General features: G+C 39.3%; 2 protein-coding genes and 1 non-coding gene across 3 annotated transcripts; 1 reads left to right on the forward strand and 2 right to left on the reverse strand.

Annotated features, from left to right (window-relative positions):
• Positions 1-3,799: 3,799 nt before the first annotated feature.
• On the reverse strand, positions 3,800-62,326 carry LOC139723254 (uncharacterized). The gene is made up of 18 exons (XM_071634513.1): positions 62,187-62,326; positions 54,578-56,995; positions 44,127-44,329; positions 42,864-43,029; positions 24,908-24,969; positions 23,546-24,246; positions 20,767-20,899; positions 20,367-20,516; positions 19,493-19,572; positions 17,928-18,057; positions 16,171-16,243; positions 15,262-15,335; positions 14,776-14,835; positions 13,978-14,098; positions 13,132-13,276; positions 10,877-11,026; positions 4,935-5,028; positions 3,800-4,254 (listed from the first exon to the last, which is right to left on the reverse strand). The coding sequence occupies exons 2-18, from the start codon at positions 56,196-56,198 to the stop codon at positions 4,216-4,218; spliced, it is 4,002 nt and encodes a 1,333-aa protein (XP_071490614.1). The 5' UTR covers positions 56,199-56,995; positions 62,187-62,326; the 3' UTR covers positions 3,800-4,215.
• A 2,728-nt stretch (positions 62,327-65,054) lies between these two features.
• On the reverse strand, positions 65,055-65,144 carry Trnay-gua (transfer RNA tyrosine (anticodon GUA)). Its single transcript is given in 2 exon segments — positions 65,055-65,090; positions 65,108-65,144. It is a non-coding gene; the product is annotated as a tRNA-Tyr (tRNA).
• A 185-nt stretch (positions 65,145-65,329) lies between these two features.
• Positions 65,330-120,230, forward strand: LOC139723255 (uncharacterized). Its single transcript, XM_071634514.1, has 44 exons — positions 65,330-65,391; positions 67,314-67,606; positions 68,100-68,184; positions 68,883-68,969; positions 69,492-70,202; positions 70,962-71,129; positions 71,769-71,860; positions 73,551-73,720; positions 74,681-76,045; positions 77,618-77,698; positions 81,391-81,581; positions 82,559-83,657; positions 84,370-84,490; positions 85,286-85,536; positions 86,157-86,374; positions 87,014-87,183; positions 87,637-87,722; positions 88,586-88,686; positions 90,277-90,369; positions 90,956-91,187; positions 91,548-92,377; positions 92,829-92,984; positions 93,375-93,614; positions 94,191-94,256; positions 94,866-95,045; positions 95,653-95,748; positions 96,216-96,378; positions 102,894-103,103; positions 105,011-105,261; positions 105,738-105,877; positions 106,214-106,266; positions 106,809-106,999; positions 107,841-108,001; positions 109,141-109,317; positions 109,970-110,135; positions 110,801-110,893; positions 111,585-111,647; positions 112,559-112,708; positions 113,892-114,089; positions 115,044-115,288; positions 116,259-116,475; positions 117,593-117,652; positions 118,565-118,798; positions 119,308-120,230. The coding sequence occupies exons 2-44, from the start codon at positions 67,341-67,343 to the stop codon at positions 119,536-119,538; spliced, it is 10,158 nt and encodes a 3,385-aa protein (XP_071490615.1). The 5' UTR covers positions 65,330-65,391; positions 67,314-67,340; the 3' UTR covers positions 119,539-120,230.
• Positions 120,231-133,106: the final 12,876 nt, after the last annotated feature.

Here is a 133,106-nt window from a genome sequence, read left to right on the forward strand (position 1 = left end):
GGGGATATCTGAGCAAACACATCACGTCAATATAGACAAGTCATATTAGTCTAGAAGCAAAAAAACAAAAACAAAAACAAGAAAAAGAAAAGTGAGTTTATCATTGAGTTGGAAAGAGATCAAGCAAATAATAATACAAATACTTGAATAATATAACACACCACAAAATACTTTATATAGAGAATGCATTTGCATAATGTACATATATCAAAAAGCTTGTATATCAAAGTATATGAATATGCATGACTTGTCACAACAATAGTTGAAAACATAATACAGAATACAACAAAATATTCATATCTAAGCTATTATAGCTGAAGAAAAGAAAAAGTGAAAAAGGAATGATCTACAAAGAGATGATTTACTATTATTGCACTGTATGAAGGAAGATTTGAGTTTATCATGAACCACAGAATTCAAATTCTTCTAAAGGCTATCCCTGTACATATATTAAAAAAAAATTAATTGTATACATTCAGCCTTGCCATTAACCACAATTTAAGTTGCAAGTATTTCTTCACTTTGTTCAGAACCCTGTTGCCTATGTCGGTGGAGACAGCTCACAAAATGAAAAGAAAAAGAAAAAAACAACAACAATAACATCAAAACCACAGTTTATGAATGCATGCTTCTGATTGGATGGGAGTAAAATTTGTGTGATTGATCTGTCAAGATCTGTGACCATACCGTCTCACTGTGACGCAACATTTGAATTTGTTTGACACTCAAGTGGGAAAAAAAAGTCTCACTTCACATTCCAAACAAAAAATTTGAAAGTGTTAAGAACGTTACCAACTTACTAGATGTGAAAGAGTCAGCGCACAATCACATGCTCAGATACAATGTGCGGGTACCAACTATTCTTCATTGCTACTGATTAACTGGAAGCAAAATTAATGCATCAGAGTACATTTTTGAGAAAAAAAAGTTTCTAGGTATCAGAAATAAGTTTAAACATTTAAAGTGGTAAGCACTTGCTTTCAGGTTCAGGTTAAAAAACAACAACAAATCAGCTAAACTGAACTCAAGAGGGACTTTCTCAAAGCATCCCTTTACAATTGTGATGTTGTGTGCTTAAAAACAGACAGAACAGTTTGCCACTGCCTCAAGCAAGAAAGAGAGAGAGAAATGGAATCAAATCAGACATGTCTATCACGACAATGCTAATCGGGAAGTCCAACAAATCTAATTGAACTGCCACGATTGTTGGGGATCTTTTTTTATCTAATTCTTTGATCATTACTCAAACATCCCTGTAATTGGTTCTTACTCCAGCTATAGTACTTTGGTAGGGGGTTGGCGACAACCTGCTTCAGCCAGACAAAAAAGAGACCAAGGAGTAGTCCCTTTGCACCTAACAAGGCTGGTTGGATTCGCCTGCAAGGCCCCATCCTTGGTGGTCTAAACCAAACATCCATTGATTAAGTTGCGATTGCAATTTGTCCCCATACATGTTCTCTATTTATTATTTGCAATCATGGAAACACAGTTGGACATTGTGACAAAGAGAACAAAAAAACAACTTATGTTCCTCTACAAATGACTTAACAATTCCTGCCCAGAGGCTACACGAAGGGGAAAAAATTGCTTCAGAGATAAGAATTTAGATTTTTCAAGTCAATGTGGGAGATGCCATGAATACAGAAAATTGACAAATGTTTTCTCTGATGTTTTAAGGTGGTAGCCCTATTATGCAACAGCCCCTAGGTATGCCAAATTTCACCCTCTAGATGGCATTTGATCTGAGAAGAAGAAGAAGAAAAAATAAAAACCACCCCTGATATCTTAAATGTCAGCTCATGCTACCTGTGGGTTTTGTGATGAAACACATGTTCTACGCAATAAATGTCTTGAGTAATAGATGGTAACACAGTACTTGCTGGCTGGAAGCTAGGTGTCTAAATACACGTGACAAAGATTACCAAAAAAAAAAAAAAAAAATAGTAATGCACACTGTTCTTCCTAAACCCCTTCCCTACAAGATTCATAAATCTCTGTAGGTTTTGCACAGCATTGATCTAGGATTCCGTAGGCAGTGGCTTAATTCTTGATTTCAGATTTGTTTGGCTGGCAATGCGAGGATTCATGCATTGATGACAATAATTGTGTAATTGTCTGAAAACGAAAGTGGAAGCTATTACGCGAATCTTGTCACACAGAATACTACAAAAGCTACGTCCAAGCTTGTAACCCCAACTAAAGCCCTTCATTTATCCCAAACTATGTTTGTGTGTGTGTGTGTGTGTGTGTGTGTGTGTGTGTGTGTGTGGAGCCAGATGTCTGGGGTGCAGCGAATCACATGTGAATGTTTCATTTGAGCCTAAATATCAGTCGTATTTAACCTATCTGCGATTTAACCAACATGATCATGTGATCAATTTGTCAGTCAGGACCAGTTAAAAGTTCATCAGAAATGAAAGAGTAACATTCTACAGTGTAACAGTGAAAATCTAATCAAAATTAGATTAAAAGTAAAGAAATTATGACATTTTAAAGATATGTTAATTTTTGCAAAACAGTTTTGGTACAGTTGATATGACTACTGGTGTGTAAATGATGAGGTGATGTCATCATCACGCAATTTGCCATTGATCATGTACAAAAGAAAAAAATTGACAAAAATTCAATTCTTCTCCTATCAGGGTATATAACATAATATTATTCCTGCTTGAATAACTTCAAAATATGGTCAGTCAGATATACTAGGATTTGCGACTGGAGCAGAATTGGGTTTGAACACACACAACCCCCCCCCCCCCCCCCCCGAAATTTCAAGATTTTACTTGCAAACTACATGGCATGTTGTGAAGTGAGGACGTCATAAAACTCACCATCTGCGTATTTATAGACTGTGAAAAGCACAGTTTTGAGTAAATTTAAATAAACAATTTTATAATTTCTGTAATTCTTATCTGATTTTGATCAAATTTTCACTGTTGTGCTTGTAAAAGATTACTCTTTCTTTTCAGACAAACTTTCAACTGGTCTAGAATTCCCCTTTAAAAATACCATAACATTACTGCTCCCTTCCATGAGTAGAAGGGGGCTTTGCAAGAAATTATAATGTGTTGAAGGATTAATGTCTGAAACCATTACTTCTATTTCCACCCACAGATTTTTCCCTTCTTGTTTCCTGTACTTCATAAGTGAACGATTTCAAGAACAATAGCAGAGTAGGTGAGTATCCAAGAAGTATCAGGCTTTCGATAAACTTCACATTACTTTCATTCTTTTTCTAATCTGTTATACTTACATTTCATCGTGAATTTTGTGAAAACAAAACTAGCTTGACTGACCCCCCCCCCCCAAAGATCAAGCAGCGAGCATAATGGTGCCACCACTGTGTTCAGTTCCGCAGTAATACTTTAAGTGGGTGTGACTATATGCATGTAGAAATGGATGGTGTTGGTGTATGAGTAATATCTACGGCCAGGATGGAAGAAATCTAATCTGGAGGGCAGCATAATAATGTTTAGATGCAGCCACACAACAATTCAGCTAGAAAACTTTTGTGATTGAAAACGTCACTAAAAAAACAGAAGGATGATACAGAAAAATATTGCGGTATACTGTACAGGTGCTGGACCAGCCTTTGGAAGTGTATGGTGTAGCTCTTATTTCTGTCAGCCTAAGTTCAGCTCTTTTTGATAGCTGTCAGCTTCATGAATCATCTCGGAACGAATGCATACAAATATATTTATAAACATGGAGTATCAAAACCAACATCTTTTATATACACTTGGTCAAAAAGACTACTTAATATAATATAATAATAGTTTTTTTCTTTCAGCCACTCTCTCTCTCTTATATTTACAAAATGAATATATCTCCATATAAAAACCATCCAAAGTACTGGCGGAAACGAATACAAAAACAACTGACCTACATGATGATAAGATAATGGATAATGGCACAGAATAGAATTATTACTCTTTGTCTTGGTGGTGAGTACTGACGACACAGAACTGCCGATAATGTCGCGTCTTTCCGCCGATCGCAAATCGAAGGACACTGTTCCCACACGGCACTGCCAGCACATCATCACGTGCTCACTAGGAATATAAATACCAGTGGTGCTAAGTAAAATACAAAGTTCCCATGCACGTATCGTGTCTTGATGAATTTCTGCTCACGTTGCAGATTATTGTCTCCCTGAGTTGTCATGTGATCTCCTGGCGAAACTCGTGGCCCTCTGGCGCCACCGCCGAGATAATTTCATGACAGCGAAGATGTGCTTCCAGACAGTCTTGCTTTCTAAAAATTCAGCAATGAAACATGAAATATAAAAGAACATTTGGCCATTTTTTCTTCTTACTGTCCATCTTCATAATCATCAATACTTGTTACACTGATCTTTCCATGGTAAAATTTTCAAAGTGATCAAAACAGAAGAGAATAGATATTCAACACAATCAATACTAGTTAAAAATCGAAAGTAAACAAAAAGGAAAATACAATAATTTTCAAAGAAAAAGTGCTTTCCCTTCCCATATGAAGCTGCATAATTTTAAAGCCCATAATGCATCATTTTTAATAATCCAAATTGTCTAGAAAGACCAACTGCACACACTCCATCTCTCCCTTCAAACATATTAAAATCATGTATTCTTGTAACATGACATTGACACATATGCCCAATTATATGAGTCTTATGGCATATCATATTGCATCAAAAAAAAAAAATGTTTCCTTACAGCTAAAAGATCGCAAACGCATATCCTCCAAAGTGCTCAATATTAATCTGGCAAAGTTTACAATTCTCTGACTAGTCCGCCACTCTACATATTCTTAATGTTACACAGTCCAGCACCGATGCTCTGTGCACTTTCACAGGCCAGCTGTTACAAAGATTTTTGTGTGTATGGCGCTTGAATCAGCTCGGCTGGCAGAACATGGTAAAACCACGCAGCACACCTGCCCACCGGTCTACTCACCAGTCCACCCGCCTTCTTGGAGCCAGTCTTGAGGGGGGCCGCCTTCCTCCATTCCTCCTGCTTTAGTCTCACCTGCTCCTGGTTCTCAAGCATCCTGAATTAAAAAAAAAACAAACACACAAAAATTGGATTGAGATCAAAATGAAATATGAAATTGGCATGTGACATATTGTCCCTGGGATAACAAGACCTCATATCTAAAAAAAAAAAATCATGAATTTTAAGAAGCGCTATATAACTTGTTCATTTAAAAAAAAAAAAAAAATGTCAGTGTTAAAGTCAAATAATGATTAAACACTGTTTTGGATTACATTAATAATTGTAATGTTTTAAAACTCAAATCAGCATTTTTCACGTTCAAAATTGAGTTAGAGGTTTCTGGATTCATGCCAGTTGAGATACTAAGTCTTGTCACACCATGGATGAATATAGAATATATTTAAACTGCCTGCACTCATGCCATATGTGTATGGGGAAAATCATTACTAGTGTGATACCTGTGTGAGTTGTGTTCATCTTGCCGCAAATGTCTTTCCATGCTCCTTTCATGTTCATTACATTTGTTATGTGTGTCGAGATGTCCACTGACATGATCTCTGCTACAGCCTCTAGATATCACATCTCAGCCACTTGATATTCTTCCCTCATCAACGTGCAAGATTCTATCTTTTGTTTACTCTCCCTTCACGATTTTGTTGTGATCACAATCACCATTCGGTAAATACATTTTGAAACTCTAACATTCCATATCTTTGTATCTTTCTTCCAATTTTGATAAAACCTCCACCATTCTGTTTGTTTAATTCTAATTGATTTATTACAATCAATTTGAGCAGGGCATGGAATTGCACTCTAAATGGCATGAAGAAAAATTGTGCAATACAACAGAAACATGCCCTCTTGCAAAGTCAAATCATCTGCAATAATCTGACAAAGGCTGCATTCATCTAAGAATTTTCTGAGGCAGAATTACGATCCTAAACACGTTTGAGGCATTTTCTGGGGTTAGATAAACGCAACCGTGTTTTCAAACGCGTTTAGAAACGTGTTTGAGACCACGATCGCCTTTCTGTGAGTAGATAAATGCAATGCCGTTTTGAAACCCGTTTATATCTCAAGGTCAAATCCCAGCTGTTTTCAGTTGTGCTCTCTACCCATTATTTGAGTGTGACTTATGAGGCATGTGTGCTGGTACGCAGTTGATCTTTACTTCCCGGGTCAAACGGCACAAAGTAGCTGTGCAGTGACAACACTCGAATCGTGATTGTATGACAGATAAACGCAGCACCCCCAGAATAGCGTTTCAAACCATGTTTGCAAACATCATTCCAAATGCGTTTTGAAACGCGATTCTCTCTCTCAAGTTAGATAAACGTAGCCAAATTCAGCCAAATCAGCTGAACTGCACATTGAAACATATGTTCACAATCTGTCCCTAAACTATGTTTGCACTTCACGCCGACAAAGTAGATCACGCACGTACGAAATATGTACCAGTGCTGAATGAAAAACCTCAAATATCAGGGGACCGCAACCAACTCACAGGTGGTTATGAAATTTATATGAGACTAAAATATTGGTTTGATTGAGCCTTTGAATCAGTTAAACAAACAGCGCCATTTGAAGTGATGATTGGCCGACCCCCAGCAGTCTACCAGAAAAGTTCGTGAAAGAGTGACCGCAGTCTGCATTGCCAGCTTCAAATCCACCGCACCATTGTCTGATTGTAGAAACAGGCCTTGTGCGAATGCATCGATACATCATCACGGGGTTCACCCGCCGCGTCAATCGTCGCTCCCTTTGGCAACTGCAGTAGACGCTTTTTGTTCAAAGCCATTGTGGATATGAAGAACAGAGACATTAAGGTGGGCTGAGGGAGGAGGTACTGGGATAGACTAATAAAAGGATGAGGGAGGGGGAGGGGGAGGGAGGAAGGGAGGAAGGGAGGAAGGGAGTCAAGGGAACTGTAGAGAGATTGACGCATTAACCTGAATAGAGGCATCAGTCAAGGCGGGGAATCGAGCTGAAAGCCGCAGCCGATGCCACTGTCTGGCCGGCGGTGACAATGAGGGAAACATCTGGCCTGCTTTCACTGGCTCTGCACTGCACATCACACACTTGACCCCTTTGACAGCATGAAAGGGGAAGTCCTAGCCCTCTGTTCCTCCTTTGCAAGGACCATACATAACAATCTGAAAGCCTGCCAAAGGTATGCATGATGTCTGCCCAAGTACAAAAGCTGAACAGTAACCAGCAACTCCAAGAATAAACTGAAACCTCAGAAGCAGATGTAAATGGAGGTGAAAGGTCATCACTGAGCACTTGAACTTGGTTTACCACCAAGTGGAACAACTTCCACAGTCAAACAATTTCACCAAAAGGTCTACTTAAAATGTTTGCCTCAACAGTTGGTATATCACTTGCCTGCTGTAAAGATTGTGACCTTAAGTGCAATGAAGGAACACAGGTCAAACAGTCATACAGAAGAGGTAGAAGCATGATGCTCTGATGGAATTCACATGCGTGTGATTGAGTTCAATGGTGTAAGTTGGTGTAGGGTCGAATGGGACATTAAAGGTCCAGTTTACCTTTGGGAGCAGTGATTTTAAAAATGTTCAAGATATAACATTTAATGCATATTTGTAGATCCGTTGTATCACAAAACATCCTACCGTATAAAATTTTCACAATAAAGCCTAAAATATAAGGAGATATCAGTGTTTTTCTCAATAAACCATAACTGTATACGGTTTAGTCTGGAAGCATCCCTATTATAGATATTGTTCACATTGTGTGTATTTAACTATACTTAACATCGAATATAGGGATTCAAATTTTTACAGTGGTTCTTTCTATCCCTAAGTCTCATTTAAGAACTATTTTAAAGCACTAATGCTGGGTTTTTGTTTCATCTGCAAATGGTAAATTATGCCTTTAAGATATAAAGCAAAAGCTGGCAGTGGTTTCATTAATCATTTGAATTAATTCAATAAAATCAGGCAATAAATGATCTGTTACTCTCTATGTGACTTTGAAGATAATGCTTTTGATTGAGTATATTCTAGGATATATTCTGCTTTAAAAAAAAAAACCTTGTCAGCTATAATTGTGAAAGATGATAAATTAGCTTGCTAGTTTTATCAATCACAGACTTATACTGGGCTGCTAACATGTACTGAAAATAAACTTTGATTCATTAGAACTGATTTTGTCAACAAAGTAATCTAGAAGTAATTTCATAGCAAAAAAATATTCTTTATGATTAGTAATATCAAAGCACAATATTCTCCCTTCTCTGAGGCAAAGTACAACAAACCTGCTGCTTAATCAAGTTATTAGTTTTTTTTTTGTCAAAAATATCAAATGAGAATAACGTATTTGCTTAAAATGACCAAGCAGTTTTCAAGTGTTAATCTCAGTGTCCATTCACAAACCCAAACAATAGGGTGGCATTCAAAGTAATGAATTCTTGTGCCAAGTTGTTTCTATTACAACTGATTGACATCTTGCCCTTCATCATGATAAATAAGCAGCGATTTCTTAGTGCTTAAACAGTAGCCATGATAAAAAATCATGGGCATACACACTCAAACTGGATTCAAACCAATGATCTTCTGATTACAAGACAGGCGTTATGTCCACTAGACTACCGAGCTTCCGTCCGACAGCCAGAAGTGCTGGTTCTAATCCTTATAGCATGCAGTACGTACTTCATATTTATCCAAAATAATGGATTCTCGCATCAAGTTGTTTTCACTGCAACTGACTGACAAATTGCCCTTCATCGACATAAATGGCTGGCATTGTGCCGGCGGTCTTATCCAGCACTGTCAGGCTCCTATAGCACAATCATTCGCCTGAGTGCGAGTACGGAGAGTCACCTATCCCAAGTGCAGTCACTTGGATGGTACGTACATTACAAAAAGGGAGAAAACGTGTTTGGTGTGAGGTATCACTCTGAAAATACTGCTCACTCAAATGGTGTAACAGAAACGTGCTCGTAAGTTTGCACAGCTGTCTATATCTCAGCATTTGCAGGGGTCAAAGGCACTTTAACTTGATATGTTATAGAAAACACTGAAGAGGATTACTTTGAAGATCAAATGATCATAAAAGGGATCGTATAGTTTTGGTTGAGACCTAATTTCAGGTTTCTAACATTTTTTGGTGAGATAATGAGGAATTCAACGTTTATTTGATGAAAATTGGTTTTGAAATGGCTGAGATATCCAAAACAGAGCGATTCTAATAAGTGTGGGACCCACACTTTATTACGATCACTTTGTTTTACTTTGTTTTTGGATGTTTCAGTCATTCCAAACCTGATCTTCATCAAATAAACTGTGAATTCCTCTTAAAATGGTATGCCTGTACTACTTCATAAGTGTTTTCTTGGTATCTCACAAAAAGTTAAAAGCCCAATTCTCATCTCCACCGATACTGTACCATCCCTTTAAAGGGATGATAGTCTTGGTTGAGATGGGGCTTCAGGTTTCCACTGAGGTGATGAGAAACCTCTTATGAAATATGAAAGGAGCATATATTATTTCAAGAGGAATTCAAAGTATACTTGATGAAAACTGGTTTTACAATGGCTGATATATCCACAACAGAGCGATCCTCATAAAAGATGGGACTCACCTTTTATTAGGATCACTTTGTTTTGAAATGGTTGCGGATTTTTTTTTTTTTTTGACGTCTCAGCCATTTCAAAAGTGATTTTCATCAAATAAACTTTGAATTCTGCCTAGACTTGTATGCTCTTTAACATTTAAAAAAGTGGTTTCTTAAAGTATTTTGCAAAAAGTTAAAAGCTGAATCCTCACCTCAACCAATACTATACCGTCCCTTTAAATGGTTTGTTCTAGTGATGCATTTGCTCAAAGTATGAGACTGCTGTTTCACTTTGTTTATTGTTTTGCCTCCTGGTGTCATAGAGTGTGTGTGTACGGGGTCGCCAACTGGTATGATAATAGTGCATGGTAAAGTGTTATGCCCGCATATATTTTATACTGGGTTTCATATAGGGCAAACTGTATGGGTCAATACCAGCCATCCCTTGAAGGGGAGCCCCACTTAAACAGGGGAATATCTCATTTCTCACCACTCCTGATTAAGCAGGGCTTAGCTAGTAGTCAAGCTAGTGGTAACAATGATGGAAGTAGAAGTAGTAGTAGTAGTAGTAGTAGTAGTAGTAGTAGCAGTAGTAGTAGTAGTAGTAGTAGTAGTAGTAGTAGTAGTAGTCGTAGTAGTAGTAGAAATAGTAGTTGTAGAAATAGTGGTAGTAGTAGAGATAGTGGTAGTAGTAGAAATAGTAGTAGTAGTAGTAGTAGTACGTAGTACGTAGCAGGTAGTAGTAGTAGTAGTAGTAGTAGTAGTAGTAGTAGTAGTAGTAGTAGTAGTAGTAGTAGTTGTTGTTGTTGTTATAGTAGTAGGAGTACAATGGTAGCCTAATGGTAGTAGCAGTTAGTAGTAGTAGTAATAATAATAACTGAAGTAGTATAAAAAGTAGAAGTTAGAAGTAGTTAGAAGTAGTTAGTAGAAGTACTTGTTGTTGACATTTTGTGTTGCTGAGCAATAATATATGTAGAGCTAAAAGACATATTTCATCTTTCTATGGCTTAATTTGTGCACCCTATGGCATGATACACAAATTCTTTTCCATTGTTTTCTTCTTTCACAGTCAGTGCAGGGTTGACAGTGTTCCTGATCATTTCCTTTGGATACAACGAAAAGACCTCGAAAGTACATCGTAACATCACCAAAATCTATTCCAAATTGACTGAAATACAGTCACACCTGCCATAATGGCCACCTGTCTATAGTGGCCACCTATCTACAATACCCTCTCTTTTGGTCTCCCTTGGGTGGCGCCTATAAACAGGTTTAACTGAAATATTTGCATAGATGATGATGATGATGATTGGCTGAGGGTCACTGACCTCTTCTTAGCTGCCATCTGCTGCTCCTTCTTCCACAGATCCTTGAAGTCTCGGCAGAGCGGGGCCCAGAGATTGAAGAGGTAAGTAGGAGTGACCTCCTTGTCGCCTTGCTTTGGTTTCACACACAGCCATTCCACTAACTCATTGAAGCTGAAGAAAGAGGTACACACATCAGAAAGAGACAAAAACGATAAAAATTATTACAAGCAGTAATACTTTCCTTTGAGTTTTGATGGACTAAGCATACAGAATTTTCAGCTGAGCTACTTTTGTTGTGAAAAGAAAAAAAATATGGTAACATAACTCATGTGATTGAAACTGAGATTGAGATTAATACTTCTTCATTTTGTTTGAATACAAAATTTTGTGAAAACTATCCAAAGATGAACAAAACCATGCCATCATCAAGAAAAATGACAACCTATGTACATAGATAATGTGTATTAAGACAAAGTTACATATCATAACACACATATGACACACTATGAATGGGCTATAGGTATTATTACATTCCACATACTAAGAATGTTGTAATAGGATTGGTCCAGAGCTGATAACGTGATGAAGCGTAGTTTTGCCCATCACATCACCTGAGAAGAAAAGTTCGTTACACTCTATGTTGATAGTCCCTTTTGTTTCGCTGATCTCCACACAGTCCTAATGCAAGATGAGTACGCACGAAATAAAAGTGCGTTGCACTGTGGACTATCATGTGACCTAGGTCACTTGATAGTACACAGTGCAACGCACTTTCACTTCGGTGCCGCGCGGTGCGCGCAGCAAATTCATTGTTTTGTCATCTACGCGCACACGTAGCCTAAGCCCTATGGATACCTAAAGACAGCTAAAACGGTTTCAGATGTGGAATAAAATGGGAATTTCTAGGACCCTAGATGTGGAATATAAAGCAAATAATAAACTTTTAGTTTCAGGCAATGAGACAAACTATCACTTCCTCGGCGATCTGAATGTGTACGCTATCTTTCCTCAGCTGCGCTTCGGAAAGATAGCTACATCCAGATCGCCTCGGAAGTGATAGTTTGTCCCATCACCTCCACCAACGTTGATTATTTGCTTACTATCAAACATACAACATCACAGCATTATGTGCTATGACAGATCTTTATAAATTCTCACCCTAAGTACTTATTTGTAAGATCGCAACTGCTGACCTACATTTTAACAAACACGTCAGGCAAACAAAATCACAATATTATCTCATCATTATCTCAAATATTCATAATTTTTTCCAGCTGTACTTCCTTTCATCTGTCTCACGTCTACTACACTGAGCATGGCCCATGTGTATGTCTGCCACTAAAACCCCTAGGCATTGAGAAGGACTTTGATGTAATAATAAAAAAATCCCAAGGCAGAGGCAGCTGTCATTAACTCCCACAGGACCCCTACATATACATGCTATAGAAATCACACACAGCACATTGGGGTGGAAATGACTAAGTTAACCATACAGAATCCTAGGTCACACAGGCAAAACTTTTCGGAGTTCAACTTCAAGAACACTTAATGAAATTTGCTCGATCGTTCACACTGGCAGCCAAACTTCTCGAAGTTTCAGTTCTCAATAACATTCTGCAATTTGGGTCACTGGTGCGCATGTGCTAACAAAGAAGAAAGCGCCCACCATCTGATAACTTGGGAGGCATCGCAAACGGGAAGTGGACTGGTCATGTGACAAACTTTGCGAAGCTTCAGCTGTATGCATTCAGACTGCACAAGCTTCCAGAAGATTTGTGGGGGTTTGGGAAATTTCCAAAGTTCGATAGGAAAGTTTTGTGAGAAGTTCGCGAGCGCTTTGCGGGAAGTTTGTGTTCAGCCTGGCTAAACTTTGAAAATTTAAGGGTACTGTTTACCATTGGGAGCAGTGATTTTAAAAATGTTCTAGTTATCACATTTGATGCATATATGTATGTCAAGTTGTATCAAAAAAATCCTACCATACAAAAATTTCGCGATATCACTATTTTTCTCAATAAAGCATAGTTGTAGACAGTTTATTCTTGAAACAACTGTATTATAAGTACTGTTCACAGTTTGTGTATTTAACGATACCTAACATTGATCATCCTGGTTAAAAATTCTACATTGGTTGTTTTTATCCCTAACTCACACTTACGAACTATTTTAACTATTTTGAGGCACTAAAGCTGGGTATTTGTTTCATCTGCAAATGGTAATTATGTCTTTAAACGTTGAGAAGTTTTGCCAGTGTGACTGCAGTTACAGTCAGGTACCTCTCCCTGGTGTCTTGTAACCTGGTGTTCTCCGACGCGATGTCTTCATGAGCCTGGGTGATGAACTTCTCCATGTTGTCGCTGAATGGTTGGAGATGCTCCTCGCTGGAATTCTTCTTGACTGCGTCCGCCTTGGTCTCGCAACCTGTGTTGGGAGATGGGCAACCAGTGTGAATTGACCTGGTATGCTCTATGTCTATGCAGATTCTTATCTTGTTCATACCATGCAAATAGTTCACAAGAAATATAAACAAACTTTCCAATGCATTTCTTGTGATGAAAAACACTTCTTTTTACTGTAATATATGAAAACTAGTATGCTTCTGTCTCAAGATACAGAGATAATCACAAAAATAGTATTAGCATGATACAGGCAAGTCTGCTTTGACAAACACATTCACAATAAACAGGATACGAGAAAACAAAGTAACAAATAATATCATATACCCCTTTTAATAGCAATTTGTGAATGAAATACCTTTCTTAGATGACTTCTAGCAGTGACATATATTTACCAACTAAACATGACAGGTAAAAGTACCAAATGAAAAGAATAATGAAATCTACACAGACAATGTCATACACACAGTTGGAATGACATCAGGTATACATTCTCATGTCAACAATGACTACACCATATCCATCCAATTCTGTTCCCCCAACATATATAAATGTTGTTCATATCTCAAACAAATAACAAAAATCACCTCAAAAACTCTTAAGTTGAGTGGAAATAAAAGAAGGGTAAAAAGAAGTTTAAATTTCGGTGTGTGAATAAAGGTGTACCATCCCCCCCCCCCAACATACACACACACACACACACCCACCAAACAGCAAAGCATCTACCTTTGAGATCCCGCTGAATCTTGCGCAAGTCTTTCTCCAGCTCATCAAACTTGATGAGGCCGGCCTGGGAGACCTTTCCTGGCTCTGGTAGAGGGAAAACAGCGCCCTCTGGACTTGATTCCTAGCAAGTTGATATGAAGCAGAGAGAGAAACAGACAGAGGGAGCAGGGGGCAAAAAATGATTTAGGAAAGCAAATTGAAGTACTATTGCTAAAACCTCGTTGGCAGACAATGCTAGCTCCAGGAGAAGGTACACAGCGCCCTCTAAACTGAACATCAAATAGGTAATTCAAAAAGAGAGGACACCCAGGTAGGATACGGAGGGTACTTCACCTTATTATGCAAAATGCAGGTGACTGGTTCATTTCCAGAACTAGTTTTAAACTGCTGCAAGTAGTTGTCTACTACAATCCTTTTGTTCTTTATTACCTTTGATTTATTTTATTTCTATGTTATTCGTTAACCAGCTTTATTCACTGCCTCTTAACAATAAGAGAGCATTATTTGTGCTTTTTGGATTGTGCAGAAAATATCTTATTTATTACACATTCATGGTGACATATGCTTCATAATTTCATTTATTTATTGTATTTATTTTTTGCCAGGAAACTATGCCAGAAAGGAACCACACCTCAGAGCTATTACACCAAAAAAAAAAAGATTAAAATAATAATAATAATAATAATAAAAAAATAAACAATAAATCATCCAATACTGTACAAAAAAGTAACATACTTGAAATACCTACTACCAGTACAGATATTTGTCTTTGCCTAAATGACAGTTGTCACTTCTTACCTTTTCTAGTTTGTTGACATAACAAGACACAATGTAATGCAGTAGATTTCCCTGGTTATCCTGCACAGGAAGAAAAGAAAAATATATTTCCTTTAAAAAAAAAAGTATTTTGAAATATTTATAACATTCCTTACATAACCACTGAAATCATGATTATAGAATGTTGATGGACGCACAAGCTAAAATTCAATATGTATGCCGAGAGAGAGAGAGAGAGAACAAAGAAAGTGTTTCTGGAATTCAACACTTGTTACTTTCTATGAATCATATAACTAAGGTGCTGTTAATGGACACATTGGGTTTCAATGTGAAATGCTTTATTTCTTGCAAATATTACTGCAACTTTACTTCAAAGCTAATTTAATGTTGTATTACCTGGAGCTGCCTTCCTCTCGAATGGATGCTCTTTTTTAATCTCCCTAGGGTGACCACTATAGACTGGTTTGACTTTATTTGCAATCATAATGGCACATTGATAGCACTTACAACACTCTTGACGTCTTTCAGCTTGGGTAAGATCTCAAGTCCAAATCCGTCTGCCTGCCCCCTGGTCCGATTTCCTGAAAGTACCAAGCACAAAGCTCATATGAGAGGACCAGATAAGTTTGGAGGAGCAAGCAAATGCTGTCTAATTTCACCTATACATTTCTGCCTGTACATGGGACTACAGGACTGGATGAAATAGCTCACTTCATATTGAATCCAATGCATGCTACATGTGCTTCCAGTTGGATTTTAACGCATGAAAATGGAATAAAAGTCGACACTGAAAATTTCCCTCTGCATAAGATTTTAGTTCTTTGTGGTAGAAATTATAATGCTTGGACTGTAGTGGGAATCCCATCATGCTGGACATTACACTTTTAGAATGAGATATAATCAGTACTGTATAACAATGTTCACAGTGCAGATTGCAATTTCATAACTTCAGTTTTCTATGTTTCTTCACAGTCATCTTGGCATTTGATGCCATTTATTTAACATGATGTGACTCCACTCAATATGAAATTTTCAACTTATTCTAAATCTCTGTAACAGACAGCCCTTCACAAATCCCTGAAATCTGAATCAGAAAGACAGCTCATGTATGCTATAATTTGGAGCTTTGTACAGCCTGAACATCATATACTTTGAATTACTGATTACAGTAGCATTATATTAATCTGACCCTTTCCAAGTCTAATCATTCATGACACAGGAACAGTACCTTGTGTGTTCACAAGATATCCTCCATTGATCTTGAAAAAGAAAATCTGCAGTAACGTCAGAACTCTATCAAATTGTTTACTTATCTATTTCCTTATATTTTCACAGGGTAGCCTCTTCAGTCAGGGAACTGACTTTATACACATCACTACTTTTAACTACAAAAGCAAAGCTGAAAAAGAAACTTGCCTCCATTCATGTAATTGCCAAGGGCCAATACCAGAGCAAGAAACTGCTTCACACCACTGCTGTTTCGTAATTGCTATAGGGAGAGAAAAATTTCAGAGCAGGTGACTGGTATGTGCACAATAAGCATTATTATCACTGTCAATATCTCAACTATTATCACTATCATAATCACACTCATCATCACAGTCTTTACCACCATCCCAACATACTGCTAATTACATTCAATTCCACTAGATTCGTATCACAATCACGAGTGTAATGGTTTGGACGGCTGGTTTTCCTCTTTACCATTTTAATTTTCTATTAATTACTGCTCAGGATTACCATCTGCCATTTGTAATCATAAGAGATGATGAAGAACAGCAAATGTCACTGCAGGTCACCTGCTTACAGCTGACTTTGTTGAATGAAGTCAGATACATTGTCAAGCTCAGTAAAAATCTCATACAGCAAACCTGCCCCATAGATGTAGTACCACAGAGTGTTAACCAATTAGCAACTGAACCGCATGAAACCGCCCATCTTATTACTCCCTGAAACGGACAAAACCACCCATCCATATTTTTTGTTATAGTTTTATGCTTCATTTTGTCTGTTTTCATATAGAATATAAAATCATGAAATTTGAAAGAGGTCAAAGGCCAACACAAGTATGTTAGAATTATTTCTGTGACACACCATTCTCTTGGTAAAGTCTTAATAGGCTTTCAAATAAACATGACTTATAATAGACACAAATAAACAGTGAGCTATTTGACATCATTTAGAAAGATGCTGAAATGAGAGCAATATTGCTGTACCTTCCAGGGAATCATAGGCCATTATGTACAGAATTTTCAGCTGCTAAAGAGTTATGCTTGATAGGTCAAGGTGATAGAGTGCACAGGGCGAAGTCACCTAGGAGTTTATACAAGGAGGTCCGGCTCAAAGACGTTTGCAGTGAAAGATACAATCATTGCAAACACTGCAGTGACAAAGGAAACAAGGCAAGTGCCAAATTGTGTCTCGCCCATTCGCATACAAGAAATTGATATTTTTCTAACTCCCAGAAGTTCATTGACCTGCCTATGACCTTGGACCTTGTGGTGGCCTTCAACTCCCCAAGGGACATTTACCATCCAAGTTTGGTCACAAACGGACAAAGGGATCAAAAGTTCTGAGCCATAATCAAAACGCACCATAAAAACTTAACAATGGGCCCTAGAAATTTGTTGACCCCTTTCTGTGACCTTTGACCTTGTTATGACCTTTAATTCCCCAATGGACATCTACCCTCCAAGTTTGGTCGCAAACGGACATAGGGATCAAAAGTTATGAGCCACAATCGAAACGCGCCCTAAAAACTTAACGTTGGGCCCTAAAAGTTTGTTGACATCTGTCTGTAACCTTTGACCTTGTGATGACCTTCACCTCCCCAAGGGACATCTACCATCCAAGTTTGGTCACAAACGGACAAAGGGATCAAAAGTTATGAGCCATAATCAAAACGCGCCCTAAAAACTTAACATTGGGCCCTAAAAGTTCGTTGACCCCCGTATGTGACGGACGGACGACAGACGGCCGGATAACGGACAGACAGACACCGCAGGCGATCCCTTAGTCTCCCCACACCTCCGGTGGGCTCGACAATAAAACTGTATGTTTATTTCCCATCTGCTGCATGTTAACTGTATTTATGGCAACTTACAATGACCGTCAACCTCTCTCTGAAATGGGCCCCTACATAACCTGTACGAAGCAAATTTTGTCCTCCATACCTTACAGACCTCCCCGACGATTGTCAACCTGCTCCGTACGGCGGACAGATTCTCATCCAGGACTGCCTGGAAAGTGATGCAGTAGACACGGTTGGCAAAGTCTGGAATGTCAGCCAGTTCCAACAGGAATCTAGGGGAAGAATACAGGAGAAAAATGATAAACATGTATACCTACATCAATACACACACATATACAAGTACACGAACACACGCATATGCATCTACATGACTGCATACAAACACTAAATGAGCACTTTCATGTGCCTTTTTCATTTGGCTTTGATCACTTGCATCATATGTGAGATGAAATTTACTACATATATCATATTTGAAAATCTTACAATGCAATCATTATAATTCATGATACGAATGAAAAAGTGAGATATTACTGAAGGGAAAAAATGTGTCTTCTGGCCTTTCAGAACTGATGCAATGGCATACAGATTATCTGATGGACAAAGCAAGACTTCCCCATTTTTTGGGCAGGGCAGCTTGTGCTAAATATCAGGTAGCATGGGGAGAAACGTTTGGTCAAATTGAATCCATCTTCATTCCCTGTCCACCAGGGTACATTCTAAAACCATGACTAGCACGGGCTCGCTAGAATAGAATTGCACATCAGCAAATACATGAACTGAAGGACATACTCGTTGGCAAAGTTCAACTCCATTTGAGATTCTTGGGCTGCATGTGTGCTGTGTACAGAGCTGTATACAGAGCTGTATACAATTCGTTATGAGGATTTCTGAATTTATTTGATTCTAGTCCACTTTCCCATTCCATGGTCTACCCATGCTGCCGTGTCTTTAAAGGTGCATAGTCCCGCTAGTGTAGAGGGCGCTGTTGATGATACTGCCGATCACCGTTAGCATTGATACGAAGATTACCGAAGTTGAGCTGTCATCAAGAGTAAAGTGCGTAGGTCTTGCTAAGTAACGTTGCCTTCGTTGTCTTCTCTGCGCATCGCGCAGTCTGTAGTAATGCCAGGGTGCGTGCATATGTGCTTCTTATTATGACATCACAAAAGAAGTTTGCTAAAGCTGTCATCCCCCTCAGCTGAATCATGAGCCGAACAGTGATCGGACCACTGACTACAGTGAATCGGACTTCTTTGGACTCGGGGAAGTGGGCCACAGCGTAAGCGCCACAGAGGAGTCGATAGCATAGGTCTCCATAGCAAACTTGCGCCGTGCACCCGCGTACGCATTTGACTAAAACACCGGGACCATGCACCTTTGAAGTATACATGAGTAAATTATTGGTAGTTACACTGTGTGCACTGAATATCTCTCAAAAGAGTACACATCCTTAAATGGTGACCCATTTGCTCTTTGAAGACAAAACAAACAAACTGACAAAAAGATAACAATATCAATGGGTGATCAGCCTGGTGACAATAACTTAATTATAAACTAAGTTCTTTCGGGCAGATTTAAACTGACCTACATTATGACACAAATGTTGACTGTGCAGTCAGGAGTTCCACTTCTGAATTGAAAGAATGCTTTGGGGAGACACCAAAGTCTAACATCTCCTACATCAGCTCCTTTGACACTCAAACTTACTGTTCTGGCTTATCCAGTGGCTTTGGGTTCTCTTTCTTGGTGTGTGCACGGATCATCTTCATCTCATCTGCCTCTGGTCTCTGTGGAGTCACACACAGGAACAGAAAAGTGACAAATGTCTTTATAATCATTGAAGGCATTTGCTGGTGGTGAAATCGACCCAGGTAAAAACAAAACAATACAACCCCCACCAAAAAAAAAAAAAAAAAAACCAAACATGTAAAACTGAGAAGTGAACCGTGACCTGTGATATTTCACCTCTTGATTCCTAAATCGAATGGGACAAGCTGCATATTGCACATAATGCAGTTACATGGATTGATTGTGTCTCATGAAGAAGGTGTGGACTTGGTCTCTAGTTACTACATTCAAGGATCTTATTGTGAACAAACGGACAGATGCATAGTGGGATGGGGAATAGAAAAGACATGATATACTGCTGAAAATAACACCCCATTCATACAGGGCATTTAGAGTGCTCCAGGGGTGGTTCAGAAGCGCTCTAAATTCTAAGTGGTTCTGAAAAGTGCTAACGTTATGTCCCTCTTGAGGCTAGGTTCAGGACCGCTCCTGAAGCGCTCTAAACTCTTTACAGATGGTCACCAATGTTTAGAGTGCTCTGGAAGTGGTAGAAGCATGTGCTGTGCATACAGTTTTATGTGTAGGAAGTTCCTGCTAATGCAAAGGTTACCATGGCAGTTATGTCTCTCTCAACCACTTTGTGTGCAATCTCAGCAAGAGGTAATTCTCTGTATGAACAACACAAAGAGACATAAGTCGTATTGCTTCAGGAGCGCTCCTGTGTACAACTTTACGTATAAATGGGGTGCCAGACTGAATCAAGAGATGTGGTCTTTGGATGGACCCTCCTCACCATCTCATACAGAGACTGCAAGTTTTCCAGGTCAATGACGGTCAGGTCCATGTTGAGGACGGCATGGCGGATGTCCATCATCTCGACGTGGAGGCTGGACATGAAGATACCGACGGCCTGGGACCGCTTGCTGTCCAGCAGCTTGGCCACCTATTGGCAGGAGTATGTTTGGCAACGGTCAACAGTGGCCATTCTGAAGCTACATCTACTAGACAATGTCTTTCATAGTTACAATATTCATTTTTTCATAATCAAGGTCTAGAGGAAACAAGTCAACTTCAAGAATATTGGGCATAAACCTGTAGACCATTAACAAAATGGTGACAAGGGATTGCTCTCAGTGAATATAGAGGATACAAGTTTCATTCAGGTTTGTTTAAAATGTCTCCTAGTGACTTACCTGTTTTGTTTTGGGTTTTGTGTAGTTATCTGAGAGCGGCTTCTTCTTCTTCATTTCCTTCTTGCTGAACATCATCTCCAGCTCCTCTGGACTGATGGGGGGCTCATTCAGGTCTGTCCAAATGACATCCGTTCTGGGTTCAACAAACGAGGGCAGCACACATAAAAATGCAAATTCAGCATTGCCAATTTGTGATCTCAATTACAGAAGAGCAAGAACTTAGTGATATTGGAAGGCCTTGGGGAAGGATTAAAACAAACAAAAAACATAAAGGAAAAGTTCCACCACTCAAGAATGTTGTGATAGTGGGGAGGTTTTTGTCTTTAGTTCTAGGGACCAGCCATTACTAAAATCTTTTTGTATCAAACCTTTTCCCCTCACAATATATTGCAGGCTACAGAAAAACATCATTACGAAAATTTTACATCCATGAATCTTGGTGTACCACTGTAAAGTTGATTCAAGAGACATCATTACAACCACTACCCTTTACTTACAGAAGCATGTGGTATTTTCTGAATTTGGTGATGTTTCAGTGAATGAATACATAAATTTCATATTCCTTTTGGTGATATTGTCTGCTTGCAAAAAGGCATACTGCCTGCTTGGACCTGAAAAGACTAAACAGTCCCATCCATTTTCAGTAGAATAGTGTTTCATCAGATGTTTTCGTACATACAACCCTGTAGAAGCAACATTATAATAATGAATGTTCAAAATGCCATATCTAAATTCTGAACTAAGAAAAAATTACAGTTGTTTTGAAGTCATATGAATGAAAATATTAGAAGGTCATTCAAGCAAGTAACATCTTATACAAGAAAGTCATCTTGAAATCAACATTGTGGCATCAAATTTCTGCTAAATGAACAAAACTAAAAATCATTAAGTTGAAACTTTTTAGAACAAAGTTGGGCCACTTAATTTTTGAAAATATTTCCTTCTTATCACAACCATGCTATTGATTAAATAACATACAATCAAGCATGCTTTCAGCTCTGTACCTCATCCTCAAAGTAACAGATCATCAGAGACATGAAGAAAAGAAGAAAACCTGAGTAGATATCAAAAGCACATATTTTCCTTGGAGTTGAGAAGCTATTAAGTAGACAAAGGGAACTTTATCTAAAATCTCACTCACATTCTTACAACACTCTCTCCCTGACCCTTTCCTCTAGTCATTCACCGGTCACTATGTGCACTCGACAATGAGATGCGTAATAATTCTGTATCCATTACCCCTATAATATTTCCTGCTGGTATATCTTTTTCTCTGTCACATATTTCCAGACTAAATGTCCTCTAGATGTGACTTGAAGGGCAAACCATTTACAGCACTTCCTACATTGTAGGACATGACCTAATTTTCTTTCCTCCCAGTACGTCAAAGGATTTTTTGGTTCCAAGGGAGTCAGTTGGGCATGTTGGTATGTCATTCTATCATAGTCATGTTTTCCATCTTCTCGGGCAAAACTTTTTGCCTTGGCTGATGCAATCACGTGCCCGAAATGATGCCAATTATGCCACTCCTCCTGTATCGAGGACAGCCGTGGTTTTGATTTTCCCCCAATTTGAGCACTGGGTCAAAGGTTGTTGTGCAAGTGGGGGGAAATGTGCCTTAGATTCTCTTCTATAGAATTCTGAGGAATACAAAATGGGATTCTATCATGCCTGATGTATAATCCTGTAAACATAATATATATATATATATATATATATATATATATATATATATATATACAATATATGTATATATATATATATATATATATATACATACAATATATATATATATATATATATATATATATATACATATATATATATATATATATATATATATATATATATATAGAAATGAAATTAGATTACATAGATTTGGAGGCACACCAAAATCCCATATCAACATAAAAATATGGCACGATTTCTAGGCTGTCAAGACTAAGAATCCATATTACTGTCTGTTGAAAAAAATTGTAAATGTTAGCTTGAGTTTATAATATTTTATATTTCAATGGAAACTTCTTGATGGTAACTAGCAAGACAAAGACACAATGATGTTATCATTCCCTTCGTTAATTGTGGTGATTCCTTCACTACATCGGTATGAGAATTAATTGGAATATGGCAGTTTTACTTTTCTGTTATTACTATACTACAGAAGTGCAAAAAAAAATGTCTTTCACTGGAATGCTTGAATCAGTTTGAATTAGTTGTATTACATTAAATAAAAATGAAACAGTAGATGTTCTCTTTACAATGGACAACAATATCTGACTTACAAAACCACTTTCAATATTCACTTTCTTTCTTCTTTTTTTTGTATTTACAGAGGAGCAGCATTTTATTATACATAAACACGAATCATGGTCAGTAAATACAATCACTTAATGTATTTTAGAGAAAGGATTCTTTGCAAAAGCTCATATTCAACTGAAAGTTAAGCATTAAAATGATTTAACAAGGGTATTTGTTCCTAAAGTTTAATATTCCAAAGATGCAATATGGTCTATATTTCTGACTTCTAAACAGCAAGCTTGGAAATAACCAAAGTGATGGCAAGTATGGCTATTCACAAAATGAAAAGATTTGCTGTTTCCATGTAACAGTATTTTTGGGGAAAACTTTCATTCAGTTGTGCTTTGTGCTGAGACCCACTGACTAAGAAACTTTCAGAACAAATTGGAGAAACATAGAACTGTTTGGAAACAGACATTCCAAATAACAATTCTGAGACTTCAAAACAAGAATGAATTGGGTTTCTTGTCCTCAAACTTACGAATTATTTCCTTGTCGGCTGGCAAGCTTGTGCATCTGTATTCTGTTCCAGTACAGGGGTTTCATTGGCACTTTGGGTTCAATTACTGGTTTCTTTGGTCCTGACTGTTTAGTCCGCAGAGCATGCCCCGGGAATGGAAGAGATGAACCTGGTATGAGTGGAGGTGCTGGCGGCGGTGGTGGTGGAGGACCCGATCCCGAAAATGGCACCGGAGGAGGTGGAGGTGGGGGTGGGCCAAAGCCTTGAGGGAGTGGAGGCGGGGGTGGCGGTATATGGTTCATCCCCGGTGGAGCTGGCACTAGGGGCACCGACTGTGGCACTGGAGGTACTGGTGGTGGTGGTGGTGGTGGTCCCGGTGGCACAACTGGCGGAGAGGCGCAATCCGAGAGTTGCGACGGGCCCTCCTGCGGGGACGTCTGGGTGAACTCGCTGCACCCCTTGTGCCGTGACGGTTTCTGGGAGAGGTCCTGCTCCTGCGAGAACTCCTCAAACTTGTCGATGTGCTTCTGCAGGGCTTGCCGATTGATCTCAATCCTGTCAGTCTCTACCGCCACATCCACAGACTGTTTGTTTAAGTGGTTGAACTGTTCAAGCTCTAGCTCTTTGAGTCTGTGCTTTACATTTTCTAACTGTTCCTCCAATGAGCATATCAGAGTTGCATGCTGACCTCGCATATTAAATACTTCCAGGTCATGTTCCGACTGCAATTTAGAACACAAATACAACAAGATACTCAGTATCCACAAAAGCATGTTTTTAGGTATTGCACGGAAAATGTGCTTTTAACATTCTGAAGTACACAATGTACAATATTCTGCTAGAAAAAAAATACATCCGAAGAATATCTATCATGGCATTAAGCCTAAAGACTACACCTTTCGAAGGATTCACTCTTCTCTCTTTAAGGTTTACAAGAATGCAATAGATGTTGTGAGATTGCTAAACATCGAAGACTCTGTAATCCGTAAATATTAAAGATAGTTGGTATAGGATCAGAATAGAAGCTAAATGGCAACACAACCTGAGTAAAACGAGGAGCAACCGTAATGCACAAGCAATACAACAGGAGTGACATTTCCGCTCTATTTCAGTTCAGTATCTCAAGAAATACAATCAGCATAACAGATGAATCAAGAATATATAATATGCACCAAAAGGGTGCAATGATGTATATTCATTGAAACATATAAGATATGAATAAAAATACATGGTACAATCTTGAAGGATTTTTACTGTCATTAAAGAAAGAGAACATAATTGAAATCACTGCGGGGTACGCAATTGACAAACAAACCAAACCAATGAAGCCGAATGAGAGAAGACTGAGATGGATGGCGATGGAGACTAGAAAATGTTACGCACCTGAAGACGTTCCACGGTCTGCTTGTGCTCCCGTTTCAGCCCCATGACCAACTGCTGGTGCTCTGTGATGGGTGAAGAGAGAAAAGTTGGAGACATGCAGTCTCTCTAAAATCAGAGCAGCCATGAAACATAAGTGGGCCAAACACAGGTCCCCCTGTCTCCTCCCATGAAGGACCAACCACCACCACCACCACCACCACCACCATTACCTCCCTCCTCCTCCTCCTCCTCCTCCAACTACTCCGCCCTCCTCCTCCTACCTCCCACTTCTCTGCACACAAGGTCACATGACTTTCATCAATAAACATTCTTTCATGCCTCTGCCGTCCGTGGAATGGCTGGCACTGCCAATAATGGCCTACTTTCATGAAAAGCCCTCCTTCAAGAGCATACAGAATTTTTTGCTTTCTTAAAGTGCGTGTACAGTTTTCATCAAGTTTTTGTCAAGTTTTAATCTTATTTCGTTAATCTTATCGAAACACATGATACACATTTTCATGATGATCACTCAGAGAAAAACATGTTCTCATATCAAATGACATAGATATTATAATTTGCTATGGAATAAATCATTCATCATATGTTTGAATTTCAATATCTTTGTTGGAGCTGATACAGAGAATCACAACTCCAAAGCTTTCAAAGTCTTGCACATTTGTCAATAGTCATCACAAAATCCCACCATGTGATTTATGTGTGATACCTATTGCCTTTGCACCTCCTGAGATTTAAAAAAAAAAGAAAAAGAAGAATTAATTTTCTTTTCCTTACAATATATCATTTGCAATCGACCATTATTTCTTTCTTTATAGAAAGCCACATTTGGAATGACCATTGAATTAATCTCATCTAACTTTTTGAATAGATAAAACCAATTAAAAGTGAAATGTAATGTGCAGGGCATTGTTGAAGTCATGTAGGAGGTGAATCAAGAATTCAAACAAAACAATACCCCAACAATAATTTCATGAATTTGAGAAATACCCCCCAAAAACAACAACAACTCCCCGAGAGCTATCGTATATGCCATGACTTAGTTTCAAAATTTTTCTCAATATCATGGTTACTTATCTATTAACCATGATAAGACATTCAAAGATAGACCCTCATAAACAAGACAAAGGACAACTAGAATAAATTATGTACCATTTTGATTATTTTTCCCCCACACTGTATCTTTAAAGCATCAGAGGAAATCGCCATGTAAGCTGAATGACGACAGTCTATTCTCGAGATGTATCAAATTTGTTTGCCAGGTCAAACAGGTTGGCAAATGATAGTCTGACAGTGATACCTGAACTGCTTCCAGACAAAACAGCTCCGAATACCACTGATAGGTGGGCGTCAACTATGGTTCTGCTTCAATATCACTTCCACCCCCCCCCCCCCCCATAAAAGAAAAAAAAATTAAGAGGGCAATCTCACTGACAGGATGAATACAAATCCATCTGGGGAAGTTTACATTCACCTTTATCAAGTTTGTGCAAATACTTGGCACAAATAGCAGATTCTTCAAAGTCATGCAAAGGATGTCAAAACTCTACATGATATCACTGGTTTTTGCTTGGTGGTGCTTTTACTGCTCAGATGGTTTCTGGTGCAAGGTAAACCTGGTACAACTGGTACAAGGTTTATGTAAATGTAGGGATTGCCAACTTTACAGTCTCCTTTTCTATGTCCTTCAAGAATCAAACCAGGCACCCTTATATGTGACAGTGCACCTCAAAACAAACAAAAAGTCGCCAGATATGACTTTTTAGTTAAGACCATATTCTAAAAGACCAGACTTTAAGCTTTAAAATGATGTATAACTCATATCAAATGGACTCTCCTAACCAATCTAAATATTGGAAAGAAAGCACAAACTCAGGAAAAGTGTGAACTGAGAAAAGAGGCTCTGAAGTACAGTGTCTATTCAAGCGCTTAATCTTTACCAAACCGTGCTGGCTGTGCGATGAATGGGACAAAAAACAGGAAGTAAACCACCAGAGTAACAACAATGAAGGGATTATCAGATTAAACTGAAATTTAGCGTGCCTCATTAACACATTCTGTCCATAATTAATGCCAGCTTTGAAAGCAGTAGCACTATCCTTTCAAAAGTTATTAGAGTTGAAAGTGAAGAGTGTGGACAAAGTTTTTCAGAAATGAAAAGGGGATTCGAAAGACGCACCTAATCACACTATTCTGCCAAAAATGTTCGAGATAAACTGCTAAAAAAACACACTTTCCTGCCCGTTTTATGATACCAAATTTTAGCACAATGTAAAAGAAGACCCGCTCTTTCAGAAAATATGAAAAAGTCAAGTTCGGCTAGGTTGACCCATTTCACTTATTTTCAGTCCTCACGCAAAATCAGAGTGTGCGACTTTATGTTCGTGCACGGTCACATATTCTCCTATATAAATCTTTTTTCTTTTTTTACAAAAACAAATGAACAAATACAAAAGATAAACAAACTTGCTGTGACTTTTCACAATCTCTATTAAGATAACATATCTTGGATAGCAGCATTACACTTCAGGCTTTTTCATCTTCATTTCACGTACTGTATTATGCCATAGATTTAGCGAGTCGAAGTTTTTGCAAATCAGGACTTCCTGACGATATCGCGAGTGGTTAAATTTTCTATCGTTGAGTACATTAAATACTGAACAGAGAAATGTATGTGTACGCGTCACATTCGTGTCAAGATCAGAGTCAATATCTCCGTGTTTTTAAATTCGTGAATATGACCTGACTCACAAAATTCACGAAAATAAAAAACCAAGCCAAATATTTGGTGTATACAGTAAACGTGTGTGTGGTAGCTTTCACTCACTATAAATATATCACATTATGAAAAAAAATATCACATATCAACCATGGAAAAAAAAAAAAATGTAATGTATCACAATTTTTTGAGATGGCATGACAATAATATTGGTCGAGCCCCCCCCCCCCCCCCCATGAAAACATGCTAGCCCTCTTTCAACTTATTGCTATCTCCAGTGAAATTTCTTCACATATGAATATACATAAATATATTTGATCTACATGTATGTACAAACACACATCACATATTGGCATGTTTTTCAGGAGGGGTATATGCTACAATGTAGAAAGCTCTTTCTCGGCTTATCAACGAGACTATGCCAGTACACCATTTTACGACTGAGAGGCAGGATAAAGCTGCAGCAGATTCTGCGTAGTTCTGACAACTGTCAGAGAGTTCACTTCTGGTCATTTGGACCTTCTTCAGTTTTTCATGGAGCTCTGGCCACCTGGTATGCCCCTGTAATTGTCTCCATCATGAACCTCTCGCTTGTAATTGCACCAGTAAGCACAGTCATGAAAATGGGTGTAGGGGCGTAGGGAGCCTTATCAAAGTTAAGGGGGGAGGGAAGTGAAGGGGACCAAAAAAGAGTTAGACACAATGACAATACAATGATGTTGTTGAATGCGCGTCACGGACGCAAGGCATGACATCCCCTGTGACTTGGGTTGGGGCAGGTCTACTAGAGAACCCTGCAAAGCAGAGGAATTCTATATGTTCTCCGGTGCGCTCTCTGGTTGATATCAGAGAAAATTTCAATGAGGCATATATGTGCACAGGTTACATTCACACCAGTCGTGCGCCAGTGTTGTAGCTTGGCTGTGGAAGGTCTAATTTCAGATGACGCTGTGCATACAGAGCTGATATCCAGGGAGTAAACACGTAAATAATTACTTCACTGAGTCGAGTATTCCCAGAACATGACCCCAGAGGGTATCCAGTGATATTAAATTCAGTGTAAGTCCACTGACCTGGCCATCTCAAGTGAATAGCAATGGTTCCCTATCTTTAATCTTTCTCCTTTTTCTAATCATATAATGGATCAAGACAGTAGAGAACACATGAAGAATAGACTTTACAACCTACAGTTCTTTACAAAAAGTTTGTCCCTGATGTTACAAATGGGAAGCTTTCTTTCACATTCAAATCTCCATGGTATTTCCATAGTAAGAAGTTCAAATTCAAACACTTTTGAAATATCATTATGAATTATTCCTCTGTACTATCTGAAGCTCCCATGTCAATGTACGCTGAATAACTCAATTTTGATCAGTAATATTGTTTTTGCACACAGTGGTCAAGAATAAGCTAACTTCGAGGATAAGCTCATGACTATGCATGGGTGCAACTGTCACATGGTCCCTTTCATCACAAAATCTGTAATTTCTGTTATCTTGTGACGAAATTGATTTTTTTTTTTGTTGATAAGTGACAATGTCAATTTTGTCATGAAATGACAATTTTGTCCACAAAATAGCAACGAGATGAAATTTGATGTTGTAACTTCTCAACAAAAAAAAAAAAATCAATTTTGCCACTAAATTACAGATTTCGTGACTAAGGAGATGTCACAAGAGATGTCTCTGCAACCAGCTGCAGACTGGAAAGGGTGTCCAAAAAAACTGAACATGTTTGATTCTCTTGTGACTCCACCGAGACTCAGGAGTCTACATTTCAAGAGGGGTTGCGCAGACATCGCGGCGACGTCATGGAGACATCTCTGCGGCCACTCCGCGACCAGGGAGACTCAAGATGCCACATGGTTGCCGACTAGTCTCCAGCCCAATAAGACACCCACTTCACAGCATAATAGAGATGAGACCACCAGCATAAAAATGAGCATCAACTACCAAGTGCATTTAAAGGCCAAGTTTAATGGCCAGATTTACAATTTCCATACAATGCCATCCTTTCATAATGACCTGCATTACTCTCCTTACAATATTATATACGTGCCAAAATTGAAGTTAAAATTCAAGTGCACTTAAGGTGAAGTTTAATGGCCACTTTTTTCCAATTTCTACAAAGTGCCATAAGCTGATAATAATTCATGTTAGCATCATGTGGTGTTAGTATCATGCGGTGCAGTGTATGCCAAACTTGTGATTCTGTGTTTGCCAGGGTGGACTTCTGTTTTTTCCCATGTTTTGAGAGTTCTTTGAAAATGTGTAATTGATTGCAATGTTCAATATTTGTTTTATATCACATTGTTCTTCAAATGGCAATAAAAATATTAGTTTTTCCCCCTGAGACTTTTTAGAATTCTTAAAGAATATTTCATTTCCCATGAAATCATATCATGCATGGGATAGTTTACTTCACAGGCGTAATGATGGTGGAGTGATATACCCACCAAGCAATCATGAATCTATTTTTGTCAAGACTCAATAATGGTTTGTGAAGGATGAACAGAGCCTGGAACCCTCGGACAGCTTTTCAATTTCATTTTGAATCAATATTTACTGCATTCCTTTCTGAGCTTGTCCATTAAAAAAAAAAAAAATCAATACAAATAATTCATGCATTCTGTGCATGACAAACACTTCTGACTTAGATATTGATACATGGGGCCAGGAATTATGATTGAAGTACTTGGTGAGAGTACACAAAATATTTCATCATATAATTATTCCAGTCAATTGAGGATTAACAAAATTTTGTTTAAAAAAAATATATAATATCTGGTTTCAACTTGCCAGCAGACATGTTTGTCATCTTCTTTCACATGAACATGTCAAAAGAATGAAAGCTTTGTCAGGGTTGGGTTACAAGAATGATGAGAAATTTAATCTATAAACCTCATCAGGAGTCTCCTATAAAGATATATTTCTCTTCTTGCTTGTGGCATCAATGATGAAGTTAAACATATCACATATTTGATTACAACTGTGACCCACACTTGCTTTTGTTCCCTAGCAAATTTAGTGATCTGTATTAGACACCTTGAAATCTTATGAAAACACTTCAACACATCAAAACCAGAAAAAAAAAAATTGTCTCAACATACGACATATATGAACATGTTTGAATTATATAAACATATGCAATCTTATTTGTCATTTGATTGTAATAAATTACATTTTTAATGACTATTCAGGCAAACCTATGTCTAGATGATGTTTTGCCCCCTCCACACAAAACTACATGATTGTCGTACACACCCCACTTACAGTTTAAATCTACAGCAATTCATATTTTGCCAGCAGTGGCTGTATTTGGCTAATCATTCTCGATAAACACAATATCCAAATGTATTCAATCATCCATGAAGTGTAGAAAATGCCACCTCTCGATCAAAGTTTACGAGCAAAAAAATACACGAATACAAACTAAAGAGTCTGAAGACCAGTGTGGATGTCATGGCGGTAAAGTTTGCATTTTACACAATCCATCTTTAATCAATCTACTCATGTCAGGCTGGTGGGAAAATACCACAGGCACAAAAACTGTCGCGTCTTTTGCGACTCTGCACTCCGCAGCCAATGTACACAGAGGAAATGAAATGTCTAATTACACCAACCGCTCCCTCGCACGAGCAAACCCTTGATGTCTATTGATTGCAGTGCGGAATATCAATAAAGTTGGAGTCGATTGCCTTTATAAAGCCTCTGCGTCTGGTGGCACGACTCTTACTGTGACTCTGACCATAGCCCATTCCTAATTGAGATCATATGTCGCTAGCGCGCAGGCCTCATCTGATTAGGGGGAAATTAGATTTCTGGTTCAGTTCTCCCGACAATGACGAAGTGTAACACAATATTCGACGGCAACTTTAGCATCACTTGATGAGCAAAATGAAACTGGGCAAATATATATCCATTTCATCGTGGCAAAATTGTGGCTGATCAGATAGTGGTATTAATTAAATTTACATTCAACAATTTCATTTCACATCAGAAAAAAAAAATCAGCCATCTGAATTTTTGTTTCTAGTTCTGTGACAGATCTTGTGATCATCACAATACTAACACAGTTTCTCAACTGATGTTGATATATACCACAATGATATTTCTCCCTATTTCATATGATATGTATAAAATCTAAAGTAATTTTTGCAGTTGTTCTTAAAAACTGACTATCTTTAATTGTTACAATGATTGTAAATCACCTTATTTTAATGTGATATTTGCTTAAAGAACTGTTTGTGATATGAATTTGCATACAGTTATAATTCATTTTTTTTCATAATCCCTGTTTCAAGATAATACATCATATATTGTAGTACAGTTACATCCATGTTGTCGTAAGCTGTATGATGCATTGAGATTATTCAAATAATATTGCAGAGTACATGGATACCACTCTATGATAGTCAGAAGACTTGTCAATAGTATTATTAACCTTCTTATCATTCATAGATACCATTTTCAATATCTCCATTTTCATTATCATCACAATTCACTATTACTATCATAAAACATCACTATATCCATCATCATCACATTGTTATTAATGTTACAATCAGGATAGCTAGCCTTTTCAATAACACTAATGTTGTTTCCATTTCCATCACACGTACAGACAGGATTATTCTAATTTCTTTGTAGTCTTCTTTGCAAGATTCCCTACTCTGAACATCCATACATAAAATTCATGATTTTTTTTTTGACAAATGATGAAATCATATATTGAAAAGATATAGAAAAGAGACATGTCGTAAAAACATTCTCTCATTCTCAACGACTTGACACCATCTGCAGACACGCGTCTTCATCGTCTGAGATGCGCGAAAATGAGAAGCGACACATTCGGCACGGTGACATTTATGGCGTGATACGATACGGCCCTGATACTGTTTTGGCAGATAGATTACTTACAATGTGCATTAACTCGTTTGGTTGGACGTGGTGGGCTGTCTGCATTCTGTGTACATTGTACACAATATTCATCTTGGGGCTCTTTTTTTTTCTCTCTCACCATCATAGTGGAGGATGCATAGCAAATTCTTGAAGAGAACCTGAGTGTAGCCCTTAGGTGCAGAGTTGCCACTTGGTAAGCCTTCACAACTTTCCACTAAACTTCATGTGAAAAGTGAGAAACACAACAGCTGAACTACTGCGACCAACGTGAATGGATGATAATATGGCAAAATTATTTTTATCAAGCAATTCATTATTCCCAAAGGTCAAGTGCATCTTTCACTTTCATTACTTTTGACCTTTTGACCTTTGACCTTGAGCATGTGCACCCAAAAGTTGATAGGCACAACTTCACCCCCTAATACACATACATACCAAGTTTCATTAGGTTTTTTAGTTACGCTGTCCACAAAATTCATTACGGACGGACGGAAGGACAGACGGACGGACGGACGGACAACCCGAAAACATAATGCCTCCGGCACCAATTCGTGGCGGAGGCATAAAAATGTTGATGTCAAAATATAAAAATTATTTTGATGTCATATGGGTATAGTTTCGTCGAAGACATCTTCCACTTCTATGCATACACGGTCACTTTCATCCTGCTATACCTTCTTGTGATAGGAACCATACAAAGAAGGATCATCAGACATATCAGTTTGCATCTGGACTGGTTTGGGGCATTGTTATCATTATTCTCATCATTTGGAGGGTTGAGTCGGGGGGAAAAATGTCGGAGAATGGCCGGCAATTAAACTCACATCACAACTGAATGGACACTCATTAAGCGAGGTGAGAGTCTACTGATCCAGCAGCAATATGGCTAATCATCCACTCGAAAAAGAGGCACACTAAATTTTCACACCACACCGCCAGGCACCATCCCGTCGGGATTCGCCTCCATTTGAATCAATGATGAGATTTATTTTTTAGAAGCCAAAAATTTACATCCGGCACTGTATGACCATGCACTTCATAGAAACACACAACTCTTTCTCTCTGTGCCAAACGCACAATACACACACAAACAAACACAACAACAGCAACACACAGTTACTGGATTAAGCTCATAGTCACTGGTACCAACCGGCATTAATTGTTGAGTCAGATGAAACTGCCTATCATTTAATCTCATACATGTTTGTCACAGCTAATGACTAATATCTCTACCTTAAAATGCAATGCTACATGTATGAATCTAGTCCATTCTATTAGCATACTACACTTATTCTTCTCGTGCAAAAATTTTCACAACATTTCATATATGATTTTGCTGTGATGTACATATTACAACTAAGAGTTTTTGGATCCTTTTCTATGTACATACATGTATACTCACTTCTACTCTGACAAGTATCATAGTATTTCAATAATGAGGTCTGTAGCCGCTATAATAGCACAAATGCAGTTTGTAAAACTTGTATATGAAATATACTCGTGAACCTGAAATATTTCTCATGAAAGCAGTCCAATTAATTCTTGTATAAAGTTACCTTTTGTGCATTTGGTTTGCTCTGATTAACTTAAAACATGATTACTAATCTAAATTTCCTCCAGATATGGTGTGAAATGAAATGTAAACTTGGCAGACACTGTAAAAAAAAAAAGAACACTCACACACACATACCAGAGAGCTACCTGAGTATATAAGTATGATCTACCTCGCTATGCTGAATATAAAACCCTGTATCTAAGGTCCTAAGGATATTTTCCAAAGGTGTGTGTTCTTTAGCAGCTAGCCCTAGCTAACAAGACTCATGGCAGCCTAAAACACATTTACATGTATATGTCACACGGCAAAATTCTGGTAAATGAACACAATATGCCAATGTCTCCCCGGTACACAATAACAAGAATCTGAAGCAGAGCACAACCCATGACAGTGCTTAAAATTCTCCTTGTAAAAGACTTTATCCTATTGTGCCAAATCATAATCATGAGCACATTAATCCCAAATAAGGACTGCGGGCTAGACGCTAATACCTCGCACCCCTTTAAGAGCTAGCAGAAACTACCATGGCATTGTAAACTAGAATCGAAATGCGTGTTTTGTGCGAGTGTATCCATGCAAAGTACAGGTGGAAAAAAAAAATCTCAACTACCTTGCACATTGTTCTTAAGAGTTTAATCGCATCTGCACAGAGGCCGTCTCTAATGCAGTCATTTCCTCCAGTACTGCAGTATTTGTGCAAAGGTTGAGTGGTTTTGAAGGCCCCCTTTTTACTTCGCACCTGTCTTTCTCGCATTTCACTGAGTGAGACCCAAAGGTGACAACACTAATCTTAATGCCCTCAGTCAGTAACAGCCTTATAATTGATGTACCCTCTCTTCATGAATCTCCCTAAATGGATTCACATACAAATTTACAGTATAAAGCTTTAACCTCTCCTACTTTTAGGATGGTGATTTTGCATCTGTACATTTTCCCCTGTGTATCAAATGTAAATGCTCATGTAGTTATTCCTCATTATATATGGAATATAGAGTAAAAATCTATTCCTCAACAAATTTTCAAATATATTTCCTTATTCTATTGGAGGTTGTGAGAGACATCAAATTGCAGTAACTTCAATCTGTTCAGCCATGATAAGTACGAACTTAATGCCAAGTATACTTCATAGTTATAGCTGTGTCTCTTCAGCCTTGGCCATGACATAAACTTGAATTTATGTATTTTGGAGGATATTTTTTTGGAAACTTATCAAAGCAGAAATACTCAAGTGGACAGTTGACTAGAAATGAAGGTAATTTTGAATAGATACCTGTGAATAATAAGGCCTTTTTTCACCTCAAAAAATGATTACATATGAAAAAAGAAAGAAGCTTGCTGTGGATAAAGTATCGTCTTGCTTACAATATCACATTTTCTCCCTCTGTTATCACTATATTTATGAACAAAATAAGGTAACTACATCACCAGCGTGATCACAGTTGGGGGTGCCAACTGCAATATCTGCCAAATTTAATAACAGTGAGTGAAGGAAGTCCACAGCTTTGATTGCTTGTTTCATTTATGGAGTTAGAATTGACTCCTGTCATAAACTTGTGGGCAGAATGATTACTTCCGATCAATATTTCAGAGTAGAAATTGATTCTCCAAGCAGCATGTTTCACTGGGTGAAGTGTTAGAATGTCGCAGGGAGAAAGTGGCGAGTCAAACAGCTCATAAAAATTTCATCTAGCACAAATTCAGTGCAGCAAATGTGGTTTTCTGTTCAAAGTCAATATTGGTTTCTAGCATATGACAAAGTCGTAGAAAATCTTGTGAAGGTCATAACCACCAATAAACTGAAACTGACGGGAGCAAGTGTCAAAATAGATTGCATTTCTGTATGTGATCTGAGTGTCATGTGTTTTTAGGTCAAACAAGGAGGATGGCCACCAAAATGGCTACCAAATATCTTGAAAATCTCAAAACCCTCAAGGATGCAAGAGTTGCATCAGCCAAATTCAGACTCAGCACACTCAAAATAGGTTAAACTCATCAATTTATTTTCAATGTATTCACCATTTAGAAGGAAATCCTCATGTATTATTGGAATTGTAATTTTTGGTGGCCATCTTGGATATCTCAAGACCCTCATGGATGGAAAAGTTGCATCATCTAGATTCGGGGTCAGCACTCTTGAAATAGGGTAAAACAATTAAAAACAAAACAAAACATCAGGCAGATGGTAAAACAAAGTTAGGCCCAAAATCTGACTTTGGCATTCAGACTACAGTACAGTCACAAGTTGGAAAATTTGAGTTTCAGTCAGCAAGAACTTGAGATATCTGCTCAGATATGAAATTGCTGTTGACTGTCGATATCGTGTCATAATATATCATTGCGCAAGCCAATGCATGGTTCCATCATGAGTATGTATTGTGTTAATATTGTATTCTGGCTACATGTATGTAAAGTTCCATGGCATGACATTCTAGTGCAAAAAAACATACCCATGCATGCTAATTACATGATCACCCCTGTGCATATTGCACACCCGGGATAGCGCTGATGGATTTTCGTTATCATTGCTATTTTTAATGTCTATGCATAGCACGGAGGAGAAGAATCATGAACTTCATAACTTGATAACATCATTATTATTAAAGCAGTCGTGTAAACATGCTCTCATCATGGCAGTCGTGATTATCACAAATTACTTTTTCAAAAACTCATTTTGCTACCCCAAAAACATACCAAATATGCTATAGACATACTAGCTCTGATACCTAGCAGATTTGGTAAGCTTCGATGTGATATCTGGGATCATGGGATGGGAAAAAAAATGAAATGGAAGCTCTCACAGATGATTCCCAAACAGATGATTCCCCTGGGAAAAAATCCACAGATTTACCAAACATCCCCAGAACCTGGGGCACCTAAACCCTCCATTTCTACCTCAATCTAATCTGATATTCAAAATACTGTAACACAATCATCATAGACCGAATAAGATTACAGAAATTTTGGCAATTTGTGTCGATTTTTTTCAGAAGCCTAATTTACAAAATCTTCCAGGTGCCTAAAATAAACTAATTGCAAAAAGGTCAGAAGTCAAAGTGATGCTCATAGAAAAAAGAAGATAAAAAGAAAGTGGATTGCCACACTTGATATGATGTAAGGCTGGAATGGAAATCTTGAGGGTGCTCAGCTGACGTGTAGACTTAAAGGGGCTTACAAGGAGTCAATGAAATTTATTTCTCCTACATACAATAGCTTATCTCGTCAGTGAAAATATAACGCCTATATAATAATGCCCTTCTAATCAAAGCCATTGAGATTAAAGGTATTGTTTACTATTGGGAGCAGTGAATTAAAAGATTAGAGTTATCACCTTTTATGCATATGTTATGTGTAGGTCAATTGTATCTCAAAACATCCTACCATACAAAAATTTTGCAATTAAGCCTCAAATATTACTTGGAGATATCCCTATTTTTCTCAATAAACCACAGATGGTTTATTCGTGAAACAATTTTATTATATCTATTGTTCAAATTTTGAATATTTAACAATACTTAACATTGATTATATTGACTATCATTCTAATTCATTGGTTGTTTCTATCCCTAGCTCACTTTTTAAAACTATTTTGAAGCACTGAAGCTGGGATTTTATTTCAGCTGCAAATGGTGAATAATGCCTATAAGCCTGATATGAAAATCATGAAAAAAATCAGGTCTGGCTTTTCCTTGACAATATATATTTGTATGTATTCATATGTGTATGTGTGTATGTATGTACATTATACAAAAACTGTTGAAATAGATTGCAGACTGAAATTTGCAAGCATTTAAAATCAAAACAAATTGACAATGCAACAAAGTAGAACTAACAGAGCACAGAATGGTATACAGAACTCCTGACACAACTTTCGATTTGTAAGCTCAGTACTAAAGATAGAAGGAAACATAACAAGACTTCACACTATGTACCCCTTTCTATACGAAAACCACCGACACTGTCAGTCATTCCCATGGAGGACGACCCCAATCCATTGTTTATAAAACAATACGGGATGGATCGTTCCTCAGCCTTTGTAGGTTTCCTTTCACAGACAGTCAAACAATACACCAAACATATTTCTCATAATTCCAGTCACGTCTCATTTATGCATTTATGCATTGAATGCATTGATCCACGTCAACCAGTCATTGTCCCATCCAGTCTCCCCCTCCCCTCTCTCACATGCCGTGTGCTCGCCCCCCCCCCCCCCCATGTGTCATCATTTGGCAGCAACATTAGGATACCATTCTTACGACATATTGGCTTTATGGAATGGCCACGCTGAGGCTATTGAAAAAGAGAGCGAGAGACAGAGGGAGATTGGGAAAGAGAGGGTGAACACACAATCCATTTTATATGAGTCACTCGCACTACCGACACGCTAGTATAAAAATACAGTCGTCATCTCCCCTTCTTTTCTTTTCATACACAAGCTTCTGTGAGGCCTTATGTAGAATCCATTCATCAACCTACTACACTTGAAGCTGGGTAGTGTAAGATACCGGTAGATAAGATGCCCCATAGATTGAACATAGACATTGTACACATCTATGTCTGGCTGAAGAAGACGTTGTGGAAATTGGCATCCCAAACACAGAAAATTTATTGGCAGATATGTCTCTCTGAAACGCTGTATCGTACAACAGGTTGGAAGTCCCTTCCTTCTTGGAAAAGGGTCATGTAAAATGTTCCCTCGGCTGCAAATACAGGTTTTATGTCTGATTCATATATATAGCACTACGATGTAGGATGAAATAATGCAGTGTATATGTGACATCCATTCTGTCTTTGTTATATGAATGAGAATGGAGTGTTAAAAGTTGGCTTGTTCAGACAAATTAACATTCAAAATTTATTTAAAAAACCTGATTATGAGGGTAGGTGAAAAGTTCAAGTTACACACTCTAGTGTGTCATTCTTGCCAATGCAATGTGTAGCAGCAGTGATCATGATGCATGGTATCATCAAACATTTCTGTAAATTCTAACAGAGCTCTGTACTATCTGAACATTTCTTGGTCCTAAAACATACAGCTTGACAGCAATTTATCATCTGCCATGCAGAAGGGCTCTAAGCCTTGAGCTCCATTAAAAAGCAAACAAACAAACAAACAAATTAAAAAAAAAATATTGGTTACGATAATGCATTATATGAAAGAGCTTTCAAAACTGTAGAATAATGTCACAAACCAAAATTCTATTTGATTTTTTGCTGAAATGACATGCTAGGGCCATTCTGCCAGGAAGGCGATGAAATGATGGCTAACTGAAGGTAGTGAATTTGCCATTCAGATTACATTCGTAGCTGAGCATTAATGGGATATTGATGCATTGTTAGGATTACAACCATTGATCGAGAAGAGTTTTGTTGTTGTTTTACTGTTGACTGTTATACAAATCATTGTACATCTGCATGTCATTATTGCATGTGCACAGTGGTACCACATCATTTACTTGTTGTGTGTGACAGTTGCTGTAGACTTGGCTATATGCTGTGTAGTAAACAGATATTGGCTTGAATGAATCGCATCAAACCTTTCCAACTACTGTAAAAGTGGATATTTTCACGCGACTAATTTTTCGCGCTTGGCTGAGTTAGAAGAGTTTCGTGTGTTTTTAATTCCGCGGAATCAAGACATCCCACACAGCATCACATGGCAAGCAAAAATATTTGCGTGCTTCTATTTTCACGCTAGTTTCTGGTAGCGCGAAATGCGCAAAAATTTCAACATCGCGAAAATGTCCACTTTTACAGTATCACACAAAGTCATGAAATTTCCAAGATCTAAATGACTGTTGATAGTGGTGGTACTAGGATGTTGTTTTCATGTACATGTGTGTGTGTGTGGGGGAGGGGGTGGCGGTGGGAAATAATACAATTCAGCCACAGACCATCTCATGGAACGCTCTTTTTCACAAAGGTGTTCTTTCCTTCCCCAATGCTTTCTGCTTGCTCTCCCCCCCACCCCCCCACCTTTCTCAATTAGAAAACAATAACATCAAAATGATCCAAACATGTAAAATGAGCCCCTCATGACTTCATGCATTGTGAACTCGACTGAAAAGCTAATCTCTTGCAAACTAGGAGAAACCATGAATGTGTGACATGTGTTCACTGAATGGGAGTGTACCACTCATTGGTACAGCAAACATCGAGAGGGATGGGGGGGGGGGGGTCGGGGGGTGGGGGGTTGGGCTTCACAACCATTCTTAAAAGTAAATTCCTATGACTAAATAAGTCAGCCACCACTTATAGACACTGTATAAAAGTACAGGCGAAAATGCCTTCACAACAAGCCATTACGAAAGCACGAGGGGTGACAGAATTGGAGAAAAAAAGAGGCCCTGTACAGAGCTTCTGTATCCTGAGTAGTGTCGAATACTGCATCTGAAACACCCAGAATGGCTTCTTGGATGCTATTGAAATACCGACATTCACAATGCACAGCATAATATGCTATGAAAATGAAAAAAATCAATCCACATATTTTGATAGTTTAGCCCTCAGTGATTGAGAGAACATCAATGCTTGTGTATTGTGCTACTAAAAAAGGTTTATTTCAAGGCATGAGACTTTGACACTTGAACTCTTAGTGCGCCACGGTGTAAAACCCTGCGTGCCACATTCTGCCGAGACTGCAACGCTTGAACGCTTCTGGAAAACATTCTGTTTTTCAAAGCCAAGCAACTTTGTATCGAAGCGTCAATGCTAGACATGCAGTACAGCAAAGTTGTAGAGAAAATTACAAGCTTCGCTTTGATGTTAATGACGAAGCTATGGATATATTTCTTGCAAATGGCCAGAATTCAAAACTTAACCCCAAAACAGAATGCAAAATTATATTCATGGTCATAATTACATATTGCATTTGTACTTTCAGAAATAGGTCCGCGAGGCATGACATTTACAACGACAAAACCTCGACGGAAAATCAGCATTTACTTGAAAAATCCCTTTGGAACACTGTCACCATATGCATCGCAAGATACAGACGCGTGAGGAACGGAATCACGTGTGATGCTTTCAATGCACTGTGGCATATTGCGATAATTTTATTGATCTGTTTTTGCAAAATTGCGCATTTGAGCAAGATATGCAAAGTTGGCAAGCTGTCGACTAAAACAGGCATGCTAACACAGCACACAAAGAGATAAAAAGATAACAAAAGATCCTCAGCCAGCCCTCCAAGTCTCTGCAAAATATCACTTAAGGTCATCAGCTATCACGTGAAATTCACATGATGGCAGTCCAAATGTTCTGATAGAGAACTATATCGGCATTCATACAATGTTTTTCTTCGCTGTTCAATGTTTCAAAATGCTCAGCACACCAGGGCAGATACCTTTCAATAAAATAAAGCTTCAACTGTATCTACTGTGTACAACTTTGAAGAGAAGTGATAGAGACATCAATACTAGCCAATATTACTGTGTTCATGATAATTTCTTTTCTTTTTTGGGGGTGCATGGGTACAACATATTGAGCTATCCCTGACATTGGCTCGTGACATACATGCAGAACTTTGTATATGTGTTGAGGCTGCTTTGTCCAGAAATTCTCATATATATGTCCAGTTCTGCAAATGTGTTACAAAATGAGGGCGGCAACAATGAATCTTGACAGTTTGCAAATTATTTTGAATTACATATAAGCACAGACAACAGCAAGAAAGGCACTGCTGCATAAAAGTCTGCTTTCTTGATGTCTAAATCTATTACCAGAGCCAGCACCATGTAACATGAAGCGCAGATACGCAGATACATCTCTTATTCTCATGACAACAGAGAAGGCTTAACAATGCACTATTAATGCCATATCACATGGATGTTTGATAATATGTACATGTATACACTAGTCTTTACACAGCCTGCATAGATTCTACAGGATTTTCCAGAAACTAGGGGTAGGAGGGAGAGTACAGGTTAATCAATAACCTACATTCTGATAGCACTGAATGCTTTTGAAATTTAGGATGAAAACTGCTATTAATTGAAGATAAAACAGATGCCCCATTTCATTGCATTTCATGTAACTTCTATAAATCATCATGCCACAAATTTAAGAACATCAAACTACCCCTGCAAAGAGAAGAAGTACAGATGATACTTGAAGGTCCTTTGATTTCTGAGTGTTTCTCCTCTCTTCTGGTTGCACTGAAAGTAGACAGGGTAGGTTTAATAAAAGAGAAATAAGATTTGAATAATTGATCTAACCCCACACATCCAATGCTGTGATATGTTTTCTTGCATGGAAGTCTGCGACAAGGTTCAAAATCAATCACTTATGCTATCTCAGGCCCATGATAATTTTATGTAAGTAATGATAACCTCTTAACCAACTGAAGACTAGTCCTGGGAATATTAGGGAAAGAGTCTATGGGAAATGCGTGTTGTAGCAAAATCAGTCCATCCTCAACGGGTTATTTGAATGTAATGGGAGGAGGGGCGGCACCACAGACAAGGAATTCTCTTTGAACTTCAAACTTATGAATCCGATACAGCTGTCATCTCACGATCGCAAAGGCAACATCTACCTCATAACAAAGTAAAGCTGCACAACATTGCAAGGAATATTCACAGTGCAACTGACTTTAAACATTCATGATAGCTGTAACCATTTGAAAAATCAACCCAAAGTGAGATAGACTAGTCTGCTAGCTCTGTATTAAAACAATTGAAACTAAATATAGTGCACAAAGGAATGCTACTTCTTTGAATAACAAAGTGTGACTACTACATAAAGGAAATATCAGTATCACAACATGAAAGTATGTACAGCATGATTTACCTGCTTCTGTGTACTTGAGTCCATGGCTCGTGTCGTCCGCATTCGGTTTGGGCGGGGGCCAGATGGGGGAGAGCTTCCCGGGAGAGGTGGACAGCGAGCTAGAGCCCGTGGACAGGGAGCCAGTGGAGAGCTGGTTGTCATGACTCCAGCAGTACATGGCATCCACCTTGAAGGAGGATGAGGAGGAGGAGGAGGAGGAAGGAAGGAAGATGCACAGTTGATCACATGGGGAAAACAGATTCCTCGATATTACAGCATCACTCGGGGAGCAAGATTGTTCCTCCCGAATGAGCCATATCTACTCCGCCAGCTCAAGTCACCGAACAAAGGCATTCCACGGCCACCTGTACACTCATGCTAAACATCCGTCAGTTTTTGCTGCACCGGACCATTTATAAATTCCAATATATCCTTCTGGCAAAGGTGGATTTAAATACACATGTCTACATCTACATACAATTATGCCACATCTCAACAAAGTTCTTTGCAAGCAACTACATTGTAAGTAGCCAATTAACCTAGAACTCTAGAATAAGTTAAATTGCAAGATACGTGCAGATTGGACTCACCATTAGCACAATAAACTACTGTCATGACAGACACCGTGTCTCTGTGTGTCTGCACGCCTCAAATACCAAACTATTCTAATTGTTGACGACCAAAAACCTATTGTCCTTGATGGCTTATGCATCAGTTGTTAATCACAAAAATGCTGTTTGTTCTTTAAGTCAAAAAATGTGACATACTCGACAAGGTACACAAAATCAGAATACTTCAACAATTCTATTTTTTTTTTATTGCAAAAAAAAAGTAACAGATCTAAAGAAACACAACATTTCTCATTACACAAAGAGCAGCAAAGACTGAAAACATAATCATCTGATAGCATCAAATGAAATCTACAGTTGTTCCCATTCATCATTATCCCCTCTTCTGCCCCCATCCCCCCCCCCCAAAAAAAAGTAGTATCATCAAGGACAGGGAGTAAGAATCTCTCAGATGACAACAAATACACAAAGAAATTACACCCAAACTGAACCAAATTCAAATGGAAAATTCCTCCTGCCCTGTGAGCATCATTCATGAAGGATCTGTCGGATCCTGACTGGCATGAAGCAAATCAATACAAGCTCATCATCTTTCATTTTGGATTCCCTTTCCACATAGCATCAAGAAAACACAAGCAAATTATTGTCATACGACAAAAGAAATAAAAAACAACAACGTTGGAACACCAAGGAAAAGAGAAAATACGAGCCATACTTTGAACACATCCGTCCCCGAGTTCTCCTCAAGTGGTTGCAGGATACCGATGTCTAGGAGGCTTGAGCAGAGCCTAAGGACGGCTGACTGGGCCTCCGGGTTGAACGCTGGGCTCATCATACGCTCCTCGTCCGCAAAACCCGACGGGGTCACCGTCGAGAAGGAAGACGAAGCCGTGCACAGCCAATCAACGAGACGCCGGCCTGGGAGAAGAGAGAAGAGAAGCAAACATGGGGCACGAAATACTAAAAATTGAGTAAAGTGTGCAAAGGGAAATCCTGTCATAATAACAGAAATTGCTATACTTAGGCATCATCATCCATTCCATTACTCCTTTAATCAACAGAAATATCATACAAACTCTGGTTCAAAGATGGAATCCCTGGCCTTTACAGAATTAGGCTACAATGTATCATGGTGTTCTGAAGAATTCATTACCAGTCATACTGCTTCATGTGAATATCAACAGAACATCCTGCTGAATCACTAAATCCTGATAAGACCTGCTTTGGAAGAATTCAAAATCTAACTGGTGTGCAGTCTAAATATCATTCATACCAACATGTTACAGGAAGCGTTATGTAGCAAAAAAATTCAAGGACTTGACCGCAACTGGATAAACTCATCTTTGCCGTTAATTCCCGAGGTCTTGATAAGCTTAAGCAAATGAAATTCGAACACCTGTGTCGCGTTTCATGCATAGAGTTGGTTAATGATCTCGTATACTGAACATACATTGTAAGATATACAGAAGTTGGTTTTTTTTTTTAGAACACTCTGTGTGTGTGTGTGTGTGTGTGTGTGTGTGTGGTGTGTGTGTGTGCGTGCATGTATGATTTGTAGGACACTCAAATCCCATCCAAGTCACCCTAAAGTCTGTCTTTCAGTGAGTCATTCAGGGTGTCCTCGCTCAACTATATATGGCACTTCAATTATTCATATTCAATTTAGGTCCAAATCAGCATGAAAATGAAATATTCAGTTCCAAGATAAAGAAAAATTTTGAAAGAGACATTACACTGAAGCAGGAAAAAGTAAGGGACTCGGACAGAGACAATGATGGAAAATGGAGATACAGCACTGTAAGTTTCAGACAAAGAAAAATGGGGAAAAAAACAGGAACAGAGAGAATGAGAGATAATTCATGAAGAAAAAATTATCAAAGTCAGGTGGAAAGATATGGAATGAGAGAAGAAGTACTGTAGAGGAAGGAAGGATGCATGTGAAATATGTGTACATAATGTGATTGTATATAAACACACACACACATACTATCACACCTCCGTCCATAATCCCACTAAAGCAGGGGAATATCCACACTGAAAATATGTTTATGCAGATTTGCGGGATATTTTACTCCCGTAATGTGTCTTCCTCGACCCCAAACAGCCAGGGTTACAATCATATCATGTGCAAAGTCCCCCATACACGCAGAGCTCCGGCCTGAGAAACCCACACAGAATGTGGAACTGCATGACCTCACGTTCAAAGGGGATTAATGAAGGTTCTCTCCCACGTAGTCAAGTAGGTTTTTTTTTTTTTTTTTTTTGGGGGGGGGGGGGGAGGGGGAGGGGGGCTTTCCCCTCTTTTTTCTTCTGCCCGACAGTACATCAACAGCCGTGAATTATGGCATTCCAATTCTGCGAAGGTACTGGTACTCAAGACGCCCACAATTGAGGAATCACACATGATGAGGCTGGCATGGGCCGCAAAGACTTTTTGAGCATATCGTATTGAAAAAAGATGCATGGTTTGACATTCGCGGAGCATAATAATGCACATGGTCCATATCAATCACAAAGAGCACACATAATCAATACTCAGTTCCCAGAAGGACCATCTCCACAGCCCCTGCTGATGTTCAGAGCTCTTTTAAACCATGATAAGAATGCATGTTACCGCAATCTGTCTGACAATTAACGATTGTTTATACAGTAACCATAATCCTGATAAAACATGCACTGGTACATGTAACTCAGGATTCTGTAGAATCGCCAATAGTTACCAAATTATAAAAGCACAATAAAGACCATGGAATATTGGACACTATCAGGTGAAACTGTAAGTTTTCCAAAATCAAAGTAATTACATTGCATGTATTCTTGTAGTTTTGATTCATTAGAGAAAATTGACATGCACATGTATAGTCCATATTGTATGTAAGTCTATGTCAGGAAATAAATTATCAAGGGATGGCAGTACAGATAAACCTCTACACATTTTTCATGGCAGTGGTAGAACTCACTATTTTTAATGTGTGGTCAAAGAAGAAACACTAAAAGTATCAAATTAGTGTCAAATTACACACCGCCACCAACATGACTGTCATATTACCAAGGCCTGGAGCGTTGCCAGGATTCGTCTTCATGTCAGATTTCATCTCCAGCAAAGTGCAGGCCCCCTCTCCTCCCATGACACACAATATCTGCATGGCTCTTTCCATTTTGTTTTATGTGCAGCCAACTGTAAGCACAGTTTCAGACTTGCAGTTGCAATACAACATGTTGGTAATCATTAATCCTAAGACGCACTCCCTATAAAGGCGGAGTACGGTTGTGAAGTATTCAGATGATGAAAGAAATATTGATAATCGTGGCCCCCCCCCCCCAAAAAAAAATGACTTAACAGGGGCCGTAGAACGTTTTTCATGGTGTAAGTGTGTGTGTGTGTGGGGGGGGGGGGTTTGTGGGACCAAGGAGGGGGTCAATGTCAATGGTACCTTTCCACTCCTCTGTTTCCCCCTACCCCTACCCCTCCCCTCCCCCTCCCCCTACAAGTAAAAATGATTGATAACCATTTTATTTGCCCTAAATAAGGGGGAAAAAAGGTCAGATCTTTCATAGGTCATGTGGTCTTTAGCCAATACCCCTTATCAACTTCATTGTCAGGATTGATAACTTGAGATAATGACATTATTACCTATTAGTACAGCAGGTTTGTTATATGTCCAGTCATGAATTATGACTACCAACAGCATATCATGTACACATGTACATGTATTTGGGCCACATGGACAGTTTCCCATTATATCTCTATCATATACATAATGTGTCAACTGTATTCGTAGGTACCGTAAACTGGGGGGACATTGGACAGGCGGGTGACTTTGGACAGTTCAGAAAAAAAAGATTGTTTCACTTACATTTCTTTTGCTCTTGGTTTTTCTGAAAATATTTTTGTAGGTTATGAAAGGGGGATATGTGAATATATGAATGACCGCACTTCTCTTGTATATTGCATTACCTTATATGTTTTGGGGGCTTTTCTTTGCAGGGTCCATGGAATGCTTGAATTTTGTGGCCATCGAACTTTTGGTACTCTAGGAATACAGAAGTATGGAAGCTCAAGCCTATTTGTTGGATAGTGAACATGAAGTGGCCATGAACCCACCTGTTATACTCAGGATACCTGACCATCCTTACAAATTTTTAAAAAGGTCATGTCCAATTTCACCCCTGGATTTGGGGTCACTTACGGGGTGACTTTGGACACCAAAGAAGTACCAAATGTTCGACGGCTGCGCAATGTATTTTCTTTCTCTTACAGATGAGATAATAAGTTAGGATGGGGAGATCATATAAAAGACGATCTGGGTCAAGAGACTATAGAAACTCTTCAGAAGAAAGCATGAAAGATGCTGTGAAAGCTTGCAAAAATGGAATGTCGATCAGGAAAGCATGTGCAGAATTTAACGTTAAAAGAGGGACTTTGTGTATTACAGACTGAACAATCGGCACACAGGCACACAAGATTTCCAGTAGACATTGGTTTTCATTTTGTGAACCTAGGTCTAAGAATTTAAGCAAATATTTCCTGTAGTTGGTTTTACTTTTGTGATTCCTAGGGCCAAGAAAACCTTGTATTTCCAATAGACATTGGTTTCACTTTTGTGATAACTATAGGGCCAAGAAAAGCCTTGTGTTTCCAGTAGACACGATCTTGTTCTTTCTTTCAAAATGCATTTGTTTTTAAAACAAAAATGTGTTATTTTGCAAACATTTCAAATTGACCTAAAGTTACAATGAACAACATCCAAAGGAAATTACAAAATCATCTTGTAGAACTACATACCCCGGTACTTTAATCTGGCCAACCTCATGTGTACACTGTACATGCATTTCTTGGGGTAAAACCCCAAATTATTCTTTAAAATGACTTGAAAGTGATTTATGACCCATTTGAATAGTAAATTAACATCTGTAGAATTGGACAACTCAATGATAGTACATGTACAATACCTCACTTATCCATGTGATCAAACTTGCTGACTATCCTAATTGCAAGAAAATTCATGCAGTGCCTTGTTTAAGTAGCATCCTTTTTCATTTTTGTTCTGAACTATTATGAACATTTAGGTCTTTTGAAAATTCAGATTTTCAAATGTAGGGGTACCAGTAATTCTATTACTAGTATCTTGAAAAAATTGTGCAACCAAATATCTGTGAATGCCTCTTTAAAGTTAAATTCTTCACATGTTAATTACTGCAGAATTTTGCTTGTAAAAACTACCATACACAATGTATAAATCATTCATGTGTATTTTGTATACTTGCTGGTTGTTATGAAACATTTCAACATGTTCGAGTTGTTAAAACTTTTTCCAAAACTTGTTATGAAACATTTATACATGTTAGAGTTGTTAAAACTTTTAAAAAAACTTGTTAGTAGTCTAAACTCCCCCCTTAGAGAGTTAATCCTTGGACAAACAACAATCCTGTAGGGTATATTGACAAGGTTTATATGGTTGTCCAAAGTTGCCCCGAACCCTGGGGGCACTTTGGACAAACTTTAACCAAAAAAAATTAACATGAAATAGAATAAACTGAAGAAGTCTCTATATGGCATGATATCCTCTTTATTAGTACTTGTTAACCCCCACATTAACCCCAGAATTCCTTTGTTCTTAATGAAGATATCAATAGAAATAGTTCAAATTTGTCCAAAGCCACCCCAGTTTACGGTATTCTGGTAGACCATTTGTTGGTTGTAGTAGGCATGTAGGGCAGTGGCCATAGTACTTCTTTCATTGTGAGCAAACAGCTACCTACTAGTACATGTAACAGCAAATATCTACACAGCAATATTTGCATTTAAACATGTACATCTAGCCATGTCTTCTACTGACACAATTTACATATATTCACATTCTAACACATTTTTACATTTCTGTAACAATTAGCTGCTGTAAGCTTCTTCTCTCAGACATACAGTGTAGGCTCCATTTATCATCTTTATCATGTTTGAAACACTTTTCAATACCCACTATCAAAATGAATTTGCAAAAGTCTTTTGGATTGTGCATCTCAGGGTGGTTGCATTCAGTTTTGAGGAAACCTTAATTCCATGCCAGAAATGATAAATTGTCAGGGGTTAGCATTGATGACAACTTACTCAAGTCTACTACCCTACCGCAGCTATACATATCATACATGATATCATACATGGGAGGTTGAGGTACAGTAAATGCATTTTTCCCTTGGATTGATATGTACACAGTTACATAAACATGAAATGAAAAGGGCTCAATCCAACGGCTTTGGCACCAGTTAATCTGCCATCAGCAATTATTCGTTAAGAGCGATTACATCTTCTCGCACAAGAGAACCGAAAATGATTTTCTTTCCCACAGAGCAAAATCAGCATGAACTATCGGAGCACTGCACAATCCAATATCTACACCTAGACGGATATTTCATGCATGGTAGAATAGATGAATAACAAGATTACATTCTCCCCAAAAACCTTCCTTAAAGGAACCTTCCTTTATTAAGGGAACACACTATGAAGAATTGTAGCTCAAGCAAAAAGCCATTCTACATATACCGGTAGTTGACTTAAAACAACTCATGTTGGAAAAACAGAACAGATAAAGTTCCATCAGAATTGCACAAAAACATATCAAAGTGTCAAGAATTTTTCATTTGACATGATTGTGTAAGTTTAGTCAGGATTTCTTACATTTCTGAGTGTAGATTAGACAAGGTGGTGACAACATTGTCTCTCATTACATGATAGGTTTTTACATTAAAATTTTATGAAATTATTGTCCTGTCAACAATTCAGCAAGAGTCACACCCTCTTCCTTTGTAAAGAGTCAGTATTGCTATATAACTGCTGAATGCTGAAATCTAGAAAACATTATGTACATGTATGTACAGTACACAGACCTGTAAAAAGATGATGTCAAGATAAAGAAAAAATTCATGATGTTCTTGTACAAATTAGGCAAATGGTATAACAACTAGAGGAAAATTCCATCATATTAAAATCATAATTTCCTCGTCCTTGTTTCACAGGGAGGGTGATGACAACATACACTTGTATCTTCAGACAAGATTCAGGAATTGGCTTGGTGCTTATGTATTTTTGTAGAAAAAAGGGAAACCTGCACACATAATTTCCAAATAATGTTGTATTTTCCTATTAAAATTTAATACATATTCAATATGTATTAAATCTTAATAGGAAAATACCACACATCAACTTGAATGTTCTACGGGTTAAACACATGAATATGGGAAACCTTTTCTGAGAAAATAAGCACACTATGAATGTATTTTACTTCAGAAAATTGAGCTGTTATCTCAAATTTGATGGCAGTTCCATAGCGCTACACCAATGTTTGAGTATTTAATGTGATTCATGCTTGAAATTAATGCAGCATTAAGTCATAGCATGGTTGGCAATAGGCTCATTACCTTTAATATTGTGATTCCTTTTCCACTGTGCACTCAGCATGTGTGTAGAGGTTGGAAAGGCCTTATGCATTTTAAAATGTGTACATAATAGGCTTACCAGACCACGTAAACCCGAAAAGCCATTAGCAAAAGAACTTTATGCACTGACCGTAGAGATGATACCGCTGTATCTCAAGCTCTATGCTGTGAAGCAAGGGGATGATGTTCAATGTAAGGTCTTGCATTTTGGGTATCTAATGGGAGGAGTTTAATTGTTTCTACGCTAATAAGCTCCCTCCTATTCTGAAATCATCACCAACACTGGATCACTTCAATCAAAATTTGAAGACCTACAATGGTTTGTACGGTACTTATTTTGATATCCCTACATATGCACTGGACTTATACTGTCACTGCCTGGTAATTTGTAAAGTCTCCTACAGCGACCAGGGATGACATCTCATAGTGCTTTGTATCCAGTGGAAAAGGCGCTCTAAAAATATCTACAAAGTATAGTTATCATTATTATTTCAACGATTGTCTTTTTCTGTTTTGATGGTTCTTTGCATGTATACTGTCAATGTCCTCCACATGGCTTTCAGTGGCATGATTTTGGTCATCTAAAGATCATTGCAAAACCATCTCTCCCTGAAGCATTAGAAAACCAATGGGGATGACAGCCTGCACACTTTATCATTGTAATTGCTTCATAGACTACGCGCATCATCCAGTATCCTATTCTAGCCTGAGCATGACGCATTCATATGCTGCAACGCACTCCAAATGTATGCACATGCACAACACAGGGAGTGAAGTTATGCATGAATGCTATTTCCCTCGAGGTCTGGACATTATGTGTGAAGCCTTTCTTTCTTTCTTTCTTTCTTTCTCCCAGGATTGAATCACTTGATTATCAATTTTGACTTAAAAACCACAATACTCTGAAAAATACATCAATTGTCATGTGAACTTCTGCCTATCCAACCACATACAAACACCGTGATACATCCCATTCACTTTAACTGCACTCTATGGTTAGGCTTGATACAAAGTAAATTTCATATTCCTGTGTATTATGACGATGCACATCAGAATGTGGATCTGCACTGCCCGGAGATTGCGGAATTGGGTTGACGTTTTTCTGACTCAGAAAACTAGCTTAGACTTTACGAGATCAATCTTCACTGTTAAACTCCAGGTCAACGTGCAAGAGCTGGCTGGTATTAAAAGGTTTTGGAGGTATGCCAGCTCATACAATATCAGACGGATGAAGTTTGATGTATAGAAAAAAAAAGAAGTCAATTTGCAACTATCCCAGCTATAGTGCGAGGAACACATCAGTGAAGTTTGGGGTAAAATCTCACAATCCCTTCAAAAGTTATGCATTTTTAATGTTTTTGTGCAGCCATCGCTGGATGAGAAGATGACAACACTTGTACATGTGTGGAAAACAACATTAATAACAAAAATATAGAGAATGGTCAACATATAAAGAATTCCCTTTTCTACCACAATGAAAGAGCACTTGACTTAAATACCTCTTACAGAAAGCAGGGGTAATAATATTACCCTAAACATATAGTGTATGTCAATAACAACTTTCATAAGAAATAAAATTTTGTAGAATTCTCTTTAAATTATTCTTACATAGTTTTATTATATTTGATGTCACAAACTGTAATCTTCTGATGCCTGTATTGAAGCTTTTCAATAGATTGTCCAATTTTCCTCCAACTTAGCTGATGTGTTCTACTAAAATTTTACCGAAATCACTCAGTCCAGTTTATTTGGGTTTCATTCCTATCATGAAAAGATAAAATAAAATCTAAAAAACAAAAAATTAACTGCTAATTTTTCCTCAACTCAGACTGGTAGATAGACATGCACACTTGTATTATAACCTTACACACTTCACTTCATACAGTACATGCACTTAAATCAAACATATGCTATAGGCCTGTATCAACATCATCGTACAAATGTAGTATGCACATCAGGGGGGGAATAGGGTTAAATTCAGATCTTGCTCACAGAGAGAAACTATTGGTATTCCTAAGGAATTAATTCCAAGCAGAGATGGAAATATGCACCGTACACACATGAGCAAAACACACCTCTACTTTAATACAGCACAATCAAATGTGTGATTCCCATCAATAAAAAGCATGCTGGTAGAAGTCTAGTCTAACTCGCATTCCTAACTTCCATCATCATTCTCACCATTCATCCAGCCAATTCAACGGGCATCTGGGAATTTTATAATTTCTATGGGACATAGAATGTTCAGTCAAGAGACAGATTGTTAATTTCTTCCTCAGTAAAGTGCATTCACACTGGTCAGAGAATAGTGGAGCACCAATTAAGGGGCTAAGGAATGGGGCATTCTCCAGCATAACGAGTAAGAAATCAGTAGACTTCGTATGATGGCAGTGCATTGCCTCCATGTGAAAGAAAGCAGATAAATGAACCTCAAGATAGTTATGTCTAATCCTCTTATATTCACTACACTTTTCACCGAGTTTCACTGGGTTTCTTGTCACTACTGAACATTCTGCATTTGCTCAAAGTTTTGGAACTTCAATTAAGATACAATGTAATTTGGATTTTTTATATGTTACAAAGTGTAGAATGCTTTTGCCTACAGTGCGGGCTTACGCTACAAGACTTCTTTCTTAAAGTGAAGATCCCTCGTTCTGATCAATGAAAGCTCTTTGTCACTTGTAATTGAATTTTCCAAGATTGGTTTAATGTACATTTTTGTACAATCAAATCACAGGTTTCAAATTATAGAATGCCTTCTTACAGCCTGCCTTGTTCTAAAGAACCAACTGTACCTTGTTATAACCTACCTTGTTATAAATTGCCTGCCTTGCTACGTATATCCTCTCATGCCTGCCTTGTGATAGCTTGCCTTGCTACTGTCAGCCTGATTTATCTAGTACACTCTATGCAGGTTGTGAAAGTTAGCAACTTCGATTATAACTACCAGCATAAATTTTCATAACCGTCATACCTTGTGACGTTTGCCTGTTAAGATGACAGGGCACAGCAAAATATGTTTTCCAACTTTACAAAGAGACTAAGTGGGCAAGTAATTGATACACTTTAACAGGTGCAGTATCAGTAAGGTGCCCTTATATCTGTATGATTTTTGTTTGTTTGTTTATCTTTGTGACCCTGAACAAACTGACAAGTGTGTATGAAGCATTGTTGACCATCAAATGTACTGTATTAATGCCATTTTTTAAAAATGATTTTCTTCTGTAAAACATATTTCTTTGTGGCTATGTATGTGTGTGTGTGCATGTGTGCGTGCTTGTCTATATTTCACAGATGAGATAAAGGATTGATAATGTGACAACCACAGGGTTGATTTTTATGCATCTTTTTAGCAACAATTTTTCATCACTTGTGTAAAACGATTGCTACATGCTAGAAAGAGATTTATCACTCTATTGGAACCATTTTTAAGAATTTATGCACTCAACTGTTACATGATGCCCAGGGAAACTATTGAAATTTTATGTGAACATGCTGGTGTTCTGATACCAATTGCTACCATCAGCCAACATTTCATGGAAATGACAGTCTTTCAAAGACGATTACACTTACAAATTTCCATGCAGTGAATGTTTCTGGTATTACAGTAATCACAACAAAGCCTATTTTACTGACAGTGAATTGATGACCCGTACAACTGTAGGTATTACACATTCTTTCATAGAAAGATGAAATCATGCAAGTACTGCACTTTCAAACTTATTTGAATCTTACCTGTGAAGTTGGACTGGTCTTTGAAGTTAATCCTGAAGTCCAGCTTGGCCTGCTTCTCCTTGGCTGCAGCATAAGCAGATGGCTCTCGGGCAGGCATCGGTGACCTACTCCCACCTGGAGATCGCAGCCAGGGTTGCCCAACTGGGCCGAGGGTTGGAATGTCGGGGGACCTCTCCATGGATCGCCTTCGTGTTTTACGGGCCTCGGGCTCCTTGCTGTACGGGGAGGCGTCAAACTTGAAGAGTGTCTGAGGCCTCTTGAGGGTTATCTCTGGATGCGGGAAGCTGTGGGATGCGCTCTTCCACAGACTCTTTTCCCCACGCTCATTGGGGGTCGTGGCCTGCTGACCGGGTGGTGGAGGGGTAGGGTGAGGCGGTATTGAGCTGGAAAATGAGCGTATCGCTTCGTTGGAGGAAGACAGGTCTGGCAATGATGGGAAAGACAGCGAGAAGTTTGGAAGCTCTGGAGTTGCATTTGACTTGGTTGGCTTGGGAGGGATATTCTCTGAGAACAAATGTTCATCATGTTCGGCTGCAGTACTTTGGTCTTTGGAATGTTGTTGCAGTCCATTGTTGTTGACTGAACTGGGATACATAGAGAAACGTTGATGCGGTGGCGGCAACATGGACTCTGCATTTTTTAAATTCTGCTTCTGTGTGAAGCTGACGTCACCCTCTACTGATTCCCGCCAGGAGTGACGATCCAATGTTACCCCCTCTTTCAGGGTATGCCAGGAGGAAGCCTGGCCCTCAGTATCAGGTGTGAAGAGTTCCTGGTCAGGTGTCTCATGGTGTACCTCACCAAGCTGAGACTCACAGTCAAAGAACTCTATGTCGCTGGGTGTATTATCGTGAAAAGCATCACTTGATCGCTCTCTGAGCGGTAGCGAGCCCGGAGGTTGGAGTCGGGACCCAACAGAGAAATAGTCCAATCCTCCATTAGGCTTGCTGCCTCCTTGAAAGGCCACTTGTGATCCAGAAGCAGCATCTACAATGATTGGGGGACTTTCATCCTGGTAAGCTGGATTGTACTTCACATGATAGTGCTCACACACGGAAGTAGGATTCGAGGTACTGGAAGATTCCCCTGGTGTTGAGATATCCATTCCATCCATTTTGCCAGCATGATTGTCCCCTTGAAGTGATGATACCAACTCCTCTGGGCTCAGGGCAGGGAGCTCCACCTTCCAAAACTTCAGGGGAGAAAACAGGTCACTGACCCCCGGGTTGCCATCAGAACTTGGAAATCCATCGGAGCTCTTGCGGGACGTGCCACTCAGATCACCATCGGACCTTCCTTGCCCATTTCGCTGTATTCCTCTACTATTTGCTCCAATTCCTTGGGCACCATTTGTGATGTCTTTACAAAGACTGGGATTAGAGGTTGTTCTTCTCTGAAGAACATGATCGGGAATTGGCTTCGCTGAGCTGGTGTCAGACTTTCGTCTTTTCATCGACTTGCCAGATCCATTTTTACTGTACGACAGTTCATACACACACACAACCTCTTCGATGGTTTCTGTGCGAACTGCCTGCATTCTGTTGATGAGACCACCATTGCCGACTCCTCCCCTTTCATTTGTGGGGGACGTCACATGATTTCCTTTGCTCCTCCTTTCCATTTCTTTCTTCTTCTTCTTCTTTATGGGGGTGGTTACATTGCTACTGCAAGCAGTTCCATTATTGACCTCACTGTTACACTTATCTTGCTTGACCTTCAAAATGTTTCCTTGAAAGAATGCAATTCCACTTGAGTTCACACCATTGATATCCGTAATCCTATCTGCGTGTGATGGTGCATGTCCTATACATGAAAAATGTGAACCCACTGAAGTATATCATGAAAGGATTTTTCTCACGAACTGCTTGTACACCACCTTCATTGAAATTGAGTGACAATGTCACACAGTGTCAAAACATGTGCTCCTCCAGAAAACAGCAACACAGCGGATGGTTTGTGGTTTCCAGTCTGTCGCAACGTAATCAGGATGACTGAGTGGAGCCATCAACATGGTCAGCACCCCTCTCCCTCAATGCTTTCGTGATTCACAAAGGACACCTCAGCTACTGCATTATCTTCGCCACCATTCATGAATGTCTGGTCATCCATCCATTCTCCCTTTGATCCAGGTAAAAACCACATCAGGCGCCAAAACGTAATATCAATAAGGGACTGCCGCAAAATCCAACAAAAGGTACATGTAGACTGGAATCATTTTAAACTGTGAATTCTTGCTAAAAGTTCCACTGCGAGTTGGGTAACCAGAAGAAAAAAATCATATTCATGGGCTTTAATGGCACAAAGTCTCTGTTTGTCGTGCAAAGAATGTGCTGCCGGTGACTAAGCACGGATTGTAAATGTTGCCGCTCCTTTGTCTGCCCTAACTCTTGGCTTGCATGACATCATGGAGCAGGAATTCTGCAGAAAGAAAGAGACAAAAAAGGACCAAAAAAAAAGGGGTTTGATTGATGAAATGTGCTACAAACAACCTGAAGAACTGCACCATGGTAACAGATGACAAAAATATACTTCATATGTTACCGGAGTTTTCCTGCACAGCTGGATTATATTATTTCATGGTTAAAAGATTTCCACAATACATCCTCCAGCATTTGTCATAGTTCACTAGACTGATGGATGACTGTACCCGTATGTTTCATCATTTTTATGACCCAAAAATGTCTAAATTTCACATTTACAGATTCTAAGGCTTCTTCAAGGCGATTTAAATAGATAAAATGATTTATTTGAAAGAAAAAATTGTACTTGTCTGCCATGCAAATGCTGCTAACATTACTAAATGTAATCGATTCCATTATTCTGAGAACAAATTTATTTCAGCTTTCAATTTCAAGTCTCGAGACAGCAAAATCAAAACTGCACATAGTTGTGCAGCATTCAAATCAAATGCTCACATTCTATGACATGGAGCTGGCACTGATAACACAACACAAAAACTTATTGGCTTTTTTTTGTTGTTGAAACAATTTATGTGCTAACAGGGTGCTGGAAAATCATGTTACAAATCAACATGCTTCAGGGGAACATTTCATTATCGGTATTTAAATAATGTGAAGTATTTAAATAGTACTTGTTTCCACGTACGGCACATGATATGAATACTGATAATCTGCTACTGTTCCAAAGTGTCAACAAATTACATAAAATGAGCCTACAGTGTACACCTTGGTTTAATGCATTCATGAGGCATTAAAGGGCAAGTTCACCTTCACAGACATGTGGGTTGAGTGAATGCAGCAATATTAGTAGAAGACATCAGTGAGAGTTTGAGCAAAATCGGACAATCCGTTAAAAAGTTATGAATTTTTGAAGTTTCTGCTCAGTCACGGCTGGATGAAAAGACTACTATAGCTTGTGATGTCACATGAGTACAACGATATAAAGAAAGACTAAAGAAAATTCAACATATTTCCATTTTTCTCGCATAACAAAAGAACACTCGACTTCTCTCTTTCAGAAGGCAGGGGGAATAATATTACCCGTAACATACGTCAGTAGCAAGTCGAAGAAATGTGCACTTTATTCAAAAAGTAAAGTTTTGTGAAATTCTCTTTTTATTTTCCTTATAAAAGTTGTACACATGTGACATCATACACTGTAGTAGTCTTCTCTTCCAGCAGTGACTGCGCAGATACTTAAAATATTCATAACTTTTGAACGGATTGTCCAATTTTCCTCAAACTTTCACTGATGTGTTCTACTAATATTGCTGCATTCTCTCTATCCTTATGTATGAAGGTGGACTTGTCCTTTAAAACATTGAAGCTAAGTATTACAGATAGTTATTAGACTTAAACAATAAAAGGTTTTCTTATTCTTTGCCACTGCTGATGGGAAGGCAATACCATTCGCCCGAGAGAAAGGAATGCATGCATGAGCCCAAGCCATACATCCACTGTTTGGCTTGATTAGATTCCGTTGACACAAACACCCACACACGTGGAACTGGGGCTATCCAAACTATTTGACTGCACATTTCAAAGTTCTGTATTTACAGGTAAATTCCATTCTTTTGTGTCCAAACCCCTGTCCCTCTCCACGGAAGCGTTAATGGCGTCTGCCCCGCCAACAAAGGCTCCACAGAGTGTGCAGTGCGGTAGTCCTCAGTCCAGCCTCCCTTCTTCCTTTGATGGTGACCTCGTGGTAAAGCCTGGTAGCCAAGTTATACATTCAGTGTGGGCGACTGTGACTCAGCCCCTGCCTGGTGACAAGTTTTAGTTCTAGGATTTTCCCAGGGTGCTTCTATCTTGCTCTATACTGCGTGCTGTGTATAGATCTGTCTGAGTGGGTGGTTGGTGTAGCTTTTGGGTCTTACTACTAGACCAGTACTTTTTCTTTCAAAAACTTCTTGAACACTTGATTGCAAAACATTCCACAAGCTATGAGGATCCCATGTACAAAATTATAATGATGCCTACATTTGAAAATTAATGAATTTGTATCTGAAAAACTTGCTCAGGATATCATGACATTACTGGCACGCCAACAAGTTCCTTTTCCTGTTGTAGCCATAAAACACTTTGATGCAGCATAGTCAGCCTGCCTACAATTAGATGACTACAGAAAAAAATAATCATGATAAAAGAACAAGGGTTGGTATTCGTAAATTCCGATGCTGAAGGGATACCATACTTTTCTGTGTCAGAGTTGACAGCAAATATGCCAGTAATGGTACCATTTCAAAGAAAATTGTAATCTTTCTTTTCAATTGGCAAAGCATCATTGAGGATCCAAGAAAGCATCCATTGTGCTTGTAATGGAGAAAACGGAAAAAAAAAAGTAGTTTGAGGCATCTTGCGCGCTTACGGAGCGTAAATGAGGAGAAATGTAACATTTATGTGATCAGTGCAAACAATAACACAATGGGAAAAGGTATTTGAGTATGCCTACAAGATACTAGATGCTCCACTCGTCCAGTGTCCGCTGTCCTTCAAATGACCATTTAGATAAAGTTACAAACATGCGGCTGATTTCATCCGAGATGTCTAAACAATCAACACATCTGCTACTTTCCTGCACAAATACTTTCTTTGGGGTAAATAATCCCTCACAATAATAAAGATGCAGTGATCTGTATTTGATGTAAACAATCCAAACTGCAAACCATTTGAGGTACAGTATGTGAGCCTTTCTACCTTTATACAATGTGAAGAATGTGCACAAAAACCGAACGCACGACATTATTTGGCAGATGAAGATAATACATACTGTGTAAGCATGGCCGGCGGAACCATGGGGGCTCGGGCCCCCCACACTTTTTGTGCACCATACAAAGGAATACATAAGGTGTCATCACTCTGGGCCCCCACACTTTTTTTTAACCCGGAAGTACGTAAGTGGCACTTAATAGAAATAGATAGAGATCTTGAAGTGTGAGCGCAGTAAGGTTATGTTTTTTCACTGAAGACCTTTATTTTTTATTGTTGATTTTTTTGAGCCGAGGACTTTTTTTTTTTCTTTTTTTTTTTGCTTGTCAGCTGTAATAGAAACCTAAAAATGGAAGGGGAGAGATGAGGATGAGCTGAGGACCTTTTTTTTTTTTTTTTTTTTTTTTGCTTGTTAGCTCATGAAACCCGGAAGTGGGCCCCCACACTTTTGAAAACGCTCTGCCGGCCCTGGTAAGTACGACTGTAAAGCCAGAAATTTCACAATGAGCTAAGATTCACAAACGCAAAATGCACACAAAAGTTTCATGCTGCGAATATTTCTGGTTTTACACAACCTTCAAAACCTTGGATGCCTTTACATAAAAACAACAATTACATTGTACATATGAATATAGTAATTTGGTTAACTGGATGACAAATCTGTAAGACTTTTCATCTCTAATACATGTAACTCAGTATAAAAACACTTGCAATTTTGTGTACATAAAGGCTTGGAAAGCAGAACCTACACATTGTAGAGCTAATTACTTGTATCATCTGAAGTCAGTGTTTTCTATTGGATCATCTTCCAAAAACAGAGTAACAGCACAGATTATACCAATTTTGAGGCCAGCCAAGCCCTGACTTTGGAGATATGTACAATTACAATGTGTCTAGATTATCCATTTTAAATGTGATCATATGTCCTACAGGTTACAGCTACAACTGAATGACTCCACCTACATGTACGGGTACTTTGAGATACAATGGATTTTTTGAGAATCTAGGAATACCGAAAAAATTTTCATTCCAAAGAGATATTTGTCTTTAAATTCTCACATGGAATATTGGAATGAAATGCCAGTAGATTCCTTTTGCCATGCACATTGCCAATTGGCTGATGGGGGCACACTTTTTGGGCCAGCAAATATCCAAGGAAAATAAGATTAGATCATTTTGATTACTGGGGTCACACCAATCTATTATACAATTTGTAAAACACAACACCTTTTCTAGAAATTTATGTAACATACCCACATAAATAGCTAAGATTATTCTTTATCAGCATAATTATTGTTTGTATCAAATACTTACATGTGTGTATCATTTAATATCAACACCATTATCATTTTTAGTTGTAGTAGTACGGTAGCAGAAGTAGTACAGTAGTAGGAGGAGCATCAGAGCAGTGGTATCATCATCTTGAATTTCATTCAATATTTTCATTATCATCATGCATCAAATATTACCGAGCTTCATTTGGAAGGAAATGTCTCCAATTTTCATATTTTCTTCAAATTCAACACTAGCACTGCAGTTCTCCTTAACCAAAGCTATCCTTTGTGTGAGGATGTTGTATTTTGAATTGATTTTCAGCCATTGCATTATTCAGAGATATGACATTTATAATTATAATGGGACTAAAGTACGCCCTATGGATGAAAAAAAAAAAAATCCATTTTAAAAACAGAGTAGATCTAGTTTGTTTGTTTGTTTTGTTTGTTTGTTCATTTCCATATGAGAGATAGTTACCAGGTAAGACAACATTCGAATGCATGAATGATGATATAATTTTTTTTTTTTTAAAGAGTGATATTTACCAAAGAATATAAAGTGAGTGATATCACATGAAGACTAATATCAATCAGGACAAAGAGATGATTTTTGCAAAATACGAGTGGTGGTTATTTCAAAAAGGCTATAATCTCCTTGCGCAGTCATAACCACATACCACTGCACCTCAATGAATGACTTATAAACATACTACTATTAATAAGTATTATTACTAATCACTCAATGAGAATGAGGCGTGGACACACGTGGATAGTGTGTACGAACATTCAATTTCAGGAATAAGATCTCATCGCTCTGGCACTGCCTCTACTACCTAGGCTCCGGTTTTCCTTTACCTGCCTGCCGCATGACGATCGATGCCACTACTGCCTACTGGCATTAACAGGAGCATCTCTTTCCACATCCTATACAGCCTATTACAGGTACTCGATCTGGCCCTCGATCTTCCATAAGCGTGTATCTACCATACAGACGGACTTCGTGAAATGAAATACTAGTACTTGTACAGTATCATGATAGATCAGTTCTACCGGCCCAACGTAAACGATAACGAGTTTGTTGAGAGCTTTAACTCATCTCATCAACGTTACAGGAAACGTTCAACATCTGGGTGAAAACAGATTCTAAATGGGGAAAAAAGAACTCACCTCTTTGATACCACATCTAGAGATCAGCGTGAATACCACAGAAATATTCCGTGTGTTTTCGTGAGGTAACAAAATGTCCATTCGCCTAGGAATTTACGCCGGTTATCTCGTGTGTGGAGTGAAAGGTACTGACATCAATGGGCTCGCGGCGCCGAGAGTTGGGGTACACACAAGGATGAGGCCGATGCAGCTAGCTAGCCAAGCGGCAGGGCAAGCAAAATGGTTTCAGATGCTCGATGCCTTGGCCTCGCTCTCACCGTGATTTATTTACCTCGGAGTGAATGGGGATCTTTGGAGGAAAAACCAACAGCGCCACTTACGACAATCGACTGCGCAGGCCTACTCTCTATCCAGCTCACAGAAAATCTAACTGTTAGTTCGTACGGTATCACTGATCTCTCGAGCTGTGATTCAGCTCCGTTGTGATACCAATGTTTTAGAACACAAGCAAAACATAATTAAAAAAGGGAAAAATAAACAAACCTATATCTAACAGCTACAGTGTAGGCAGGGCTCGACATTAGTGGTGGCACGGTGGTCGATCCTGGGGCCACTGAAAATTGATGTGAGTGCCAACTTTTGGTGGCCGAATCAAACAACTGAAACTCAGAGCGAATTTTTTTTTTTTTAAATGTTTGCTGTTTTTTGAGCGAAGGGGAGGGGGGCACTATGGATAATATTTTTCTGAGAGAAAAAGTTAATGGTCAGCAAAGTATCAAAAGTGCAGAAGAAACACATGTAGTAGATTTTGAATCTGGACACATTTTTATTGTTGGACCGAATAGTTGAACTTCATGCTAGCCAGATCGATCGAATCGATGTAGGAGTCAAAGAAGGGGGAAGTGGTTCATTGAAAAATAACACTATAGGCAAGATAGCATCAAGCGAAGAGATAAGGTCCTTTTATTCCTTCAAAGGCAATTTCTGAAAAGTCGTTGCCATAGCAACTGTCATGTTTTCAATGAAATGTGACTTTGAATGACCCGGCTAGTGATGGCAAATGAAGATTGAAATTGAAATAGACATTTTAAGACACTTCTTTTGTGTTTTACATTATTTTATTGCAAATAATTTTATACAAAAGCTTCTGGAATTTCAAGTGTTACCATGGCAACAAACAGTTTCTTTCATTCTCATGACCTTGAACGACTTTGATTAGGTTTAAATGGATAATTCTAAGTCTTATACTAAAATTCAGTCACTTTTGTTACATTTAATAGGGCCCGCTTTATAATGAGAAATATGTGTCATTGAAAAATACCATGTTAATGAATGAGTAGGGCTTTAATCACGATTGAAAGAGTAATCCTAAATCAATCGATTTATAAGCCTTTATTACAATTTAGTACTTTTACAATTGAATGAAAATGTTTTTAAGAAACATCCTGTTACCACGGCAACAGGAGAAAGTATCAGAGAATAATTAGGACTTTAACCCTCTGCATGACACATCATGCATTATTAACTGTTCATAATATCATAAAGGTTATGTGTATTATTTTGTGCACATTTGGCTTATTGACACAGAAAAGGTAACCAGTAATTGCAATTGTATGAGTAATTTCAAATCTGTAAATTTAGTCACTTTTCTTATACATTTTAGTATGATATGATTTGAAACATGATTCCCCCCCCAATAAAAAAGAAAACAATAATCAAGGCGACAAATTTGTAAAGGGTTCAACATCCAAATCTGCTAATAACATGTCAGTCTATAATGTGTGCCGAAATTGGTCCTTTTAGACAAATTTGAACATTTTTTTTTACTTAAGCCAGCTGGACTGTCAAAGGGATGGTTGAGATTGGGTTTCAGGTTTCCAACTTTTTTTGTGAGAATATTATTACTAATGAAAAACCTCTTATGAAATATTAAAGAGCATACAATTCTGAGAGGATGTGAAAGTTTATTTGATGAGAATTGGTTTTGAAATGGCTGAGATATCCAAAAACAAAGAGGTCCTAATAAAAGGTGGGACTCAGCTTTTATTAGGACCGCTTTGTTTTACTTTGTTTTTTGATATCTCACCCATTTCTAAACTAATTTTCATCAAATAAACTTTAGATCTTATATAGTTATATAAACTCAATATATCTCACAAAGAGTTAGGATCTGATTCCCCCATCCAAACCAAAACTATGTCATCCTTTAAATGTTAATTACCATCTTGGTAATAACTCCTTAATTCTAAGATATTGATAACAACACACAACACACTCGAACACAGAGAGAGGGAGAGATTCACTCGTTCAATCCCATGTCCCTCTTACATATGCCTCTGCTTCTTAATTCATTGTTTGTACACAATGGGCGGTATATAAAAAAAAGGGTGGAGCAGCTGGTTAGACTGTATGTATTCCTACATATTATGCAGACAAGTGGGTTCGCAACCACCCCCACCTCCCCCCCCCCCCCCCCCCCCCCCCCGTTGCACCAGTCCTGCAACATGATGACACAATGTGGTAAATCCTTTATAAAAAAAAAGAAGAAGAAAAAAAGAAAAAATATGATAGTGCAGAACCCGTGAACATTATTTTTAAAGATTCGCGAAATTAAAATGCACACGAAATTTCTTATCTACACTATATGCATTGAACGCAAGAGGCAATTCGCAAAAATTTCTTGCCACGAAAAAGGCCGTCGGCTCCAATTCGCGAAAATTTCGTGCCGCGAATATATCATTTTTTAGGAACCTACAGTATAAGCACACACAAAAAAAATGCCAATGGTTCTATGCACATCGCCACATGGAAGAAAGGAAAATACTGAAATAATAAATACAAATACATGAGAGTGAAAAAAAAATGAAAGAACATAACTGCATGTATAATAGAAGGGAAAAAAAAAAAAGAAAAAAAAGGAAGGCCCACTCCGTCGAGCCGGATTCGAACCAGCGACCTAAGGATGTCTATGAGTTATTCCTCTACAGTCCTCCGCTCTACCAACTGAGCTATCGACGGGTTAGCTGGCAAGAGGGAGATTTGATACAATATAAAGAGTGAGCTTAGGTTGTGATGCGCAGTGCGTGCGAAGTGTAGAGGTGTGTGCATGCAGTGGGTGGATGTCATATGATTGTTTTGTATGGTAAGTGTACATACGATGTATGGGGTATACGTACACAGGTACAATGTGCTGTAAGGTTATTCATAAACACTGAACGTCGAAGACGCTAGACGTTAGCCTGTCAGTCATGATTATGTATTAAAAGTGAGTATTATGTTGGTCATTCAAATTACATATTTCTTGAAACATTAATATGGCTTATCACAGGGACTATGGTGTGGATTTAGACCTTTTCCATTAAATGCGGAAGGCCGACACGGCGACAGGCGAGGGGGAGGGGACGTATCGACTCCATAGAGGCAAGAAGTTGACGAACGTGTGTAGTCCCATGTACTTACTTACTATGTATGTTTGACATCTCAGAATAGAAATCAGCCCCTGTTTCTAATTTTATGACTCGTGTAGCAGTCGTGATGTCGCTTGAGTCGGTCTTGCTACTCAGTTGCTTGTGAGCATTTGTTGTTTTATTTTTTTTTGTATTGTGACACTCTTACAGTTCTACGTTGTGATTAGCCCGACCAGACGAAGCCTCGCCATCAAAGTGGGGAAGCACAAGTTATAAATACATTTACAACACAACTGCAAAACTTATAAACATTTATTAATTCATACATTACTTAGATCTAGTCTAGTTCTATAGACATTTATACGTTGCTCATGTGAAGTGCTAACTGCGACAGCCGGCGCACGAAGTGTGGTGGCTGCGCCGTTTTCGCATCAAGATCTTAGAGTTGTACAAAACGGGTGCCGTTGCGGCGCTATATTTCCTTAATTTTTCAACAAAAACTACGTAGGATTAGTAGGAATACTTACATGAGTCGATTAAATATAAACCTAAATGATTCCAATCGCTGACTGTTTGATGCATTTCATTGCTTATGATGCAGAAAATGTTGTCTTATAAGGCAAATATCTTCAGCTCACCGATGCTCACTAAAACTCACAATCACTTGCACATGCGCACAGCATGCATTCAGTGCAGTGCATCGACAGCTGTATTGCTCGCTACATGATGCATATTCATTTCACCTTATATGCACCATGCGCTGATGCATTATTATATCCTTGAGCATCCGTAACGTTGACATCATTGACATTGTTCACACGTGTAGATGCGTACTAATAATGGATATACACATTCAAAATGGTAGCAAGACTCTCCACTAGGGCAGGCCGCTTACTCAAAAAAAATGTGGAAAATTTTGTAGTTTCCAGATAAATTGGTGAGAAGAATCAAGTCGCTTGGGTAATATATATTTCATTCTTTATTGTCACTGGGTTTATGATAGAAATTTAGCCATGCTTTATTTGTGAAGTCGCCGTATGTGGCAATAGGGAGTTATACGTGATTTTTGCTCCAGCTCAGATGCGGGGTAGCCGCCAGGACCGTGCCTTGTGGAGCGGTCTCCGGGGCTAGTAAAGTGCATGCTTATATTACAGAAGGTACATAAGTCCATAGAGAGCCCTCACGATAATCCATTGAACAAAAAAAATGGCACTATCTAGCGCAATCCCCGACCGTTGGGGTTCATCGTTGCAGAATTCAAAATGGCGCGTTGACCACTCAGCAAATTGTGCGTGCGCGGCTGGAAGTGCAGCTATCTATTGCGTGCGTGCACTCTTTGGTAGCAGCACGGCGTGACCTTTTAAAAGTGCATTCAGATTGCGTGAACTCCCGATATTCAAAATGGCCTGGCGTGAAAGATGATGTACCGTTCGCACATGCTGCATATAATCATCATTTTCGGTAAGTTCTAAAATGTGTGTGTCAATATTGATAGCATAGATATGAAGTCTCATTAATGAAGATTTACATTAGATGAGTTTGAGGTGACAAAAAATAATCTGAAGTATCAAAACTCAAAGCGATTGCAATGCGATCGCTGAGCTCTCTTTGTGTTGTGGGTCGTGACGGTACAGCCCTGTCGCTATTTATACAGCGACTGGGCTGTGTATAGTTACGTTGTGATCAGCCTTAAATACTGAAATGCTCATTGCTAGCTGCTTGCTATATGAACCACTCTGACTAGTCTGAGTTGTCCTTTTGCATCACTGGTTATTGTTAGGGGGACAGCAGCCCACAGCATAGGGCGATGGCCATGTCTTCAAAAGAGGGACGCTCACTGCCCTCGGAGCAGATTGAACCGGTGGGTAGCCATCCCTTCGGGAGGGAGGAACAAGTTACCCGGCAACAGCTCCTAACGGCCTTCTTCAACCATCTGTACCTGGGACAGTGGGAGCTGGCATCAGCCTGTGCCGCATCACTCCAGCACCTGCAGGACAACCATGGTGGCTCCTCCGATGAGCCAGACATTCAAGCTGTGCTCAGATCCATTGTCAGACATCCCAATGAAGTCAGGTACAGAATGCTTTATATTCTGTTGAATCAACCTCACTTCTTTGTTTGATGAATTTCTGCAGCTATTTCTGTTTGATGATGCCAATGTGGTTTATAATGAATACTTGTCATGTGTACCTTTCACTGCCAGCATCAAAAATGCAAATAATCAAATTGTGCGCAGTATTTTTAGGAAGGAAGAAATTGTTTGCTTCTGTTACCTGGATAGTCAAAGTTCAAATTTCAGCAATCAGATGTGTAATTTGCTTACTTATTCAAGGTAATAGTCATGGCTGTCATAAACCAAAACCAAAAAACAAAAAACAACAACAAAAGAATAATAGCAGTTAATTATTCATTGCTAAATATTTCATAGTAAATGTGCCTAAGAAAAAAAAGAGTAAGAAAAAGATATGTAATAATCACCATAGTTCTCCATTATAGTACCCTTCAGTGGACACCATCGGTTTGTTTTATTTATCAGATTTTGTTATGTTGTGATTTTTTCATACAGCCTATGGTCTGATAGTGTTCCGTCTCCACACCACCTGGCATGGTTAGCTGCACTCCACCTCCAGAGAGGGACCCAGCAGCAACAGGTTCGAAACACACAACAAAAACTTATCTCGCATTTCTCTATTCTGAATGATATACTTCAATGCATTGCTTTTGCATAGCTGAAATGCCTCTGGTTCAATATACCATATATTATATTTTGTATATTTCATACTTCATTTTGGAATTCCAGTGGATGACCTGAAATTAATGCTTATTTTATATTTTGCAAGTTTATGTGCTTTGTATCATATGTGAAATTTTGAAATCTTCTTAAGGTGTGTGTTAGATTCAAGATATACAGATTGTTGTAAATTTTGATTCATTTTGGTAGTTAATAGGAGATAACTAGTTAAGTCTGGTAGACCAGGAACAAACAAACAAACCAACAACAACATCAACATCAACAACAAGAACAAGTACAACAACAACAACAACAACAAGAGTTTTTCTCGTCAGCTCTGATTGAAGGCTATCACTACAGTATGGTCAATGTTATTCAGAAAATTCCTCAACATCTTGACAATTTAAGTATAAGCACCTCCTCTTCACCACCCAAAACAGTCACTGCAGCCAGTCTGCCAGATTTGAATATGCCATTGTTAACTGTGTAGCTTTGCACCAAAGTCTAGTTGACCAGATTGAAAAAAAAAAAAAAAATCATCTGAGGTTTCATTTTAATCAAACACCACTTTTTTCAATCAATGTTGTGATGCAGTCTTGTTTATACGTATGTGTACAGGTATTGTCAGCTGATGAGCTGCGTGGTGTTGAGTTTCGACTGCTTCTGTATCTTGCAGGATCCAATGCTCCCTCAGCCATCCTACAGGTAAGGTCTTCTGTTTGGTTAACTGCAAACTACACAGTATCACAGTATTTATCCTGTGCATACAAGACATTTTGTTGTCGCTTGTGTTAGCATTAAAGTGTACTTTGTATGTTGTAGACTGAAAAACCATGCTATTACATGTATATCTGCTATACAGTTTGTCTGCTTGTCCAGAAGGCTAATGGCTCTAACAAATGCAAGCAAATGGCTCGTACAAATGTAAGCAAATATTAAATTCCCTCCTAGATTCGCCTCCATTGATATGGCTTTGCAGTACAGATATTATATTTTCCAGATAAAACTCTGTTGACTGTGGTTTAATTCTTGATGTTTCACATTTTATCAAAAACACAAATGTTTTCAACAAATAATCTAAAACTGCTGTGAACCTGGTACAAAGTGTGTGTTGAGTAATTCATTGTATTGAAAACATGGCATCTGTACAACATTGCATACATCAGTCTAATTGCCAGGATTTTAGTTTGATGTTTGTCTTTGCTAACATACTTTTCCTTTCTGCAGGAAATTCATGCCTATTATGAAATAGTCCAGCACCAGCCAAAGACAGGACAGAAATCAGTCATTCAAAGTAGATCACCATGGCGACCACCTCGTCTGTCTCGGGCTTGCCTACATCTCATCTCCTCGGCACTGGCGAAAGACGCCATGCTGGGTCACACCCTCATCCAACATCTCCTCCTTCAGGACCAACCTGCCTGTGCAGAGAACAACTGTTTGTTGTATCAGCTCTACATCAATTGCCTTCAGGAATGTGTGACATCCCTGGACTCTATATGTGGGACTATGGCTGTACAGTCCCCGGACAGTAATGCAGTCGACGAAAAAGTGCAATCCATTCACCATCTGCTCAACTTCTTTGATCCACCGCCCTCGATATTGGTGTCATGTCGGACCTCTGTTGAAAACGCCTTCACGAATTTGCTGCGACTTGCAAGGAGGCACCCCAAGGTTCTATGCCAAGCCACGCTGTCGGCAGCATTGCTGGGGCGGGAGTCGGACGCTCTGCAGGAAGTCTTCTCGTCGGTCCAGTCGAAAGTGAGATGGGAATCTCTTGAGGGAGCCCTTGCCCCGTCCAAGCCGCAGCTGCAGTACATGTGCCCAGAGCTGCGGATCTTCTTGTCGCTGTCATGTCTGAATGACAGGGAGGAGGCTTGGTGTAATCTCATTCATTGGGTGATAGAAAAAGGTCACCACGTACTGGGCAACATTGTGGTGAGTTGCAAGAGATTACATATATTGACCTTTCCTTGTTTTGTGTTGATGATAAACATTGCCTCTGTATTTTTTAAATCTTAAATGACTTTTTCTAAAGTCCATATTATCAAGGTGGAAAATGTAATAACTTTATAAATTTATTTGTCATTCAGGTGCAATAAAAACAACTCGATGCAAGAATTAGTTAATTTGAGTAAAATGCAACAGCTACTGCTGTAAAGCACTGGCTGTTGGGCAGAAGCTTGGTAATCTAGTGAATATGATGCCAGTAATAAGTAGTTATCACAAGATTGTTGGTGCAACTCCAACGTGAGTATGTATGCCTATTATTTGTTTATCATGTCTACTACTTAAAAACATTGAATAATCGATGCTTGTTTATGTCAATGAAGGGCAATTTGTCAATTGGTTGTAAAAAAAAGCCTTTAGATGCTTCAGTGACTTGGGTGCCAAATCCAGTTCCAATATGTTGCCGTAAAAGACACAGTCAATGATTCTCCAAGTTCCATTCAAGTCTGACTTTGATGTATTGTCAAATATCAAGATCTCATTCTCAAATGATTCAGATCCCTTGACAGTGTTGTTATCTGTGTCGTAATATATTTTCATTCCAGCAGAAAAAAAACCAAAACAAAACATGGAAGGCTCAAAATTATATGTTCCTTTGAATACCTTGTGTCTGAATTTAGGAACTTTCTTCTTCTTTAGTTTTATTTTTATTTTTTCAAATTGTTATTTTTTCTGTGTACACCTAAGGATTTCTCCATGATCCTGATCCGAGAGAAGATGTACTCAGAGCTTGGCTCCTTGCTCCGGCCTGAGGAGCTCTCCCCCCTGAAACCCCTGGTCTTGCTCCTGGGGTGGAGCCACGTGGACAGCTGCTCTGCGGCCAACAGTCTCCTGGATGTCCTCTGGAGAAACCAGGTATGTGAGAACCGCCAGATGGAGAGGTATCCAGCCCTGATGATAAACTACTTCTTTAGCCTTTTTTTTTGTCACTAGGCTAACTCCTTTAGTTATAGTCCTGTGCAGTCAGTCGCGAGCTTTAGATGCTAAGATGGCACAACCTTCAGGGTTGAACAATGAAAACATCTGTCTCTTGCATGTGCGGAACACCATTTTTAGCCTATTGGCATCGTCCTTAGCGTTCGCGTCCCAGATCTAAAGCTCGCTATTCATAGAATGCAAAGGTGATATACATGTCATAGAATTCTGTTTTCTGAAGGGGATAATTACGAGGAGCTTTTGTGACATGTTTACCACAGACTATCAATCAAGAAATCCCTGGCTGCAGCAGTTATGTGTCCCTCCCCAGGGGATGCTGAGCTGTCCATCCTGTGGTTGCTTGTTTTCAAGTATTCTTTGTTTTCTCTAGCGGCCATGTAAAACAAATCAATCCAATTCCATTCAATTTAATAATGATGATCACCCTGTAATGGATCATCCAAACATTGATATTTTGTCTGTCAATGATGGTAGCACTGCACTGAATTTTTGTTTGTTGGGGATATGTGTATGTGTTCAATTCAAATTTTATTCATTTATTCGTTTTGCAATGATCAGCCATCGCCCAGAGAAGAAGATTTACTGCAGCAATCTTGCCAGAGGCTTCACAGTGATGTGCAACTCATCCAGTGGTGCTTGGACAAGGCCAGGTAAAAATTTGAGCCAAAGCAAATATGGAGAAACTTCACTCTGTATACATGAAAAAGTGTGACAAAAAGAGCAAAATCAGAATCAAAAACAGAATAATGACAGTTTTATTACAGTCAGACAAAACTAATACTGTCATAGAATGTCACCATTTCACAAGTTTTATTTACTTTGTTGCTGAAGTGTATAACTACAAGTATCACTGTCACGATACTGCACAGTCCATGACATAATAGAGACACATAATTTGTCATGAAGTGGAATCTTGAAAGGGGCTTGCAATTGTTGAAAGGTTTGATCTGTGTGTCTGTTAGTGTTGCTTCCTTTGCTGTGAAAGAAAGATTCAATTCTAATTGTCAGACACTTGGTAGATAGAGTACCCAGAACCAATATTGGCAACAAGTTATCAGGAGGCTTGATAAGGGAGGGTATTGTGAACAGGTATTATTTGTGTAAACCTGATGGTACCACCCTGATGTTGATACATTCACACAGGTTTGGATCTTAAAGCGAGTGTAAGTATTAACTCTAAGAGCTTTGATAGAGGGAGTTGATAGCCACAGGTGTGTATGTGCATGTGCATGTGCATGTGTGTGTGTGTGTGGGTGTGTGTGTGTATGTATTAACTGGCCTCACAAGCAAAGCCATTAAGCATTTCTTTTTTCTGCCCCCATCCCAACTTGTATACTGGCATACAATGCTTGGGTTTAAACATTGTAGTACAATGGTGTTGTAGCTTAGTGATACAATCGTACAGCACCCGGTACAATCCTTCTTGACAAGCAAAGCACCAAATTTTTCTCCCTCTTTTTGGCAACATGAGATTCTTTGATGATGTCCAAGAGAGAGTTCTTAAATATTATCAAGTAATAATATCACAGTGCCTGACACGTACCATCCCCATGGTATCAAAAGCAAATAAGTTGTTTGTGTTGATGCATAGCAGAATATGTACAGTCTCTGAATTATCAGTACATGGTGAATGTATCATCTCTTCAGTACAGAAAACACATGCTGTGAGTGCAATCAAGATTGCTTGTGTTTTTAGTTTCCTTGACTGCTGGTATGTTCCACATATCTATACAGACTCTTTTGGACAAAACAAGAGTAAATGAAATTATGCGCATTTTTTGTTTTTGTTTTTTGTTTTTTTGTTGTTCCTGTGAAATATACTATGTGTTGCTGCAATGCAGAAGATAAATCTCAGTCTGCTGTTTGTGCATACACGCTGTGTTCTGTGAATCCACCTGGCAACAACATTTTCGTATCCAAAATGCATCTCAAGTTTCAAGTTTCAAGTAATGATTTAAATTTCATATAAACAAAACAATATTAAATAGCTGCCCAAGGGCTGAAATTATCATGTTCACAGGGTGTCAAAATACATAAAAGTAATAATTGTTAATGAAATAAATTATGAAATTGCTGTGAGAAAATACATATTGATATAAGTAAATACAAAACATGGATATAGTAAGGGAAACATGGACTGAAATAAAACAGAATTAGAAAGTAAAAGTATAACACAATTCTGAATAATCTGAAAAAGAAAATATAAAAATTACTGGAAGTTGTGTACACTGTAGATCTAAAGAATATGGTATTGCACTTTTTCTGAATCGACCCATTTGCATTTAAAGTCTAACATTTTGGGAAGAAATTAAGAACAATTTTCTTTTTTTGGTTAAACAGGCCCCTAATAGCAAAGTATGGTGGTGAGGCTGGTCTGGAGTCTAGAGTCATGGCCTTGTTTCAAGGAGCTGATTTCCACTCTGTCCTCAAGCTGCTACACCATTTTTCTTGCCTGTCCAAGTTGGATCCCAAAGATGTCTTCCACGTTCTCACATCACGACCTCAGCTCGGTAAGTTACTGGAAAAACATATTTTCATGAGGGATTAATTTTTTTTGAATTTCGCAAATGACTGTTAAGCTGCAAATTTAACAGGACATAGAAATATTGCGCCATATCTTGGTCACATAAAGTGGCAAAGTGAATGGGCAGGCCTCGGCATCAAATCGTGAAAACGATATCTCATGAAAATGTCTGTGACCTCGTTATTTTCAAAAATATCTGTACACACAAGTAACCACTTTTACAGTACATTGCAGATGCTCAGTAGTCTATGGCATTGGTGTTTTTTGTAGGAAGAGAAATTAACCTGTAGCAAGAAATTACTTTTGACACGGATCAAAGAAATCCATCCAACAGATCTGTAAACTTATGACCAAGATTATGTTTCTAAGTTGTGACATTTTGAATTTCACTGATTCCCTTCAGTGGTTTGATGAAGAGACCGTGAAGTTGCTGTCTTTGTGATGGCTGTGATATTGCTTGTGTACAAAAGAGTTCTGCTTTGTTACTTGGGTGTAAAGATTGATTTTTGTTTGTTTTCTTTTTTATTTTGAATTTGTGTATCAGGCTTAATTAGACATTTATAATTGATAGCTGCCCTTATGATATTTGGCATGGCGTATATGAAGCAGCACCCATGACAAATAATTTCAGTGGCGGATTGCTGTGAGATGAGCATACTTGCCATTGAAATCTTATCCTTTGATGTAACATGAAACATCAGAGACTGCAATATCTCACTTAGATCTCTGAGTGAGAGCGATTTATGGTATCGTTTTAACAGGAGAGCAAACTTATGGACTAAGGTGTCTTTACTTCAGCTTAAAAGCTGTTGATGATTTTGTGTAAATATTCATATATGAACAATATTCCAATGATCAATACTTCACTGGTTGATATCATATAGATGAATAAGGACTTATGCTGTATTTGAAAGTAAAATGGCACTTTGATCTCATTCTCTTTCAGAATCCTCTCCTGTGAATGGAGGCGAAAAGAAGACTGTGAGATTTGCAAGCGAGGAGGATGAGGCCTCCCTCAAGCAAAGCATGTGTGAACAGAAGCGAGACAGTGCCATCTACACCAGCTTTCTCATCATACAAAATGTCATGTTGGCTGTAGTGTACAGCGCCTGCCAACCTCCGTCAAATGATGCCAAAGCGACAGAAACCTCTGTGCCTAATGCAGAGAGACCTGTTCCATCAGTTCAAGTCCTGGAAGGGAGTGAGGAGAGTTTGGCAAACGGCAGCAGTAACAAATCATCGGATGCTGCTGAAGGGTCGACAGATGAGCCCCAGCATTCCACCTGTCAAAGAGATGGAGGAGGAAGGGAGACAGTCGTTGGGGAGTCCTGGGAGACGGCTGTTGTGGACCGGTTAAAAGCCGCAAAGGAGCAACTGGCAGGGCTCAATCCACTGACTTACCGTGTGGAGATCCTGGAGGATCTCTTCTCTCTTCTGTTCGCCCGCTCCGAGGACATCTACCAGCCCGAGCTGGAGGCCCTGGTGGCCTCAGACAGTGACCAGGAGGAGGGCCACCTGGATGAGGATTGGGTCAACACCAGCTTCACCAGTCTGGAGAGTGTGGAGAGCCCCCTCAAGGAGGGCAGCCTCCTCACCGAGTTCACCTTCTCCCGGTCGGCATCGCTGGACGTTGAGAAGAGGACTTCGGCCAGGAAGAGCACTCGCCGTACCCTGAGCCTGGGACCGTTGGGCAGCTCCCAAGCGGAAGTCCACCTGTCTCCGAGTGAGGAGCGCAGTCAGAGTTTGACGGATCCCAGTCCGGCTTTGCAAAGTGTGGATGAGAGGGGTTTAGGCAAAGGGAGAGGCCAAGCTGTGAATGGTATAGAGACCACAAATCATCAGAACTTCCCTCTTGTGAGCAAGTTCGGTTTCCTTGCGAGCAGACGTTTCATGCAGGTGTACCTGGACATGTTGAAAGACTGCATGGATGATGTCAATGCTGTTAAGCTCAGCCTCCTGGGGCCAGGGGCGCCCTCTCGGACGACCAGCAACGAATCGGCAGACTTCGGGCTAGAAGCCCATTTGGAAAGCTCCGTCACTCAGACGCAGCTGGCGCGCCGCATCGCCCAGCTGTCGAAGAGAATCAACGAGGCCCGTTGGCGCTTCCAGCTTGTGTCTAGCCAGCAGACCTCCTCCAAGGAGGGCCAAGCTGACCTCCGTGATGATGATTGCAGCATCCTTGAGGAAGAGGAGGAAGAAGAGGAAGTCTTCAAGACTTTCTTTGAGGTCAGGACCAACGGTGAGAGGACCAGGAAGAAGCGCAAGAGGACGTCCTCCCGACAAAGTTCGAGTCGCAGCCGGAGTGCGTCGGGTTCGTAATTTACACGAAAATACATATCAGACTTTGCTAGCTTGATTTATGCAGTATTTTACTTAGATTTGCAGTCAAACAGTAGTCTATTGTAGAGCTTATGTACATGTAGCAGAGTCTTTATGCACTGTGGTCATATAGGTCCTGTAATTCATGTCTAGGATTTCTAGATATTACAGAGCATTTCACCATGAGTCACCTTCATATGAATTGTAATTTTTGTTTAAAATGTTTTGATTGCCTTAGCGAACTTTTTGCTTCCATGCACATGCTCAAATTTCAAGAGGGTAAGGAAATGAGTGCTCATATGAAAACCACCAGAAAAGGATTAAAAAAAAAAGTGTTATATTTGACAAAGGAAAAGAGAATTCTATAGAGCTGTAATTGGACCTTGCTTTCGAAAGCATTAAGTTAAGCCTTGTAAGAGAGAAATAAGGCCTAGATGGTCTCTATCTGTTTGCGAATAGTACAGTCATAAACACATGCTATCTTTATGTAGTGCTTTGCTGTCTCAAAGGACTTTATTTTGAGTTTGCAGATATTTTTGTTGATGTACCTTTGCTATTGTTTTTGCTCAATGTCACTGCAACATATCTTAAGTGGAATATTGCATTGTTTTTACAATAATTACATTAAACAGTAATTATTTTGCTCCTATTCAAAGCCATGCAGAGAGTTAAACCTCACTTTCTGGAAGTAGTTACCTTGACATAGAAACAACCATAAAAGCACCAACGAATCATTGCTAACTCCAGCATTCAGAATATTCATGTAGATCTCAGTTTTACTAGTGGCAGAAAATAAAAATCACAGCTGTATGTGCAAATAAATATAATCATTAAAACTTAAGTCTCTGTATTTCTTTTATATATATATATATATATATATATATATATATATATATATATATATATATATATATATATATATAGAAGAACCTTGTATAATTTTCAATTTGTGAAGAGGACACATAAGATATGATAATTAGTCTCATGTCTAATGGTGTATAAACTAATTTCTTCCAATCCTCCCCATTTCCCTTTGTACTTCCCTGGATTGTCTTTCACTCCATGCACCAAATTCTTCATGTATTTTATTTTTTGTATGTGCTACTTGTAATAATTGTGTGCCACTTTTTTCCCTTTTCACCTAATTAATCAATGGTGCAACATTCCTGATGTAATTTAAAATCATCTTCCTTGCATGTGTGATTTTTTTCTTCTTCTTCTCACAACATTGTATTCATAGTGTGTGATCTCCCATCACTAATTTGATTTCATCGGTGGTGCTATGATTGTCTTTTGTTCGTTTTGTGTTGTCGTTGTTTTCCTTTGGTGATCCCTAACGCTAAAAATGCTTGACTCTTAAATCACAAGTATGCATTTATCCATATCTCTATCCCATGCCATGCAATGCCATTCATAATTTCACTCGCTCCACTTCTGAACTCTGATTTGTGTGCTAATGCCTCCCTATGCACAAACTTCATCCATCTTTCCCCTGCATTACCCACTTGTCTTGCTATGCCTACCTTTTTTTCTTTTCGCTGCTGCCCACGTATGTCCTTTGTAGGTTGGAGTAGCTCCGAAGCAGGGAGTGGCAACCACTCAGCACGCTCACATTCACACCTCAGTGCAGAGCCCACCTCAGCAGGTTAGCCCCGCCCCTGGGCCATGCCCTGCGGGCCATGCCCCCGGGGCCCCACGTCTAGGGCTTGATTTTGTGCCTGTCTGGTACCCCCAAAAGTCCATCGACCCATATTGTGAAGATGCTCCGGTTCTTTGTTAGGTGCAATGAATGCAGTTACCATGGCAACAGCCCAAATATTCGAAAGTACTGTGTTGTTTCATTGCTGTCTCCATAGCAAGTGCCATTCTTGCAACTTTTCAGTGATTCTAAATATCTTTCAGAGTTCAAAAGCATGTTTCTAAAAAAGAAAAAAGAGTTGTCGTCAATTGGAAACTGTCCGTCACTGGAACTTCAGTTCATTACCATACATCGAACAAATTTACTTGTCAGTGTAAGTCTTGTGTAGTCTAGGGTCAAGGATTTAAAGAGTGTGGTGACTGAATACTCTCAGATGAAAAGTTGATATTGTGAAGCTTTTCCAGCACTTCAGTTCTTCTTCCCATCTGTGCCTCGTATTTTATTATTTTTATTTATTATCATTTTCTTTTTTGAATATTTTGTGAAAAAGTCATCTGTACTATTTATTGTTGCTTTGGTTGTATCACTCATTTCAAATCTTCTACAGTGAAAGTATCACCATCAACACGGTGCAATTGTATATTGTGTACACCCAAGTCTATTGTGATATTGCTTACCCATGAATTTGTGCTGAAACATGTAAATTTGTCACTGGGAGAGCACCTGTGCAACAGTGAAAGTAGTTCAATAGATATTGAAAGCTTCGAAACACCACAAATTTCTCAGTGTATCCAACATGGTGCAATTGTAGATTGTATGCAAAGTGCCAAGTCCCTTGTGATATCGCTTACCCTTGATTTTGTGCCAAAACATATAAATTTGTTAGTGGAGAGCACTTTTGCAACAGTGAAAGTAGTCCAGTAGAAATCATAAGCTTCGAAACACCACAAATCTCTCAGTGTATCCAACACCTGGTGTATATACAAGCTGTGATAACATTCCAACTCTAAATATTCCCATACCCATGGTCCTTTCATCTTGACACCAATAGTATTTTCCCCAGTGTACTAGTAAATGTATATGTGAAACTGTATTCACATACATGGACACATGTTTATTTATCATATACTCTTTGTAACTGCTGAATAAGATGGTAGCTCAATTGGAAAACATTGTCAGACTTTGTCAACTGAGCTGCCGATGATAGAATTGATGACAAAACACTCAAGAATGCAAAATTTGGGAAAGTGATGCTGTTGCTGTTACCAGCATCATCCTGAAAGGACAACCCATTAATGAAATGAGATACTCTAACATTTCTAAGTCTGTGGGAAAAACTGAGTATGACAAATTCAGTTACTTACAGATCTTCACTCAAACCTTTCCAGGTTTCATTTTCAATCATCCTCTTCCATTTTAAGCTCACCTGAGCCAAAGGCTCAAGTGAACTCAAGTGAGCTAATGTGGTCATTCATTGTCCCAGCATCCGGCATGCGTTGTGCGTAAGCTTTTTGCATTTTTAGCTCACCTGAGCCGAAGGCTCAAGTGAGCTATTGCGATCGCTCTTCGTCCGGCGTGCGTCGTGCGTCGTGCGTCGTCCGTCGTGCGTCGTCCGTCGTCCATCGTGCGTAAACTTTTTACATTTTCATCTTCTTCTTGAGAACCCCATGACCGATTTTCACCAAACTTGGCAGGTAACATCCCTAGGGGGATAGGATCTCAATTTGTTCAAATGGGCACCATGGCCCACCTGGGGGGGCCCAGGGGGGCCCAAACACCATAAAATTAAGGAATCTTTAAAAATCTTCTTCTCTAGAACCAGAAGTGATAGGGCTTAATTGATACTATGAGTAAGTACATTGATGACTGTAGTTTCAAGTTTGTTGATGGGGGAATCAGGGGTGCCCCCCTTGGGACCCAGGGGAGGGGGGTGGGAAGGGGTCCTAATAGGGCCTAAATTGAACATTTTCATCTTCACTTTGAGATCGCCGTGTCCGATTTTCACCAAACTTGGTAGGTAGCATCCCTAGGGGGATAGGATCTCAATTTGTTCAAATGGGCACCATGGCCCACCTGGGGGGTCCCTAGGGGGCCCAAACCCCCTAAAATTAAGGAAACTTTAAAAATCTTCTCTAGAACCAGAAGTGATAGAGCTTAGATGATACTATGAGTTAGTACATTGATGACTGTAGTTTCAAGTTTGCTCATGGGGTTGGCGGAATCAGGGGTGCCCCCCCCCCCCCTTGGGACCCAGGAGAGGAATGGGGAGAAGTCCTACAGTTGTAATGGAGCCTGAATTGTACATGTTCATCTTCTTCTTGAAAAGCTCATGATAAATTTGACCAAACTTAGCAGGTAGCATCCCTAGGGGGATAGAATCTCAATTCCTTCAAATGGGCACCATGTCCCTCTTGGGGGCCCCTAGGGCCCCCCACATTAAGAAATATTTAAAATCTTCTGCTCTAGAACCAGAAATGATAAAGCAAAGTTAATACCATGAGTTTGTACATTGATGACTTTAGTTCCAAGTTTGTTAATTGCAGATCCAGGGCTGCCTGCCCCCCCCCCCCCCCCCCCGAGTTGAGGGGGGGGGGGGGATCCATATGCAGACCTAAAGTTTCCAATGTTCTCAGGTAAGAGTTTGCAAGAATGCATGGAAGGTGAAATTGCGATACTCGGGTGAGCGCGTGACCCGCGGGTCTCTTGTTAGCTTCTTCTTGAAAATCCAATGACAGAATTTCACCAAAGTTGGCAGGTAACATCCTTATGGTGGTAGGATCTTGATTTGTTCAAATGGGCATTAAACCCCCAGTTGGCCCAAAGGCCCCAAAATTAAAGAAACTTTAAGAATCTTCTTCTCTTCAGCCAGAAATGATAGAGCTTAGTTGGTGCTATGAGTAAGTACATAGGTGACTGTAGTCTCTAGTATGTTCACGGCGGATCAGGATTTGCACTTTTCATTTTCCTCATGAGAGTGTGTGGTCATGGACCCTTAGGAGCTGAAAGCCTCTCAAATCAGAGAATCTTTAAAAACTCTTGTTCTATGAGCCAGAAGTGCTCTGTGTGAATACAATGTACTTTTAATAGTGAGTGTACTGTCAAGTTTGTTTGTGGCAGATCCAGGAGTGGCCCTTCTTGTGGCTGGGACCAAATTGGGGCCAATTTTCACATTTTGAGCTTATTTTTGAAAATGCATGGTCAGATTTTCTGCAAACTTGGCAGGTATTATTGCCAATGGATAGAATATGTACAAATGAATACCATACCCTCCTGGGGGTACCCCAAAGCTTCCCGAGTTTGCTATGTTCTTCTTGGGTAGTAGTTTGCAAAAATACGTGGAAGTTGAACTTGCGATACTCGGGTGAGAGTGAGACCCTTGGGTCTCCTTTTTTTTTTCCCCCTTCTTCTTCTTCATGTGAGCTTCACCTTTACAGAATACTAGAGACATTGTCAGCTTGTAGAACCAGGCAGCTCAAACTTGAAACATTGTTAAAACAATGCCTTAGGCATTGTGTGACAATGTTACCCCATTTACCTATTGAAACTGATCAATATTTAGACTGTTCATTCTCATATCATGGGTAGGACTAATTTTGTCTGTATGAGAGAATTTCATGCCATCACTGCACTACCACAGTGGGACTGTTTGCTGTGTTTGAAAACAGATGTGAAACATCATCTTGTGCGCAAACTTGCAGGAACCACCGACGGCAATGGACTCAGCGGCAGCGAGAAGCGGCGGAGGAAGAAGAGGAGATCGTCATGCCGGGCGGACACCTCCGCGCCGAGACCGCGTCGCGACTGCGGCATTGTGGCTCAGATGCTGGCGTCGGAGGACACGCTGCTCAGGATGTGCCTCAGGCGAGAGAATTTCACGCAGGCAGGGCAGGTAAGAATTGTAGTTTCTTGTAGTGATTTTAAGCAGAAAGAATGAGAATGTGACAGGTTGCCGCTTTCATCAGCAGTCCACTTCAGCGAGAAAAAAAAAATTCCTGCAGGGAGGGCAGGTGAGAATTGTAAGTATTTATTGGCAAAAAATGATAACATGTTGCCTCTATCATCTGCAGTCCACTAAAGCATGAAGCAAAAGAATTTCATGCAGCAAGTGCATTTGAGCATTGTGGGTATTATCAACAAAAAACTGTAATATGTTGCCTCTATCATCTGCAGTCCACTTTAGTGTGAAAATCCACCCTATGGCCAAGGTGATGTCCATGTAAAAAGAGTCCGATGATTTTAACAGACAGATGAGAGTACCATTGAAATCAGACATAAAAGTGATGGAATATTAAGATTTCACGCATTTTCCTAGAACTGTGATGTCAGTCACATCTCATATGCAAATCAGATAAGATGATAATAATATCATAGCGTCACAAGTCTTTTATTTGCCTGCACACAGAACTTCACCAAATTTCCTGACCTGAATTCACGAAAAAGAAAGCGTATCGTGCACAGCAAAGTAATTTAGACTTGTAACAGTTTTGCAATGATTACAGAGTAAAGGGTGGGGGTTGCAGTTGCCAAGTAACTTTAGCTGTGAAACATTGACCTTTTCACAATAGAGATATTTTGGATGGCATGTTCAGACATGACAGCCCTGTTGTTTACTTGACTGTTGGGAAATTAAAGAGATGCTGTGCAAGGCATCAGTAAATATACTTTCCCCATATTTCATACTTGCGTTATGTTGTGATACTCATTATTAGCATCATAATTCATATAATGCCTATGTGATAATGAGTGTGATAACAGTCACAGAATTTGTCATGTTGGATGAATATTGACTCAGAAAACGCAGTGTTATATAAACTTTCCTACTTTTTAGTTTTCTGTCTTTTTTCTCGCATCATTATGTGTAATCAGGTTATCAAGATATTTGATATGGAAAACAAGCAAGAAGTGGCGGAGGTGCATTTTGCATCCCACTGGCAGAGAGCGGTGAAGAGACTCGAGTCCGTGGACAGTACTAGCATGGTGTCTGGCCCTCAGACACAGACTCCTAGACTTACGAGTGGGCTCGGGGGCATCGCTTCCATGGCTGCTGCAGGCATCGCATCTTTTTCGATGACCGAGATCATCGACGAACTCCTGATGCATGCAACATTGCCCATCTTGCCCATGCCCCAGCCAGCAAGCGGCAGCAACACGAACAGCAGTAGCCCCGGCCAAAGTGGCGGCAATGTATTGCTGTGGCAGCAGCTCCAGAATGTGAATGTGATCGCCATGGTTGTGTTTGATCTGGCGTGCACGGGATGCCACTCGTGGAAGACGTGCACCGAGCTTCTGGACATGGTCGTCAGCCGGCTTCAGTCTGGCCTGCTCGCTCCATCTCCCAGCACTCCTGACGTTGTGGTGACCAGTCCCTCGCAGTATGTATCAAGCCCCAAGGCGGGTTGTCCCACGGAGACCCTGCTCGGTGTGAAGGCATTCATGTGCCAGATGCACAACCTGATCAACCCGATCTCCTCCACCGCAACCGCTCTCATTCGACCCAACGTGCTGGAGTACTTCCAGCGCTCTGCCCTACAGGCTCTCACTATGGCCATCTCTCCCTTAGACCCATCAACTCTTCGTTCTCACGTCAACTTTGTCCTGGAAGTCCGCCAAGGGATCCAGCTCCTGTCCTCTGCCCTTCACTCATTCCATGCCGACATTGACTCGGGTCTGTCAGACTTCTCCCCGCCATCCACCAGCAGCCCCAAGCGTGGCCCCCGGGGCTCGTCGGGAAGCGAGACGCCCGAGAAGTCCCGCCAGAAGGTGTCGGAAATCCGCCGTGCAGTGCAGCAGCTCCTGAGGGCGCTGGACAGGAATGTGTTGCCCAGTTTCATGATGGCGTTTCCCAAGCTCACATCTGCGGGAAAGGCCGAGCAGGCGATCAACCCCGCCAACTATCTCCTGACTGTCTACAACCACCTCAGTGTCCTGGCCTCACTGGCTGTTGATGCAAGGGACTGGCAGCCAGGTACAGGATTTTATTTTGATTAATTTTAGGTGGTATAAAGGATAGGAATAACTGAGGAAATATGTCAGTCATGCAAAGGGGTTGTAGGCCAATCCTCATGGTCAAATGTTGAGAGCGATGTACCCCTGCTGATGTAAATGAAGGACCATTGATTTTCTGTGGTGATCATGTGATGACTGTCAACTGCATAACAGTCAAAATGTTACCGTTTGTGAAATGTCATGCAAGTTTGCAAGAGAGAATGCTGTGGAAAGATAGTGCAGAAGGATCAAGCACAGATTTTCTGTTTAGTACATTTTGCTCAGAAGTTTGATTGGAATTGACTATATTTAGTTTTTGCCTGCAACGTTTTCTCTTAAAATGGCAGAACAATGTAAGCTATCATATTAATTGAGTTGTTACTATACACTGTACTTTGTGTTTCTCTGGCTTTTTTATTTGTTTAGTTTTGGCTTCAGGGAGGGAGCAGGCTAGGAAAAATTTAGATACTTGAGGATACCGCAAAAGAGTGCTGCTCTTTTCATGTCATATGAATGCATATTAAGTTGTGTGAGTTAAGGAGGATAATGATTAAAAAATCCCCAAGGTGGCATGGAGCTGGATCAGGTAAATCATAATCAATTCGTCTGTCTGTCTGTCTGTCTGTCTATCTGCCTATCTGCCTGTCTGTTAATTGTCCATCTGTCCATCTGTCTGCTGTGTGCTGGAACAGGGAGTGAGCGGCAGCTGGGAGTCGAGAAGGACCAGTGCCAGAATCCATTCAGCATCCTGGCCGAGAGCCTCTGCACGCTGATGGGGAGGCTCATGTTCTCCAGCCATATCCCTCCAGTTAGGTGGGTGGCGTTTAACCCCTCTCATCACTTCCAACGCCTAGGTGCCATCGACATTACACATAAAGACTGATCATGGATGGTAGTAACAAGGTTAACCTGTGGTTGTCCATGAAGGAGGGGATGTTGCCCTTCGTGGTGATGATAGCGAGCTTTTAGATCTATGAGGCTAATCCTACAATGTGGCTAGTAGGCAAAAAGAGTGTTCTGAACATGCACGAGACAGTTGTTCCCATTGTCCAAACCTTGAGGGAGGCGTGTCATAACCGTTAGTGGCACAGATCTAAAGCTTGCTAGTGAAAGAGAAAAGCTGAATGCAGCATTCATCCCTAGGGTAATTGAGTTTGGTCAGATTGATAGCATCATACTTTGATGTGTTTGCCTGTCTGTGTGTCTGCGTGTACTCAAGTATAATGTAGATGGCCCCTGGACTAGTTCTGTTCTTGGTTATATATGATCAAGGGAGAGTGCTGCACATGATAATGAAATACATTATTGGCCAAACACTTATCACAGACTGCTCAGTCCGTGCTAGGTATATCTTTCTTAGTTTGTATGTTTGTTATAGATGCTCACAGGGCATATGTACTTGGGAGCAGTATCAGTACTTGATGAAAATATACAAATTTTACATTCTGTAACTGTCTTATTTAATGAACAACTTTGATGAAACTTCTACTTTTTTTTTGTCTGATTGAACTCTGTTCATTAAAGTCAAACTTTACGTAGGTGTTGGAAGAGCTTGTCTTTTCTTTTATAAGTTTCGGGTGATTTACGTGTTCGTCTCTCAATGTTCAGGTTGGAGGGCGTGGCAGATGAGCTGAAACTCAATCTGGTGCAGATCATCATCCAAAGTTGTTGCCGGACCATTCCCATGCTGCCCCACCCAGCAACGCTTCCCCCGCCCAAAGAGGCAGCGGGAAGTGCCCGTGGGAGCCATGTCTTGGTGCTGAATGAGCTGGGTGTGTCTGGAGAGTGGCCCCACCCCGTCCGGACGCCCATTGCCGTGGTGACGGAGCTCCTCGACAAGATGGTGGCGCTCATGACAAGTGAGTGAAATCCATGGTGGCCCAGAATAAACTCAATCAAGTTTTGGGCAAAAAGAAAATAAAAAAAGAAACATAACAATGTTGTAGTATCAAGAGTAAACCTAAATGTAAATTGGGAAGAGTTCATTACACATTCAGGTCAATCCTGTGGTTTTTCTCATCTTCTTGTAAACATGTTGAAATTTAGTACACATAGCAAGGTCAGTACATTTAAAGACTTTGACATTTGAAATAAAAACTTGATTAATGATAGTTCTGGCCGGAAATGATTAAATGAGTGACTCCATATGCGTATTAAGATACAAGCCTAAATATGGGCAGATCCAGTGTATTATTCACACGTGATTTGTGACATTGTGACTCTGAGTAGACTGCTCTGATGTGTGAAAATATTCCTGATGACGTCCCCTTTTGAGCCACAATGGCTATACTTCTTTGCAACGTGTGCCAAAGGATTTACAACTAGTGACTACCCCCTTTCAACCTAAAGTCTGCAAAAAAAAAAGAAAAGAAAAGAAAAGAAAAACACCATGCATACATGCATACACAAGTCTCAAAGTACCAAATCCCTATGAAACGAATGTACTTTCCCCTATCGTGATCCTGTGCATGTTGTTCAGGACATGCAAGCGGTGAGGGACTGAGTGCGACCCTTGACCTCAGTGGCGCTGCGGCAGCTGCGGCCGCCCCGGAGTACTGGGACATCTTCATGTCGACGAGAGAGCTGATGCATGTAGACTTGGACCTGCTGCAGAGCAACGAGGACAGGCTGTGCTTTTTTGCTAACCTCCTCAACCTGATGTTGACCCATGCAGCCTTGCACCACGCAACACAGCAGGTCAGAACGCAAGAAACAATTTCCATTAACTCATCAAAGAAATCAAAGCCCAAATATGAATATGGATTGAGTGACAGCAGCAAAATATTTGTAGAACACATCAGTGACAGTTTGATGGAAATCAGGCAATTGATTCAAATGTTAATAATTTTTTAAGTTTTGGTGCCATCATGACTGGATAAGGAGACTACTAAACTTCATGACATTAGTATGGACAACAGTATAAAGAAAATATAAAGACAATTCAACATATTTCCACTTTTCTGGCATAATGAAAGAGCAGTTTCTAATTAGACATTTTATATTTATGGTGAATTTGCTCATCTATTACCATGCTCTGATTTGAAAAATGCCAGAAATATCCAGCAAACAAACAACAGAGATTAACAATGAGTTTTTATACCCATTACCCAACCAGTATGTGACTCATGAAAAATATAAAACTCACTTGGTGTTTTTCAGTAGTCATACTCACAGTCCTTTCCTTTCAAAGCTGCTGTGTGATGACTTTCCATGTGCCTTTAGACAGAGGTAGAAATGGAACACTGTAAATGCCCACCCATACTATTATTCTTATGATACAAACTTTGATGATTGATTGTTAGACAACTGTCTCTCATTGGAATTATCTTTATGCAGGGGAACAACTTCTCGATGGGACCAACTCGTCACTCCTCCCTAGGGAGGGGTATCACCAGCCCCTCGGGTATGATGCTGTCACCACCTGGAATCAACAGTGGAAGTGTCACAGCCCAATTGGTCTACCTGTCTAGCAGAGCGTACAAAGTTGGCCAAATGGGGGTGGTCAGGTCAGTTGATTGTAGCATGCTCACTTTGTAACAAATCCCCTCCTCATCTGGCATAAACCAGTGCGATGCTTCTATTCATGCATGTTTACATTGTAATTTGTGGTACTGGCAATGAAATTGCAGGCATGAGGTGAATGTGCCATTTTGTGTTCTTTCACCATCCTTTCAAAGAAACTTTCTCGCTCTCAACACTGACTTCAGTGAGATGACATGAATATCATATAAGTGCATTTTTTCTGTATAAATGTAGGATATGCCAGAATGCAGTCATCACTAGATGTGAGTTACTAGGTGCACAATGACTTCAGAGAGTTATGTGCATTTCAAGATTACAGGTATGCTGAAATGCTTGCGTAATGTCATGTATTCATCATTTTGTCGTATCTATCTTGTTCTCTCTGTCCCTTTGCTTAAATCTCTGTGTCCAAATGTCTTTTTTCCTACTTCACGCAGTGCATTTGACCTACACTTTACCATTTTGCGAGCGAACCTACCTGTGCCTTTAGTCTATGGAGAGATCTTGCAACATAGACTTCATGGTATGTCTGAGTTCATGTCACTGGAATACTTCAAGAGAATATCGCATTTTGACAGAATGTAGGATTCATCATTGTGTACAGTATGTTTTGTGATAGTGACATAGTGACATGATGTAACATGTTATCACGTTAAACAGCACATTGTCATAGTTAGTGGACTTATAGAAGATGCAAGTTTTGCAGAAAGTTTCCCCCAAAGATTTTGTGTCTGATACACTTTATGGATTCAAATAGGTTTCCAAGACAGCTTTTCTCATCATCTACTGAATTGAAGCAGACATCAGTCTTTTCATTAACTTGTGTGACCCATTTTAATTATTAGATAAAAACCTAGGCAAAAGGTGACCAAATACTTCAGAATTATAGCCCCAAAAGGAAGAAGAGGTAGTAGAAGAAGAAGAAAATTAAGGGTATTAAACATGATTTTCTATCAAAGGGAAAAAATTCTTAGAGCAGAATTCATGCTGTCCATCACAATTTACGAGACACAGATTATCAGTCTTTCTTCATTGTTCCTTTGGATGATTATAATTGGTTGTTTGTTGGTTTTTTCACCTTGGTACAGAGATTGTTTTTTTTTTTGTGAGTGTGTGTATGTGCCTTTGCAGTAAAATGTTGATCACATAAGTGATGTTTTCTTCAATACAGGCATTAAATTCTTGCACAGGAAAATGTCTTCCCTTCACAAGCCACCTGTAAAGGCTGACCCTTCATCTGAAGGTTCAAATAAGGATACAGATGGAGTCTTAAAGATATTATACAGACATATTTACTTTGTCATGACAAACAATAGAATGTTCCAGAATGGTTAGAGAGAGTCAAAAGAATATATGAAAACAGCCCTGACTTCCTTTTCCCTCCAGCCCTTGGGGATGATGACCCCTGGTTAAAGTACGTCCCAGCACCCGACCCCCGAGTGACCTTCGTCTCCTGCAATGGTTCATTGTCATCCCCAAGACTCAGAGTGAGTTGTGGAATTCAACCTGTAGACTCGTACTTCCTTACTGGTTGCTGTTTTTAGACTATACTTCTGAGTTCTTGCCACTTATTTGAAGAAGAAATGAGTGCAAGTGATTGACAAGTTATCCTTCTTCAATTTAAAGGACAAGTTCACCTTCATAAACATAAGGATTGGGAGAATGTAGCAATATTAGTAGAACACATCAGTGAAAGTTTGAGGAAAATTGGACAATCCGTTCAAAAGTTATGATTTTTTGAAGTTTTTGTGCAGTACCCGCTGGATGAGAAGACTACTGCAGTGTGTGAATAACTTAGATGTCACATGCGTACAACAATATAAGGAAAATATAAAGAGAATTTCACAAAATTCCATCTTTTGAAAAAAAAGTACACATTCCCCTGACTCGTTACCGACAAATGTTATGGGTAATATTATTCCCCCTGCCTTTAGAAAGAGGCAAGTCAAGTGCTCTTTTATTATGCGAAAAAGTGAAAATATGTTGAATTTTCTTTAACATTTTCTTTATACTGTTGTACGCATATGACTCACAAGCTGTAGTAGTCTCCTCATCCAGCGGTTCCAACACAAAAATTTAAAAAATTCATAACTTTTGCATCGATTGTCCAATTTTCCTCAAACTTTCACTGATGTGTTATACTAATATTGTTGCATTTTCTCAATCCTTATGTTTATGAAGGTGAACTTGTCCTTTAAGTATAGTGTATGCCACTTTTTCAGTGTTTAGAGTAATAGCCATGATAAAAATTATGGGCATGCATACTCAGGTTGGATTGGAACGCACATCCTCCTGACTGTTAAACAGGCGCCATAACCACAAGACTACCAAGTATCTGCCAGATAGCCAATGATAGTTTTAATGAAATGAGTAGTTGATATTCATGACACATGCAGTCTTCTATTTGTGAAGGTCTTGTTTTATTACAACCAGAGTAAATTTAGTCTTGTAGAGTGTGAGCTATTGAGGCTGTTAGTAAGTATAGTACACAGAGTCTTGGAACTGGAAAATGACTGAGATTCTCAGCCTCTGAACTTCTAGAGATATGACTACTTTAGATGCTCCAGAGAACTACCTTCTGCTCTTATTGCTACTGAAGCATACCAGAAGGATATTCTCCTGTAGGCAAAGACAACTTTTGTGGCTGCACATCTTGCTAGTACCTTGCAATAATGCCACACCCATGTTGAGGATCCTGTCATCTGTAGAAAGGTCCTGTTGGTACACCATGAAAATTAACAATTTCAAGTAATCAAGGATTGTGTGAAGTATTATTCTGTATCATAATGACATTGTTGTTACTGGTCATTGCTATCATAGATGGAGAGATGGAGATATTCAAACAATGCAAAGATGATAATAATGACACATTGTTTCAGAAACACATCAGTTTTCATGAAGAAATTGTTGATATTGAACAACAAAAGTAAGTACCGTTTATTCTAAAAATCTGTTGCAAGATCACATGGTTTTGTGGCTAGATAGGAATACTTTTCATCCTCTCTCTCTCTCTCACTTGTCAGTCTTCATATCATCACTGATCTATAATGCTTGGCCCTTGATGTTGTCTCTTCCAGGTTTTGTCCACAGACGATTTTGATGAGCAGCTGACTGTTGCCATGCAGAACTATCTTGATGCCAACGTCAAGGTGGATGAGGAAAATAATGAGGTTTGGTTCATTTTGTGCTTCCACATTGAAAGAAGCATTTGTAACATGTATATGTATAGTTCTGTCATTTTTGTTTTCTGGATATACTTGAATATCAGGGACTGGCTGAACTTGAATGTCATTCAAAGGGTCAATAGGGCAATTACTCCCTGGGCAATTCCCCTGGACCCTTCCCCTGACCCTAACCCTAATCCTAATCCTGAACATTATCCTAACCCTAACCCAAACTCCAACCCTAAAACCTAACCCTAACCCAAATCTTTACTCTAACCTTATCACTAACCAGTAATTAGCCGGGGGGTAATTGCCCTTGGGGGGTAATTGCCCTGATACACATTTAAACTGTACACAACACATCTTTTTCAGCGTTGTTTGGACATCCATCATCACAAGTATCTCAGCAAAAGGGAAGGCAAGCAGAAGCTCTCACAGGGAAAATTAGGATGAGCAAAAAGAGAAGGGCAAATTCCAATTTCAATACATTGTGATGATGTGGTTAGTCACATTCATATTTCAAGAGTAACTTGTTGTTCCTTATGCTGGTGCTCAGTGTCCTACGACTTTGTTTTCCCCCATTCTGTACCAGATCTCCATACCCCAGTGCATGGACTGGTTCCGCAAGGACTTCACCGGCTCCACCCTGCCGACCAATGTCCACCATGGGCACATCTACATGGGCCTCCTGCACGTCATTCAGCCGCATGTGTCTCGTTACCTGGGCGACAAGCTCGAGAACTACACCATGAAGTTCCTACCCAGGCACATAGAGGTGGAGTCCAGCACAGAAGCTGCAGCCAAGACGGTCGACTCCGAAGCAGGTACTGGAGGTGGCATTTTGTAGTGTTGGCAGCACACAGATAGTTTGCCTCGAAGCAGGAACCGGTGGTGTTGTGTAATAGTGTTAGGTTGTGTGTATCCGTATCCCAACATAGCAATCTCCTATAGTGTAATTCTAATCTGCCACTCAAAGATGGTATGAAGAATTTGTGAATGAGGTTATCCTGTCTGTGTTGTTTGATGGTTGTAGCCAGGTGTAATCATTCAAGAAATTAGCCTTTTTGAGTTTGTCCTGTCGTGGGAGGCGTTATCCTCTAAGTCAGTAATAAGTGCTAAAGCCCTCATTCGAGGCTTTTAGAGTTAATATTTGTGTTTTCTGTGTGCTCTTTTTGTTTAAATAGGCAGAAGAAAGACTATTCAGCGCTCAAACTCTGTGAAGTTCAAGTTAGTGGTGACCCCATACAACCACTCCTTTGGATTTAGATTCTTCAATGTGTCAGGCATCAAGGCCAAGGCACCGTCTCACAGGCGAAATCTCTCCGTGCCCAAGAACTTTGAGACTGTAGCAAGCAGCCCTGGTGATGAGGAAGAGCACCCTGATCAACCTCCTTTCCAAATGACGGAGTCCACCCTCAAGTACCTCCATGCAAAGTCCAAGCTCGTGGCATCGCTGGCCGGTGCCATCAGCGGCACCATTGAGGAAGGAGTGGACACTTTTGCCAAGGACAAGTCCATCGATGAGGACCTATTACTCCTCTCCAGTGGTGGCACTCCGAAGAGCCTGGTGTTTGAGGAGACCTTCGGCAGCGACAGGGTCTACAACCCCTGCCTTTCCACCCTGACCAAGGTGCTCCAGCACCTGGCGGGATATCCCGTGGTGCAGCAGTACGTCCAGGCCTTTTTCGGAGAGGTCCTTGCCATGGCGGAGAGTTTCCAGGAGAGCTGCAGCGCCAACATGCGGGAGGTGCGTGCCAGCCTCCTGGCCGACGTCCGCTCCATGGGTGTCCAGGACCTGCTGCGGGAGGCCGTCGAGATCCTGGTGTCGGCCTGCCAGTGGGACGCGGTGCTCCGGCTGGTTGGCCTCGCCAGGAGCCTGGTGGGAGACCAGGATCTGTACCGAGCCCTGGCGGACTTTGCAGCCTATTGCGCTGGGAATCAGGTCAAGCCTGTGCAGGGGTCGGCATCGTCGACCAAACCGACGTGGCAATGTTTGCTGACCATCAAAGACAAGGTGAGATCATTTGCAAGCTTTTGTTGATCTTTTGGCAAGTAAGATGCTCCTTGTGGCCATTCCTCTATCACTATCATTAAATTACGAGCATCCTAGCACCGTTTGTCAGGTATTGAAGAGTTTCTATACACCACTTTCCACATGCTTTGAGGATCTCTATCCTTCTATCATTCCATCCACATCTATCGTGCTTGGTCTTTCCTCCTGTCTCTTACTCTGTGGTCCTAGATATCAACTTGCCTCTTTCTATCCTTCATTGCACTTATGTGTCCCCACTATTTTTTTTTTAGTTTCTCCAATCTTTGTCATACTTCCTACCTTCTGTTCTTCACTGTTTGTTTGTTTGCTCTATTTCTGCATAGCCTTGCCCCTCTGACCTGCCTAGGGCAGCTCATCTATTCAAGATTCACCTTGAATGAAGGTGCTAACTTCTCTTCTTTCTTAACTGCAGGTGCTTAGAGGTCGTGCAGTACTAGCCTCCCTGGACAGCCTCCCCATCGAAGCTGCTCTGGAGCTGCTAGAGTGTTGTGAGTCACACTCGGGGAGAGAATCTGCTTTGCAGGCTGTCCTCAACACTAAGCTGCAGCAATTGAGAATATATAAGGAGGTGAGGGGAGTAGAAGTACATTATAAGCGGCTCTCGCACTGCCAGAATGCTGTAAAGAACAATGATTGACAAATCCAGAAAAATGCTAAAGGGCAGCTGAGTTAATATTGCGTCAATATAATCACAGGTTGGCTCTTTTAAAAAGTAGACACAGATGTTGTACAAAAGGTTATTGACAAAGAGTCAAAGAGGTTAACACAGAAAACAAAATAGGGTCTGCAGTGCAATGACCTCAGGAAAATGTTCATCTCCACTTGTCTGTCAGGGTATGGTGCGTACAATACTCAGCATGAAAAGAAAAAATTGAGGGAAAGTGAACTTGAATTTGTTGCTAAGATGTAATAGCTATATACTTGCTCTTTGCCCCCCCCCCCCCAACCTCCCTGGCAGATAACTGTCCATGCCTTGAAGCAGGCATCACTGCTGCCTCTTGAGGTTCCACAGGACGAGGGAGAGGGAGAGTCTGACGAACCGTGGCAGGCCACCCGACCCCTCTCCACTTGGCAAGATGTCCAGGCTGAATCCAAGACTAGACCCGACAGCGTGCTAAAGCTGCTCATATCAGCGGCCAACTTCAAGCTGGCCAGAGAGTGGGCGGAGCTACACAATATCCTTGATGACTACCAGCAGGTAGGAAGGATACCTATTCACACATATATTTGTATATTTAAGTCCAGTTTGAGACCACTATATCGGACAGCCAGTTTAAAAAAAAAAAAACAACAACAACAACAACAAGTAGCGGAGGTTAGCAATGTGAGTTTCCAAAAAGTTCTTAGTTCTGCCTGCCCATTCTGCAGCAGCCTACTTTGCCTTGCTTGGTGCTGGTTGCTTTGGATGCAGGTGTTTGCTTGTGACCAGAAGAGCTTGTGAAACATGGAAAATCTCTCTAACTTTTGATGACAATACACTACATTCATTTATAAAAGAAATTGCAAAGATGTTATCCAGGATTATCATGCTGGCATCTCATAGAAGCCTAAAGTGATTTATTATGTGAAAGTATTTTCTGTGCTCTATATTTACAGTGGCCTTTATATCTTCACCCCTTTAGTCCTTCATTTGAATTAAGTGCTTTATAGGACACAGGAAATAAGGTATGTTTCCTGAAAGTATTCCAACAAAAAGAAATCATCATTGATGCCTGATACACGTGAAATGACTGAAACAAGTGTGATGTGAATATGAACCTGTTCCATTTTACAGACTATCCAGACAAAATACCTAGAACATCTTTTGATCAGTGGAACAGAAAATCTTCATGTGTATCAGGTAAGACATGCAGTTCTTTTGGTCTTTGCCATTGAGAAATGTTAATGAAGCAGCCAGGTGCTCCAAAAACACAAAACGAACCTGTAGCTCTCAATGATTGCTACTCAAATGGTTTTTGTATCACATTAGTAGGATCGAAGATATAGCATTCAGACAGAGAACTTGAAACTTACGGAGCCCCTGCAGATATCTGTATGCAATCAATCATAGATAAAAATTAAGATGATGGGTTTTATTCTCCTCATTGCAAAACCAGAGTTGTGTAAGCTTTTTCAAGGCATTCATCACTGAGATGCTAATTACTGATCTGTGCGATAAGAGTGTTACATGTGTTTGTTTGTCCTTTTCTTTGGTACTTGCAAAACATGACGTTTACATCTATGATTGTTTTGTTTTGAGTCTATGTATATGTATAATATGTGTGTGATCATAGATATGAGCATTTGTAAAGTGGATGTAGATATGCATGTTGTCAGTTGAGAAATATAAGGGCATTAAGGTTTCACTAACCCTATGGCATTGACACCCTTATCTTTTTGAAGGGGCAATAGGAAGATGAATAGATTAAATGCATAAGGGATAGACTAATGCTTGCTTCGATGTTGTTAGCTGATCAAGGAGTTGCAAAGCAGTGAGGAGACTGTGGCCATTTGCTCTGAGCTGCTGGAATCCCAGAAGCTGGCGCTGACCAGTGTGGTGTTCCTGGTCCAGTTCCTGCTGACTGACCACCTGGCGGACATTTCCTATGAGAGGGCCGGGGAGCTGCGTGACACTGGAATCGGAGCAAAGGTCAGCATCATTTTAGGGTCAGCTTACCTAACTTCCCAAAGAACAAGAATGTCTGTCTCAATATTGAAGCCTAGATATGGTTCTAGAGTTCTTACGGTGTGTTGGAGTACTGTATACGCTGTTATTTTCGCAAGGGGTTTAATTTTCACAAATTTCGCGAATCACTGTTTGACCGCAAATTTAACAACATGCGAAATTGTCACCCATGCGCTGGTGTAATAGTGCACTTATGACAGCTTCTTGTCAATTCACGAAAACAACATCTCGCGAAAATATCCATGACCTCCTCATTTGCGAAAGTATCTGTATCCGAAAATAACAGCTTATACAGTATCTAGATTCTGATCTCAGAATTTGATTTTACAAATATCCCATGTTAACAACTATGAGGAAAAAAAAAAAGAAATGTACTTCACATCATTGAAGCCCCAGTTTTCTGTAGTGTAGATGTTTGAAAACAACATTTGAGTAAGTGAAAAGAAAACTAAAAACAAAACTGAGGAGTCATGCATCAACATTTCTTTAGTTGATTGATCAGGCTTTGACATTAATGAATTGTATGTTCTATGTTCTTTATGTTTATCTTTTATGCTATGACTGGATCCAGGTCTTACTCTGCCTACCAGAGAGGGTACGGGGTGAGTACCAGGACCTGATGTCTAGACCAGATCTGCTCCTTGAACAGCTCCTTATGAATCTAAAGGTTCGTTTAGTGATTCCATTATATTTCCACTAATGTTTTTCGATTTCTCTCTTTCTCTCTCATTAAGCCTGTATGCGAGAGTAGTGATAAGTGTCAAATTTATGTATTTGAACATAATGCTGTCTTTATGGCCAGATAGCTGTGCATGAACTTGAATATTTTCCCCTGTTTGGTTGTGAAAAATTCAGTATTTCATATTGAATTAAGAGAATGTTTTTCTTTGAGACCCTTCCTCCCCCCTACCAAAACTACATATGTAGAAAAAACAAAACAAAAGTAAAAACAAGAGCAAACATTTGATGGATTCCATTTAACACACAACATCTACCACAACACCCAAAAGATCATTACAATCCATGTAGGACTTGTGATTCAGTCATTTTGGCTGCAAGTCATATCTGATATGAAGTCCAAATCCACCTCCCCATATACCCCTCAACTGTCTCCTCCCCTCCATCTGGATCCAGGTGAACCTCGCCTCCGATGTCCAGTCCACACTCCAGGAGGAGCTCAAGGAATCCAGCTTCCCCTCGGCCACCCTCTCGCAGACGTCCATCAACGCCCTCATCTCAAAGTACGCCCGGGAGGCCATCCGCATCCCCGTCATCCTCCACAACACGTCCCTCTCGGGTGAGTCTCGATGTTGAAGTCGCATTTATAATCTTTATAATAATCTTTATAATCTTTGTATCATAGAGCTGCTGTAATCTGTATCTGAAATATACTGTAACCATGCTCCTTTGTATTACCTGTAGAATGCTAGATATTTAAACTGGCCTTGATGCATATATGTCTGTGTGTATATATTATGTATGTAATGTATGCTGTGTATGCTTCAATAAAGACTTGTATGTCTTTTCATTCGTAGATATCAGGAACAAATGTTGCTAGCCACAAACTTAACATGAAAGGTTAATGTTTGTCCTTTGTTGTGTTTTGCTTCTGTGTTTTCACTAATATCTGACAGAGAAAAATGCTGTAATAGAGAAAGATGTTTAAGAGACCTTGTGACAAAGCCAACTGAATCAAAAAGCTTTTTGCAGAGTACACCCAGTGCTCCAAGATTTATAGTAAACATGGTCTAATGTCTGCAACCCGTATGGATGCAAGAGATTTTACTGTTCCTGCTGAACTTGCTAGGTATTGGAAGTCCAAGAGACTGCAAATGAAAGGACATAATAAGGCAACATTGGTTTAAACTTTTTGGTACCTCATAGTCAAACAGCATCCTTACAATGCATGCCTTGAACTTTACATTTGATAGCCATATGTGATATTTTTTTTTTTCTGTACAGAATATATAGATGTCTAGTTTCATCATTATCTATCCTTTTAGCATGTTTTGAATGTGATTTGAACTCTAGAGCCATCAAATATATGGCCTTTTAGTGAAATAGGACTGTGCATGAAATGGGTCTTTGTTGTATGATTTCCATTCATGTTTATTCTATTCATGTAGTACCCAAGGTCTGCGTGTATACGCGTGTGTTACCATGTAGTTACATTCTGCTGTCTTGCCTTTCTGTAATGTCATGTTGCAGTCTCATTTCGCTCTTATTTAAAGGTTGTACCTTCATTCATAGAGTCTTGAAGAGAGAGGGAAATAAATGTTTGTTGAATCTATTACGCTAAATTCACTATCCTGAATGCATAACCTATTACGAAGAAAGATCCCTCTGTATTCGGGTTCGTGGAATATGCATGAAGCATTTAAGGGGAGTAAAATAGATTTCCTGCAAAATATTCCTCTTTACTTGAATAAACACCAGTACAATATTTGTAGGTGGAGTTTTAATTTTGATCATCCTTTATTGATACACATCACCATCTTCAGTTGTTATGGTGTGGACATCGAAACAACTTGCAAATAAAACTGCTACACCAGTGTATGGCTGAAGTTGTTCCTAATCCTGCATGGCTGCTTTATCCACAGTCTTCTTGGACACTTAATACGTCAGAGGTTTAAAGATTTGGTTTGAAGAAAACTTCTGCACAAAACCAATTTTGTTAATACCAAGGGAATGCTTGTTGCAGCATAACACTACACCTTACTCGCGATCTGTGTGAAATAAACTGCGCAGTCTTACACGGGCACACATGATTTTTTTTTTTAATTGTTCTTAATTTGTAGAAGATTGACAAAGAATATGCACTGATGGGGTCATGATTTTGAATGATGTGATAATAATGGGTGATGAATTATGTATGTCAGATATTTGATTGATGGTAACAGATAGTTTGTCAAAAAAAAAAAAGGTCACTCCATGGTAGCCTTAACATTTGATACCCAATCACTCTGATTTTTGTTGTTGCTTTTGTGCTGTGAACCCCAAGATCCTTTGACAGGGAGTAGCTCAGACTTTGTAGTCATTGAATATGACCCGGCTTTTCCTTCGCATGATGAACCCAGCAGAGGTAGGATCGCCCTCGCGGTACCCGTATGGTTTGCATTGTTTTTCTTTAATATCCCTCTCTTCATCCGGGATGGTAGTAACCCAAGAAATATTTTACGCAACAAATATTGCCCATTTCCTCTGTTATGTTGCCTGTCCTCATCATCATCATCATCAACTTTTGTGTAACCATTGCATTTTACATGGAGAGCATTTAGTTAGTTTATGATTTAATGCGATTTTCTTTGGGTACTCTGTTATCAGACATGGCTAGAAGGTGTAGCTTTAACGGTGACATTAGTGAATTAGTCAGCATACTACTGCACAGGTTTTTATTCAATATTGTACTTTATGGGGCTATGATATTTAAGTACTATGCATCTTCCTTGTAGTAGAACAAACCTTTTGAAATTTTTTTTACTCTTCTTTGTTTTTGTATGTAAAGGAGATGAAGTTTTACAATTCTTTTGATGCTTTCTACTTATTTTTTTTTTAAGTTCATGTGGTAAATGAGAAAAAAACAACAACATACCTGTCGACATTTATGCGTGACTCGTGAGAGCAGCGAGATGAAAACCATTATCAAGGCTTCATCTGCAAAATGTGATCAGAGAAAGTGCTTTACCATACCTTGCTTGCACTTTTAATTTTGTGCACAGTCTAAAGGATAAAATTTTCCAATGCGGAGGGTGATTGCTTAGTTCACCTGGTCATAGAAAGCACATTTCTGTTATTTGATGCCGACTCTTTTTATTTCATTTTTTTTTTCAGTATTCATTGTTTGTGTTTCTCCTTATAATTGGCATTTTTTTGTGAATTCTCACTGATTTTGAGCAGATTTGATAAATGTAATCAGTTCCATTTTATCTCATTCTATCATATAAACACACTGTGACTTTCTGAGATGCCAATTTACTTTTGACAAATGGTAATTCCTGCTGGAATTAATGGGTTAAATCTCTTTTCCAAAGCAGACAAAAATGACTCACAGAATCAGTGTTAAAATATTGTCTAAGTGATGTAAGAACAAGAAAAAATTGTAATGGGAATCTCATGCAACTCAGCATCAAAACAAAGTGATTATGAATAATCTGTGACTATAAGAATTCCTTTATTTAGCCATAATGAAGTTCTAGACCTTGATGTAGAATTACTAGATGCGTTTTCAGGTGGTCAGTATTAACACATTTGTGAAGTGCATTTGCAAGATAAAAATCAATTACATGCATAGGAAATCACATTAAAGCACTGAAGCACTTGCCATGCCCATGAGCACAAGAGCCTCTATATGCACTAGAATTGCTTATGGTATGTTCTTTTTTGTTTGGTTGGTTGTTTGTGTTTAATTTTTTTAGCTTCTGCAATCCTTTAGATGCCACAAATCTGGAGACTTCACAAACTGTCACCTGTTTCTTCAGTTGTGAAGTCGAACATAGTCTGGATTTGTTCTGACTCTGACTGCATAATTATTTTTTTTTCTTTTGTGTAAAACATGTTGATGTGACAGGAAGTGTGCCTGAATATTTAGTCCAAATATCTACCTGATTTGTGACTGCTTTTAAGTTAGAAGAAGTCATACCTGATGCAAATACATAGGAGTCATATACTGTATCATTACAGCGCTGCACACTGGCACCGGTCTGACAATCAAGGACCAGTAAAAATCACTGTCGGACCATTAACTTTTTCAGGAATAAACCAGTGAAAGATGGAAACCGGGTCTCGCTTCATGGCATGCCCCACTGTAACAATAGCATTACTGAATGCCTGCATGTCGAGAATTAGCAATATCCACTGTTATGAACAATGCCTGTCAAGTGTTAAGGCCTGGTTTACTTCATTGAACTTTAAGGACCAGTACACACATGGTTGTTGCCGTTGTTGTTGTTGCCCGTGTGGTCTTTTTTGTTTTGTTTTTGTTTTTGTTTTTTCGGTTGTGGAATGTAGCAACTGAAAAGCATGTTATGTACAATGTATTGAATGAGGTTCTGGAAGGAATGTGGGATGAAAAGGATATCTACCAGTGTGGACATTAATCTTGCATGCACATCTCCATAAAGTATTCAATCTATTCATGTGATACCACAACAGACGGTGATTGTTACATTTGGACATTTTGTTTTTTTAATTCATTTCATTTAATGAAGTATCAAAAGCACTGGGTGAAAAGGAAGTCTACCAATGTGGACATTGAGCTTGGATGCACATTTCAGTAAAGCATTCCAGTGTCTGTGAGACAATGTGGTACAGCAAGTGATGGTAATGTCTTTACATTTAGACATTTTTTAAAATGATTTTCAATTGAGTGAAATATTAATTGCACTTTCAAAAGAAATCCAATCTAGCTGTCTCTTGGGTTTGTACTGAGCATCTAAAGGCAGAGGATTTAAAGAGCATTTAATTATGTTTTAGTAATGACTATATAAAAATGATCCACTTTAGTTCACAAAGTGTTTATTTGCATGACTATATATTTTCATCATATTCTCATTTTTTTCCCCAATGTAATGCTATGTACTAGGTGATTTCAAGTTCAGTGCTAGCTCTGGTAATAGGGAGCTTTAGATTTGCAATGTGGATGTGGTGACAAAGATTTTGTTGGCCATTCTTCTCTCTCCATGCGTTGTGTTACAAAGTACCTTTGGATTTCGCGACGACACACAGCCTACAAAAAGTTAAATGATCCGATCATTGCATCAGGTAGCTCTCTGCGTCATGAATTTGAGCGAACGGTACAATGGCTTAGAACCAACGTGAAAGCTCAGACGATTCCAACTTTAATTAACACCGCCCCAAAGTCCCACAGGAATTGCACAACAAATAGAGTGATTGTGCTTGGCTCAATTCAACTGTGAAAAAGTTAAAGCCATGACTGCTTCGTATTAGACAAAATATGTGAAGAATAACCATCATGCCACAAATTTCTGAGCATATCCAAAACACAACATCTTAAGCTTGCTTCCAGCTTGACTGTGTAATTCACTGAGAAAAGTATAGTTTGTATGCTGGTTTCATGTGAATTTGTGGTTGCATTTCAATCGTAGGAGAGGTCAATTAAGATCCGGAGACCAATTTATCACGCAGAACAGCGCAGCAACACATGCACTGCACTGCACTGCAAAAAAAAAAAGAAACAAAAAGATCGTCTTTGCAAGAAAAATGTGGCATACTGATTGTCTTGTATCAGCTGACGTTGCTTTGAAGGGTCCTTGTCACATGCAGTAATTCATTTTTGTCTTGATCAATGATGCTTTGGCAAATGACAAGTTTTGATGAAGCACCCAGTAGAAAAGTTCGGCCAAACTCTATTTTGTGATGAGATGGTTAATTCATTTTGTGATGAGATGGTTGGTTAGTTTTGAATCAGCTACAGAATTGGATTTCTTTTGTGCTTTGTATTTTTTTTAAAATTTGAGTTCTTATGTTTCAGCAGATATCCGGTGTCATTTACAATGCTTATGAAAGTACACTGTATGCTGTTGATTATTGTACGTTTTACTATCCCCCTCCCATCTGCAAAAGGCAGAGAAGTAATGAAATTGCAGTAAATGGGAAATCATTTAACCTTTAAAAAATGCAGATTTACATGCTTCTAACATGTGACACTATATGAGTTGACTTTACTCTTCGCTTGACTTTTAGTTGTAGGCTGTAAAGATAGGTTTTGATTATGGTCTTATATTCTCAATAATTTAAATTGCAAGATATTCCTACAAAGCAACAACATACCAAATTCAATCTTTAATGTAACCTGCGAGTTCAACCAGAAGTTATATAGAATCATACTGCACAAGCTAATATCCCCAGTAACCAGTCAGTAACCAGCCAAAGTATAAGATGTACGACAAAGATTTCTGACACATGGTGTTTAGTTTGAGGAGCAGTTGTCAGACATCCCAATCCTCTTTCCCACCTCTATATCTAAAGGCTAACCCTACCCTCAACCCCAATTCTAACCCTTACCCTAACCCGTATCCCTTATTCCAGAACCAACCCCAAGCCCGAAACCCAACCCCATCCTTAACCCATCCCCTACCCCAAGCTCAAACCCAAGCCCAAGCCTAAATAAAACCTGACCCCTAACCCCATTTCCTTTTCCAAACCAATCCCACCACAACTCACACCCTATCCCAATCCCTGACCACAACATCAACCCCTCCCTAAACTAAAAAATAACCCTTACCCCATCCCAAAATCTAAGCAAACCTGCACTTAACCCGTTCTGCACGGGAACCTGGTGGCCTGCGCATTAAGTCTATGGGCATTTCAGAATTCAGTATGGAATGGGTTTATCTCAATCCCAACCTCAACCCCACCCCAAACTCGACCTTTGCCCTCAACCCAACCCCAAGCACAACTCAAACCACACCCTAATCCCACCCTCAACCTCAATCGATCCCCAACCTCAACCTTAACCCATCACCAACCTTAACCCATCACCAACCCCAGCCCCAACCCCAACCCCAACCCCAACCCCAACCCCAACCCCAACCCCAACCCCAACCCCAACCCCAACCCCATCCCCAACCCCAACCCCAACCCCAACCCAAACCCAAACCCAAACCCAAACCCAAACCCAAACCCCAAACCAGCCCAGCCCAACCCTAACCCTTTCTCTTATTCCTATCCTTTCTTCTGAGTTTCTGCAAATCCAAACCAATTCAATACCTCAAAATCGCTCCAGTGATCTTCCCTATCAGTCGCTGCCCCTGATATCCCAATATTTCTTCTCTCATTACTGCCACAACGCAGACACCGACTCCCTCCTGAACCACAGCCTCAGTATCGCCTCCTACGCCTCTACCCTCTCGCCCCCTGGGATGTCCTCCGCGGGCCGAGGACGTCAGTTCCTGTCCTCCTTTAGGGCCAGGCCCCCCTCCCCCTCCCCCTCCACCATCTCCGCAGCCTCCACCACCTCCTCCTCTGTCCCCATTCCGGACAGGAGACGAAAGATCATTAAGGGTGAGTGGCTCCACGTTCGGTCAACTCTTGGTCTCTGGTCTCCAACCGTGTACAGTGGTGTTTCCCAGTGGCTGGATATTGGTACCTTTGACTCAAAGGCAGTTCATTATTACAGCCTTCCCTCATTTTTCTTGTATACCAATATGCTGTTGTTCTACTTATGAGTTATTACGCACAAATACATGCATAGATGGCACCTTATAACAACTTTCATGCAGAGGAATAGTAGAAATGTTAGCTAAAGGGTGTATCTCACTGGATAAGACTTTGCTGCAATTGTTGCAACTGATGCGAATTATGCAACTTGAGAGACACACACACAAAAAAAGGCTTGCTCTCTCACCAAGAAGGAGACTCTATGGTGACTTCAGAGATGTCTCCAAATGACATGAAAATTCATACGTCTGCAGTGGTGGATCCAGAGGGGGGCGCACTGGGCGTGCGCCCCCTCTTTACTTTTGGTTAAAACAAAAGAAATAAAAAGAAAAAAAATTGGGGGTGCATGCGCCCCCCTTTAATTTTGCAAAGGCGCCTCCCCTTTACGGAATTCCTGGATCCACCCCTGGTCTGGAAGTCGCTGAGATATTTCCTTAATAGTTTTGGGGACGTCTCTGCAACATCTGCAGTACGTTGCCAAGGGGTCACTGCAAAGTCCCTTAAACGTCTCGGAGACCTCACAAATAGACCTCACCGAGATCTTGTGAAGACGTCTTTTTGACCAGCTGGAGATTCGAAAGAGTCTCCAAAAAATCAAACATGTTCAATTCTCTCATTACTCTCCGGAAACTTGCTACATTCCAGGAGATCTCGCGGAGATGTCACAGAGATTTTTGCGCTACCTCTCTGCGACCAGGGAGACTCTAGTCGCTACCAGGTCGCCAACTAGTCTACAGCCCAATGAGATACATGCTTTAGTCATTGTTATTGATGTATTTGTAACCTCAAATATAGGGCAGAACTTTGGGGGTTTTTAGCCTCACATATAGAATAGAACCTTTTATTTTTTTTTTGCCTTAAAAAAGAGCACATAGCTTAGAAATGCTTAAAGTAGCATAGTATTATAGTAACATAACACAGTTTCTCTTGGAATGTTGGCACAGTCACAAATTCCGAGGGATCAAAACAACATGCACTTTTGTTTATGACCAGTGTAATTTTGTACTGGCTCTCTCACCCAATTGCAACATAGGAGCACAACCATGAGAACAGAGATCTCCTCCATGGCCATCATGAATGACAAAATGCTGCCAATGCCATACTTCATGTTAACTTTGTGCTTATGCCTTTAACCCAGTTTTAGATATCTATATAAAATGTCTGCATCTGCCTATCATTATTTTTTTACTTGCAATATCTTAGATGTGGGAAATGTACATACTAAAGAATTACTAGCAGTTATCATATCTTGCAAATTTTATGCTTTTGAATTGCCATGTCTCATTTGCATGGTGGGTGAATTTGCATGTGCATGTGTACTAATATCAGTAATTATGTGTATATTCCTAAGATTTCAGATTTTTTTTTTCATGTGGTCAGGATTTTATATGTTACCTGTCTGTTTTGGTGAAACTATAAATTCTCACTGTGGAGTCCTGGTGTATTTAAACTGATGATTATACTTTGTGACACACTTGCACAGTTCAACACATGTGTAATGATTGATTTGAAGGAAACAGCAAAAATGATTATTACATGTATTAGTCATGTGAACGTTATGGCATGGTCCTATTGTATGGAACACTAGCTGCCCTTGTGTGGCCATTTGTAGCAGGTGGGCAGTGCAAACAGGTAACCACCAAGACTGCCATACATTATTTCATCAGCTGATGCTCTTATCACTTGAGATGTCCAGGGTGTGATATAACAAAGTGCTGACTTGAGATGTCTTCATTCACAACAATCCCAAGGTCCCCAGCCCAGCCCGAACGTGTCGGCTCCACTGTCGCGCCGGTCCAGCAGGGACAACCTGACGGGTCAAGTGGGCGACCAGTTCGCCTCCCCGCCCACCATCTCTGTCCTTCCCAACGTGCCAGAGAAACCGGTCGCTCCGTCCGCGCCCGCAGAGTTCCAGCTCCCCTCGGTTCCTCCTCCAAGGAGCAAGTGGGTGCCGGACGACAGGGTCACCAACTGCATGGTGTGCCAGGACCGCTTCAGCATGGTCAGTTGATTTGTGGTAGTGGCAGCGGTGTTTGTGATGATGAATGGCGATGGTGTTGATGGCAGTGATGACGGGAATGGCAGTTGGGATGTTGGCCATAGTGGTGATGATTATGAAGGTTATGGTGATGTTGGTGATGACGACGATGTTAATGGTGATGAAGATGATGATGATGGTCAGTAACTGTGGTGAAAATGATGATAACAATAATGCTGCTGATGGTTATGATGATGTTGGAGATGCCTACTGTTTACTTTTTTTGCCCAAAATACTGTAGGTTTTGTGGATAATACTGTCTTTCTCAAAAATATATGACTTCACATGTCTATTTGCAGGAAAGGTAAAAATACTGGTGGGGGCAGCATTCTCGCGGACAGTGTTGTCCACAAAAGACTAGTGCTTAAAGCATTATACGTGGATGGTCGAGATTTGAAACAGGACTGTTTGATGGCATTTTTCTCGTCTATCCAATGCAGTTCAATCGTAGGCATCACTGCCGACGGTGCGGTCGTGTCGTCTGCTGGAAGTGCTCTCAGCTTCGCGCCATCGTTGACGGTTATGGTGATACCCCCGTCAGAATCTGTGACCAGTGCTACGAGAAATTCATCACTCCCAGGTGCGCCCATGTCAATTTCATGTGTCCTTTTTTTGTGCCACATTTGCTTAGGATTAAAAGGGGACTTTTTAATGCTTAATTTTCCAGATCCTTTGATGTCATTGTAATAAGATATGAAGTGTTTTAGGAACATAACATGTTCTTTTAGGATGCTGGGAATTTTGTCTGTGATTTTGAGAATCTGTTGCATTTGAATTTCCCATGAAAAAACAAGAGAGCACCATAATGTTCGCATATTTCACTCCAACAGCATCCTTTAGAAGAGCTGAGATTGTAAATGGTAGTTCCTTTCAAGTTCTTGTCAAATTGTAGCTACCTACCTTCTCTTTACCTCAGGCCCTCTGCAGCATCTCAGTCTCTGGAACGGCGAATCAAGGAGAAATTCAGTGGTAAGTTTTGCTCATTTTGCTCCAAAATGTGAAACTTGGGTTGAATGAGAGGGAAAAAAAAACCAACAACCTCAAAACAAATATTGGAGGAAAGGAAACAGTCATTGACATTGAGGATCAATTCACAACGAGGTTTATTTCTCATAATCATGGCTCAAATTGTTGATTGCCCATGGAATATTTTTTCTTGTCAAACTATGTATGTGTGTAAGTAGTGCTACTCACAGGGAACATTTAAAGCTTAATTTTGTTGAAGAATGGAAGATACCGTAATTTCATCAATACATATACTCTGTAAGAAATGCTAACTCTAGAAGATTTGTTTACCTTCATGCAATGGTCCTTTTGAGTAAATCGTAATGTGAACCTGTCAAAATGCCCCAAATCCCATATCCCAAATCAGCCCTGTTTACTTTTGAAAATTGCATATTTTCAGGCTGAACAGTAAAATATATCTTATTCACTCTCTTTGAGTTTTCTTCCACAGGCTTACATTTCATTTGTAAATGTGGATCCCCTCCTTTCTTTTCTTGGACCCCCAGGAGGGCATGGTTCACCCAGTTCCAGCCGCAACAGCCCCGTGTCCAGGTCCCAGACCCCGATGCGGACGCCCGAGTTCAGCCTCGGCGGTCAGGGGCTGGCCGAATCCCAGTACAACCTTGTGAGCGACTGGAGGCTGACGTTGGAGGCAGCGCACAATGAGATAGTCAGGGAGGATTTCTACTATGAACAGGTGAGGGCCTTTGAAGGCCTAAGACAAAAAAAAAAATATGCATATGTATAATTGTACACATATTTTAAATCACTTAATGCAATAAATCTGCTTGATGATTGTACATTGTAAGTCATGAATGTGTTGACGAAACAGTAAAAGTGGATATATTTTCGCGCAAGTAATTTTTCGCGCTCGGCCAGGTAAGATGAATTTTTCATGTTTTTAATTTTGCGGGATCAGGACATTAACTACTGGAACATATGGCATTCAAAAATATTTGCATGCTTTTATTTGTGTGCTAGCTTCTGGATGCGTGAAATGCGCGAAAATTTCCATTTTTACACTATCCCCTCATCCTTTTGATTATGTTTTTACAACTATAAAAGAAGTCCACCAAAATATGTGTTTTGTTTTGTTTTGTTTTGTTTTGTTTTGTTTTTATTATTATGGGTACTTGCCCTCCCACATTAGTCATCATGATATGTATATCATACATCTTGTATATTTTTATTGCCACAAGTTCTTGGGGCTATGAGCTACCAACAGGGATTTAGGTATGTGGGACTGACACTCACAAGTGCATTTTACAAGGTGGGGAAAAACTATACTGGTATTACAATCAGCTTATCAGAATTCGTTAGAGTTGTCTATTCAAGTTGTTTTCTTGTGCAAACAATATCTGTTCAAAATCTCTTGTCTTAACACTTTGTGATTATGAACTAAGAACATGCTTTTGTTGTACATTTTGCATGTATTCTACTTTGAAACTGCATGCATTGTTTTGTGAGTGATCAAATGTAGCAATGCTAGACTAAAGTCCCTCTCTCTTTCTCTTACTTCCTCCCATGAATGGCTCCAGGCCCCCAGTACATCTCTGTGCCTCTCAATCCTGGAGCTGCACTCAGACCCCGGGGCCTGTGGCCACCTCCTCCTCCAGCTGTGCCAGGAGCTCTCTGAGTACCTACGCCCCATCAGGCCTGGTGAGACCAACGCCGAGGTGGACTACAATCTAGTCTTGAGGTACGGGTCCCCACCTGATGGCGTAGAAAAGGGCCTGAGCTTCTTTCATTTTCTTTCCTTGCTTTTCCCCTCTACTCACTCTTCTTCTTCTCCTTTATCCTTACATTTCTCCTCCTCTCGCCTTTGTGCCTCCCTTTTCTTCTTCCCCAGCCTTTATCAATTTCTCCTCTCTTCCCCCTCACTCTGTTTCTCTCACTCTCCTGTCCCCATATCCTGTCTCAGACTCACACTACATGTAGCACTCTCCCTCTCTCAACATTCCTCATTCCACACACCCTCTCTTCTTCTCTTACCCTTTTTATTAGCTGAAAAGGATTGTGATATGTCAGTAATGGAGGATATAAGGTACATATACATGTATGTAAACCGGGTTTGATTTCTTTTTTTCACTCAACTCTGCCTATGTTGTAATATGATTTATATACGTGTATGTATTGCCACTTTTGATGTTCTGATGATTTGTTGTTGTTGTTGTTGTAATGTTTGTATTTTGTTCGTGTTTTGCATGATGTAATTCATTTTGTCTCACTGTATTTTTATCCCTGTAAATCAGATGCAATTCAGCCATTCGGCTGCGGAGCTTGATGATCAATAAACGGTTCAATCAATTCAATCAATATACTTTCGGTTGAGATGGGGCCTCGCGTTTCCAATGTTTTTTTAATGATTTTTTGAGATAATAAGAAAATTGTTATGAAATATTAAAGAGCATATGATTCTAAGAGGATTCCAAAGTTTATTTGATGAACATTGGTTTTCAAGTGGCTGAGATATCCAAAACAAAGCAATCCTAATAAAAGATGGGACCTACCTTTAATCAGGATTGATTTATTTTACTTTGTTTTTGGATATCTCAGCCATTTTGAAACTGATTTTCATCAAATAAACTTTCTATTCCTGTTAGAATTGTATGCTCTTTAGCATTTCATAAAGTGGTTTTTAAGTATCTCACAAATAGTTAAAAGCTGAATCTTTACCTCAACCAATACTATACCATCCCTTCAAGATGCAATATCCCCTTTAAACTCCTATCAGTGCTTTTACTTCCTCTGTGCCCATTCCATCAATGATGTGTGTTGTTCTTTCTTCATTTTGCTACTTTTCTCTTTTTTTCGGTGGTGGATTTGATGTCCCCCCAGCATGATGCGTAACCTGCTGCTGAACAGCAAGCTGAAGTTCCTGGGCTCTGGGGATGGATCAAGCCTGGAGCTGTGTGACACCTACCTGGGCCACGTGGACCTCCTCAGCCTCTTCGTTTCCTCCAACTGTCCCGATGTCCCCAGCATCCAGCAGCTCACCACGCCCGACAAGGCCAGGTAACCATGGTGACCAGCAAGTGTGGTCTGGATCTACCCAAGGTTTTTTTTTATTGTTGCTGTTTTGTTTAAAATTCTCTCATTCTATGTAGAGTTTCTTAAGGGATTCGTTAGGTGTTTTTTTTTTCGTTTTTTTTTCATCACAGTCAGGATCTGGCAAGAGATTTTGTTTCTGTTGTGATTCAGGCAGGCGTCATGGTTTCTTCATTTTTGCAATTCGAACTGGTCACTGGTTTTTAACGAGGGGTATGTAATGATATGACCAGAATTGAATATGATGATAGTCATTACAATGATAACTGGTTACTGTTACATACGTAATGTGACCTTTCTTCTATAAATTATTGTTTGTGATGAAATTTGCTGGTTTTCATGCCTCAGGGCTTCAGTTAAAGATTTTAGCTTCTCGGGCACCAAGCCCTCTGTTTCATATCTTTTAATTCTTTTTTCTTTTCTTTTTTGTGTGTGGTATTTTGCTTTGTTTTGTCCATGTGTTATGTACTTGTTGTGTACTATTTTGTATGTTTGAGGTATGACCAAATGAATTACTTGAGGGTTTTGGCATTACTACCATGTTGTCAGTGCTTGCAGATGATGCATTTTGTCAATCATAACTTGTTCCATCATGGGATATGTCTGTATATCTTTGCAGACGGATCCGTGACAAGCTGGTCCTCGCAGAGCGGCTCTCCCTGGCCATGGAGGTCTCCACCAAGTGTGGCCTGGAGCCGGGGGCCGTCTGGGCAGCCTGGGGGCTCAGCTGCCTCCAGGCTGGGGACTACCAGGCAGCCAGGGAGAAGTTCTCCCGCATCCTGAAGGTACGCTAGCTGTCGCCGCCACATCATGTTGACTTTTCGTGCGGGTCACAATTTTGTCTCAGCCAGAATCACCAAACTTCCTTTGTCCCTGATTAATATGTTGCATGCCTTATATTATTGTCTACTGAATGAGAGAGCTGTCATGTGTTGCTCACTCAGTCACTATATTTCAAGTGTCGGTGCACTTCTGACAAATGGGGGAGGGTTTGTATGGCTTCTAATCAATATGTAATGTTATATTTTTGTTTGTGTATGATATTTAAACCTTCTCATAAACTAAGGCTTGCTTTCATCATATTTCTTGGGGATAAGTGAGAGCACTTATTACAAACAAGAAAGCAGTTGGAAGAGAACAAGGATTAGGTTAATTTCCCCCTCCCTGTTACTGTAGAGCAAGATACTTTCGCAGCATGAAATTTTTTGCAAATTGGAGCCGACAGTGTTTTTCGCAGCATGAAATTTTCATGAATTGTCACTGGCATTCAAGGCATATAGTGCAGAGAAGAACTTTTGCGTTCATTTTAATTTTTGCAAATCTTGGCTCTCTCGCGAAATTTGTGAAATTAAAATGTACGCGAATATTCCTCATTTTACAGTAGTCATTGGTAGCTGTTGTTATATTACATGATGACTATGGATAGATTTCCCCCCATGATTTATATCAGGTACCGGCGGACAAAAACCAAAGCCAGAATCCCAATCAGCTTCTCCAGGACATCATTCACACCCTGGAGCAGACAGCGAATCAGACTCTGAGGGTGAGTCCTTTCTCCACCTCTTATCATTTCAATTCCGCTCCATATAGCTGTCTTTACCCCACCAAGTATAGGGGGAAATTTTATTTCAAAAATTATCATGATTGTGTCATTGAAGTGGCTCCCCTGAATTTCATTACACATCTGATATGCAGAAAGAATGAGATGGACCTGCATGGATTCATGGAATCTGCACAAATTCAGGAAGAAATCTACGAACAAAAAAACAACCTATTTCATATAGAAACAGGAACTGTAATCTTCTAAAGAATATTGCCTATTTAAAAAAGCAGTTATAAACATAGCAATTAGGAAAACTTAGAATTTCTGCACTTTAAACAGATAGCTATACATGAACAAGAAAAGGGATAAAATAATTTTATGTGGTATGTGATGGACTTGATAGGCTAAAACACATTTCTCTTTATTTGGCAGAAAAAGGGATATGGTTATTTTACAAATTCTAGGTGTTCGGTACCTTGTTTTATTAAAGTCAATGTGTAATTGAACTCCAACAGATGTTAGTTCCATGATCTAAGCCAAACTAGCGATCTTCCATAACCTGTTCACTTTTTTAGTATGGACCAGGTGGTCATTCTATCTGTATTTTCTTTTCTTCTCTTCTTTTTTTTCAAAATGGGACCTAAACAAGAATTGTTTTTCATCTTCGTTTCTTTGAATATTTTTACTGTAGGCTCACGACATCTTGGGAATGTCAACAGCCTCAGTCAAGGACTTCATATCCATGGCTCCAAAGGTAAATTCTCATCAGCCCTTTCTATCAAAGCCTGTATGATGTTCTCACGGTAGAGCTTTCTGCATGGTCAGCAACAGTAATTTGTTACCCGTCACAGTTTCTGTGATACGTCAATTTCCTTCTGTGTAATGTCAATGTAGGTCTTGATTCATTCAGTTGGTACAATGTAATTAGAAAACTTGATCAAGTTGGTCAACTAGACTTCAGAGTAGAAGCCATTGTGAACAAATGGTTTTCTACCCATAAGTGCAGTTGACCTAATTCAAGAAGTTTTCTAATTCATTTATTATTTCGATCTCATGTCAGAGCAACTATAGCAGTGGACTTGTTTGAAGACCTAAACAAATCATCCTTGGTATTCTAGTGTCATATAAATGGAGATACACATTTGATTTTGTTGGAATAAAGTACAACGTAACCAACTTATCAATTAAAAAATCAGATTTTTTTGTTGTTGTATAAATTGAAGGCATGTGCTAAGTAGGGCTTCTGTATGGAGAGTCCCTTTGTGTCACCTATGCTCTTTCATACCTTTTGTATGTCCATGCACTTGGGTATGCCTTGTCCGTGCTGTCAGCATTGGCATTCTATTTATTTGCCCCCAAATTTGGCTTTTTATGTGGGTCATTCAAACCATCTATGTTAATTAATACCACAGTCCCTCATGAAGGCTGTGTGGATGCAATGAGGATTAACTTGTCAGTCTATTGGGCAACATGTTTTTTTTACAATTTTGATAGGATGGGGGTTGCGAATAGGTTAATGGGATGCCCCACTGTCCACTGACAGCTGCTGTCAAGACATACATGTCAATTTCCACGAATCCAAGCAGGAAGATGTACCAATAAACAAAGTACAATTGTGGTAAATGAGCTGTTTTGTTAAAGACTCATTGTTTTCCCCTTGTGAAGACCACTCCGGACATGGACACATCGCTGGAGAATCCTGCCCTGAAGGAGTGTCTCCACTACATACAGACCTATGGCTCTCACTTGACCACTGTCCAGTTCCTGATGAGGCATGGCAAGATGACCGCTGCTATTAACCACTTACTTCAAGAGGTATGCATATGGATTTCATCTTTGAGATGAAACTCAAAATTGGCCAGGGGATGGTCAATGTTTGAATAGTTCAATGTAGCGATAGTAACTAAAAAGTAATCACCATTAAGAAAAAGAAAGAAAAAGACTTATACTCATAATGAAAATAAAAGGAGAGTTATCTTTACTGTATGAAGATGATAGAAGATGTGCATAGATTTGATTGATGAAATTTCTTCTCAAAGTTTTCTACAACTCAATGAGTGGTTTAAAGATATCCATGACAAGATCTACACCATACAAACCTACTGGTAGCATGTTTATTATCAGGTCTAAAACAAGTTTTTGCCCCATTGTAAACCAATTACACACAGGTTTGTATAATTATTATTTTTTCTATAAATAATCAAATTTTTCCAAAGATGAAAAAGCAAGGTATCTATTGTATACAAAAGAAAGAAATGGGCAAATGAACAAAAGATAACAGACAGCAAAATGAATATGATAGACAACACAAAAAGAAAACAATGTGTAATTAATCTGTTCAACTGCACTTGTAAACACACGGAGAGCACAGTGTCATGACTTGTCCAAGTCATTTCTTCTGCTCTGATTGGGGCTGGTGAGCATTCAACCGTGACTGGCGAGTGGGCGATGTTACTATCTTTATTGTTCAGATATTGAGGAATTTTCTGGATTATCAGTTTGCGTGTTGGTGAAACCCTGGACACCTTATGAGGAAGAAGAAGTTGCATTCCTTGATAAGAAAAGCCAATTGGTTTGAAAGAGGACTCCATGAAGCTATGTTATGTGAATATGGAAAATCCTTCCCTCACCAGAGGAGGGGGACTTCGACACAATCTTCCACCAATATTAAAACAAAATGGTGATCTGAAAAATTCCTCAGCATCTGGACTGGCGCAGGTGAATAAATGCCACGCAGGCAGAGCTGAAGAAATAACTTGGAGAAGTCTTGACACTGTCCTTTCTCTGAATTCTACAAATAAGTCCAATCAAATATTTTATTATGTGTTACAATCCCACTGCCAAGATGAATCTTACTCTGCATGGATATTCAAAAAATGGAAGCATAAGGATACACCAATCACATCTCTCTTGATGTGGTTTCAGGTGCCACTCTAGGCAGATGTTTCATAGGACACTGAACCATGAATTCACTTCCTACTTTCCCTCTCACCCACAGCAATGTCCCAGTGAGCTGTTTGTTGAGGCGGTGTTGGTGCCATGCATCAAGGAAGGACAGTTTGCACAGCTCCAAGACGCCATGCTGAAGGTAGACCCCACCCTGGTCCGGTGGCACCCCCATCTGACGGCCTCCTGCCGCCACATCAAACGCCTCGGATGGAGCCGCGTTCTCTACCAACTCCAGCTCTTCATGAAGGTTGGGAATTATCCTCAAATTCAGTTCAGTTCGGTTTTATTTCTTCACTTTAATGTTACTACAGCGTAACATAATTTAACAAAGTGTTGGCATTATTATACAAATCATGTATGTACCCAGTAGTACAATCATAGGAAAAACATAGAAATTAATGATATAAAGTGATGTCAAATTGAAAATACAGTATTAAATTGAAATGCAGGGGACCATATTCATAAGCAGAGCTTGAATAAGAAGATGGTCCCAAATGATAATGCAATGTGAAATAAACAACTGATATTATAAAGTAAATTGTAAATCTTGTCAATTAGTGAACAGGAGTGCAGAGGGCCTGTGATGAAATGAGCTGTGTGTTGTGCTGTGTTATTGTCGATTGTAGAAGTATTTATTATGTGTGTCAGTATTATAAAGATATGGCAAGTTTTCATTATGTCCCAACCAATGTTACTGTTTCCCCCATGCACTCACTGTAGGAACAGGTTTTGTAGTGTTGGGTTCTTCGTCAAGTTTCTTTATGTTCCCTGTTTGTGTTGGTTTGAATACATGTTGTAGAATTTGTATTCATTTTTACTAGGCAGAACAACGAACTAAATACCAAATCATCTAACTAAAATGTGTTTGCTGCCAGTGGGTGGTGTACCTTAATCTGTAAGAAAAGTTTAGCATTTGTCTTGCTCAACGAAGAATTTGTCATATGGTCTATAGCAATCTCAGTTGTCATTCAGGATTTTATAACTGCAGTCATGAGCAGCATAATATGTGGGCTCTTATATAATAACCCAATCATTGTTACCTATAGAACAATGACAGCATTTTTTTTCTGTGTAGTTATTTAATATCAAACATTATGGGCAAAATTCATGATGTTTGTTCACTGATATGTTGGTTTGGGCCCACGCAAATACACTGTATCATGACTCTTAATTGTCACATGATCTTGTTAATTTTGTCCAGGACTTTGTCAGGGCGGCCATGACGTGCATCAAGTTCTTCCAGACTGGGGCTACCAGCTATAGCGCCCTCTTTGAGCGCCTGCACCACGTCCAGCGGGCCAAGGACCACCTGAGGGCCGTCATGGAGGACAAGCAGTGGGGCAGTGTGCCCCGCCCTGCCTCCATGGGGTCCTCCCCTCGGTCTGTGGGCGGGGCTGGTGGTCAGGCCAACATCCGGTTCACTCTGTCCCCCTCGGAACTCACCAAGTGAGTACCTCCTGGGCTAAATGGTGGCATTCGAGCGCTCAAAAGCAAACCAAAGTGAACCGATCCTATGGGTACCGTACCACACCATGCCAGATGTGGAGAAAGCATACCTCAGGAGTTGTTTTTAGAGAAAGTCACACAATTTGTAGCAACAGGGTCTTTTTCCTGGTGTGCTTAGATCTCCCGAACAAAGAAATTAACTCCTTGCATTCTGATGTACGTGCATGTTACACACATTCTTGTCATGCCAACTTCTGGCATGGTTTTGGTATGCATTTGGAGCACATCGTGAAGTGCCTTACTTTTGGCTCGATGTAGTATATGTAGTATGGCAGGGTACACTTCAGGAAATTTTCGAGCACAGATGTAGTACGGTACGGACACTTTAGTACTGTTGATAAACAGTTTGCAATGCAGTTTGGGGTTGGGGAAAATGATGAGTGATATGCAGTGATTATTCCATGAAAATGTGGAGAAGGCAGAGAGTTCACTTAACAAGATAATCATAAATCACAATTTATACCTCTAGGTAAAATGTAGATGTTGGTGACAAGACCAAAAAAAAAAAAAGAGAGAGAGAGATTTGCTCTGAAGACCAAAACAGTGATTAGGGTTTTCTATTCCTCTCAAGACTGTCAAATTGCTAGCTATGTAAGAATAGTTTTATGTGAAATTTGTATGGTTTGAGTGTGAATGAAAAAAAATGATGTTAAATGTAACACAGTATTTCAATGTCTTTGTCCACAGTAACAGGCAGATTATGGAATATAGAGTATGTGGCATATGATATACATCAACAACATTTCTTATGTCATTAAATTGATTAGATATGATGAAGAGACCTGAAATGAATTCATACAAAATTAGGCCAGTTGTTGGGGAAATAAAAGTTTCAAAAATGTGAGACAATTCTTTCTGTAAAGGCCATTAGCGTTTGAACATTGGTTATCTGTCTGCTTTCCCTACACAGGCACATGAACACCATTTCCCTTCAAATAGAAGTGACCACCTTCCTCCATCGGGCTCTGGGGAAGAACAGTCTGATGCCCCCTACCCCTCCCACACAGACCTCTGCCACACCCAGCTCAGCCAGAAGACCATCCGATGTGGGCGGAGGGGGATCTCCCCCTCCAACCGTCCCCACCCTGTTCGGGAACAGCATGGACAAGGCTGAAGTTGTCCACAAGGTAAAGCTCTCACGATATGAGATAGATGAGATCCAGTGAGACTACAAAGTACTGATTGGTTCTGTTTTATGTGAAACAGTGCTCTGTGCATCTTTCTGTCAGTTCTATACCTTTTTAACAATATTACAATCTTGCTTTGTTTCAAGGGAGCATTGAGAAGGCTTTTAACTAGTTTGTGTGAATCTAGCATACAGTGAGAATGCTTTGTAGTATAATGTACATTTTTGTGCATCTTGCACTCTTGATATTGGCATGGAAAGAAAATCTCTTAAGTTTTTCGTTTACTTTGTTTGTCTGCATGGATTTTGATTGTATCACTTGTAAAATGTTAATAGTCGGTGAAAGTAAGAGACATGCAGATTTTGGCTGATTAGACCAAGTGCAAAATATCCACTGTGCCAAAGATAACCCATGCACCTTTTATAGTAGATATGAAGGTGCCGTCCATGTAGAGTTAGTCAGATTGGAAGTATTTTATTTGACAATAGTGCCCATCTGGATGGTATGCTGAGCACAATCTAGACAATCTATTGATGATGAATATGAGACTGGATGGTTTGGGCAAAGAGTTGTCAGGAGAGAGAAAGAGAGATGGATAGATAGATGGAGAAAAAGAGAGGGAGAGGTGTGATGATGACCATTGGAAAATGGAAAGGTATGAGGTGAAAGGTGATGGTGAAATGGTCAGTGTGTTGATGCTTGGGCAAATATAATGGGAACATCAATTGCTTGTGTGTGAGGACTGCGTTATGATCTCGCTGTCTGATCGTCAGAGGCTGACTTCACACTGTGTAAAGGTGTGGATGCGGGGGAAGCTCAATTTTAGTTTAAGGGGACATCTGTTAATGTTTTGCAAAGGTTGATCGGCATTCCCATTAACTTCCCTCAAGTTTCCATGAAGTATGACTGCAAGCAGTCTGATGGGATGATGTGGTCTTGTTTTCAAAACTTAAGCAACCACAATAACTTTCAGATATCTGTATTCCAAGCAAAATGCAGTTTTTGCTATTTTTCATAGCTTCTGTTTTACTGTTGAGATTATGAAAAGAAAAAGATCAAACAAGCAAACTGGATGCAAAATGTGAGTTTTTCCTCTGTGCTTGTTATGGACAAACAGGTGCTACTGGCTGGAAGTACTGTGGCGGATGGATTCCAGCTGGCGTTCAAGATCATCCAGGTTTGATATATGGCTTTAAGTTTTTTGACCAGAACATTTTGTGTGCAAGTGTGTGAAATGACTTTGAATATACGAAACATAAGGTAATTAATCCACCAAACACATTTCTGGTTGTTGTTTGTTTGTTTTTTTGTTTGTTTGTTTGTTTTTTATAAAGATTAAAAATGTTGTTTTTGTGTCAAATGACAAAATACGAAAGTTTGTCATTGAAGTGGAGAAGTAGTACAGAAAATCTAGTCTCTATCTTTTACTTCTGTAGAGAAGGTTGAAAATGCTGACCATTTTGATACAAGGTGATGATTGTTTTGGAAATAAGTTGGCATTCAGAGCTGAAGCTGAAGTGGGTGCAATCTCACATCAAGCTACAGCTTAGGAGTGTTTCACAAAGGATTGAAGTCTATCCTTAAAGTTAAGATCATAATAAAATAATGGTATGCCGTGCATGTCTTGCATGATATTCTGACTTCCGAATGAAAATTTACATTTTGGAGACTTTTTCATGCAGTCATTAATATACAAAATGAAATAAGTGTCAAAGGATTTTTATTTTGAGTATCGATAACAATTTGAAGTGAATTCTGAAAACATCTACTAAAATTAAACAGGAACAGGGAAACCTGTGGCATGCCATCATTATAAGTTCATCTTTACTTTAAGATCAGCCTAAATCCTTTGTAAATCACCCCCTGTGGTCTAATATCACTATTGTTACTATGCTATCCAGTGTGAGGAATGCATGACTCATCTCGTAGATGAGTGAAAGAAATTGCATTCAAGTCGGCCAATCAGATCAGAGAAATTGTTGCTTTTTTTCTCTCGTTTTTTAGGGGCTCATTCTTTAAAAAAGAAAGAAAAAACAAGAAGAATGACAAATGTATGGCTCATTCACACTTTTCTCCTACTTGCAAACAGGATTTCCGCCTTGCGGAGACCAAGATCTACTGCCGGGCTGGGAGGCGTCTGGCGCTGCTCAAGAAGCACGGGGAGATCAAGCAGCTGCTGACGTGTCACAAGAGCACGGGATTGGCCAACCGGGAGTCATGTGACGAGATCCTGGATGCCAGCGTGAGGGCGCTGGCCAGCGACAAGACGCAGGTCAAAGGGGCGGAAGAACTAATCAAACTGATGCAGGGGGAGACGTGCAAAGTAAGGAGATGTGATAGCTCACTGTGCATAATGCATGTCCCATACATAAGGTTTTGTGTTGCCTTTACTAGAGGCAGAGGCATGGTTTATGTTTCACAGTTTTCTATGATTTGAAATCCAATATTTTATGTTCTTTTTTTCTTTTTCTTTTTTTTGGACAGTCATGACAATGTTTGGTTTCTCAATTTCAGAAGCAAATGCAAACTTTTCAAAGCTATGATAGACATGAAACTCCGCTGCATTTTTTAATCCTCTCATGCTAATGATTAAACAAATGAAAAGAAAAGAGCATTCTTTGGGATGGCACTATGAAAGTGCAGACTGCATGAAGTTAGATGATGAAATGACACACATCTTATTTGTCATATGTTTTAGTTTTTGAATTTCTGTCTGTATGCATTTTGTCATGAATGTGTAAGATATATGAAGACCTATTTCATGGCTATATAAAAAACATATAGATGTAAATGTGAATAATCATGCCACTTCATTTGAATGTCTGTTCTCAGATCAATGCCTTCATCCTGATCGGCCGGCTGAAGCAGGCCTACCTCCTGGCTGTCAAGGCGGAGCGGGAGGACGACATACGGCGCATCGCCGCCACGGCCGAACAGGCAGAGGGCGCCGAGGCCAGGATCAAGAGCATCTGTGACACGTGGCTGAGAGAGCGGGAGGCGAAGCGGAGGAGTGCCGAACAGGCCCAGCAGCTGCTAGCCAGGTCCAGGACCTCGAGACCGTAGTCCATGTCAAGACCAAATATAATTGGGTAGTCCCAATCATCACACAGTATGTCTTTCAGTGCACAAAGGACGAAATGGTCGATGCAGTACCAAGAAATATTAGATGCGACTGCTTAAATTAAAAGCTGTATAGAACCCAAATTATGAGATCAATGGGATGATTCATGGAGGCTTGATTTTTAGAATGGCTGAGAGTTAATTCAGTTTTTATCCCCTGAATTACAACAGCACAACTACTTTGTGCCTTGAATGAAGACTGCACTTTTACATAATTAAATGTATATTTTTTCGAATCTATTTAGTTATGGCAAGCAACATTGTAGTGGCAAATCTGACTGCAGAGTAATGCACAATCCTGATGCAACCATACAAATTGCCATATTTTTGGGAAAGATATTTGCTGTACTTAATTGCAATAGTCTATGAAGTATTAGCCTAGAGCAGGAATTAGTATCACCACATTACACTCATAACACCATTATTTCATTACATGTTACTGCACAATACATGTTAGCCAAAGAGGTACACTGTCATGAATGGGTTGCTAGACTTACTTGTCTTTCGGGAGAGTCTTCAATAAGCCCTTACTTGTGATAGTTTCACATTTTTACTAGCAGTTAATTTTCTCAGCTTGGTGTAGTGTGTGAATTTTCTCTGTTAAGCTCTCATGTTATTTCCGGTAAACATGTTCCCCCCCCCCCAAAAAAAAAAGAGAAAGAAAGAAAGAAAGAGATTGCAGAGTTATTCTTTCCTGTTATTTCACCATTTTCTCAGCAAAGCTGTTGTGTTACATTTGTCATGATGAATGGCTATACATTGCACTCCTGTTATTATAAAATTGTCAAGACCAGCAGCTTTCTTTCCTTGGAACAGCATAGTATAGAAAGATATATAAATGATAGTTTTTGAACCAGAAATTTTACTTTGTTGTAAGGAGAACTTTGTTATAAACATTTTCATTATCACAGTAGTGCACTGTATATTTGGACGTAGAGACATAGGAGGCATGTGTGGTCATTTTCTCGCTCCAGCCTTTTTAATCCACGTCAAGAGAGCGGAGACTTGATTAGCAACTACTAGTACTCTCTTCATCTTGATACAGTTGCATCAAAGCGATTTATCGGGGAACATTGAGAGTGTCAGGTCTCATTACACTCCATTCAAAGGTCGTAAATGCACATGGAGCATGTTTCACCGTGACTACACACTGAGATGTTCCCTTCATTCCTGTGCTGTTGTGAAGCCTGAATATTTGGGTCGATTTATCAGTTCCTTAAGAATCAAAACATATTGGATATACTTCAGCAGTGGGCATTCTTTCTTTTCTTTTTTTTCTTCAGGACATGTGAAATTTCCTTTGGGTTTCACTGTTGTTTGTGCACAAAATCTTCTTGATGAGGTTGTGTAGTTTTCTATCTTAGAAATGGCATTTAGTGTTCCACAATGAAACAGCGATGTCGATGTACCCCGTCTCTGTGTGAGTTGCGTATCTCTACAAGTTGTATCTTGTAGTGTCCGGCTTTGCGAGTTGCTCTGGTGTTAGGAAGTTGATCATCTGGCAGGAATTTGATTACTATATGAATCAAGGTGGTAGCAGAGGAAGCACATTGGTGTGGGTGAGTCCTCTTGCTGCGATCATTGTCTCGAGTTGGTGATGCCTGCACTGAGGTTATTAAGCAAATGTTTCCGCTCCAGCAGAGACTCCCAACTCTCCCGCTTTCAATGGGAGATCTCCCGCCGAAGGTCCATTTTCGCAAAATCTCCCTTCTCCCTCTTGAGATTAGTTTTCTCCCGCCCTGGCTCTGTGTCTCCCACTTGTATGGTTTTGTAGATGCCAGTCAATTTCATATGCATGCATGAATAGCATCTGCATATGATATATGACATGAAGTTTTATCAAGCCAAAATATATGATTTGAATAATTGAATTTGTACTAAGTGCCATCGTATATTGAAAAATATGCCTGAGATGGCGCGAGATAGCATCTAGGATCCTAATGACCCAAGGGACATCGCGCTTCGTGCACATCAACTTTGAGTCTCCCGTTTGCTAGGGGTTCAAGGTGGGAGAATCTCCAGATCAGAAGGTGCTTGGGGTTGGAGTCTCTGCTCCAGCATGCAGAATTTTATGCAGAATTTGAACAGAAGCGTCAGGAACAGAGATATTTGAGGGGAAAAAAAAAGAGAAATTCATGTAAAGCTAAGAATGGATGCTGCCAAACAGCCAGTTTTTCCTTGTGTATTTTTCCTTGTCCGTCGTGTCATCAAGAGTCACTAAAGCTCTGCCAGTCGAGCCATATTTAATCAAAGCTCTCTGTGTTGCACTCGGGCTGAGAAGTCTGAATCGTAAAAGCTTGAAATGTGAAAGCTTTCCTTGTGGTTCAGGCCCTTAGATTACGGATTCGATGTTGAGAGTATAAGTTTCCTTAATAGGAATGACATCGAAACAGCTCCGTAAACTGCCAAAAGTAACTGCAAATGTTGTAATTTTGCATTAGTCACAGGGTTTTGCCCGGTGGGGCCCTAAAAGCTGTGCCAGATCTATTGCGTATTTAGTTGCAGTTCACCAGTACTGATGCAGTAGTTATCACTGTCAAAAACAATAGAGGATGAAAATGAAGACATTTCGATACAAACAAAGGTCACATCTCTGAATGAAAGGACCGGTTCGTAGAAGGAGAGAGAGAAAGAGAGTGTGTGTGCATGTGAAATAGGTGCAAACACTGTGTTGTGTATGTGGCTGCTAGTTCAATTGCATGCTGTGTCAGGCCAGTGAAACATTTCGTACACACAGAACTTACATGTATGTAAAATTGTAACTCTGTTTTATAGCAAAGCTGATGGCCAGTTTAAGTCTTGGGCTGGAATATGTTTTGTTTGGGGGTATTTGTTTTGTTTTTTGGCTGCTTCAGTAGAAACAGGACAAATGTTTTCATTTTTTTTTTTTTCACATTTGCGGTGAGATACTTTCTTTCCCTGGCCAGTTCCTGCACAACGCTTGTGAGATGAGGCATGCCTCATAAGTGAATGGAATGTGAATTAGATGCTTTTTCTGGTATCACAGTTAAGATACTTTTAGTGTAGTGAGACTGAACTTGCTTCTGAAGCAATTACCTGTATACAATATGTGTTGAACAAATGATATGAACTTGTTTTAATATATAGAAATAATGGAAGATAAAGAGTTCTATTTTTTATACTGCTACATTCAGTAGAGTTGAGTTATACATTGTGATAAAAATACATTTTATGAAAGCATCATAAATAGGTGAAAATGTGATTTTATTTGCTAGTAAATTTTGTATGTTTTGTTTGGATTTCTTTGTATAGATTGATGCCATGTATGTTTATATAGTGTTCATAGCAAGAGAAATGAGATATATTTAATTATGATTTTAATTGTTATGAGTATTATACCACTGGCTTTCCAGTCATTCTATCAAATGTTTTATATGAGAGGGGCGGTCGTGCAAGCAACAATGATAACACTATTTTCACTGACTTTATTTTCCTTGCCAAAGAATATTTCTTTCTTTTTTACATTTCTAATACTTGAATGTTAATTTGCAGTGACAAGTGACAACTACAGTAGGCCCTCTCATGTAGTTTAATTAGGATGGAAACTAATTTCTTGCCTGGAAAAAAAAAAAGAGACAGTTTTTATTGAAGCTGGCCACATTGTAATTTGCGATAGATGTTTTTCACATTGTTACCAAAGTGAAGACAATATTCCTTTACACTACTGCACATACAGTGCACCGAGTTCTCTGCTATAGACAAGTTTTATGTATGAATGTGATCAGGACAGTAATTCTTTGTACAGTCATGATGCAGCAATGGCAGTGATAGTACTGATACTTGGGGGAAATGCATTGTGTGGTCATAATTGATGAACTTATGATAATGTAAACGTGATGATGACTCTGACGCTGGTACAGCTACTACCTCTACGACTATTTCCACTACTACCACCATTTCTACCATTAACACCAGCTATAATGAGAAGTCTTTGTCACCAATCAGATGCCTAGTTTTGACCTTATAGTGTGATGAATGTATCCATTATAAAACAGTTTCATAATATAGTAAACCTTGAACGTGTAGCAAGAGAACCATGCTTGCCTCTCACAGAAACTCTCCTCTCCCCTGAACAGTGACTTTTTATCTTCCCAATAATTATGCAGGCTGATTGAACAGCAAGCCAATTAGCTGACCGCCAATTGCTTTTGAATACAGAAATCCACTTGTGGCATCATTCTTCCCCGAACTCTCCATGGTTATGCAGTCTTTGTTCTTTATGTAAAGCTTGTTTCACTTCCTTCTCAAAAATGTGTCACTTTCTTATTAAAAGTCTTAAAGGATCAAAGTTTCAAAGTGTAATGATAAGGACAATAGTGATAAGGCCAACGACAACAACAAAGTGACATCTACAGCAATATTTTGTAGATATACTGACCACCATCACCATCGTATTCATTGTGACTTTTATCATATTAAGAAATATTAATCACGGAATATCGTGTAAATGAGTCCAGATGATTATGTCAAATTGGCAAGGCTCCAGGCCAGACCAAATAGGGGTTTTGAGTTTGTGGAATTGTGTGGCTCACTGCAGCTTCCAGTAGTGGCTAGTTCAATGTTTGCTAAACATTCAAAAGATGTATCCAGAAAATGGGGGGAAAATATCGAATGCGGACAATCATGACGGGGGTAGATAAAACTGTTTGAAGCATGGCTCCTGTGTGTCTTGTCATATTTATGAAACAAATTGATTGATTTGAGCACTTTTTTTTGTTTTTCTTTTTCTTTTTGAGGAGGCACATGAAATCAGATCTCACAGTGATATGCATTGTGACAGTGTGTATAGACCAAAGGTTTTTGCTTTTTTTGCGTATAATATACCTATAATAATCATGCCCTAAGTTGTGGCTCAGAAATGATGTAATGTCCCGTGGTGACAAGACCTCATATCTCAATTAGCATATATAAAAAGTGACTCCAAGCTCGATTTTCAATATCAGATATACCGAGTTTAGTTTTAAAACAAGAGCAATTATTAGTGTAATCCATAACAATATTTCTACATTATTTGATGTCAGCATTGATGTTACATGTATTTTGCAAACGTCTTGCACACTTGAAGGTTTTTTTGGGTTTTTTTTTTTTGTTCTCTCTCTCCTAAAAATTCATGATTTTAGGTATCAGGTGTTGCATCAGTATTTACTTTTTATATTCCATACAAAGGACCTTTATTTCATCAAGTTTACAGTGTATTATGTCTAAAGTTCTTGAATATTGACATTTGCTGTATGTCCTTCTTACCTCCTGGTATGCTAGCATACTTTGTGCATAATTTTATCTAATCCGTGTTTGAAATACTTGGTTAAGTGGGCTGATATGATGGAATAAAGATACATTTCCCACATTCCCACTGGACTCTTAAAGAGATCATTAGCTTTTAAATCATTGTGGGAAAAAAGATGATGATAATACAAAATCAGAAGAAGAGGAGGTGGACAAATCGTATATAGTTTCATACATCAGTTATGAACTGACTTGCTTTCTGTATCTATATGTCAAAATCCAACTATTTGTAAATACCCAAGTCCAGCTGTATCTGTTAAACTAAATGCAAATTGCTAGATCATTCCCACATCTGGTGAAAGGGTATATGAAAATATATGAGTATGTCTGCAAAAGGAGTCTACTCTATGAATATACTTGCCTTGTTTATATCAACTCAGTATCTACACAAGTGATGTTTACCAGAAGAAATGTATAAACTAGTAAGGTATAGCATGTTATGCATTCTTTTTACTTTCAATTGTGCTACATGTACTGTGTAGTCCAAATTCATGTACAATCAAGTTTGGCAGTATAAAGTGTCAGTAACGACATTGGGACACAACCAAAATATCATTGTCATAAATTTTTAGTCAAAATGGGTATTGCCTATAACTTTCTTTATTCTATAGATACAGTACTCAGCTTTAATATGTTGTAAAGTTTCATATAACTGACAAATATCAGTTTTGTTTGTATAGAAATTCAGTGTTAATATTCCCTGTGAATAAATCTATCTCAGAGTAACAGAATTATTGTGCAGATGTATAAATGATGTTATATTTACTGACAGAGTTAGCTACAGCTACTCTTCTACTGAATTTCATCTGTTGGGTTTGTATCTAGGTATCACAAACTTTGCATTTTATACTCTTTTTTTTTTTAATTCAAAGCATACAATAAATGAATACATAGATATGCTTTAAATACTTCATACATTAACATGTCACTTTTTTGTTTTGTTTTGTTTTGTTTTCTTTTTTGTTTTTGTTTTTTGTTTTTGTTTTTGTTTTTTTTTGGGGGGGAAGAGGTGTGAGATGGTGACAAGATTACTTTGCTGACTTATCCAAATTTCATTCATCTTTTCGCATGGAACAATGTGCTTGGTTTACACCGTTGTGATATACAAATGATGCACAGGATGGAGAGGATCAATGAAAATTAGATGTGCAAGTTTAACTTTGGAACTCGAGTTTAACTTTGGAACTGTTTAAACCCACGAGCACAGTGAATGGGTTTTAGACTGTTCCAAAGTTAAACAAGAGCATCAAATTCTCATTGATCCACGAAATAGGCCTGTGCATCATTCCCGTTATCAAATGGGCCCGTAAATTCATGAAATACAACTTTCCTCCCCATCACCACCTACTACCACCATTTTTACTAATACTACTGGCTATACGGAAAAACTTGTTCATGCACTTATTTCTTCACGCCTTGATTTCGGTAATGGTTTGTTTTTCAATCTACCAAACTCGCAAATTGCCCAATTACAAAAGCTACAAAATGCCGCTGCACGTATTGTTTCTTTGTCAAGTAAACGCAGTCATATCACACCTATCCTGAAGAGTCTTCATTGGTTGCCTGTACAGGAGCGTATTCGGTTTAAGATACTTCTTTTGGTTTATCATGTTATTGAGGGAACAGCTCCTGATTACAATGTTTGTTTGTTTCGTCAATACCAACCTTCACGAACTCTTCGATCCTCAACTTCAGGTCTCTTACATATTCCGTTTTCTAGGAAATCTTGGGGGGAACGAGCTTTCGCTCACGCTGGACCAACACTGTGGAATTCACTTCCTCGTGAGCTGAAAGACTCGAGCTCTATAACATCTTTCAGGAGTAATTTAAAATCCTATCTGTTTAGCAGTGCATTTTGAAGACCAGTGTCTTTTGAAGACAGACTTTCATGTCTTTTTTTTTCTGCTTCTTCATCCTTCTTCTATTACTGTGATGTACTTGTATTTTCAATCTGTTTGCTTTGATGTACAATTGTAAAGCGCCTTGAGCATTTAATCAAAGTGGAGAACGGCGCTATAGAAATTGTATGTATTATTATTATTATTATTATTATAATGGGAAATCTTTGTCACCAATCAGATGCCTAGTTTTGACCTTATAGTGTGATGAATGTATTCGTCATAAACAGTTTCATGATATATTAAACCTTGAACGTGTAGCAAGAAAAACCATGTTTGCCTCTCACAGAAACACTCCTCTCCCCTGAACAGTGACTTTTTATCTTCCCAATACAATGTAATTATGCAGGCTGATTGAACAGCAAGCCAATTAGCTGACCGCCAATTGCTTTTGAATACAGAAATCCACTTGTGGCATCATTCTTCCCCGAACTCTCCATGGTTATGCAGTCATTGTTCTTTTATGTAAAGCTTGTTTCACTTCCTTCTCAAAAATGTGTCACTTTCTTATTAAAAGTCTTAAAGGATCAAAGTTTCAAAGTGTAATGATAAGGACAATAGTGACTAGAGATTGTAATTTGTCATCACTGACAAATTAAGGTGATCCGATTTTTTTTTTAATCAATGATTCGAGTCCTGATCGTAATAGGCATGACAATACAAGTTTCATCTGTGTTTAGAGACATTGGCCGTGTGAGGTTTGGATTCTCATTTAGAAAAGGGAGTCATATCTGCCATCTTTGGTACCAATTCTGTATACACTGAATAACGAAGATACAGCAACGAATACATATGACCTTTGACCCACCTTTACACTCCCAAGATGGCATCTGAGGAAAAAGTGGTTATTTTGTGAAATGATTCTTGCGACATCGTCTATATTCGTGTGCAAAATATGGCAAAGATAGGACAGGTATTCACCAAGATGCAAAATGCAAAGTCTTAGGTACAACATAAAATCTGGGAGAAATTCACCGAAGGGTAAGTGAGAGCTAGTGCTCGATAAAGAAAAGCATGTCGATTTTCACATTAAAAAAAAATCCCTCCCATAGAGATAACACGTCATAACGAAAATACAGAAAGAAGTACATATGACCTTTGACCTCACTTTGCACACCCAAGATGGCGTCTGAGCAAAAAGTGGTTATTTTGTGAAATGATCCTTGTTACATGGTCTTTGTGTGTGCAAAATATGGGAAAGATAGGACATGTATTCACCAAGATACAGGATGAAACATTTATGACCTTTGACCCTAATTTACATACCCAAGATGGTGTCTGATCAAGTAGTTGTTATTTTATGAAATAATGTACGTGACATGAACTAAACATGTGCAAAATATGGGATTGATAGCCATTGTTGTTGTTCATCTATTGCACAGAAAGTAGTAGAAAGAAAGAAAAATAAAGAAAAAAATGTTATTTTATAGAAATTTGAAGGAGAAGCATAAAAAAATCAGAAAAAGATAAAGTTAGGAAGGGAGATTAAGACTAACTAAAGAAAAAGAAGAAAAAAAGTGTTTAAAAAAATGAAAAAAAATATTGGCAGGGGTGAGCCTCGAACCAGGGACCTTAGGATTACGAGTCGGATGCGCTATGCAATGACCTATTTCATGCTCCATAGGCCCTGTGTATTAAGCAAAATGACGCTGCATCGAAGCCACGTGCCATTTTCAACCAAGTTTTTCGACGTGATGCCGACGTCGTATGAAAAAATGAAGGGCACACTTACGATAGCCCAAAGTCTCAGCTACAACATACTAAAATCTGGGAAAAATTCACCGAAGCAAAAGTGAGCTAGTGCTCGAAAAAGAGAGTCATGTCAATTTTCACTGCCAGAAAAACTGCTCTCCCATAGAGATAACACGTAAACTGGTCAAATTCTACAAGGATACATTCAATCCATTTTTACGAGGCGATGACGTCATCCAATCAAAATGTTGTTTTTACATTAATGAAAGAACATTTCATAAGCTACAACATACTGAAATATGGGAGAAAATTGGCAGAGGATAAGTGAGATACGCTCGAGTAAACTTGTAATTTGATGACGTCATTTTGAAAATTTACTTTTTTTACTTTATTAAGAAATTTGATATCTTTTAATCATTTTGTCAGCATTGCCTACCCATGAAATAACATGTACAACTCATCAGCTTTCAATATATGTAAAGAAAATGGGGGGTCACCGTCCATCCTGACGAGTAAAATCGGATTTAAAATTGGCAGTTTTTTGGCATAGTTGCACTGTATATCGCCATTGACGCGCGCGCGGAATTTCAACTTTGACGGCCCCGTATGACGTCATATTGAGTCGGATTGACTTGAAACGTGGTATAAATATTCCTTGACATTTCAGACATGCGATCAAAGTGAAAAAACTGGAAATTTCAATTGCATATGAGCTGTGCGTGCGTATATGCGCGCGCGCGTACGCGTCCGTCCGATTTTTTCAATTTTTCAAAAAATGCTCCAAATGGTCTGAAACGTGTGCAAAAAAATTTTGAGCTCGATTGGAGCATACAAATATTTCAACGCGCGCGTACGCGCACGTTTTAAGAGAAAATATGAATTTTGAGAACATGAGTAGAATGCGCATAACTTTAAATATATGTGACGTAAATTTCATTGAAAAATTATATTTCATTAATGAGATATGATTGAGAATGTGTTTTCATATAATGACGTCATAGTGACGTCACGGTCGACTGATCACAATGATACATTAGATTTGCCGTCTTTGGGACATGATGCATACATGATATAATTTTGAAATTGACAGGCAGCGGACTTTCTGAGCTAACCTCTGCACAACTTTTGAGGAGAAATAAAGAAGAAGAAGAAAAACAAAGAATCCGTACAGATACAGAAGGTGATCCGAGAGGATACTCGGATCACCTAATAAGGCCAACGACAACAACAAAGTGACATCTACAGCAAAATTTTGTAGATATACAGACCACCATCACCATCATATTCATTGTGACTTTTATCATATTGAGAAAATTGATCGTGGAATATCGTGTAAATGAGTCCAGATGATTATGTCAAATTGACAAGGCTCCAGGCCATACCAAAAAGGGGTACTGAGTTTGTGGAATTGTGTTGCTTACTGCAGGTTCCAGTAGTGGTTGGTTCATTGTATGCCAAATATTCAAAAGATTTGTCCAGGAAAAGGGGGAAAATTTTTTAAATGCTGAAAATCATGAGGGGGTAGATAAAACTGTTCCAAGCACGGCTCCTGTGTGTCTTGTCATATTAATGTAACAGATTGATTTGATTTGAGCACTATATTTCTTCTTTTTTTTTTCAGGAGGCACATAAAAACGGATCTCACAGTGATATGCATTATGACAATGTGTATAGTCCAAAGCAAAGGTTTTTGCTCACCTATTATCAAGCCCTGAGTTCTGGTTCAGAAATGATATAATGCCCCTTGGGTGACAAGACCTCATATCTCAATTAACATATATCAAAAATGACTCCGAGCTCAATTTTCAATATCAGAAATACCGAGTTTAGTTTTAAAACAAGAGCAATTATTAGTGGAATCTATAACAATATTTCTACATTATTTGATGTCAGCATTGATGTTACATGTATTTTGCAAAAGTCTTGCAAACTTGAAGGGTTTTTTGTTTTTGTTTTGTTCTCTCTCTCCTAAAATTCATGATTTTAGGTATCAGGTGCTGTATCAGTATTTAATTTTTATATTCCATACAAAGGACTTTTATTTTATCAAGTTTACAGTGTACTATGTCTAAAGTTCTTGAATATTGACATTTGCTCTATGTCCTTACCTCCTGGTATGCTAGCATACTTTGTGCATACTTTTATCTACTCCATGTTGAAACACTTGGTTAAGTGGGCTGATATGATGGAATAAAGATACATTTCCCACATTCCCACTGGACTCTGAAGGAGAACATTAGCTTCTAAATAATTGTGGGAAAAAAATGATAATAATACAAAAACAGAAGAAGAGGAGGTGGACAAATCGTTTATAGTTTCATACATCAGTTATGAATAGACTTGCTTTCTGTATCTATATGTCAAAATCCAACTATTTGCTGTTACTGAAAAAAAAATACCCAAGTCCAACTGTATCTGTTAAACTAAATGCAAATTGCTAGATCATTCCCACATCTGGTGAAAGGGTATATGAAAATGTATGAGTACGTCTGCAAAAGGAGTCTACTCTATGAATATACTTGCCTTGTTTATATCAACTCGGTATCTACACAAGTGATGTTTACCAGAAGAAATGTATAAACTACTAAGGTACAGCATGTTATGCATTCTTTTTACTTTCAATTGGGCTACATGTACTGTGTAGTCCAAATTCATGTACAATCAAGTTTGGCAGTATAAAGTGTCAGTAACGACATTGGGACACAACCAAAATATCATTGTCATAAATTTTTAGTCAAAATGGGTATTGCCTATAACTTTCTTTATTCTATAGATACAGTACTCAGCTTTAATATGTTGTAAAGTTTCATATAACTGACAAATATCAGTTTTGTTTGTATAGAAATTCAGTGTTAATATTCCCTGTGAATAAATCTATCTCAGAGTAACAGAATTATTGTGCAGATGTATAAATGATGTTATATTTACTGACAGAGTTAGCTATGGCTACTCTTCTACTGAATTTCATACGTCAGGTTTGTATAGGTATCACAAACTTTGCATTTTATACTCTTTTTTTTAAAATTCAAAGCATACAATAAATGAATACATAGATATGCTTTAAATACTTCATACATTAACATGTCACTTTTTTGTTTTGTTTTGTTTTGTTTTTGTTTTGTTCTTTTTTTTGGGGGGGGGGGGGAAGAGGTGTGAGCAAGTGGCCAAGATTACTTTGCTGACTTATCCAAATTTAATTCATCTTTTCGCATGGAACAATGTGCCTGTTTGACACCGTTGTGATATACAAATGATGCACTGGATGGGGTGGATCAATGAAAATTAGATGCGCGAGTTTAATTTTGGAACTCGAGTTTCACTTTGGAACTGTTTAAACCCACGAGCACAACGAATGGGTTTTAGACTGTTCCAGAGTTAAACGAGAGCATCAAATTCTCATTGATCCACCAAATAGGACCTGTAAATTCATGAAATACAACTTTTCTCCCCATCATGCATCCGGTACACCTATAACACTATACAAGACTTGAGCCATGTGTTCCAATTTTACCGGACGCATGGCTCAGTGTGGATCAGTTAAAATCAGTGCATGACAATTGACCGATCGGGTTGCAGAGATTCTAAAGCCCATTTTATAAGACTGACTATTGACAGTCACCTTGAGCAAAACACGAGGGGTTGGCACTTTTTTGTTTCTTTTTCTTGTCTAGGTAGGTAGGTGGACCACTTTACTGGGTTTCATAGCACCCTCCTCTTTGCGATGAATAGAGGAGGGTGCTATGAAACCCAGTAAATAGAGGAAGTGGGATCTCTTACATGCATGAGTCATAATTCCCAAACATATAGGACCTCTATTTTTAATGTCCTTATTGTAGTGACAGGGTGTTATGCCTCCTACTAGAGGGGATAGTACGATTACACACAACATCCCTCGGCCAGACAATACTGGGAATTAAACGTAGGTCGTTTGGACTAGGAGGCAAACGTGCTATTGACTGAGCCAAATCATTGCCCTATAGCAAAGTCATCATGGAGTTAAGAGGGATGATTGTATGAGTCCATGGCCAATGTATGAGTCCATGGCCAATGTATATTTTCTGTGGCATTTGTGAAACTTGCAAAAATACCGAGGCATAAAAAGTGAAGAACATACAGAATATGACTTGGGATCCTATGCTGATTTCTTTTTCTGATATGCCAAGCATTAAAGGACAAGTTCACCTTGATATACATGTGGATTGAGTGAATGCGCCAACATCAGTAGAACACATCAGTGAAAGTTTGAGAAAAATCAGGTAATCTGTTTAAAAGTTATGAATTTTTGAAGTTTCTGCGCAGTCACTGCTAGATGAGAAGTCCACTACTGTTTATGATGTCACATGCTTAGAATGATATAAGGAAAAAGAAAGAATTACACAAAATTTCATTTTTTGAAAAAAGTACACATTCCATAGACGTGTTACTGACTAATGCTAAGGGTGATATTATCCCCCCTGCCTTCTGAAAGAGGCAAGTGAAGCACTCTTATTATGCAAGAAAAGTGAAAATATGTTTAATTTTCTTTATATTTTCTTTATATCGTTCTACACATGTGACAGCACAAGTTGTAGCAGTCTTTTCATCCAGAGATCGCAGCACTGAATTCTCAAAATT

The sequence above is a fragment of the Diadema antillarum genome, unplaced genomic scaffold (assembly GCF_040938485.1).
Source record: "Diadema antillarum isolate AM-2024a unplaced genomic scaffold, OU_Dant_1.0 scf00000183, whole genome shotgun sequence".
NCBI classification, from domain to species: domain Eukaryota; kingdom Metazoa; phylum Echinodermata; class Echinoidea; order Diadematoida; family Diadematidae; genus Diadema; species Diadema antillarum.

Bases quoted from the DNA above. Each gene is read 5' to 3' on its own strand.
- LOC139723254 (XM_071634513.1), bottom strand. From the start codon at position 56,198: ATGGAAAGGAGGAGCAAAGGAAATCATGTGACGTCCCCCACAAATGAA. The intron at 24,247-24,907 runs GTGCGTAACATT...TCTAAATTGCAG, and splicing joins AGACCGTGGAACGTCTTCAG to TCGGAACATGACCTGGAAGT. The intron at 4,255-4,934 runs GTGAGTAGACCG...CTGAATTTTTAG, and splicing joins CCAAGAAGGCGGGTGGACTG to AAAGCAAGACTGTCTGGAAG.
- LOC139723255 (XM_071634514.1), top strand. From the start codon at position 67,341: ATGGCCATGTCTTCAAAAGAGGGACGCTCACTGCCCTCGGAGCAGATT. The intron at 86,375-87,013 runs GTCAGAACGCAA...ATCTTTATGCAG, and splicing joins TGCACCACGCAACACAGCAG to GGGAACAACTTCTCGATGGG. The intron at 105,878-106,213 runs GTGCGCCCATGT...TCTTTACCTCAG, and splicing joins GAGAAATTCATCACTCCCAG to GCCCTCTGCAGCATCTCAGT.